The sequence below is a fragment of the Stomoxys calcitrans genome, chromosome 1 (genome assembly GCF_963082655.1).
Source record: "Stomoxys calcitrans chromosome 1, idStoCalc2.1, whole genome shotgun sequence".
Taxonomy (NCBI): domain Eukaryota; kingdom Metazoa; phylum Arthropoda; class Insecta; order Diptera; family Muscidae; genus Stomoxys; species Stomoxys calcitrans.
In genome coordinates, this window is record NC_081552.1 from 226,738,700 (window position 1) to 226,882,878 (window position 144,179).

A 144,179-nucleotide genomic window follows, 5' to 3' on the forward strand; every position below is an offset into this window, starting at 1 on the left:
AGAAGAATTTCCTCTTTACTCTCGACATTACTGGTAAATTTCATGGAAATCGGTTCAGATTTATATATAGCTCTCATATATATATATCGCCCGATTTTAACTTCTGGAGTCACAGCAAGCGCATTTATTGACCCATCTTGCCAAATCTTTTGCAAAACACTTTCCTCGACGACTGTCACAATATTTGAGAAGTTTGCTCGAAATCGGTTCAGATTTAGATATAGCTCGCATATACATGTTCGACCGATTTTCAGTAATAATGCAATGAAATGATCATTTCTTAACCGATTCTCTCGAAATTTGGCAGGAAGGATTTTTTTATGACTCTCGACATTGCTGGTGAATTTCATGGAAATCGGATCAGATTTTTACATAGCTCTCATATCTATATATCGCCCGATTTTAACTTCTGGAGTCACAGCAAGCGCATTTATTGACCCATCTTGCCAAATCTTTTGCAAAACACTTTCCTCGACGACTGCCACAGTATCTGAGAAGTTTGCTCAAAATCGGTTCAGATTTAGATATAGCTCCCATATATATGTTCGCCCGATTTGCAGTAATAATGCAATAAAATGGTCATTTGTTAACCGATTCTCTCCAAATTTGGCAGAAAGGATTTTTTTATGACTCTCGACATTGCTGGTGAATTTCATGGAAATCGGTTCAGATTTATATATAGCTCATATATATATATCGCCCGATTTTAACTTCTGGAGTCACAGCTAGCGCATTTATTGACCCATCTTGCCAAATCTGTTGCAAAACGCTTTCCTTGACGACTGCCATGGTATCTGAGAAGTTTACTCGAAATCGGTTCAGATTTAGATATAGCTCCCATATACATGTTCGTCCGATTTTCAGTAATAATGCAATGAAATGATCATTTGTTAACCGATTCTCTCGAAATTTGGCAGGAAGGATTTTTTTATGACCCTCAACATTACTGGTGAATATCATGAAAATCGGTTCAGGTTTAGATATAGCTGCCATATATGCATATCGCCCGATTTTAACTTCTAGAGGCACAGAAAGCGCATTTGTTGACCAATCTTCGCAAAATTTTGAACAACACTTTCCTCGACGACTACCACAATACCTGAGAAGTTTCCTCGAAATCGGTTCAGATTTAGATATAGCTCCCATATATATGTTTCTCAGATTTAGGGCAATTTGCAATAATGTTGTCATTTGTCAACCGTAGCTATTAGAGTTTGAAAAACTTGCTCGAAATGTGATACGGATTGTTTCGTTCCCCTTTTGAAAACATTTGGCGAGGTTCATTAAAATTGCTTCAGAATAAGATATAGCTCCCACTTTACACTCACAGGGTAGGTGTAGGGTATTATACAGTCGGCACTGACCGCCTTTAGCCTACTGGTTTTTCATTTAATTTTATATTTTCCCTTACATTCTGTAAATTTGCAGAGTTAAGTACCTACGCATATATAAACTTTTATATATGTTGGCCAATGTCAACTATCTGTCCTGTATTGTGTAATGTTTGGGGCCAAAAGTCAATATACACAACGCTAACAAGTAATGAGCAGCTTTATTTTTGTTTCGCGACTCAAATTCATGTGTTATTTATTTGTTTGCAAATTATAGGAGAAAGGTTTTAACAGCAAATGCAGGAGGTGTGAGGTAGTCAACAAAAAAAAAAACATGAAATAATAATAACTATCACATTTCACCTCAAACATAATTGCCACAAGCCAAAATGCCACCCAAAACGGTGGCAAGCTGGTAGCTACAGTGCAGCTAAGGAGCATATTGTGAAGCCATACATTGTATGGTATGGCTCAAACCTTTGTGCCATTGTATGAGCTGGCTGACTATTCGTTAGGGGTAATATTTTACCTCAATCGATAATGTCCATGATGAGGATGACGATGAGTCAATGGGCTGTTGTTGTTAATCGTTTGCCTTTGTAAGCTTTGCCTTTTAACATTTCGTAATGCGCCAGTTAGGGTATTAATTTCATGTTGTAATTAGTCTAAGTGTTATTGCTTCTTAAGAAAACAGGAAAGTAATTACCTTGAACATCTTAAGACTCTGCAAACCCTTTGAAAGTTGTTGCAAAGAAGCATGGTAGGGTCAGAGAAGACCATGTGGGTATTAATAATGTATTAACAAGTAAAAAGGCCTTAAGTTCGACCGGGCCGAACTTTGGATACCCACCACCTCGGTTATATAGGTAAACCACCTTTCATCAAAATCCGGTGAAAATTGCATACCTTATGTCCCATAGCAGTTATATCGAAATATGTTCCGATTTGGAACAAATACTAATAAGTACAAGTCATTGTTCAATTGTGTATAACAAAATATTGGTCTTTTTAGTAGCTACATCTAAAAATAAACCGATCTGAACCATATACAACATGGATGTCGAAAAGCCTAACATAAGTCAATGTGTCAAATTTCTGTGCCTTTTATGGGGCCAAGACTTTAAATCGACATATCGGTCTACATGGCAGCCATATACAAATCTGGACCGATTTGGGCCAAGTTGCAGAAAAATGTCGAAGAGCCTAACACAAAGCATCGTCCCAAATTTCGGACAACATCAGACAATATATGCGTTTTTTATGGGCCAAAAACCTTAAATCGAGAGATCGGTTTATATGGCAGCTGTATCCAAATCTGGACCAATCTGAGTCAAATTTAAGAAGGATGTTGAAGGGCATAACACATCTCACTGTCCCAAATTTCGGCGACATCGGACAATAAATGTGCCGTTTATGGCCCCCAAAACCTAAAAACCGAGAGATCGGTCTATATGGCAGCTATATCCAAATCTGGATTGATCTGTGCCATATTGCAGAAGTATGTCAAGGGGGTTAACCTAACTCGCTGTTCCAAATGTCGGCGACATCAGACAATAAATGCACTTTTTATGGGCCCAGAACCTTAAATCGAGAGATTAGTCTATATGGCAGCTATATCCAAATCTGGACCAATCTGAATCAATTTGAAGAAGGATGTCGAAGCGCCTTACACAACTCACTGTCCCAAATTTTGGCGACATCGGACAAAAAATGCGCCGTTTATGGCTCCAAAACCCATAACCGATAGATCGGTCTATATGGCAGCTATATCCAAATCTGATCCGATCAGGGCCAACTTGAAGAAACATGTCGAAGGGCCTAACACAACTCACTGTCTCAAATTTCGGCGACATCAGACAATAAATGCGCCTATTATGGGCCCAAACCGTAAATCGAGGGATCGGTCTAATGGCAGCTATATTCAAATCTGATCCGATCAGGGCAAGATTGAAGAAATATGTCGAGAGGCTTAACATAACTTACTGTCCCAAATTTTGGCAACATCAGACAATAAATGCCCCTTTTATGGGCCTAAGACCCTAAATCGGCGGATTGGTCTATACGGCAGCTATATCTAAATCTGGACCGATCTGAGCCAAATTAAAAAAGAATGTTGAAGGACCTAACTTAACTCACTGTCCCAAATTTCAGCAAAATCGGATAATAAATGTGGCTTTCATGGGCCTAAGACCCTAAATCGGAGGATCGGTCTATATGGCAGCTATATCCGAATTTGGACCGATCTGCGCCAAATTAACGAATGATGTCGAAGGGCCTTACACAACTGAGTGTCCCAAATTTCAGTAAAATCCGATAATAAATGTGGCTTTTATGGGCCTAAGACCCTAAATCGGAGGATCGGTCTATATGGCAGCTATAATCAGATCTGGATCGATCCGGTCCAAATTAACAAATGATGTCGAAGGGCCTTACAGAACTCATTGTCCCAAATTTCAGCAAAATCGGATAATAAATGTGGCTTTTATGGGCCTTAGACCCTAAATCGGAGGATCGGTCTATATGGCAGCTATAACCAGATCTGGATCGATCCGATCCAAATTAACAAATGATGTCGAAGGGCCTTACACAACTCACTGTCCCAAATTTCAGTAGAATCAGATAATAAATGCGCCTTTTATGGGCTTAAGACCCTTAATCGGAGGATCGGTCTATATGGCAGCTATATCCAAATCCGGACCCACCATCCTTCGGTGGTGGAGGACGAGTTTACCACCAGCAGAGCATATTTGGCAGGGTAGATTGAAGGATGCATGTTTTGCACGGTGAATGAGGATGTCCCCACTAGGATTACGAGGAGTTGTAGCAGCTCGCCAGACATTTCCAATGCATCCCCTGATCTCCTATATGATGTATCTTGGCAAGCCGTCATTTCTTTGGAATTAGACCACCTCCCCATAATTCTCACCATCGAACGACCAGCCGACTTCAAAACATCTGAGCGCCGGACGTTTATCAATCAGAAGAAGGCCGATTGGACTGGCAATCGCCGCTTCAGTAAATCAGACTGCACTCATTGATATGTGAGAAGTTTGCCCCTGTTCCTTAGTGGAATGTTCATGGGCAAAAATTGCATTTGCAATATGCTGCTTGGTCTGGAGGCTCCCTTTTGAAGCGCTAAACTTTGGATTTCGTTAAGCGGGCAAGGCCACCCTGGCGTTACGCGGATCACCACTGTCACAAGTTGCAGTAGTGTGGGTTTTTAAGCCATGGTGTGGGTTTTTAAGCCATCAACTTCCATGTTCAGTGCCAACGACTCCAATGTTCCATTAAATCCGACTCCATACGGCTTTTCTCAGAGCGACACCACTTAGTAGAGAAGATTACACGTCTGTTTACGAAAGGTAATTACTTCACAAGTGTCGCCAGGACTAGGAAGGCAAACCACCGCAGACATTTTTTTTATGTTATCCTCGCCGGGATATTCTCGCAACAAGCCTCTCAAAAAACCTGAGAGCGTTGCGCCTTTTATTATACCAACTTCTGAAAGAGAGTACTGGTTTGCTGGCGAAGGCCTCAAAGCAGGTGTCTCCATCAAAAGACCCCTGCTGAGCAGTCATCTGTCGGCTAGTGGAACCTGTTGCAGCCGCTCCAAATACCCATTGATCTCTTCTCCCATATAAAATACTATCAAATCATATTATTTTGCTCTCAACATGTTCACAGGTTAAACAAATTAGATACTTCTCCTACACAATCTATAGTTTGGTAACATTTTTCATCACAGATATTAAATACATGTCTGTAATGAAAAATTTGATACCTTCTACAACTATTGATTAAGTACTTTAATCAAACTGGCTGCTAAATGAGCCAAAAGGTTCTCCTTAGTGTTTGTAATTCAATTCAATTTTGTTCACTTCAGTGCCTAGCACACTACAGCTCTTTTTGATCTCTGTAATTTAATTTCCCTTAATTAACTAAATGTCAACAGTAAAATAGTGGTTGTTGACAACTACAGTAATTACAACAAACTCAACATTTGTTATAATAGACGACAAGCACAAGCACAACTAATGGGAAATTTCATACCTACAGACAAACGCACAGCCACATTTGTATATATTAAAGCGCGATTACGTTTATGTTGTGCAATTGTTAAAATGAAAATGCCGAGAAAGTGTTCATTTGGAAAATAGAATGCATTTCCAGCAGCTAGTGACAGAAGAGAAAAACGAATAGAATAGGGAAACATACTACCACAGAATTTCCCCCTTTTAAAGTGACTGGAGGAGTTGTTGAGGTTGGAGTATTTGTGATCCCGCACAATTTAAGCCTTACCAGAATCATTAAGGCTAAAATGTGTAAAAACATTGCGAGAAATACAACAAAGCCATGATACGGTTCAAATGTGTTTTAAGGATTCTTTTTCTTCTTGTTGCTGGGATATTTTACTGTCAACTAAACAGCCATGTCTTGCAACTAGAAGCCCAAACTCGTCTAAAGTTGGCTGCGTTCACTCAAGTGCAGTTAATTATAATTAAGCCAAGTTAACATACCACTTTAGTTGACTTTAAGTTACTTTGGAGCAAACAAACACTTTGCTGGCTTATATTCAGTTGTTTTTTTTATCTCAACATATGGAGCATTACAATTCTTTTACATACCTAAAAGGCTTTGGATAGAATTGCTGATGTTAAGGCTGCATATAGACAACGTCTCCAAGGCCTACTCTACTCGTATTATATTCATATTTTACTCGTACTCTACTAGTACTCTTTGTACGCTCTACTCGTACTCTACTCATACTCTACTCATATTCTACTAATACTCTACTCATATCCTACTCATACTCTACTCATACTCTACTCATATTCTACTCATACTCTACTCATACTCTACGCATATTCTACTCATACTCTACTCATACTCTACTCATATTCTACTCATACTCTACTCATACTCTACTCATACTCTACTCATATTCTACTCATACTCTACTCATACTCTACTCGTACTCTACTCAAACTTTACTCATACTCTACTCATACTCTACTCATACTCTACTCACACTCTACTCTACTCTACTCATACTCTACTCATACTCTACTCATACTCTACTCATACTCTACTCATACTCTACTCATACTCTACTCATACTCTACTCATACTCTACTCATACTCTACTCATACTCTATTCATACTCTACTCATACTCTATTCATACTCTATTCATACTCTACTCATATTCTCCTCATACTTTACTCATATTCTCCTCATACTCTACTCATACTCTACTCATACTCTACTCATACTCTACTCATACTCTACTCATAATCTACTCATACTCTACTCATACTCTACTCATACTCTACTCATACTCTACTCATACTCTACTCATACTCTACTCATACTCTACTCATACTCTACTCATACTCTACTCATATTCTCCTCATACTCTACTCAAACCCTACTCATACTCTACTCATGCTCTACTCATACTCTACTCATACTTTACTCATACTCTACTCATACTCTACTCATACTCTACTCATACTCTACTCATACTATACTCATACTCTACTCATACTCTACTTATACTCTACTTATACCCTACTCTTACTCTACTTTTACTCTACTCTTACTCTACTCATGCTCTACTCGTACTCTACTCGTACTCTTCTCATAATCTACTCATACTCTACTCATACTCTACTCATACTCTACTCATACTCTACTCATACTCTACTCATACACTACTCATACTCTACTCATACTCTACTCATACTCTACTCATACTCTACTCATACTCTACTCATACTCTACTCATACTCTACTCATACTCTACTCATACTCTACTCATACTCTACTCATACTCTACTCATACTCTACTCATACTCTACTCATATTCTACTCATATTCTACTTATAGTCTACTCATATTCTACTCATACTTTACTCATGCTCTACTCATACTCTACTCACACTCTACTCATACTCTACTCATACTCTACTCATACTCTACTCATACTCTACTCATACTCTACTCATATTCTACTCATATTCTACTCATACTCTACTCATACTCTACTCATACCCTACTCATATTCTACCCATATTCTACTTATAGTCTAATCATACTCTACTCATTTTCTATTTATACTCTACTCATACTCTATTTATACTCCACTCATACTCTACTCATACTCTACTCGTACTCTACTTGTACTCTACTCAAAATCTACTCGTACTCTACTTTTACTTTACCTATAATCTACTCGTACTCCACTCGCACTCGAATCGTACTATACTCGTACTCCACACGAATTCTACACGCACTCGACTCATACGCTACTCACCTTTTCTCTATGCTACTCTACTCGTATTCTACTCATACTCTACTCGTTGTCTACTCGTACTCTACTCGTATTCTTCTCGTACTCTACTCGTACTACACTGATACTTTACACACTCTACTCAACGCTACTCTACTCTACTGAAGAGCGACGAGGAAGTACAATTTATGAATCGAAGGAACATATTGGTTGCAGCGATCCAGGAGACAAAGCTGACCAACACCTGCAGCCTGCACAGTTGTCACGAGTCGCCTAAGAAGAGGAGATGGGGAATTGCCCTTCGTGATACACCATTATGTGCAGTATAGACCCATCTCGCCTGCACCTGGCGCTAGTGACACCTACATGGAATGTATGGGGATATCAGTCAAGTCCTGTTCTGCCGAGATAGAGCTATACAACGTGTACATACCGCCGGTTGGTAGCTGTGTCCCAATTAACGGCCAAGCTTACAAGCCGACATAAGTGGGCTACTATCTGGCTATAGTCGTCTGATTCTAGGAGACTTTAATGTGCATCACGTTTCATGGCATTCTCCCCTAGGTAACGACCTGCGGGGCATAGCTTTGGTAGAGCAGATTGAAGGCTTCACGTTCTGCACGGTGAATGAGGATGCCCCCACAAGGATTACAAGGAGGTGCAACAGCTCGCCAGACATTTCAATTGCAACCCCCTGATCTTCTCAGTGACGTTTTCTAGCCAACCGTCATTTCTTTAGGATCAGACCACCTCCCCATAATTCTCACCAACGACCGACCATCCGACGTCATAACCTCTGAGCGCCAGACGTTTGAGTCGGCTTCAGAGAGTACATCAATCGCCGATTCAGTGAACTGAGACCCCCTCAAATGTGCTAGTTACCGAGAGGATATTTCGTGACAATTAAAGTAGCAGCCGCTCGAGTTATACCAGCCGGAATATCGAACATCACAAGTGCGGCCCAATTTCCTCGCACAGGCAGTGTTACTCGCACACGAGCGTGATGGGATTCGTTGCACGTACCCCACTAACACCAGAATCAGCGAGCTGAATCTGCAAATAAAAAGTCTAGTTTACGAATATAAGCGGAATATGCGACTGGAACACTTGGAGCAATGTAACTAAGGTACCGGTATAGGCCAGCAGTGGTCTACTGTTGAATCACTCTCGAAGCCCGGAAAAAAGGGGTGCCAAGACCTCAGATACTTCTGGCGACGTAACTGTGTGTGATCCGAAGAAATGTGTCAGGTTTTTCAACCGTCAATTTTTTGGGTATCCCAAGAGTGACAGGGCTAGGAGGAGAGCCATTCGTCGCATCCATGGATTCCGTGCCAATGGACAGCCATCATAATTTACCGTGGGAGAAGTTACGCATTTCATCCGTGGCGGCAAGTCATCCAAGGCGTTAGGCCCCAACGGAATCTTTTCACTGATGTGAATCTACCTGGGGTTGAGTACCTTACAACGGTCCTCAACCTGTCTTTGAACACTCTTATAGTACCCGATGTGTGGAAGATGGGCAGAGTGATCCGGCTACTGAAGCCTGGAAAGGAATCGAGTATGGGGGAGTTGTACAGACCGATCTCCCTTCTCTTGCCAGTAGCCAAAACGCTTGAGGACTATTCCTCCCAAGCCTCGTTGGAGAATTTCCATTCGCCGAGCATGGATTTCGAAGACTGCATTGCACATCGACTGCTTTGCATGCCATCATCGCACATAATTGCCATGGCTTCAATTTGCCCAGGGCATGTTTTATGGCGGTCCACGTGGCATTCGACACGGTCAACCTTGCCAAACTATTTGAGAACATTGCCAACACCTCATCCAGGCCTGAAATTATGGGTCTCGAATTATCTGTGTGGTCGCCAATAATTTGTGAAATTTGCAAATGCAAATTTTCCCATGAACATTCCATTAAGGAACAGGGCCAAACTTCTCACATAGCAATAAGCGCTGTCCGATTCAAGTTTAAGCTCAATGTTAAGGAGTCTCCTTTTTATAGCCAAATCCGAGCCGGGTGTCGTAGTGCGGCATCTCTTTGTGGAGAAGTTTTTACATGGCTGCCATACCAAACGGTATTTAGGAATAGGAAATCGAAACACCTTAGAATAAAACTGGAAATTCTCCACAGCTGGCTGATACCTCCGGCTTTGTTTAACCTCTATCTATCCTCCATTTCACCCCCTAGATGGCATAGAGATCGTATCACATGCGGACGATTGTATGATCATGGAACCAGGCCCCCCAATCATTAAAGACTCTGCGATAGGCTGAACGTCTACCTCAACGAACTTGGCTCTTATTTTGCTGCAAAATATCTGCCACCAAATCTTCAGCCACACTGATCACTGCATACACGCATGAGGTGGGTAGGGAGCTGAAAGTTATGGTCGAGTGGGAGTGACACTTCCCACCTTCAAGTGTCCCAAAATACTTGATGTCACATTTGAATGATTTCATATATTCTCCTCACATGGCACTGTAATCTGCGGTAAGGTCAGAAATGGAAACAAGGCGCTCAAGTCATCTGAAGGCAGCACTTGAGGTGCTGACAAAGAGACTTTGTTGACCACGTACAAAGCAATTGGACGATCTGTGATAAGTTATGCAGCGCCAGTGTGGTCTAGTCAGCTATGTGACACGCAGTGGAAAAAATATGCAGATCTATCAGAATGCCTCTCTTCGAACTGCGGCGGGGTGTCTCCTCAGGAGGCCACCGTAGCGCAGAGGTTAGCATGTCCGCCTATGACGCTGAACGCCTGGGTTCGAATCCAGGCGAGACCATCAGAAAAAAATGTCAGCGGTGGTTTTTCCCCCCCTAATGCTGGCAATATTTGTGAGGTACTATGCCATGTAAAACTTCTCTCCAAAGAGGTGTCGCACTGCGGCACGCCGTTCGGACTCGGCTATAAAAAGCTGACTGCACTCATTGATATGTGAGAAGTTTGCCCCTGTTCCTTAGTGGAATGTTCATGGGAAAAATTTGCAATTCGCATTTGTCTCCTCAGTTATCGCGTGTACCACCTCCATCTGGAGAAAAAGATAATACCCGTGCGAAGACATGACTACATGATGTCTAAGCAATACCTTTTGAGATTTTATCATCATCTTGTGGATAGGTATTCACCGCCCAGAAACCTTTAGGTGGCTCTACATGATCTAGAGCGCAAGGTTCGGCGCTACAAGAGAGAACCTCTAGACCAAGCGGCATATCAAGCAGGTATAGACAACATTCATGCAGACACGGTAGAGGTGGAGGCCACCGTAGCGCAGAGGATAGCATGTCCGCCTATGACGCTGAACGCCTGGGTTCGAATCCTGGCGAGACCATCAGAAAAAAATTTCAGCGGTGGTTTTTCCCCTCCTAATGCTGGCAACATTTGTGAGGTATTATGCCATGCAAAACTTCTTTCCAAAGAGGTGTCGCACTGCGGCACGCCGTTCGAACTCGGCTATAAAAAGGAGGCCCCTTATCATTGAGCTTAAACTTGAATCGGACTGCACTTATTGATATGTGAGAAGTTTGCCACTGTTTCTTAGTGGAATGTTCATGGGCAAAATTTGCGATTTTGCATGCAGATACGGTAGCAGATGCGGTGTATAGCTACCGACTTAAAGTGGTCCTTGGAAAACAACCGCCTCTCGTTGTACCTTAAGAAATTGACTTTCCCCGGCAAAACAAAGTAGGTCTGGCTAATAACGATCTGGCAGATGACGCCGCCTCAACTCCTACAGAGCAAGGATTGATGCAGACGACGTGCAGTATGTGTGTCCCTATTGTGACTTGGGATCGCACGTCACCCGTTTAACTGCCCAGCCGGAGCCACTCAACTCAGATCCAGATCCCTCTGGACGCACCCCCCCTTAGTCAGAGAGTTCCAGGATCTGAATATTCAATAGAATCAAGCAGACGAAAGTAAGAACACAACACTCTGCTACAACAACAACTGCTCTCTACCTTCCTTTATGCACTATTCTATTTTGCTTAAGCACAACACTTCTATGGAAAGCCCCATATATTAGTAAACTTTTCTTCACCGGATATACATTCATAGGGTAAATATCCGACTTTTCTTTACTTTGCCTCTCCTTGGCAGAAAGTCAACCATATGGCATCACACCTCAACACAAATGAGAGTTATTTTTATCCTTTAAAATCCTGTTTATATCCTGTTCCTGGGAAGCAAGAATTCAACACACAGCCACACTCACCTATACAAAGGTACATGTGTACCATTTAGCCATTTGCCATTTGGTGGCACAGAAAGCATAAAAGAGGAAGGAGCGAGCATATACGCGTATATAACGGCTCAAGTTGTTGTTTGTATGTTTAAAACACTTTTCTTCTCCATGTTAGCCACGTGTCCTGTATTTGCTTTCCTTATGTGTTCAGGTGAGTTGTGGTCTTTATGGTGTTGGCGTGTGTGTTTGTGTCTGTGGAGTGGTTTTGCTGCAGTTGATTTAAAGTTGTTGACTTCTTCCGCTACGTTTGCGTAACGTTTAAATAATTTACTGCAAATGTGGTTCAACTTCTACCGCCTCGCTTTATTGTTTGTCGTTAGAGTGTCTTCTTGTAAATCCACGAGATGATTGTTTGAGAGGGGATTTTTTTTCTTTTGCAGACGTCTGCTTTTGGTTTGACTTTCGTATGAGTGCGGGTTTTTTTGTGGGCATTAAGAGATGAATTTTTTTAAGATAGAGTTTGAGAATTTATTTTGGAAATAATTTCAAATTAATTCAATTCATAATAAATATTTGTAATTAATTTTTGAAAATATTTAAGTTTTAATTTTTCAAATTTCTAATTGTGAGTGTGCCAAGGCAAAAGTGTACTTTATGCATTTTTTATATAATTCGAGTTAGATGAATATTGAGGGGTCTATGTCTAATCTAGGGATAGGCTTATATAGGGGTTATACCTACTTATGGGCCTATCAGGGTGGTATATGGTCTGGGCATTGAAGTGCGTAAACATCATATCATAGGTACCGAATTTCAGACCAATTGAATAAAAATTGAGACTGCTAAGGCTTTCATCCAGGAGGCTTCAGATGGAAGATGTTGACTTTTACTGAAAGCGCATAATACTTGAAATGGGATATTGAACTTCAAATCACAACTCCCAGAAAAGCCTAAAGGGTAACTCTTAACTCTGAAAGAGAGCAATAGCCAAAAATTGGGAAGGTGAAAGCTTCCGTATACTGACTGTATACTGCAGTTATCTGTCTAATAAGGCTATATATATGGTGTTGTCATCTGGTGGACGGAAAACTCCAACTACTATTCAAAACTTAGCAGCATCCAAAGCAGGGGTTGATTTTCCAAAACAGCTGCACATTACCCGACTCACTTTACCTGATAGAACCGAGCTTCAATATCGTTGGTAACAGAAGATATATTGACTTTTATAAAAATGATTTCAGATTGGAGGAATTTTTTTGGTATACTCTGAACAACTGGGTATAATGAAAATTTTATCTCATTACAGTAGTGTGTATTAAGAGGAGATTTTTGTAGAAAAACGGAAAATGTCAACGGTGAAAGTATGGCCCAATTAGGCCTCTACAGTGGCACAAAAGGTGCCTGACCCTTTCCACCTCCCCCCGTTAACGCATACATGTCCTACATCCAACCGGATGAGGATGTCAAGGATCTAAAGTTTCAATGATCTGTCAGGATTCCTATAAGCGGTCCGACGTCTTTCTTCTTCAGTCCCAGGATAAGAAAGGCCCTGTTCCGCGAAATAAACAGCTAATGGGGCCTTCGCCATCCAGCAACCCAGAGCATCAGCACAAGCTTCATTAGCGCTGCCTTCATAGAAGGCATAGAAGTTTTGCTCTAATCAACGATCCATTCTTAAGCAGTTCGTCGGCCGCTGTCGGGACATCATTGGTAGCCGGCAACCAGTAGAGCCCGACAACCTTTCCCGTTGTTCAAAGAAGTCTCCTCCATCTTTTCACCAGGATAACTGCTGCCCTGTACAGCGAAATACATGACCAGATGGCCTGCGCCGCCCTGTAGCACACGCCCCATTCGCCCGGTAATCATAGAAGCCATCCACCCTTCCAAGAAGCTCACACAAATGAGGTCTGACTTTGTAGCACGATCTGCGCTATTTAGCGATCCATTTTCGGCCGCTTCGTTCCACGCCCGATGGCCGAGATCCAGCAGAGCCCGGCTGCTCAAAGCTCTTTGCATCTTCTGACCCAGTCTCGACACATGGCCAGACGCCAGGGTCTTCAGTACCGCATGTCTTCCGCTTCCGCATCAATATCGTGTCCAGAACCTTCAGGACTACGAATACCCCTAGAGAGACGCTGAACTCTTCCAAATATTTATATGATTCCCTGATTCCAAGGAGTCCAATGAGGACTCCTTCCCAAATTCCCAATTTCGGTCCACCCTGCCTTTAATTCCCAATTAAGGTCCTCCCGTATATACGGAGGCAACCGTAGCGCAGAAGTTAGCATGTCCGCCTATGACGCTGAACGCCTGGGTTCGAATCCTGGCGAGAGCATCCGAAAAATTTTTCAGCGTTGGCTACCCCCTAATACTGGCGGCATTTGTGAGGTAATATGCCATTTGAAAAAACAGTATGGAAGCCATGTAAAAACTTCTCCCTAAGGAGGAGTCACACTGGGGCTATTCGGATTCGGCTTAAAAAAAAGCCCCTTATTATTGAGCTTAAACTTGATTCGAACAGCACTCATTGATGTGAGAAGTTTGTTCCTGTTCCTCAATGGAATGTTCAAGGGCAAATTTGCATTTGCGCGTATACTGAAGGTCCAGTGAAGGGCGGGGTATCTCCAGCTTAGAGATCCCGTCTTGAAAAAACGACGTCCAACCCGTCAACAAGGAGTTCCCCCGGTACAAAATTTGTCGCACTGCCAAGCATCTCCTTCACCAAGTAGAATAGAAGAGCGCCCAAAGTCAATGTGGCTTAAGATTTGTGGCAGATATATTCAGATCGCTTGCAGCGAAATAAGAGGCAAGTTCGTAGAGATAGACGTTTAACTTACCGCAGATGTCACCAATCGGTTGGGGCGCATTATACCATGATTTGAGTTTTAGAACCCATAGGGCCGCCTCAAGTCCAAAACTTCCCCAAACAGACGTATTGAATGTTCATTTCAATATGGGGCTCAAATGAAAGGTATTCGAGAGTATATTTCGAATCTGGCATACAAAATCAGATCGAAGTATAGGGGGTCACGCCACCACTCAAAAACGCTATTAGACCCATTATGACTATATGATACTTGCGGAACTGATTTTCTCAAAATTTTCATAGATTGTGTACGTTTGTCTGGAAGGAAACATAGCCTATATAATTTTTAGATATCGGATGAAGGCGGACGCTCCCCCTTACCACAAAACTGCCACCCATATCCGAAAGTGGTCCGATGGACATAATAAGGGTATCAAATGAAAGGTATTGGATACCAGGAAACGAATATGTGATTTAAATTTGGGTCCAAGCATCCAGCGGACCCCCCCAACCCCAAAACTCCTCTAAACAGATATATTTGAAGTTCATGTCAATATGGGACTCAAATGAAAATTATTAGGCAGTAGATTACAAATATGGCATAAAACATTAGGTCCAAGTAATGGGAAGTCTCCCACCCCCAAATACCCCCAAATGGGCATATTAGTCGACCATGACAATATGGGACTCAAATGAAAGGTATTTGGGAGTAGTTTACGAATATGACATTAAAATTTGCATTCAAGCCTAGATGGCGCTTTTCCTCCTAAAAATACTTTAAATGGGATATTTGACCCATCGTGACAATATGGGACTCAAATGAAAGGTATTTGAGAGTAGAAAACGAATTTGATATCCAATTTTGGAGCCAAGTGTTTTGGGGTACGCCCTAAAGCACCCCCTTAACTGAACTTCATTTCCGTTGGGAATAAAAGCAAAGTGCCGGTGGCCGCCCCAGCCCCAAAACACCCCCCAAAAAAGGGTTCATATTTACCGGCCTTGTCAATATGGGGCTCAAATTAAAGGGATTTGGAAGTGCAGCACGAATTTGATACCCATATTTGAGTCAAAATGTCGGAAGTGTCATCCCTCCCCCTAAAAAGCATTTCTCATTACCCTAATTTTTAAAAACACCAGCAACCGAGCAGGGGCGATCTTCTTACACATGAATGAGTGCTTTCCGATTCAATGATAAGGCCCCTTTTGCATAGCCGAGTCCGAACGGCGTCCAGTGCGACATCTCTCTAGGGAAAATGTTTTAAATTACCATGCATCGCATTGTACCTCGCAAATGTCGCCCACCACCGATTTGTCCGATGTTCTCGCCAAGATTCGAACGCGTTCAGCGTCATAGGCTACAATGGCACGAATTCGATATCCGCATTCAGGGCGAAGTGTCACCACCCTAAAAACATATTAGAGAATTAAAGAAGGCGCAGCGGATGATTCCAAATTGAACTGTATGACGACCAAATTTTTATTCTTGACCCAACCATTGTGCTTAAATACAAACCCAAAACAGAATTCCTAATATTTTTCTTGTGCATAAAAAAAAATTAAATGATAAACCATCATCACATCCTACAAAGACCCCACCAAAACTAAAAAAAACACCGAAATAAAAAACTTCCATTATTATCACATAAGAACGATCAAATGTCAAAGGACCCATTTTTAATGCATGCACATATCCTTCTCTACAATTTCATTCCATTGTGCACTCAACAAAAACAAATTCATTCTTGGCTTGCTTTTCTAAAAAATTTATCATTCATTCATTTGTTTGGTCGTTCATTTGGGTTTTGTGTTGAATGTTTTGCATTTTGCTTGAATGGATGCTATGATATGTCCTAGCTACAATCCTGCAAAGGACCACTGATGATGATAGTCAACATAAAAGGATGCAGAACACAAACCATCGTGCCGTGCAGGATTCGCAAACAACTCAGCTTGTCGTAGTATCAATGAAAATAGAAATGGCAAAATGTAGCCACGACGAATAAAAAATGTTTTCAACAAAAAGTAAACAAATGTATGAAGAAGGCAAATTTCAGTATAGTTGGGGGTGGTTTTTGCTCTCCACCAAACCCCCTACCACACCTTAGACAAAGGACAGCATCACATATATCAGACACCCAGCAGCCACGTCCTCCCCATTACATATCATGCAGATAATTTTTCTTTATTCATAGTTGGTAGATTTGTAGGAAGGAGTTGTGAATTCCTTTTTGTTCTTTAGAATACGCCAATTGAATGGTTGCTTGCTGGTTTGTTGACGTTCGATGGTCGTCCATACATAAAAACATTTCAAAATGACAATGAGATGACAACTGACTTGTACGAGTCCTCATAAAATGTTGAAAAAAGCTGAAGGCATTTCTTGTCATCGGTTTTCTCATGGACTAGAGGTATCCAAACGGATGGGCACAGTGAACAAACAAACCGAAAATCTTAGGAGATCAAATTTAAGTGAATTTTTTGTAAACTTCAAACCGAGACAAAATGTTCAATCAAAATGTTTTTTTTTTATAGAAATTTTCTGCAGAGTCATCTTAACCAAATGTTGGCGAAATTTTATTCATTTTCTAAAAATTCGGATTCTGATATGAGAATCTGATCGAAACGGCTAAAATATGGGAGCTTTATCCAGTTACAGACCGATTCGAACCGTACTTTGCACAGTTGATGGGAGTCATAACAGACCACTACACACAAAATTTCAGCCAAATCGGACAAACATTGCGGCTTGTAAGGGCTCGAGAAGTCAAATCGGGAGATCGGTTTATATGGGAGCTATATCAGGTTATAGACCGATTCGGACCGTACTTGCCTTAGTGGCTGGAAGTCATAACACAACACTAAATGCAAATTTTCAGCCAAATCGGACAAAAATTGCGGCTTCCAGGGGCACAGGAAGTCAAATCGGGAGATTGGTTCATATGGGAGCTATATCAGGTTATAGACCGATTCGGACCGTACTTGCCTAAGTTGTTGGAAGTCATAACAGAACACCATGTATAAAATTTCAGCCAAATCGGACAGAAGTTGCGGCTTGTAAGGGCTCGAGAATTCAAATCGGGAGATCGGTTTATATGGGAGCTATATCAGGTTATAGACCGATTCGGACCATACTTGCCTTAGTGGCTGGAAGTCATAACAGAACATTACATACAAAATTTCAGCCAAATCGAAAGAAAATTGCGGCTTCCAGGGGCTCAAGAAGTCAAATCGGGATATCGGTTTATATGGGAGCTATATCCAGTTATAGACCGATTCGGACCGTACTTACCATAGTTGTTGGAAGTCCTAACAGAACACCATGTACAAAATTTCAGCCAAATCGGATGAAAATTGCGGCTTCCAGGGGCTCAAAAAGTCAAATCGGGAAATCGGTTTATATGAGAGCTATATCTGGTTATAGACCGATTCGGACCGCACTTGCCTTAGTTGTTGGAAGTCCTAACAGAACATTACATACAAAATTTCAGCCAAATCGGATGAAAATTGCGGCTTCCAGGGGCTCAAGAAGTCAAATCGGGAAATCGGTTTATATGGGAGCTACAGGGTGGCTGATGAATATTGCTACAATGATGAATATTGCTACATTTTTTTTTCGGTGTATGGAATACATTTTTCTTTTATTCATGTTAAATTAAATTATTAAATTAATTATTAAATTATTATTAATTAAATTAATTAATTAATTAATTAAATTAATTATTAAATTATTATTATTAAATAGAAAAAAAGTTATTACATTTTTTTTTGGTAGCGGCTTTCATCAGCCACCCTGTATATCCAGTTATAGACCGATTCGGACCGTACTTGCCTTAGTTGTTGGAAGTCCTAACAGAACACCATGTACAAAATTTCAGCCAAATCGGATGAAAATTGCGGCTTCCAGGGGCTCAAGAAGTCAAATCGGGAAATCGGTTTATATGGGAGCTATATCCAGTTATAGACCGATTCGGATCGTACTTGCCTTAGTTACTGGAAGTCATAACAGAACATTACATACAAAATTTCAGTCAAATCGGATGAAATTTGCGGCTTCCAGGGGCTCAGGAAGTCAAATCGCGAAATCGGTTTATATGGGAGCTATATCCAATTATAGACCGATTCGGACCGTACTTGCCTTAGTTGTTGGAAGTCCTAACAGAACACCATGTACAAAATTTCAACCAAATCGGATAAAAATTGGGCTTCCAGGGGCTCAAGAAGTCAAATCAGGAGATCGGTTTATATGGGAGCTATATCGAAATCTGAACCGATATGACCCATTTGCAAACCCCAACGACCCACATCAACATTAAGTATCTGTGCAAAATTTCAAGCGGCTAGCTTTATGCGTTCGACCGCTATCGTGATTTCGACAGGCGAACGGACATGGCTAGGTCGACTCAGAACGTCGAGACGATCAAGATGATGGGGTTTTAGACGAATACTTCGAGGTGTTACAAACGGAATGACTAGATTAGTATACCCCCATCCTATGGTGGTGTGTATAAAAATGCTAAGTTCATTGCTTGGGGTAAAATTAAAAAGGATCAGCAATCAATGTTCGAAATAAGCCGTTTAGGATTAGAATAGAAATCCTGTATTCAAATCTTATATATAACTAGCTGGACAGGGCCCGCTCCGCTGCGCCTTCTTTAACTCTCTAATATCTATTTAGGGTGGGGACACTTCGCCCTGAATGTGGATATCGTGCTACTATAGCCTATGTCCGCCTATGATGCTGAACGACTGCGTTCGAGTCCTGGCGGAACTTCGGACAAAATTTAAAGCGGTGGTTATCCCTTCCTAATGCTGGCGACATTTGCGAGGTGCCATGCATGGTAATGTAAAAAATTCTCCCCAAAGTGGTGTCGCATTGCGGCCCACCGTATGGACTTGGCTATAAAAAAAGGTCCCTTATCGTTGATAAACTCAACTTGAATCGAAAAGCACTCATTGATGTATGAAAAGGGGCAGGGGCAACCCTGCTCGGTTCCTGGGCAAATGTTTTTTCTACTCCCAAATGCCTTTCCTTTGAGCCCCATATTACTGTATTGGTAAATATTTCAGGTCTAGGGGGTACCATTTGGCCATCAAAGTAAATATAAGATTCTTGCTCTACTTTCAGAAACATTTCGTAAGAGTCCCATAATGGCGGTAAATAAGTTGTGTTTGAAGGTGGGGTGGACCCTAGGGTCTTTGTACCGAAAATCAATAAATATCCACCCCAAATAGCTTTTATATTGTATAATAGGGAGGTATTTTGGGGCGGGGCGGCCCCTAAACACATGGCTATATATTGCCGTGATTGGTCTATATATCCATTTGGCGGGTTTTTGGGCTGTCCCCGCGGCTCCCCTCCGCAACAATAAAAACCATGTTGTTTTTTTTTTTGGTGATTGTTAGAGTCCAAAAGATTTCGAACAAATCGCATTACCCATCTCCGAGATCTGGTATTTTTGAAATGAGGGTAATAAGAAGTGCTTTTTAGGGGAAACTTTTTGACTCAAATATGCTTCATATTGCTATAGTCCGAAATAAAGTTCAGTTTAAGGGGTGATTTAGGATTCGTTTTCTACTCTGAAATACCTTTCATTTGAGTCTCATATTGCCATAATGGGTCAATTGACTTATTTGAGGTATTTTTAGGAGGAAAAGCGCCACCTGGACTTGAGCACCAATTTTAATGTCATTTTGTAATCTACTCCCAAATATCTTTCATTTGAGTCTCATATACCCATGGTCGGCTAATATGCCCATTTTGGGTATTTGGGGGTGGGGCGACCTCCCATTACTTGGACCTAATTTTTTTATGCCATATTTGTAATCTACTGCCGAATACTTTTCATTTGAGTCCCATATTGATAGGAACGTCGAATATTTCTGTTTCGAGGAGTTTTTAGGTTGGGACGGCCCGCTAGGTACTTGGACCCAACATTTAATATGGTTTTCATTTTCCAGTCTCCAATGACTTTCATTGGATACCCATATTGTGCCCATCAGTCCTCGTTTGGATTTGGGTGGCGTTTTTGGTGTAAGGGGGAGGATCAGTCACCATCCGATCCATCATTTGCGTCCCATATTGATAGGTACATCGAATATTTCTGTTTCGAGGAGTTTTTGGGTTGACACGGCCCGCTAGGTACTTGGACCCAAAATTTAATACGATTTTAATTCTCCAGTCTCCAATACCATTCTGATGGGCACCCATATTGTGCCCATCAGTCCTCGTTTGGATTTGGGTGGCGTTTTTGGTGTAAGGGGGAGGATCAGCCACCATCCGATTTCTAAAAAATTATATAACCTATGTTTCCTCGGAACAAACAAACAAACCGAGTCCCATATAGTAATGATGGGTCATATGCCCATTTTGGGAGTTTTTGGGGGGTGGGATGACCCCCTACACTTCGATCAGAATTTGTATGCCAGATTCGTAATCTACTCCTGAATACCTTTCATTTGAGCCCCATATTGATATGGAAGACCAATTTGTCTGTTTCTAGAAATTTTGGAATTTGGGCGACTTTCTGGGTACTTGGAACCAATTTTTAATACCATATTCGTGTTCTCTCTTTAATACCTTTCATTTAATATCTATTTTGTGTTTATCGGTTCAACGCGAAGGGTCGGGTAACGGGAAGGGTCAGCCCCCTTCCGATATCAAAAAATTATAAAGCATATTTCTTCTTCCTGACCATATTCGTAATCTATTCCCGAATACCTTTCATTTAAGTCCCATCTTGTCATGATCGTCAAATAAACCAATTTGAAGGAGTTTTGGGGCTGGGGCGGCCCCCCAGTTACTTGCACCCTACTTTTATTATGGAATTCGTATTCTACTCTTGAATACCTTCCTTTTGCTTTTGGGTAGTACTTTTGGGATAAGGGGGAGGGTCCGCCCCCCCCTCTCGATAACAAAAGATTATATAGCATATGTTTCCTTCCAGACCAACCTATACTATCTGTAAAAATTTCAAGGTACTCGGTTCAGCCATTTTTGAGTCTATACGGAACAAACAAACAAACCGACAAACAAACAAACACAAATTTAATTTTATATATAAGATAATCAGAAACGCCAGATCTCGGAGATGGGTGTTTCGAAATTTTGTGTGCTCTCATATAGTACCCTAAAAGTAAACATTTGGTATTCAAATTTCAGGTGGGGTACCTAGGGGGGGCCGCCCCACCCTAAAACCTACCAAACATATATTTAGACCGATCACGACAATATGGGACTCAAATGAAAGGTATTTAGGATAAGAAAACGTATCTGATGTCCAATTGTCGGACCAAGTGCTAGGAGGACCACCCCAACCCCCAAAACACCCCTAAATCGGACATATTTACCGACCATGGCAATATGGGACTCAAATGAAAGGTATTTGCGAGTAGAATACGAATTTGATATCCAAATGTGGGACCACGTCTCTGGGGGTCCACCCCTTTCCCAAAACACACCCCAAACAGGACTTATTTACTGACCATGGAAATATGGGGCTTAAATAAAAGGTATTTGAATGTGATATCCAAATATCCAAATATGGGACCAAGTGTCCCCCAAAGGGCACACATTTACGACCATAGCAATATGGGGCTCAAATGAAAGGTCTTTGCGAGTAAAGCACGAATTTGATATCAATATTCGGGCCATGCTACCCCCACAACACCACCCAAATAGTAAGTATTTTCTGACTATTGCAATATGAGGCTCAAATAAGAGGGTTTTTAAAGTGGAACACGAATCCGATATATATTTTCAAGGCCAACTCACTGAGTAGGTTTTTGACCATGTCAATATGTGTCTCAAATGAAAGGTAATTGAGATTAGATGTTTGGGGGACGCCTCATTATGTCAACTCCTAGCTAGTTTTCTATAAAATTGAAATTTTCTTGATATTCCCCGAATAACAAAAATTTAAATTTCTTAAAATTCAAATCTTTCTTTCATTTCCACCCACTGTTCAACAACTACACCATTCTTATTTTATACCTTGGCTATATTAATAAACAACGTGATGCTGATGGTGGCATCATCGTCATCGTCGTCACCATCAACCCAATCATCACTGACAAAGACCATTACAATTTTTATGGTTGTTACCATGCGACCACGTGACATATTCCTTCGTCAAAAAAGCATACATCTATGTTAGCCATACGTAGTCCACCCACAAAAAAGAAGTTTAATATGAATAACAGAAAAGATGGCAGCACGTGCAAATGCGATAAGTCTCACGAAAAGAAGCTTATGTGGTCGAAGTGCTTCCAATGAGATCGCTGTTTTCTTTTTTTTTGTCATATGCCGAAAAGGATAAACTCAACAGTTGTCTTGCCTTGATGGAGGTTTTTTTATGCCAATTGGAGTGTGAGTGTTTCATATTTTGGCTGGGGCAGGATAATCGTCCATGTGAGCGATTGATGACAATTTCTGCAAGGACATCGTCGTTATCCTTAAAAAGCCAGCTACGCAAGCAATGGATGTTATAAAACCCTTGGGTGAATATTAAAAAAATTCCATCATTCACTGCTATTTCATGTGAGAGAGATTATTGAAATGAAGAGCCACTTTTATTTTCTAAAATTAAAGAAATTGAAATTTTATCTGGTTCAAATTTCTCTTTTCATTTGTCAACGCCAAATAAATCTATTCTGTATAACAAGTCCATTTTAGTTAGATCTGTGCCCTACACTCAGAGATATCTGGGATTTGAAAATGTCAGCTTCGCGTTTAGTCTGGTCATTATGGCATGATCGGTAAATAAATTCTGTTTAAGGGTGGGATGAACCGCAGGGACTTCGTTTTGACTGTGAAAGTGCAAAAAGAAATGTCAAACAAATCGCATTACCAATCTCCGAGATCTGGTGGTTTTAAAAATTAGGGTAATGAGAAGTGTTTTTTAGGGGAGGGAAGGCACTCAGACATTTCGACTCAAATATGGATATCAAATTCGTGCTGCATTCCCAAATCCATTTAATGTGAGCCCCATATTGCCATGGTCAGTAAATATGAGATGTTTGGAGAGTGTTTCGGGGCTGGGGCGGCCTCCAGCACTTTGCCCTGAAAATAGATATCAAAATCGTTCTTTACTCCCAAATACCGCTGGTATGAGCTCCATATTGCCATAATCGTAAAAGAAGTTCAGTTTAGGCGGCGCTTTAGGGTGTACCCTCAAACACTTGGATCCAAAATTGGATATCAAATTCGTTTTCTACTCTCAAATACATTTCATTTGAGTCCCTTATTGTCATACTGGGTCAATCAACCTATTTGACTTATTTTTGGAAAGAAAAGCACCACCTAGACATGAACACAAATTTTAATGTCTTATTCGTAATCTACTCCTAAATACCTTTCATTTGAGTCCCATATAGACATGCCCATTTGGGGGTACTAGGGGTGGGGCGTCCTCCCATTACTTTGACCCACTATACTTCGATCTAATTTTGTATGCCAAATTCGAAATCTACCCCCTAATACCCTTCATTTGAGGCCCATATTGACATGAACGACCAATATGTCCGTTTGGGGGAATTTTAGGGTTGGACGGCCCGATGGGTACATAGACCCAAATTTTAATACCATATTCGTATTCTATTTTCCAATACCTTTCATTTGATACCCGTATTGTCCAGATCGGTCCACTTTTGATTTTGGGTGGTGTTTATTTTGGCAAAGGGGGAGGGTCCGCCCCCCCTTCCGAAATCCACAAATTATAAAACCTATTTCTCCTTCCTGCCCATATTCGCAATCTACTCCCGAATACCTTTCATTTGAGTCCCATATTTTCATGATCGCCCAAAGAACCTATTTTAGGGCGTTTTGGGGTTGGGACGGGCAATTTTTAATATGAAATTCGTACTCTACTCCTGAATACCTTTCATTTGAATCCCATATTGTCCCGATCGGTCCACTTTTATTTTTGGGTAGTATTTTTGTGGTAAGGGGGAGGGTCCGACCCCCTTCCGATATCGTAAAGTTATATAGTCTATGTTTCCTTCCAGACCAACCTACACAATCTGTGAAAATTTCAAGATAATCGGTTCAGCCGTTTTAGAGTCTATACGGAATAAACAAACAAACCGACAAACAAACACAAATTCAATCTTCTTCTTCTTCTTATATATAAAAATCAATTTGTGTTTGTTTGTAGGTTTGTTTGTTTGTGTGATCCTTGTAGACTCAGAAAAGGCTGAACCGGTTTTCTTGAACCACATATGGTGCACAATGATCCCGTGGTGAAAATAGGATTCTAAATTTTTTGATATCTGAAGGGGGGGCGGACTCTCCCCCTTACACTTAATTTCAGAAACGCCATATCTCGGTGATGGGTGGTACGATTTTAGCGAAATTCTCATATAATACCCTAAAAATAAAGATTTGGTATCCAAATTTCGGATGGGATACCTAGGGGGGCCGCCCCACCATAAAGCCTACCAAACATATATTTACACCAAATAAGACAATATGGAACTCAAATGATAGGTAATTAGGAAAAGAAAACGTATCTGATATCCAATTGTCGGACCATGTGCTAAGGGGACCTACCCAACCGCCAAAACACGCCTACATCTTACCGACCCTACATATTACCGGACATATTTGCCGACCATGGCAATATGGGACTCAAATGAAAGGTATTTGCGAGTAGAACAGGAATCTGATATCCAAATAAGGGACCACGTTTCTGGGGGTACACCCCTACCCAAAACACCCCCCAAACAGGACTTACTTACTGACCATAGGAATATGGCGCTTAACTTAAAGGTATTTAAGTGCAGAATTCGAATCTGATATCCAAATATGGGACCAAGTGTTTGGGGGGCCGCCTCTCCCCAAAAACATCTCCCAAGGGGACAAATTTACGACCACAGCAATATGGGGCTCAAATGAAAAGTCTTTGGGAGTGAAGCACGAATCTGATATCAATATTCGGGAAGTGTCTATGGGGCCACCCCATCCCCACAACACCACCCAAATAGAAAGTATTTGCTGAATATTGTAATATGAGGCTCACATAAGAGGGTTTTTAGAGTAGAACACGGATCCGATATATATTTTCAAGGCCAACTCACTGAGTGGCTGCCCATCCCCCAAAACACCCCTCAAGACGGTCATGTTTGCCGACTATGGAAATATGGGGCTCAAATTAAAGGTATTTGGGAGTAGACCACGTATCTGATATCAACAGTAGGGACCAACTGTCTAGGGGACGTCCCGCCACTATAATAACCCCCAAATAGGATGTAATGGCTCACCAAGAAAATTTGGGTCTTAAAGAGAGTGGAACTAAATATTTATAGTTTTTAAGGCCCATATCCCAAACCGGACATATTTGCTTATTTTTGAAATAAGGAGTTTAAATGAGATAAGAAAACGAATTTGATATCCAATTTTGAGGGCAATGGCAATATGGGGTTCAAATAAATGATATATATATAAATATATATATATATATATATATATATATACACATATATATATATATACGTATCTATATATATATGAGCACTTTCCTGATATATTTTACGGGCTTAGTGTTTGGGGGACCACCCCAATCCCCAAAACACTCCTTAATTGGGCATAATTACCAACCATGTCATTGTGGAGCTTAAATGAAAGGTATGTGGGGGTGGACCAAGAATTGACTTTCGGGACCAATTTTCTGAGGATCTACCCCTTTCCCAAAATATCCCAAAAACAGCAATTTTTTACTGGCCATCGCAATATGGGGATCAAATAAAGGTATTTGGGAGTAGAATACGAATTTGATATCCAAATGTAGAACCATGTATTTAGAGCATCACCCCTTCCCCAAAACACCCCCCAAAGGGTTAAAATTTTTCGACCATGCCAATATGTGGCTCAAATGAAAGGTATTTGAGATTAGAAAACGAATTTGATAACCTATTTTGGGGCCATGTGTTTGGAGGACGCCTCATCGTGTAAACTCCCCTAAACCAATGGCAATATGGGGTTTAAATAAATGGTATGTGAAAGAAGAGCACGATGCTGATATTTTTTCAGGGCTAAGTGTCTGGGGGACCACCTCAACCCCGAAAACACCACTAAATCAGACATCATGAGAATATCGGGCTGAAATGAAGTATTTTAAGAATGGAGTACACCTTACATCCAAACTTAAATTCGCAGACCAATAAAGATCATATGGGATTCAGATAAAGGCACTTATATTGTTAAACTGTTAGTCAAGTTGGCATGGTATTCCACCAAAAGCTCTTTAATTGTCGAAAATAAATATTCCAAGGAAAATTTTGTTCCATATAAAGTAAAATAAGGCGCAGCAGAGAGGGCCCGGTCCAGCTAGTCTTATATATAAGATGCGGATAATACACAAATCGATATTTTCATCTTTCACCAGTCTCCACTGGTTATTGGTTAATCGATTCCTAGTTTGTTCTCCTTTGAAATGCATATTTATTACATTTTACATTCGGAATGAAAAACTGAAGCTCAAGGTTCATTTCACTGAACCATTCAAGAATTTTCAGTCTTTATGCTGCTTAAAAAAATGCTTCGCCTTCATTCATATTTCAGACATTACATTGCTGTATATTCCATTAACCTATACTCATATTACCCACGTGTATCTCGAGGATTAAAATTTTCTCTCTCTCTCTTTGTTAAACAACGCGTAATACGGTCCCTCTTATCTTGTAATTTGATTAATGTTGAATATGAGCTTTCATTGTTAACAGAAATCCATATGAAACTGCCAAGCAAGAGCAAAAAAAAGTCAACTCCCATTTCCATTGTTTACAGAGTGTTTTAAATGTATTGCACCATGGCAATATGACATTAAGAGAATTGTATAGTACAACTATGAATGGTGATGCGTTAAAATGCTATCTGATATGGATTAAGAATATCATGCATATGGATAGCAGCACTTAATAGTTAATTTTCCATAAAAATGTTTTATTCGTATAAAAGAACAGAAAAAATGTGCTCCATGCGTTGGCAAAAGGGGAGCTTGTTCCATATTTTCAACGTTACATAGACGAAAACATGTAAGTAAAAGTTAACTATAGGTAAGACAGATTTTTCGATACCCTACACTAATGTTTTTTAGACAATACCGGGGTGGCAATCACATAAAAAATTCAACATAAATCAACTCAGTACGGTGATAAGTTAAAATATATCTTTCACACGTACCAACACTTGCTCTTACAAAGTGGTGTTATAGGGTATTGAAATAATCCATTGATCTATCATATGCCCGCCCCAACAGTCAAAGAGACCATGGTATCCACTTCCCTTTATAAACGAAAATGTAGCAAACCTTACTATTTTTCCGGCATCCAAGGGGAACTATAGCTGTATATTACTGCCAGTACTTTTGAGAGTGCAAAAAATATTTCCATATTTATGTTAACAATGATGAAAATCCTTTCAGATGATTGATAAAAACAAAACAAAAGCAACAACAACAACTCATCCATCTATAGTCCATTATAAGAATGGCTTTTGTTTTACATCCTTGCTTTTATGCCATTGTCATTGATGATTTTTCTGTTTTTATTGTTTTATAAGAAATATGCATTAAAATATTGCAGAAAAATGCATTGTGAGTCCAGTCTTTTTTCTTGCTACGTGTTATTAAGATAAATATTGTATATGAATATTTGTTGAAAAAAAGTAACCATCATATATGTAAAAATTGGATGTAATCTGTACATCCTTTAAGGATAATAAATGGAAGGGATAATGAAAAAGGTAATAGAAGAAAAATATAGGGGCTTTCTTTGTTTAAATATCGAAAATATGCTCCAATTTTCCAAATATTGGGTTGCCCAAAAAGTAATTGCGGATTTTTTAAAAGAAAGTAAATGCATTTTTAATAAAACTTAGAATGAGCTTTAATCAAATATACTTTTTTTACACTTTTTTCTAAAGCAAGCTAAAAGCAACAGCTGATAACTGACAGAAGAAAGAATGTAATTACAGAGTCACAAGCTGTGAAACAATTTGTCAACGCCGACTATATGAAAAATCCGCAATTACTTTTTGGGCAACCCAATAACAACTAAGAAAGATTTGGAATTTTATTATACTCTCCACCATAAAATGGGAGTATACTAATATTGTCCTTCCGTTTGTAACATATCGATATATTGGTCTACGATCCCATAAAGTATATATGTATGTATGCTATCACTTGCCGCACCGATTTTACATAAGTGAGCTCGTAGTCCTATGTGTCCCGTTATGATACCAAGAGCTATACTGACCTCCTCCTTGCTTCCTTTCAGTAATATCCTCGTCTTTTCACTATCTGGATCCCCCCATAGGATTTTCGACGTCCTATCGAAAAGCCTAATATAAGTCACTGTGTCAAATTTCAGTGAAATCGGATTACAAATGCAATTTTTACGACATCGGACAATAAATGCGCCTTTTATGGGCCCAAGACCTTAAATAGAGAAATCGATCTACATGGCAGCTATATCCAAATCTGGACCAATCTGGGCTTAATTGAAGAAGGATGACGAGGGGCATAACCTAACTCACTGTCCCAAATTTCGGCGAACTCGGACAATAAATGCGCCTTTTACGGGCCCAAAACCTTAAATCGAGAGATCGATCTATATGGCAGCTATATCTAAATCTGGACCGATCTAACCCAAATTTAAGAAGAATGTCAAAGAGTCTAAGACAATTCACTGTCCCAAATTTCAGCAAAATCGGATAATAAATATAGCTTTTATGTGACTAAGACCGTAAATTGGTGGATCGGTCTATATGACAGCTATATCAAAATCTGAAAGAACATTTTACCCAACTGCTAGTGTCCGACGTTGCACAGTGGGCCAAATGGCAAAAAAATTGGAAATAAGTCTACAACTTTTTATCTGTTGATTTTAGCCATACAAAATGTTCTAGACATTTGTAGAGGAGGACATAGGCTTTCAGAAAAGTGCTGTTGTTGGTCCATATCTTTAATACAGGGTGAGCTACAGGGTGTCAAAGTTGACCACTTTTGACTTCTCCAAGCTTCTGGGGGCCATAACTTTTGATCTACTCAACCGATTTACATGATTTAGGACTCTAGAGAAAGAGCTTGACAAGATCTAAAAAACTTATGCATAAAGTACCATGCCATCGTGTACTGTTAAGGAGTTATGAATTGTTTAATTTTAAAATATGAAAATTTGGCCTTGGTTTTTTTCAGTGTTTTTTAAATAACTCCGTCAATTTTAAAGCTATAAACTTCATACTTCACACAAATTATGCCAGCATATGTGTGCATAAAATACAAAAGGAATCACGTGAATATCTTTGGCGGTTTAAAAATGGCATCGTTTTCAATATGAAAAATATTTTTTTTGTCAAAAAATTGCAAAATTTTTCAAAAAAGATACTCCCATTTCCTTTAAGTTTTCGCAAACTTTGGCCGTCAAAGCATTATCATTTCTTTCCATTTTCACAAAGTCGAGGTATTAAGAAAAGTTTTAAGTGCTAATTTGGCTAATTTCGATATCAAACAACACCGTTATCTTAAGACCAAAATGGCCAATTTTTTTACTAAACTTCAAAAGTTTCTCACTGGAAAAAAAGTTCCACGGGGATTTTTTCGCTTTTTTTGAACTTAAATGAAAGCTTAAAATGTTCCCAACATTTTAAGGTATGTCTCGCCATATCCTAGCCATAAATGAGATCGTAGCGATCAAAATACTGAAAAAAGTCAATTTTCAAGTAGTGCTATATTCATTGCTAAAAAACAAGTATTACGTCACATTTTATTGCAAAGATGTTAAATAAACTTTTATTTGGTAACACTTCTTCTACAAAACACAAAAAGAATCATGGAAATATCTCTATTCTATTCCATTTTATGGAACCGGCAATAAAAAAGTCAATTTTTCAAAAAAGTCGAATTTCCCAAATTTTGTTTTTGTTGTCCTAATTGCACATGACACACTATAGCCATATTTACGCAACATACCTTATCGTAAAGGAAATTTTCATACCTTTCCAACAATGTATAAAACATTTCTCAACTCGGATTCTATCTACTCTAAAATTCATTTACACTTCATTAAACTCTATATAAAAATGTCTATTTGTGAAATGGAACCTTATATGGGGCCTACACTAAAACATTGATAGATTTGCCCAGGGTTTACAATACAAATGTGTTAGAATAAAAAAAGGTCTCCTGCCAAAGTTTAAAAAAATTGGAATAAAAATATGTGTTTTAGAGCGAAAACACTTCGCATCGGCGTGCGTTTGTATAGTACCTACATCTATTTTTAATGTAAGCTGATGATTTTTGAATAAAAAGTAACCTAGAAATATACCTGCATATATATATATATTTGTGTTAAGATTTGATGCAGACAAATGTTACCTGTTTCGCTATGTCGAATTCCCAGGAAATCCACCGTATCAATGAATGTGAAAAAACCTACCCATAAAAAATTCATTGTCATTTTTTTTAACCAAATTCGAGTCCAGGTAAATAATTATAGAAGAGTAAGTAAAAAGAGGCACTTTGGACCCCTTTTTACGATTGCGTCTGATACCTGAAATGGGTCATTAATTGTGAATATATTGCATAAATATTTGAACAAAATCCAAATTTTCTTCATTATATTTTGTAGAGGCGTAAAGGACATTTATAAGTTATGGAAGTCATACTGAAGTATTCCACTCTTTCGAAAATTGTATGGGACATCAAAAATGATTCCAAATCATACACGGAGTCATTTAAGGAACTTGTTTACACTTTGGACCACATATATGGAATAAGGCTAAATAAAGACGCTTTAGACAAACTTGAAAAATTCTACAAATCATTTGAGAGAAGGTTGCCAGAATGTTCATTCGCAAAAATCAAGTTTTTCAAAATGTATGAGAAGTGGCTGAAATCGGATCTACTTATTGAAATTAAACCGCTGATTCCCGGCCGGCCTAGCAAAGCATACGACGAAGTTACGGAGAAAACCAAAAAGAAAAAACAAGAGGAACTATTGGCGGCACATCCGCCAAATTTAATAAAAGATACGTTCAAAACAGCATTGTTAAAAACACAACCAAAAAATGTTGGACGAATTGTCGATGTTTTACCATTAGCATCTCCGAAAAGGGTAAAGAGAATGGTAGAAAGTATTCCAACTCCAAAATCGACTACAGAATTCACGGAGGAAGATGCACTGGCCCTGATTTTGAACCTAGGCCTCTCAAGAAACAAATACTCAACAATGAGGAAGGCTCTTCGTGAAAAAGGATGGGGTTGTTTACCCTCAAAACATAAATTGTACAACACCAGGACGAAAATGGTGCCATCAAATATATACGTGGACGAATTAAAAGCAAGAGTGAAACTTGCTGATCTTGTTGAAAATACAGCTGTTAGAATTATTTCTAATTTTACTGAAGAACAGTTGAACACATGTAATAATTCCGAAGTGGTTTTGATCAGCAAATGGGGTTGTGATGGATCATCTGGATTTTCCGAATATAAGCAACAAACAGAAATAGATGCCAACTTCGCATCAATTTTCATGGCATCATTAGTACCATTGAGAATGAGATTGTACAAGGACCAATCTTCATCATCGAAAGAAAATGCATTTCAAGATATATGGATAAATAGAACACCTGGGTCAAAATATTTATGTCGCCCAATTCGGTTTGAGTATACAAAGGAAGACCGGAACACAACACGATCTTTGGTGAACGAAATAAAGGAAGAAATTGCTGCATTACCCATGATTGTTATAAACCAATTGGGAAGAAATATAAAAGTTTCGTTTCAACTACAACTCACTATGATCGATGGAAAGGTGGCAAACGCATTAACTGGCGTTATGTCCAATTGGAGATGCAATATTTGTGGCAAGAAGAATGGGCAATTCGAGGACAAGTCTGATGAAAATTTAGTAAACGAAAATGCGCTCAATTTCGGTATTTCGCCCCTGCACTGTAGAATTCGATTCATGGAGTATTGTTTGCATTTATCGTATGACCTTAAATATCGGACTAGCCCTGGAAACCGCGATGTCTCTGCTAGAAACAACCAAGATCTTCACAAAATGAGGCAGGAAGAGAAGAATCGAATCCAGTTGGAGTTTAAACAAAAGGGACTTATAATAGATAAACCTCTTTACGGATACGGAAGCACAAATGATGGCAACTCGGCAAGGCGGTTTTTTGAGGACCCCGTATCGACATCTACAATAACCGGTCTTGATGAACACTTGCTAAGACGATTCAAAGTGATTTTGGCTGTAATCAATAGCAAAAAGATGATAAATTCAACCAAATTTGAAGCTTATAGTAATGACACAAAAAACATTTTATCTGATTTATATTCGTGGAAAGCTTTAACACCGACAGTACATAAAGTCTTACATCATGGCAAGGAAATTGTGGAATACAACATACTTCCGTTAGGAGAACTTACAGAAGAAGCTCAGGAATCCCGTAATAGAGATGTTAAACAGTTCCGGCTTTTCAATACCCGAAAGAGCACCAAATTTAACCAAAATTATGATTTACTTCAATATTTATTGTTATCGTCTGATCCGGTACTATACAGCATCAGAACTAAATGGCTACCAAAAATATGTGACGATATAGATAAGGACGATCCCGATGCCATTCAAATTAAAGAGCTTTTAAATTTTGATACCTTAGATTATTTGGTAGAGAATAAAATCAAATAATACAAAACTAAAATGCTTTTTTATTTTGGGAGTAGCTAATATACATATAAACGCACGCCGATGCGAAGTGTTTTCGCTCTAAAACACATATTTTTATTCCAATTTTTTTAAACTTTGGCAGGAGACCTTTTTTTATTCTAACACATTTGTATTGTAAACCCTGGGCAAATCTATCAATGTTTTAGTGTAGGCCCCATATAAGGTTCCATTTCACAAATAGACATTTTTATATAGAGTTTAATGAAGTGTAAATGAATTTTAGAGTAGATAGAATCCGAGTTGAGAAATGTTTTATACATTGTTGGAAAGGTATGAAAATTTCCTTTACGATAAGGTATGTTGCGTAAATATGGCTATAGTGTGTCATGTGCAATTAGGACAACAAAAACAAAATTTGGGAAATTCGACTTTTTTGAAAAATTGACTTTTTTATTGCCGGTTCCATAAAATGGAATAGAATAGAGATATTTCCATGATTCTTTTTGTGTTTTGTAGAAGAAGTGTTACCAAATAAAAGTTTATTTAACATCTTTGCAATAAAATGTGACGTAATACTTGTTTTTTAGCAATGAATATAGCACTACTTGAAAATTGACTTTTTTCAGTATTTTGATCGCTACGATCTCATTTATGGCTAGGATATGGCGAGACATACCTTAAAATGTTGGGAACATTTTAAGCTTTCATTTAAGTTCAAAAAAAGCGAAAAAATCCCCGTGGAACTTTTTTTCCAGTGAGAAACTTTTGAAGTTTAGTAAAAAAATTGGCCATTTTGGTCTTAAGATAACGGTGTTGTTTGATATCGAAATTAGCCAAATTAGCACTTAAAACTTTTCTTAATACCTCGACTTTGTGAAAATGGAAAGAAATGATAATGCTTTGACGGCCAAAGTTTGCGAAAACTTAAAGGAAATGGGAGTATCTTTTTTGAAAAATTTTGCAATTTTTTGACAAAAAAAATATTTTTCATATTGAAAACGATGCCATTTTTAAACCGCCAAAGATATTCACGTGATTCCTTTTGTATTTTATGCACACATATGCTGGCATAATTTGTGTGAAGTATGAAGTTTATAGCTTTAAAATTGACGGAGTTATTTAAAAAACACTGAAAAAAACCAAGGCCAAATTTTCATATTTTAAAATTAAACAATTCATAACTCCTTAACAGTACACGATGGCATGGTACTTTATGCATAAGTTTTTTAGATCTTGTCAAGCTCTTTCTCTAGAGTCCTAAATCATGTAAATCGGTTGAGTAGATCAAAAGTTATGGCCCCCAGAAGCTTGGAGAAGTCAAAAGTGGTCAACTTTGACACCCTGTAGCTCACCCTGTATTAAAGATATGGACCAACAACAGCACTTTTCTGAAAGCCTATGTCCTCCTCTACAAATGTCTAGAACATTTTGTATGGCTAAAATCAACAGATAAAAAGTTGTAGACTTATTTCCAATTTTTTTGCCATTTGGCCCACTGTGCGTTGGCGGCGAAGAGGATACCACAGAACCAATCAATGATGATGGTATAGAATGTATACCTCCTAATCAGTACGAGGTCCAAGTAGCAGTGACCTGACTGAAGAACAACAAGGCAACAGGAGCCGACGGTTTACCCGCTGAACTATTTAAGACCGGGGGCGACACGCTGATAAGGCGTATGCATCCGCTTATCTGTGCAATCTGGCTAGAAGAACGCATACCCGATGATTGGAACCTCAGCATACTATGTACCGTACACAAGAAAGGAGACAAGACGGAATGTGCCAACTACAGAGGAATAAGTCTCCTCCCCATCGCATTCAAGAATGAGGTCCAAGTAGCAGTGACCCGAGTAAAGAACAACAAGGCAGCAGGAGCTGACGGGTTAACCGCTAAACAATTTAAGACCGGAGGCGATACGCTGATAGGCATCCGTTTATCTGTGCAATCTAGTTGGAAGAACTCAAACCCGATGATTGGAACCTCGGCATCCTATATCCCGTACACAAGAAAGGAGACAAAACGGAATGTGCCAACTACAGAGGAAAATGTCTCCTCCCCATCGCATACAAGATACTCTCGAGCGTACTGTGTGAAAGATTATAACCTAAAGTCAATAAGATAATTGGGCCCTATCAGTGCGGCTTTAGACCAGGTAAATCCACCCTAGACCAGATATTCACACTGCGCCAAATCCTGGAAAAGACCCGAGAAGGACAAATCAACACCTACCATCTCTTTGTTGACTACAAAGCCGCCTTCGAAACTCCTTTACGTTATTTCAAGCCATGTCTGAGTTTGGTATCCCTGCAAAATTAATAAGACTCTGCAGGATGACACTTGCCGATAAGCGTTTCTCAGTAAGAAAAGTAAAGAGTCCCTGCGAAGCATTCAATACCAAACGAGGTTTTAGGCAAGGAGACAACCTATTGTGTGCTCTTTTTAATATGCTGTTGGAGAAGATTATACGAGATGCAGATGTGAATACACATGGCGCACTATTCACAAGAGAGCACATGCTACTCGCCAATGCCGACGATATCGATATCACAGGACGGTCACCGGATGTAGTATTTGCAGCCTTTGAAAGAATCGAAAGAGAGTCAGTGAAAATGGGTCTGGCAGTAAATGAAGATAAGAAGAAATGGATGATTTCAACTCTCAAAACGCCTTGCACAACCGAGTAGATAAGGAAAATGGAGAAAGTTGGGAACCACAACTTTGAGACAATCAGTAACTTTGTCTACATCGGCACTGCCGTAACCGAAACGAATGACACCAGTTTTGAGATAAAGCGAATAATAGTACTGGTAAAAAGATGCTACTTTGTATTAAGCAGTTTAGAAACAAGGCCACCTTTCGACAGACGAAGATTACACTATACAAGACACTGATGTTACCCGTGTTGTTATATGGTTCTGAAGCATGGGTACTTGTGAAAGCAGATGAGGCAGTACTTGGAGTATTTGAGAGAAAGATTCTTCGTAAAATATATGGACCAGTTTACGTTAATGGAGAATATAGGCGGCGTATAAACCACGAGCGGTGTGACGACGATAGCATAGTTCCAAGCATCAAAATACAGCGGCTGCCTTGGCTAGGTCTTGTTCTCAGAATGAATGAAGAAGCTCCAACAAAGAAGTCTTTTGAAAACAAACACGGTGGTACACTCAAACCGGGAAGACCAAAAGCCCGATGGAAAGATCAAGTGGTGGGAGACACCTCGAAACTTGGTGTCAGAGATTTTAAAATGAGCGCAGAAAATCGAGGCGCTTGGAAGGCTATTCTACGTTCAGCTAGTGAAACAAATGTTCTGTCATAGCCAATTAAAATTTTGCCCATGAACATTCCACTAAGGAACAGGGGCAAACTTCTCACATATCAATGAGTGCAGTCCGATTCAAGTTTAAGCTCAATTATAGGGGGCCTCCTTTTTACAGCCGAGTCCGAACGGCGTGACGCAGTGCGACACCTCTTTGGAGAGGAGTTTTATATGGCATAGTACCTCACAAATGTTGCCAGCATTAGGAGGGGAAAACCACCGCTGAACTTTTTTTTTCTGATGGTCTTGCCAGGATTCGAACCCAGGCATTCAGCGTCATAGGCGGACATGCTAACCTCTGCGCTACGGTGGCTTCCAGTAAGTAAGTAAGTAAGTTCCCCAAAGTCGCCAAATAGCCAAAAAAAACGAGAATTTCAAGGCCCCAGAAGCAAATGTTGGCATCTTCCAATTTTGCTTAAGTTTTGGGAATCTTAAAATATTACAAAATGAATCAGTTTAGGCGGCGCTGCTTAAATAAATCAACATCGATCTGTTCCCTTTGAGATAAAACCACCCTAATAGATATACATAGGAGCTACATCTAAGTCTGGACCGATCTTGAAAAAATTTTGCAAAAATTTTGAACGTCAAATAAAACACCTCATGCTACATTTTGCCAGGAGCGGGCCTTAATTGTGGCTTCTACAGACTTAAAAAGTCCATATCGGATGATTGATATATATGAGAGATATATCTACATCTGAACCAATATGAACCAATTTTGGGCAATTTATTCCTAGGCCCATTATAAACATCTGCACTGAATGTTGAAGGTCTATCTTGCTTCAGTGATTTATTGCCTCACAACTCTGGCTTTGGCGCCACAGTGGGCCCCTAGAAATTTTAACTTGGGCCGAGTTTTTAGAAACTTGAAGCGTAAAATACCCATATCTGTTCAAATGAGTTCATTTGTGGAAATTTTTTTGCAGAATCCATGGTGGTGGGTTCTCAAGTTTCGGCCTGGCCGAACTTTCACATTTTTGCTTGTTGAAGATTAAATTTAAATGAGCTTTAAAATTAGCGCTTATTTAAATTAATAAAATTCAATGGCACCATGTCAAGTATGCCAACACATATCCAAGCCTTTAAAATTTACCTCAAATGTGAAAGGCGGCTGCTAACCTACTTTACTTACCCCTAACCAAGAGATCGAGTACATTAGGGGAGAAAAAAGGAGTTTTTAATACATAAAACAAGCTAAATGTAGTAAAGTAAAAGAGATTAGCAACACATTTTACATGGCTTGTAATGCATTGACACAATCTGTGTCTAAGTGCTACTCATGCTACGTGAACCTCATCTGCTTTGCTGGCAAATTACTATGCCCTGGCTGTGTTTCTGTTAATAGGGCAAAATGTTGCAATTTGCTTCACGGTATTGCTGTCAATGTTTTGATATGAAATAAAAACACGAATAAAACAACCTGTTTTGATTTTTATTACGTTCTGTAGTGGGATACACCCACACTACGCCTGCATGGAACATATTCAAGAGTATCTTTAAATGGCATTTTAAATGCTAAACAGGCATACTCCTCATTTTATGTGGCATATACACAAACAAAGTGAGTTTCATACACAAGTGTAATGCAAGGCTAAGAAAATGCTTTGCAAGTTGTTGATGTAAATAGCAAGGAGATGGTTAAATACATAAGGCGCATATGTATTTTATGCATATGTATGTATTATCTATAGGTATTAATATATGGGACACTACACAACGAAAGTGAATCGTTAAAATTTCCTCAAAATGTTTCTCGAAATTATCGATTTAAAGAAATGAATCATTAAAAATGTGGAGAGTTGTCGTTAGGAGGTGACGCATAAATATAGCACAGGCCGAATCTTATATATTGGGTTGCCCAAAAAGTAATTGCGGATTTTTTTAAAGGAAAGTAAATGCATTTTTAATAGGACTTAGAATAAACTTTTATCAAATACACTTTTTTACACTTTTTTTTATAAGGCAAGCTAAAAGTAACAGCTGATAACTGACAGAAGAAAGAATGCAATTACAGAGTCACAAGCTGTGAAAAAATTTGTCAACGCCGACTATATGAAAAATCCGCAATTACTTTTTGGGCAACCCAATATATGTTACATATCGAAACGGGGCTATCAAGTATGTTTTTGGAGACCCTCTGGCTGCACTTTAACTATATTAGCAAGGTACTAGCAATGCCTAGTGATAGATTACCCCGACTGCTGGCTGAGGAAACTGTAAATGCGGTGGTTTACTGGACAAAGAGCTGGTTAGAGCTGAACTAAGCATTGACTTTGTTTTTAGTCTTAGAGGTTGGGATATTTAAAAGTTGAGTTTTTCGAGCTAGAGGTGATCTGTTTAACCTCAATTCGGGAGCCTTTAGAAATGATACAAACGGTAATTGCTCTATTTGTAACCTACAAGGTTCCTGAAACCACTTTTGATTTTATAGGGGTATGCTTTTGGTAAAAGCTCATTGACTCTATATGAGTTCTATACAATATTAAATGAAGACAATCGGAAATTATCTAGTTACTTCCTTGAATTACCGAAAGTTAATTCTTAATGAATTTAATCAATTAAAAAAAAAAGTAATAATAATGAAAGTAAAACAAAACCTGAAGCAAAGCAAATCAGAAACAGTAATCGGAAATATATGGGTTTTCCATGGAAAGACCCATATCAATGTATTCAAAAAAAAAAAAGAATACTAATTATGCTATACATGCTTTCATATATAAATGCCAATGTTCCATTTCTGTTCTCTACGACATACATTTTTAATTACCAAATGAAATGTGGAACAAGTGCCATCCTTTCTATGAATGCTGTGCTGATGACATTTAAAATAGTGTCAGTTTATTTAATGAAGTGCAATGTTGATTACATTTTACCCAGATCAAATCAAATGGACCAGAAGTGGGTCAAGAGCAAACTCTTAAAAAAGAAATGTACATGTGTCAAATGAAAAAAAAAAAAACACATTTGCATTAAACAGCCTTTGTGTCATTCTACCGAAAAAGAAATGGTAAAAAAATTAACTTAAATAACTAAAAATTTTGTCATTTGAAATTCAGATTTTATTTCACCATAGAAGAATATCTTTAAAAAAAAAGATATTGTTGTAAATTGATAGCACATACAGCGGTCAAAAAAAGTATTCATCATTCAATGTTTTTTTTTTAATAAGTCTACAAAAGACAATTGGAATAAAAACATATTAAACTAATGATGCAGTATTGCTTGTGTGATATATACAGGGTGGCTGATGAAAGCCGCTACCAAAAAAAAATGTAATAACTTTTTTTCTATTTAATAATAATAATTTAATAATTAATTTAATTAATTAATTAATTAATTTAATTAATAATAATTTAATAATTAATTTAATAATTTAATTTAACATGAATAAAAGAAAAATGTATTCCATACACCGAAAAAAAATGTAGCAATATTCATCATTGTAGCAATATTCATCAGCCACCCTGTATGTACACAATTTCATTGTTTTTAAAGAAAAAAATAGTATTTATTGGAACAAAAAGGGCCATTTTACAGCTGAACACAAAAAATTAAACAAAAAAAGTATTCATCATTGCAAAAAAACAAAAAAATAAATAACATAATTTAAAAAAATTAATACTTTGTTATTCGACCACCGCGTCTTATAACTTCTTTTAAACGGTTTGACATCGATTGGACTAATTTAGCGGTTATATTTTGGTCTATATTAGTCCATTCCTCCATTATCACCTGTTGCATTTGACTCTTGCTCGAAAAATTGCGCGTTCTCAATTTGCGTTCGAGATGTTCCCAAAGATGTTCAATTGGGTTCAAGTCGGGACTTTGAGGAGGAGTTTTAATGACTTTGGGGCACTTGTACAGCATCCACATCTTGGTATTTAAAGCAGAATGTTTGGGGTCATTATCTTGATAATATTGAAAGTTATTACCAAGCCCAAGTTTTACAGCACTATCTTTTAAATTCCTCTTTAAAATGTCAATGTAATACTTATGATCCATTACTCCATTAATAATTTCAAGATTTCCCGCTCCTGAAGCCGCCATACACCCCCAAACCATTAAACCACCTCCACCATGTTTTACAGTAGCAACTGTGTTTCGTTCTTCAAGCTCTGTATTTGGTTTTCTGTACACTATGACCTTTCCATCGCACCCAAAAAGATTAAACTTGCTCTCGTCTGCAAAAATGACTGTTTTCCAAAATGATTCGGGCTGTTTTACATACATTTTTGCGAAGTTTAGCCTTTTCACTCGGTTTATTTTATTTATAAAGGGCTTCTTACGTGCAGTTCTTCCTCTGTAACTATGCCTTTTGAGTGTATTTCGAATTGTTTGTGTAGTAACTTCCTTCCCTAAATATTCCATAGTGTTTTTACGAAGAATGGTCGCATTTGTCTTCGGAGTTTTCTGAACTTGCCGCACTAGCCAACGCACATCTCCAACTGAAAGTGCTTTTGGTCGACCAGATCTTGGTTTATTGTCAACAGTTTTCGTTTCTGTCCACTTTCTGATGATGGATTGTATAGTAGATCGTGGTCTATTTAATATTTCACTGATAGTTTTTTGAGTTAAACCATTCCTGTGGTGTTTTATTATCAAAACTTTTACCTCATCAGAAACCTCGTTTTGCTTACGACCCATTTTGACAAAAACTATATTTTCAATGAAATTAAATATTTGCTGTCAAGGGCAAAGCCTCCTTTACTAAATAAAACAGAAAAGGGGGATTCCCAAATAATATTTGAATTTGACTTTGATGATAGCACATCAATGATGAATACTTTTTTTGTTCTGTTTTTGGTGTTATTATATAAAATTGCATTTTTTGCGCTAATTAAATTTATTTTTTGAATTTATTTTAAAACATATTACGAAAAATAAACTATTGCATAAAACTGCATTATTTGTTTACTTTAAATTTTCTTCAATTACCCAAAATAAGTGAATTTATTATCAATTTTGCTAATGATGAATACTTTTTTTGACCGCTGTACATTGATTTGGGCATTTAGATAAATATATCATTCTAAACTATAATTGATTTTGACATCGAATATTAACAATGGAATAGAAACCATTAAACTATGCATTGAAGTTGAAAATTTATTTGTATTTTGAATTGGAAATTGGTATTTAATAGGTGCAATTTGAAGTTTTAGCTAATAATTCAACACAGAAAGTGTAATTTAATAAAGCCTATAAAAACTAAATCAACCGACTAACATTGACTACAACTTGCTATTGTGGAAGATTGGATCTGTTGGGTGGCATCAGCTCTATACCTCTGTTGACGAACAGGCAAACTTTTTTCAAGCAAAATCTAAATTATTTATTTGACAAATGTGTCCCAATAAGGACAAGTAAAAAGGCGTTAAGTTTGGCCGGGCCGAACTTTGGATACCCACCATCCGGTGCAAAACTCATACCTTATGTCCCATAGCAGAAATATGTGGAGGGGCTTAACTTAACTCTTTGTCCAAAATTTCGGCAACATCGGAAAATAAATGCGCTTTTTATGGCCCCTAAACCTAAAACCGAGAGATCGGTCTATATGGCAGCTATATCCAAATCTGGACCGATCGGTGCGATAATGCAAAAGTATGACAAGGGGCTTAACTTAACTCACTGTCCCAAATTTCGGCGACAACGAACAATAAATGCGTGTTTTATGGGCCTAAGACGCCAAATCGGAGGATCGGTCTATACGGCAGCTATATCCAAATCTGGACCGATCTGGGCCAAATTGATGATAGTTGTTGAAGACCCTAACCCATCTCACAGTCCCAAATTTTGGCGAAATCGGACAATAAATTCACCTTTTATGGGCCCAAAATCTTAACTTGAGAGATCGGTCTATATGGCAGCTATATATGCAAATCTTGACCGATCTTGGCCAAATTGCAGAAATATGTCGAGAGGCTTAGCTTAACTAACTGTCCAAAATTTCGGCGATATCGGACAATAAATGCGCCTTTTATGGGCTCAAAACCTCAAAGCGAGAGATCGGTCTATATGGCAGCTATATTAAAATCTTGACCGATCTGAGCCAAATTGACGGAGGATGTTAAAGGGCCTAATACAACTCATTGTCCTAAATTTCAGCAAAATCGGATGCTAAATGCAGCCTATGACCCTAAATCGGAGGATCGGTCTATATGGCAGCTATATCCAAATCTGAACCGATATGAGCCATATTGACGAAGGATGTCGAAGGGCCTAACATAACTTACTGTTCCAAATTTCAGCAAAATCGGATAATAAATCTGGCTTTTAAGGGCCTAAGACCCTAAATCGGAGGATCGGTCTATATGACAGCTATATCCAAATCTGGACCGATCTGGGCCAAATTGAAGAAGGATGTCAAGGAGTCTAACACAATTCACAGCCACAAATTTCAGCAAAATCGGATAATAAATGTGGCTTTTATGGGCCTCAGACCCCAAATCGGAGGATCGGTCTATGTGGCAACTATATCCTGGACCGATCTGAGCCAAATTAAAGAATAATGTCAAAGGGTCTAGGATAATCCACTGTCCCAAATTTCAGCAAAATCGGACAATAAATGTGGCTTATTTGGGCCCAAGACTCTAAATCGGAGGATCGGTCTATATGGCAGCTATAAATTTCAGCAAAATCGGATAATAAATGTGGCTTTTATGGGCCCAAAACCTCAAATCGAGAGATCGATCTATATGACAGCTATATCCAAATCTGGACCGATCTGAGCCAAATTGAAGAATAATGTCAAAGGGTCTAAGAGAACTCACTCTCCCCAACTTTAGCAAAATCGGATAATAAATGTGGCTTTTATAGGCCCAAGACCCTAAATCGGAGGATCGGTCTATATGACAGCTATATCCAAATCTGGACCGATCTGAGCCAAATTGACGAAGGATTTGGATGGGCCTAACACAACGCATTGTCCCAAATTTCTGTAAAATCGCATAGTAAATGTGGCTTTTATGGGCCCAAGACCCTAAATCAGCGGATCGGTCTATATGGCAGCTATATCCAAATCTGGACCGATCAGAGCCAAATTGAAGAATGATGTCAAGGAGTCTAACACAATTCACTGCCCCAAATTTCAGCAAAATCGGATAATTAATGTGGCTTTTATGGGCCTAAGACCCTAAATCGGCGGATCGGTCTATATGTGGTCTATATCAAGATATAGTCCGACATAGCCTATCTTCGAACTTGCTTATGAAGCAAAAAGCATCTGTGCAAAGTTTCAGCTCAGTATCTCTATTTTTAAAGACTGGAAGCACATTCCAAGGAAAAATTTTGAAAATCGTACCATAAATGCGCTTCTGACAGCCCGAAAAAAATGTTGTGGGGCCGATGTGACCAACCTTGAAGGGCCACCAATGGGCCCCTGGGACTTCTAGGACCCTGAAATAAAAACTGTATAACACCTAAGCTATAGCTATATAAAATTTCATGAAAATATATCTATCCGTTTCAAAATGCCAGACTTAATTCCACTAATTTTTTGCCTCCATCCCACTGTGCGTTGGAACATTTCCTATGTTCCGACTGTGCGTTGAAGCATTTCCTATGTTATTGCCCGGCTTTAACAGATACCGGCACTTAGGTGGGGACACAATACCAGACATGAACCTTCTAAGGGGCGTGGCCTGGAAAACAAATAAGGTGTTTGCAAGTAGCATTCCCATCTTAGATTTTCTTTTTCGAGGTTACTCTTTAGAATTTGAGAGCATAAAAAGCCGATTACTGGATTAGGTGTATGTTTATGGGGACATGGGGAGGATTAATATCCGCACCCAGTTTTCAACCTAACCTATATTTGTAAAACCCATTCAAAGAACGTGTCGTATGCGAAACATGATAGCGGATATAAAGTTTCAGCCTCACCGAACTTGAGGCTCCTATACTTGTTCTACTTCATTACTTATTAACAAATTTCATCCCATATATTGGGTTGCCCAAAAAGTAATTGCGGATTTTTCATATAGCCGGCGTTGACAAATTTTTTCAACGGCTTGTGACTCTGTAATTGCATTCTTTCTTCTGTCAGTTATCAGCTGTTACTTTAGCTTGCTTTAGAAAAAAAGTGTAAAAAAAGTATATTTGATTAAAGTTCATTCTAAGTTTTATTGAAAATGCATTTACTTTCTTTTAAAAAATCCGCAATTACTTTTTGGGCAACCCAATATGTTCTGTTAAACTTTCACTTATTCTTATGTCAATGCAAATTTTTGTCTCTCTTTAAAACTAATCTAGTCAAACTAAATGAAATTTCACTTTTATTGTTCCCTTACAGTTGGCATATGCCCGGATTAGCCACTCAAGTCTTATCAATGCCAACAACAGACATCAATGAAAGTTGCTCAAATTCCTTCACAAAAACAACAAGGCAAGCACAACAATCGCAAAATAAATAGACCCAAAAGTACAAAACATCAAAAAAACCCACAACTTCACCATTGTTTGTTATCGTCAGATTATGAATCAAAGTGACTGATGGCAGACGGACAATAACAACAGAAGCTCCAATATGAGAATATAATCCAGTGGGCTTGGGCGAAATGAATTTTCTACTCAACAACAGCGGCAGCATTAAAATCATGGCAAGTCATCTTGAGTCGAAGGCCTAAAGTGCCGCATAAGTAGAGCAAGCTCAGAAGAAAAAAAAAATTATTAACCATTTGATTGTGGTTCCCACTCACAAAAATTTATTCAGCATATTTTTGTTTTCTTCTAAAAATCATAACAGCCTTAGACTTGCCTTGAAGAAGAATAAAAGCGGTTTAGTAGAAAATACCGATTTTCAGCTGAAGTAATCGACTAACAAAAATCTCAAATTTATCGCAGCAACATAAGGGACAAGAGCGAAACCATCTCCAGACACACACACATTCGCACTTTTCCATCAACATTGCCATGGAGTCTATACCGCAAAGGCATTCGGTCATGTGTCTGTAAAGACAAACACACACACACACACGCACCTCCAACCACAGTCAAATTTGCTCATATTCATATTGTATGCGCCGGATATGAAGGCATTCAAGGATAAAAAAGGCTTTTTATTGAAATAATCCGGCTTAACTTAAAGTAGAACCGCTGCCCGCAAAGACCTCAACACCCCCAAACCTATTCAACGAACAATGCCCATTGAGAGACCAAAAACGAGGCAAACATATTAAAAGGCAGCGTTTTTCTAGCATTCATGCTGTAAGTCACACCAGCAAGGCAGGCAGTCTGTCGGTCGTCAACGAGGCAAAAAGTCACTCAGCGGTCTTTGCTTGTTATTCATTCAACTGGTTGAATTCCAAGGACACTACACGCCTTCAAACAGCGTATCCTTGTAATCAGCCATCAACAGCATCATCTCTACTTTCACCCTCCCCCTCCCCCTCCCCTCACCACCTTCTCCTTTGCCTTCATAGCAAGAACGTGGCTGGGAAGCTACGTTCTAGCCCCACCAAAGCGTCTTTATGCTTAACTACGCCAGCAACAACAACCAAAACACCAACAACAACAGTGCTTCCATAGTCGTCGCTCCCAATATCAATCCGACAGCCTTAGCGAATATATCAGGCAAAAGTCATCCCAGCAACATGAAGTTATCAAAGCTATCTAACCAAACCAATTCACAGGATCCGCAGGCGGTTAATTCACGTATTTTTGTGGGAAATTTGAATACGTTTCAGTGCTCCAAAACCGATGTGGAACGTATGTTTCAGATTTATGGCCGTCTTGCAGGTTAGTACTCTTTGCCATCGTAAGCAATGCGAATTAATAGAAATTTTTGTCAACAGCCATAAAATATGGCTGAGAGATTTAATTAAATTCTACTCATTGCTTGTTGTAATTCTTGACATTTTTTTCTTCGTCCTTTTTTTATTGTGCATGGCTGTGTAGGAATATCCATGCATAAAGGTTATGCATTTGTGCAGTTCACAAATCCTTTTGATGCTCGCAATGCCTGTCTGGGAGAAGATGGCAAACTGGTCTTAAGTCAGACATTGGGTAAGTTGACTCAAGTAGTGTAGATGTATGTGTATGTATGGGGGGCATTTCTTGAATTTTCAAAGGCATCTAGGAAAGAGTAGTGAGTGGCCAGGAAAAGAGAGAAGCAAGTCCATCTTTAAAATTTAATCAATTTGTGTTTGTTTGTGTGTTCCCTTATAGACTCCGAAACGGCTGAACCGATTTTTTTTTTTTGAATTTATCACAGATGGTGCATAATGATCCCGTGGTGAAAATGGGGTACTACATTTTTTGATATCTGAAGGGGGGGCGGACCCTCCCCCTTACCCTAATTTTCAGAAACGCCAGATCTCGGAGATGGCTGGTGCAATTTAAGCGAAATTTTGTGTACTCTCATATAGTACACTAAAAATAAAAATTTGGTATCCAAATATCGGATCGGGTACCTAGGGGGGCCGCCCCACCCTAAAACCTACCAAACATACATTTAGACCATGCACGACAATATGGGACTCAAATGAAAGGTATTTAGGATAAGAAAACGTATCTGATATCCAATTGTCGGACCAAGTGTTAGGGGGACCACCTCAACCCCCAAAACACCCCTAAATCGGACATATTTACCGACCATGGCAATATGGGACTCAAATGAAAGGTATTTGCGAGTAGAATTCGAATCTGATATCCAAATATGGGACCAAGTGTTTGGGGGGCCGCCTCTCCCCAAAAAGATCCCCCAAAGGGGACAAATTTACGACCATAGCCATATGGGGCTCAAATAAAAGGCCTTTGGGAGGAAAGCACCAATCTGATATCAATATTCAGGAAAAGTGTCTATGGGGCCACCCCACCCTCACAATACTGCCCAAATAAGAAGTATTTGGTGACTAAATCGGACGTATTTACCTACCATGGCAATATGGGACTCAAATGAAAGGTATTTGCGAGTAGAATACGAACCTAATATCCAAATGTGGAACCATATTTTTGGGAGTCCACCCCTTCCCAAAACACCCCCCAAACTGGACTTATTTACTGACCATGGGAATATAAGGCTTAACTCGAAGGTATTTAAGTGTAGAATTCGAATCTGATATCCAAATATAGGACCAAGTGTTTTGGGGGGCCGCCTCTCCCCAAAACATCCCCCAAAGGGGACAAATTTATGACCATAACCATATGGGGCTCAAATAAAAGGTCTTTGGGAGTAAAGCACGAATCTGATATCAATATTCAGAAAAAGTGTCTATGGGGCCACCCCACCCTCACAATACCGCCCAAATAGGAAGTATTTGCTGACTAAATCGGACATATTTACCGACCATGGCAATATGGGACTCAAATGAAAGGTATTTGCGAGTAGAATACCAATCTGATATTCAAATGTGGGACCACGTTTGTGGGGGGTGAACCCCTTCCCAAAACACCCCCCAAACAGGACTTATTTACTTACCATGGGAAGGGGCTTAAATAAAAGGTATTTCGGTGTAGAATTCGAATCTGATATTCAAATATGGGACCAAGGGCCTCTCCCTAAAAACATCCCCCAAAGGGGACAAATTTACGACCATAGCCATATGGGGCTCAAATAAAAGGCCTTTGGGAAGAAAGCACGAATCTGATATCAATATTCAGGAAAAGTGTCTATGGGGCCATCCCACACCCACAACACCGCCCAAATAGGAAGTATTTGCTGACTATTGCAGTATGAGGCTCAAATAAGAGGGTTTTTTAAGTGAAACACGAATCCGATATATATTTTCAAGGCCAACTCACTGAATGGCCACCTATCCCCAAAACACCCCCTAAGCCGGTCATGTTTGCCGACTATGGAAATGTGGGGCTCATATGTATGTGGGAGTAGACCAGGTATGTGGGAGTAGACCACGTATCTGATATCAACATTAGGGACCAACTTTCTAGCGGACGTTCCACCACCATAACAACCCCCAAATAGGACATATTTGCTCACCAAGACCATTTTGTGGAACTATTGGGTTGCCCAAAAAGTAATTGCGGATTTTTCATACAGTCAGCGTTGACAAATTTTTTTCACAGCTTGTGACTCTGTAATTGCATTCTTTCTTCTGTCAGTTATCAGCTGTTACTTTTAGCTTGCTTTAGAAAAAAAGTGTAAAAAAAGTATATTGGATTAAAGTTTATTCTAAGCGTTATTAAAAATGCATTTACTTTCTTTTAAAAAATCCGCAATTACTTTTTGGGCAACCCAACAAATATTCATAGTTTTTAGGGCCAATACCCCAAGCCGGACATATTTTCTGACTATTGCAATAAGAAGAATTTGCTATCCAATTTTGAGGCCAATGGCAATATGGGGTTCAAATAAATGATATATAGACATAAGAGAATAGAGCACGTTGCTCATATATTTTCCGGGCTTAGTGGGGGACCACCCCAAAACACCCCTAAATCGAGCATATTTGCAGACCATGTCAATGTGGAGTTTCAATGAAAGGTATTGGGGGGTAGAGCAAGAACTAATACCCACTTTCGAGACCAATTTTCTGGCAGTCTACCCCTTTCCCAAAATACCCCACAAACAGCAATGTTTTACTGTCCATCGCACCATGGTGCTCAAATAAAGGTATTTGGGAGTAGAATACGAATTTGATATCCAAATGTAGGACCATGTATTTAGGGCATCACCCCTTTCCCAAAAAACACCCCCCAAAGGGTACAAATTTTTCGACCATGCCAATATGTGGCTCAAATGAAAGGTATTTGAGATTAGAAAACGAATTTGATAACCTATTTTGGGGCCATGAGTTTGGGGGACGCCTCATCGTGTAAACTTCCCTAACCTAATGGCAATATGGGGTTTAAATAAATGGTATTTGAAAGAAGAGCACGATGCTGATATTTTTTCAGGGCCAAGGGTCTGGGGGACCATCTCAACCCCGAAAACACCCCTAAATCAGATATCATGAGAATAGCGGGCTGAAATAAAGTATTTTAAGAATAGAGTTCCCATTACATCCAAACTTAAATTCGTTGACCAATAAAAATCAGATGTGATTCAGATAAAGGCACTTATTGGGATGCCCATAAAGTAATTGCGGATTTTTTAAAAGAATGTAAATGCATTTTTAATAAAACTTAGAATGAACTTTAATCAAATATACTTTTTTTACACTTTTTTTCTAAAGCAAGCTAAAAGTAACAGCTGATAACTGACAGAAGAAAGAATGCAATTACAGAGTCACAAGCTGTGAAAAAATTTGTCAACGCCGACTATATGAAAAAGCCGCAATTACTTTTTGGGCAACCCAATATATTGTTAAACTGTTAGTCAACCGTAGCATGGTATTTCAATAAAAGCTCTTTAATTGTCGAAAATAAATATTCCAAGGAAACTTTTGTTTCATATAAAGCAAAAGAAGGCGCAGCGGAGGGGAACCGGGTCAGCTAGTAAATGATAAAATTTGTCAAAACTTTATTTTCTCAGAAAATTTTATCAAAATTTTATCAAAATTTTATTTCTATTGAAAATTACAGCCAATCACAAAACATTGTCTCAGCCGACAGCTACGAATGCCAAAGCTTGTCTTGAATATTCATCATTAAATTTATAGAAAATCTTTTCAGCTGCCGTTCCAATTGAACCAACCTTAAAGTCCTACCAGCTTAACATCTCCAACAAGTAGCCACTTGGCTTAAAAACCCAAGCCAAGTGCACTGGGATCAATAAAACAGTACTCGTTGAAAACAATCCATCCACCTATCCATCCATCCAAGCATCTTTAATAAAATATCAATTTACTTTCATTGCACTTCGACTTCATTGGTTTTTATTCGATATTTTCCTCACCACTTCACCATTGGCCCCCAAGTCAATCGCAGGGGTTTGAGTGAGTACTCCGGAGCCGAAATTTTAAAAATATTCCAAAAAAATTTTTGTGCTGCGGTATCAAGACCTTGGAAATCATAGCCAATGTTGTATGTCGAATTTAATGAAATTTCTCACCTTTTTGGGGGAGGTGGAAACAAGGCAAGTCTGACATATTTCACATGCTACCATGTCGTAGTGCCAAATTTACATGGCATATTCGCACACTTTTTGTTTCCTTTGTGAGCTCTTCTCTCACCATTCCTGCTATTGAGGAAAGAAAGCTTCTGGTTGGCATTCTCTTTGGTAAGCTGAGCTATTGCATTCATGCATATTTGTATGTCCTTATAGTGGAGTTTTTATGCATTGTTGATGTTGATGGCACTACCCACTACCAGCTTACAGGGAAGGGGAAAAATTCAAGCATTGTGCTTACATGCCGAATATTTTGCAAAAGCAAATTTTAATAGAGTAATATTCATATGGAAATTTAAAGTGGGAAATAACGATGGAGGTATATTAAAGTGCCACCCAACATAGAAAGAATTATGAAAAAAAAACCAAGTAAGAGCGTGTAAAGTTCGGCCGGGTCGAATCTTATATACCCTCCACCATGAATCGCATTTGTCGAGTTCTATGCGCGGTATCTCTTTTTAGGCAAACAAAGAATAATGAATAAGAACTGTTATGCTATTTGAGCTATATCAAGTCCGATTCGGACCATAAATGAATGCCGAACATTGTAGAAGTCATTGTGTTATATTTCAGTTCATTCGGATAAGAATTGGGCCTTGTAGGGGCTCAAGAAGCAAAATCGGGAGATAGGTTTATATGGGAGCTGTATCAAGTTAAAGATCGATTCCGACCATCTTAGACACGTATGTTAAAGGTCATGAGAGAAGCCGTTGTACAAAATTTCAGCCAAATCGGATGAGAATTGCGCCCTCTAGAGGATCCAGAAGTCAAGATTCCAGATCAGTTTATATGACAGCTAGGTCAGGTTCTATACCGATTTACACCATACTCAGCACAGTTATTGGAAGTCATAACAAAAGACCTCATGCAAAATTTCAGCCAAATCGGATGAGAATTGCGCCCTCTAGAGGCTAAAGAGGTCAAGACCCAAGATCGGTTTATATGAATGCTATACCAGATTATGAATCGATTTGAATCATTCCTAACACAGTTGTTGGAAGTGATATCAAAACACCATATGCAACATTTCAGTCACATCGGACGAGAATTTCGCCTTCTACAGGCTGCCCCTTCGGATGAGAATTGCGCCCTCTAGAGGCTCAAGAAGTCAAGATCCCAGATGGGTTTATATGGCAGCTATATCAGTTTATGTACTGATTTGCGTCATACTTAGCACAGTTATTGGAAGTCATAACAAAACACCTCATGCAAAATTTCAGCCAAATCGGATGAGAATTGCGCCCTCTAGAGGCTAAAGAGGTCAAGACCCAAGATCGGTTTATATGACTGCTATACCAGATTATAAACCGATTTGAATCATTCCTAACACAGTTGTTGGAAGTGATATCAAAACACCACATGCAACATTTCAGTCACATCGGACGAGAATTTCGCCCTCTACAGGCTGCCCCTTCGGATGAGAATTGCGCCCTCTAGAGGCTCAAGAAGTCAAGATCCCAGATGGGTTTATATGGCAGCTATATCAGTTTATGTACTGATTTGCGTCATACTTAGCACAGTTATTGGAAGTCATAACAAAACACCTCATGCAAAATTTCAGCCAAATCGGATGAGTATTGCGCCCTCTAGAGGCTAAAGAAGTCAAGATCCAAGATCGGTTATATGACAGCTGTACCAGATTATAAACCGATTTGAATCATTCCTAACACAGTTGTTGGAAGTGATATCAAAACACCACATGCAACATTTCAGTCACATCGGACGAGAATTTCGCCCTCTACAGGCTGCCCCTTCGGATGAGAATTGCGCCCTCTAGAGGCTCAAGAAGTCAAGATCCCAGTAGGGTTTATATGGCAGCTATATCAGTCTATGTACTGATTTGCGTCATACTGAGCACAGTTATTGGAAGTCATAACAAAACACCTCATGCAAAATTTCAGCCAAATCGGATGAGAATTGTGCCCTCTAGAGGCTCAAGAAGTCAAGATCCAAGATCGGTTTATATGACAGCTGTACCAGATTATAAACCGATTTGAATCATACTTAACACAGTTGTTGGAAGTGAAATCAAAATACCATGTGCAACTTTTCAGTCACATCGGACGAGAATTGCGCCCTCTACAGGCTGCTCCTTTGGATGAGAATTGCGCCCTCTAGAGGCTCAAGAAGTCAAGATCCCAGTAGGGTTTATATGGCAGCTATATCAGGTTCTATACCGATTTACGCCATACTCACCACAGTTATTGGAAGTTATAACAAAAAACCTTATGCAAAATATCAGCCAAATCGGCTGAGAATTGCGCCCTCTAGCGGCTCAAGAATTCATGATCCAAGATCGATTTATATGACAACTATACCAGATTACGAACCGATTTGAATCATACTTAACACAGTTGTTGGAAGTGATAACAAAACACCTCGTTCAAAATATTATCCAAATCAGACGAGAACTGCGCCCTCTAGAGGCTAAAGAAGTCAAGACCCAAGATCGGTTTATATGGCAGCTATATCAAAACATGGACCGATTTGAACCATACTTAAAGCTTATGTTGGAAGTAATACCAAAACACAGCGTGCAAAATTTCAGTCCAATCGAATAACAATGCGCCCTCTAGAGGCTCAAGAAGTCAAGATCCAAGATCGGTTTATATGGCAGCTATATCAAAACATGGACCGATTTGAACCAAAACACCTCGTTTAAAATTTCAGTCAAATCCGATAACAATTACGCCCTCTAGAAGCTCAAGTCACGCCCTCTAGAGAGTCAAGACCCAAGATCGGTTTCTGTGGCAGCTATATCAAAACATGGACCGATTTAGCCCATTTACAATCCCAACCGACCTACACTAATAAGAAGTGTTTGTGCAAAATTTCAAGCGACTAGCTTAACTCCTTCGAAAGTTAGCGTGCTTTCGACAGACAGACGGACGGACGGACGGACCTGGATAGATCGACATAAAATGTCGCGACGATCAAGAATATATATACCTTATGGGGTCTCAGACGTATATTTCGAGGTGTTACAAACAGAATGACGAAATTAGTATACCCTCATCCTATGGTGAAGGGTATAAAAACTAAACACGCATCAAAATATAGGGTTAGGCCTCAGGATGGCCATTCGACTCCAAAAATCTTCAAAACAAACTTTTTAAGGGACTAGGTCAATGTGGGAATCTAGTGAAAAATAATTAGGAGTAGTATAAGATTTGCAACCACGTCTCAGAGGGCCTCTATGGGGTGGGGCGGCAACTCTAAAAACCCACTCAAAAGGCCATGGAGACCGACCCGGACACAAATTCTATGTATTTGGGAGTAGAATAAATAATTTTATACCCAAAAATTGTAGTCATGTCACCGAGGGGCCACTCCTGCCCCCAAACGGCAAAGTCGACCGAAAGGGATGGTATGGGACTCAACTCAAATGTATTTGAAAACAGAATAAGAATTGGATATCAAAATTTTGGCACTAAATATCAAGGAACTGCCATTGCCCAAAAATTCTCCCCTAATAGAACTCGTACCCTAAAGGCCAACCCAGGGAAAAGGAAGTCTGATCAGGTTAATATGGACCTCCCCCTTACTCTAATTCTCAGAAACGCCAGATCTCAGAGATGGCTTATGCGATTTAAACGAAATTTTCTTATAGTAAACTAAAAACAAAAACTCGATATCCATATTTCGGATGGGGTACCTAGGGGGGCCGCCCCACCCACAAAACTTACCAAATATATAAATAGACCTATCACGACAATATGGGACTCAAATGAAAGGTATTTAAGATTAAAAAACACATCTGATAACCAATTGTCGGACAAAGTGTTTGGGGGACCACCCCAACCCCAAAAATACCCCCAAATCGGACATATTTACCGACCATGGCAATATGGGACTCAAATGAAAGGTATTTGTGAACAGGTAAGGTATTTCGGACATATTTACCGACCATGGCATTATGGGACTCAAATGCAAAGGTATTTGCATACGAATTTAATATCCAAATGTGGGACCACGTTTCTGGGAGTCCACCCCTTCCCCGAAACACCCCCCAAACAGGACTTATTTACTGACCATGACAATATGGGGCTTAAATAAAAGGTATTTGAGTGTTGAATACGAATCTGATATCCAAATGTGGGACCAAGTGTTCGTGGGGCCGCCCCTTCCAAAAAAAACCCCAAGAGGACAAATTTACGACCATAGCAATATGGGGCTCAAGTTAAAGGACTTTGGGACTAAAACACGCATCTGATACCAATATTGGGGAAAAAGTGTCTATGTGGCCACCCCACCTCCCTGACCACACCCATATAGGAAGTATGTGCTGACCATTGCAATATGGGGCTCAAATAAGAGGTATTTTAGAGTGGAACACGAATCTGACATATATTTTCAAGGCCAAGTCACTCAAGTGGCCGGCCCATCTCCCAAGGCGGTCATGTTTGCCGGCTATGGATATATGGGGCTCAAATGAAAGGTATTTGGGAGTAGACCACGAATCTGAAATCAACTTTCGGGACCAACTGTCTAGGGGACGTTCCAACACTATTAAAACCCCCAAGTAGGACGTATTAGCTCGCCAACATAACTTGGGTCTTCAAGACAGTAGAGCTCGACACTGATAGCTTTTGGGGTCCATACCCCAAACCGGATATATTTGCTGACTTCTGCAATATGGGGTTTAAGTGAAAGGTATTTGAGATTAGAAAACGAATTTTGATATCCAATTTTGAGACCAATAGCAATATGGGGTTCAAATATATGAGAATAGAGCACGTTGCTGATATATTTTCAGGGCTTAGTGATTTGCGGACCACCCTACTCCTCAAAACACCCCTAAATCGGGTATATTTACCAACCATGTCAATGTGGGACTTAAATGAAAGGTATTGAGGGGCAGAGCTAGAATTGATACCCACTTTCGGAACCAATTTTTTTTTTTTTGGGGGGGGGGGGTTACCCTATTCCCAAAATACCCCACAAACAGTTATTTTCTACTGACCATTGCAATATGGGGCTTAAAAAATTTGATAACCAAATGTACGACCATGTATTTGATAACCAAATGTAGGACCATGTATTTAGGACATCACATCACCCTACCATGCCCCTACGTAGCATCGTATTTCACTAAAAGCTCTGTGATTGTCGAAAAAAAATTTTTCAAAGGAAAATTTCGCTCCATATAAAGTTAAAGGTGCAGCGAAGCGGGTCGGGTTTAGCTAGTAGGCTTTATAATTTGTGGATTTCGGAAGGGGGGGCGGACCCTCCCCCTTTACCCTAAAAACACCACCCAAAATCAAAAGTGGACCGATCGGGACAATATGGGTATCAAATGAAAGGTATTGGAAAATAGAATACGAATATGGTATTAAGATTTGGGTATATGTACCCATCGGGCCGTCCAACCCTAAAATTCCCCCAAACAGACATATTGGTCGTTCAATCAATATGGGCCTCAAATGAAAGGTATTCGGGAGTAGATGACGAATCTGGCATACAAACTCAGATCGAAGTATAGGGTTCACCAAGTCAAGGTGACGCTTTTGTTTCTTTATAAAAAAAAAAGTCAAATAAGTTGATTGACCCATTATGACAATATGGGACTCAAATGCAAGGTATTTGAGAGTAGAAAACGAATTTGATATCCAATTTTGGCTCCAAGTGTTTGGGGGTACGCCCTTAAGCGCCCCCTTAACCGAATTTGGCAATATGGAGCTCAAATTAACGGTATTTGGGAAGAGGGAACGAATTTAATATCTATTTTCAGGGCAAAGTGCCGGAGGCCGACACAGGCCCCAAAACACTCTCCAAACATCTCATATTTACTGGCCATGGCAAAAAGGGGCTCACATTAAATGGATTTGGGATTGCAGCACGAATTTGATATCGTCGACATGTCTGAGTGCCATTCCTCCCCTAAAAAACACTTCTCATTACCCTAATTTTTAAAACCACCAGATCTCGGAGATTGGTAAAGCGATTCGTTCGAAATTTTTTTGCTTTCTCACAGTCAAAACAAAGTCACTGTGGTCCATCCCACCCTTAAACAGTATTTATTGACCTATCATGCTATAACGGGGCTCATTTGAAATGTATTTGAAAGTAGAGCTCGAAGCGTATATTTACATTAAGGGCCAAGTGTCTCTCTAAACCCCAAGTATTTACCAGTACGATTATATAGGACTCAAAAGAAAGGTATTTGGGAGTGGAATACAAATTTACACAGGAACCGAGAAGGGGCACACTTCTCACACATCTATGAAAGCTATTCGATTCAAGTTTAAACTCAATGATAAGGGACTTTTTTTTATAGCCGAGTCCGAATGGCGTGCCGCAGTGCGACATCACTTTGGGGAGAATTTTTTACATGACCATGCATGGCAAATGTCGCCAGCATTAAGAGGGGATCACCACCGCTTTAAATGTTGTCCCATGTTATCGTCAGGATTTGAATTTGATTTCAGCGTTATAGGCGGACATAGGCTACAGTGGCACGAATACGATATACACATTCAAGGCGAAGTGTCCCAACCCTAAAAAGATATTAGAGAGTTAAAGAAGGCGCAGCGGAGAGCGCCCTGTCCAGCTAGTTTTCTATAAAAATAAAATTTTAAAAAATTTTTTTCTAAAGAATAAAATTTTGAGAAAATAATTTTTCACCGCCCTCGTAATTTTTTTGCATCTCTTTTTTCCAAAAAGGATAAGAACACCACTGTTCTCTCAACTGACTCTATGGGAAGGTAAATACGACTCATCATAAAAGTGCGAACTTAACACTGAAAACATATTTATGCACTTAACGCATGCAGCTCAAGAGATATCATCGCAAAGTATTGCCAAAACGAAACAAAAGCAAAAAAAATATTTATTTGCCTCAAGTGATACTCCATGGATGATCGAAATATGCACCAGTGTGAGTGGGAGGAACATAAGCGCATATTTAAAACTGTAACAGAGAAATTTATGCGATTTTATTTGTGATTTACAAAGTAAATCAACTTAACGTGAAAAAGGCTTCAGGAAATCTGTGACTCAAAAGAAAATGCGATTTAAAAGAATCCCTTCAACTTCTCAGTTCTTCTTGCAAATGCTGTCTTTTCCGAACACTTTAAACCATTTAAGTGCTTATTTCTGTAAGCAGCGGAAATCCTTGGATTTTTCTTTTTTTCGACTTTATCCTTAATCTTAATTATGCCTTAGAAGGCGTCTAGTAGCCAGGCAACCCATAAAGGTGGGGTGGTGGCAAGACAGGCGGAAAAAACAACAAAACTAATTGTGGAAAAGGACAAGTAGGAAAAAAACTGAGCAGCAACAACAACGAAAAGAGCCGCCAAGAAGGATAAGGCACAAACAAAAAATGGAAAAATGTTGCTTCCTTGACAGCCACTAGCGCAGACGAAGGGATTTCTGTTGAATTTCCGCTTCACCATGGCTAACATCACCCTCCTTGTAGTCTGGGTGGAGTTATATTTTGGCCTTCTTTTTTATCACCTTAAGGGCCTGGCTCTCTGCAACCCCTCTACTGCGTTGCTATGTCAAGACTAAAGGACTTTTTCTCCACGGCACCATATGATGGCCTTTTTGTTTTTGTGCATGCCGTGAATGTGCTGCTCCTTAAAAACAAAAAAACCCCAAGTACATGTAATTCGAAAATCTTAGAAATTATGTTGAAAACCTTGAGGTGCAGTTTTTTTGTTCTTGGACTGCTTCTTTCCAGGGGAAGTTTCTGTTTTGGGCTTTTGTTGGTCTGTCACACCCTTTTCACAATGTTTTCATACAGCAAATATGAGTGCGTGCAATAATTTTTTATTTTTATTTTTTTAACGAAATTAAATTTTGCCGCCCTATAGCAAATTTAGTTTTTTTCTCCTTCTCCTCTCTCTTCTTCTAAACGAAGCCAAAGAACAGCGACTTTCAGTCAGTTTTATTAAGACAAATGGTTTTGGTGATTGATTTATGAGTCGCTGTTGTCTTGTGGCACATTGAAGGGATAGTAAAATGTTTTCTTTTGCTTCGATGGTCATTAATTCAAAAGCTTTATTGAATTTAAAAATTTTTGATGGTGCCTATGGCTAACTATCTAAGAATGTTAGAGGTAAACTCAATAATTAATTTTATGTAAGACCAGCAAAAACAACCCAAAAAAAAGCGAATAATTTTTCTACCCTCCACCATAGGATGGGGGCATACTAATTTCGTCATTCTGTATTTAACACCTCGAAATATGCGTCTGAGACATTTTAAGTCCATACAGCCATGTCCGTCCGTCCGTCTGTCTGTCGAAAGCACGCTAACTTTTGAAGGGAGTAAAGCTAGCCGCTTGAAATTTTGAACAAATACTTTTTATTAGTGTAGATCGGTTGGGATTATAAATGGGCCATATCGGATCATGTTTTGATATAGCTACCATATAAACCGATCTTGGGTCCTGACTTCTTAAGCCAATAGAGCGCTCAATTCTCATCCGATTTGGCTGATGTCCATGTTTTGATACAGCTGCCACATAAACCGATCTTGGGTCTTGACTACTTGAGCCCCTAGAGGGCGCAATTCTCGTCCGATTTGACTGAAATTTTGAACGTGGTGTTTTGGTATCACTTCTGACAACTGCGCCCCCTAGAGGGCGCAATTATTATACAATTTCGGATGCGCATGATGTTTTGCTGTCACTTCCAACTACTATGCTTAGTATGGTCCAAATCGGTTCATGACCTGGTATAGCTGCCATATAAATCGATTTTGGATCTTCAGTTATTGAGCCACTAGAGGGCGCAATTCTCATCCGATTTGGCTGAAATTTTGCATGAGATGTTCTGTTATGACTTCCAATAATTGTGCTTAGCATGGTTACAATCGGTTCATAACCTGGTATAGCTGCCATATAAATCGATCTTGGATCTTGAGTTTTTAAGCCACTAGAGAGCGCAATTCACATCCAATTTGCCTGAAATTTTGCATGAGATGTTCTGTTATGACTTTCAATAATTGTGCTTAGCATGGTTCCAATCGGTTCATAACCTGATATAGCTGTCATATAAACCGATCTGGGATCTTGAGTTATCAAGCCACTAGAGAGCGCAATTCACATCCGATTTGCCTGAAATTTTGCATGAGATGTTCTGTTATGACTTTCAATAATTGTGCTTAGTATGGCGGAAATCGGTACATAACCTGATATAGCTGTCATATAAACCGATCTGGGAACTTGACTTCTTGAGCCTCTAGAGGGCGCAATTCTATTTCGATTTGGCTAAAATTTTGCATGAGATGTTCTGTTATGACTTCCAATAATTGTGCTTAGTATGGCGCAAATCGGTACATAACCTGATATAGCTGTCATATAAACCGATCTGGAAACTTGACTTCTTTAGCCTCTAGAGGGCGCAATTCTATTTCGATTTGGCTGAAATTTTGTACAACAGCTTCTACCATGACCTTCAACATACGCGTCCAATATGGTATAAATCCATCCATAGCTTGATACAGCTGTTAAATAAACCGATATCCCGATTTTGCTTCTTGAGTCCCTATTAGGCGAAGAGCTAGACCCATTGATAAGCATACCGATCGACTCAGAATCACTTTCTGATTCGATTTAGCCATGTCCGTCTGTCCGTCTATGAGTCCATGTATTCGTATTTATTGCCCGATTGTCTCGAAATTTTCCACATTTCACTTTTTACTTTTTTGGTCCAAGGACAAACGCTATTGATTTTGAAAAAAAATCGGTTCAGATTAAGATTTAGGTCCCATATATCTTTCCCATATATCTTTCATCCGATTAGGCTTTTTAAGGCAGTAGAAGCAACAATTTTCGTCCGATCTTTACAAAATTTGGGATTGGGTTCTTATTCGAGGTCTACATATGTGTGCAAAATTTCATAAAAATCGGTCCACATTTAGATATAGCTCCCATATATATCTTTTATCCGATATGGACTTTTAAGGCTGTAGAAGCCACAGTTTTAGTCCGATCTTTAAAATATTTTGCTCGAGGTGTTTTATTTGACGTCTCCATATGTGTGCAAAATTTCATAAAAATCGGTCCAGATTTTGTTATAGCTCCCTTGTATATGTATCGCCCGATTTGCACTTAAATGGCCGTAGTAGCTACAATTTTCAACCGATCTGCATAAAATATGGCACGGACTATTTTGTTACTGGTCCTAACTTATCTGGAAAATTTCATCAAAATCGGTTTAGATTTGGATATAGCTCCCATATATATCTTTCATCTGATTTGAACTATTAAGGCTGTAGAACCCACAATTTAGGTCCGATCTTCACCAAATTTGACGTGGAGTCGGTTTTGTCAACTCTCAATGAATGTGCAAAATTTAATTAAAATCGGTTCAAATTAAGCTATAGCTCCCAGATATATATTTCATCCGATTTGGCCGTTTAAGGCTATAGAAGCCACAATTTTAGTCCGATTTTTACAAAATTTTGCATGAGGTGCTTTATTTGACGTCTTCACATGTGTGCAAAATTTCATACAAATCGGTTCAGATTTAGATATAGCTCCCTTACATATCTTTCATCCGATATGGCCGTTTAAGGCTATAGAAGCCACAATTTTGGTCCGATTTTTACAAAATTTTGCATGAGGTGCTTTATTTGACGTCTTCACATGTGTGCAAAATTTCATAAAAATCGGTTCAGATTTAGATATAGCTCCCTTACATATCTTTCATCCGATATGGCCTTTTAAGGCTGTAGAAGCCACAATTTTCGTTCGATCTTTACAAAATTTAGCATGGGGTGTTTTATTTAACATCTTCATGTGTATGCAAAATTTCATAAAAATCGGTTTAGATTTAGATATAGCTTCAATGTGTATATTTCATCTGATTTGAACTATTAAGGCTGTAGAACCCACAATTTAGGTCCGATCTTCACCAAATTTGACGTGGAGTCGGTTTTGTCAACTCTCAATGAATGTGCAAAATTTAATTAAAATCGGTTCAAATTAAGCTATAGCTCCCAGATATATATTTCATCCGATTTGGCCGTTTAAGGCTATAGAAGCCACAATTTTAGTCCGATTTTTACAAAATTTTGCATGAGGTGCTTTATTTGACGTCTTCACATGTGTGCAAAATTTCATAAAAATCGGTCCAGATTTAGATATAGCTCCCTTACATATCTTTCATCCGATATGGCCTTTTAAGGCTGTAGAAGCCACAATTCTGGTCCGATTTTTACAAAATTTTGCATAAGGTGCTTTATTTGACGTCTTTACATGTGTGCAAAATTTAATAGAAATCGGTTCAGATTTAGATATAGCTCCCTTACATATCTTTCATCCGATATGGCCTTTTAAGGCTGTAGAAGCCACAATTTTCGTTCGATCTTTACAAAATTTAGCATGGGGTGTTTTATTTAACATCTTCATGTGTATGCAAAATTTCATAAAAATCGGTTTAGATTTAGATATAGCTTCAATGTGTATATTTCATCCGATATGGACTTTTAAGGCAGTAGAATCCACAATTTTGGTCATATCTCTACAATATTGGGCGTGAGATGTTCTATTTCATGTCCCAGTATGTGTCAATAAAATTGGCACAGGTTTCGATATAACTCCCATATAATCTTTTATCCGATGTGGCCTTTTAAAGAAATGGAAATCCAAATTATTTGTCCAATGGTTGGAAAATCTTACATGATTCTTAATTGTTATTTCAATTGGTATCCAAATCAAAGTCAAGATTTCAAGAACTGGTTTTTATTATATTTTATTGAGATATACGACATCTTTTATTAGATAACAACTCCCTTTAAATCATAGCCAACAATTGAAATCCTTTAAATTCCCATTTTTTTTTTTTTGAATTTCAAGATCGTATAGACCACATGCCGTATATAACAACAGGCTTGCCACCAACGAGCCACTTCATCACGCAAATAAAATAGCAAATAATGAAAGCCTTTTGTTTATTTTGCTTTGTGAATGGAGACGTAGGAGAAAAAAATGGCCATCATCCATACATAGAAAACAATAACTAGACCATGAAAGACAATGAAGTCAAATATTCTTTGAGTGTATTTTATTTTATTTCAATTCATATCATATCATATCATATCATATCATATCATATCATATCATATCATATCATATCATATCATATCATATCATATCATATCATATCATATCATATCATATCATATCATATCATATCATATCATATCATATCATATCATATCATATCATATCATATCATATCATATCATATCATATCATATCATATCATATCATATCATATCATATCATATCATATCATATCATATCATATCATATCATATCATATCATATCATATCATATCATATCATATCATATCATATCATATCATATCATATCATATCATATCATATCATATCATATCATATCATATCATATCATATCATATCATATCATATCATATCATATCATATCATATCATATCATATCATATCATATCATATCATATCATATCATATCATATCATATCATATCATATCATATCATATCATATCATATCATATCATATCATATCATATCATATCATATCATATCATATCATATCATATCATATCATATCATATCATATCATATCATATCATATCATATTTTTTTTTTTTTTTTTTTTTTTTTTTTTTAATTCATTTTTATTAATGCTTTCTATCTTAGTATAGATATTTACATTATTATCGACATTATTTTGTATATTATAATTACTAATGGTGCCAACCCAGTGGTTGGCCCACGTATAAAATTTATTTATGCATCATTAAAGTGGAGTTAAAAATTTACAGTAGGTCTTGCGGTGCTTTTCTTTTGAGCCGCTTAAATGTTTCAGTGTTCCTCATCAGGTTTGTTGCTAGTGGGTTTGGATGTTGTTGAATTCTCAATTTATAATTTTGGAGTTGTGACAATACTTCTTCCTGGACAGTTTTTATATTTAATTCCTCGTGTAGTCGCTTATTAGTTATGTAGTATGGTGCACCTGCAATTTTGCGTAATGTTTTTGATTGTAGTTGCTGTAGTAGTTTGATTGTTGTATGTGAAGCGGTTCCCCATAGCTGGATACCGTATGTCCAGATTGGTTTTATAATGCATTTGTATATAAGTATCTTATTTTCTAAGGATAACTTGGAAATTGGTCCAATCAGAAAATTCATTTTTTGTAGTTGTATATCACAAGCTTTTCTTTTTATTTTTATGTGCGTTTTCCAAGTTAGTTTCTTGTCCAAGTATAGTCCCAGATATTTCGCCTCATTCGCCTGCGGGAGTTGGACTTCATTCATTTGAACTGGAGGGCAGTTTCCGTGGTTAAGTGTGAATGTTACGTGTATAGACTTAGTTTCATTTGGTTTTATACGCCAGTGTTTCATATCATATCATATCATATCATATCATATCATATCATATCATATCATATCATATCATATCATATCATATCATATCATATCATATCATATCATATCATATCATATCATATCATATCATATCATATCATATCATATCATATCATATCATATCATATCATATCATATCATATCATATCATATCATATCATATCATATCATATCATATCATATCATATCATATCATATCATATCATATCATATCATATCATATCATATCATATCATATCATATCATATCATATCATATCATATCATATCATATCATATCATATCATATCATATCATATCATATCATATCATATCATATCATATCATATCATATCATATCATATCATATCATATCATATCATATCATATCATATCATATCATATCATATCATATCATATCATATCATATCATATCATATCATATCATATCATATCATATCATATCATATCATATCATATCATATCATATCATATCATATCATATCATATCATATCATATCATATCATATCATATCATATCATATCATATCATATCATATCATATCATATCATATCATATCATATCATATCATATCATATCATATCATATCATATCATATCATATCATATCATATCATATCATATCATATCATATCATATCATATCATATCATATCATATCATATTATATCATTTTATTTTATTTTATTTTATTTTATTTTATTTTATTTTATTTTATTTCATTTTATTTTATTTTATTTTATTTTATTTTATTTTATTTTATTTTATTTTATTTTATTTTATTTTATTTTATTTTATTTTATTTTATTTTATTTTATTTTATTTTATTTCATTTTATTTTATTTTATTTTATTTTATTTTATTTTATTTTATTTTATTTTATTTTATTTTATTTTATTTTATTTTATTTTATTTTATTTTATTTTATTCTATTTTATTTCATTTCATTTTATTTTATTTTATTTTATTTTATTTTATTTTATTTTATTTTATTTTATTTTATTTTATTTTATTTTATTTTATTTTATTTTATTTTATTTTATTTTATTTTATTTTATTTTAATTTATTTTATTTTATTTTATTTTATTTTATTTTATTTTATTTTATTTTATTTTATTTTATTTTATTTTATTTTATTTTATTTTATTTTATTTTATTTTATTTTATTTTATTTTATTTTATTTTAATTTATTTTATTTTAATTTATTTTTTTTTTTTTGTTTCATTGGCAAATACGAGATCTTTTAACAGATAACAACTCCCTTTAAATCATAGCCAACAATTGAAATCCTTAAAATTTCCATTTTTTTGAATTTCAAGATCGTATAGACCACATGCCATATATAACAACAGGCTTGCCACCAACGAGCCACTTCATCACGCAAATAAAGTAGCAAATAATGAAAGCCTTTTGTTTATTTTGCTTTGTGAATGGAGACGTAGGAGAAAAAAATGGCCATCATCCATACATAGAAAACAATAACTAGACCATGAAAGACAATGAAGTCAAATATGCGGCCAACAAACAAACAATTCCTTCCAAAAAAAAAAGACCAAACACCAAACAAGTACAAAACTTTTATTATAAACTTTTACCCTTCTGCAGTTGGTCGTTGGACTATTATCACCCGCTCAGACCATAAATTACACTGCAAAACAATGGCCACTCACAAAGATAGACATTCGGTATAAAAAAAAAACAGTTTTTGGGGTTTGGGTTGCAAATATTATACACCACTCACTTACTCACATATGTATGTAATTTTCATAGAAATGCATTGCATATTAAAATTTAAGTTTTTTGTTGGTCTTCTTTTCTTCCTTTCCTTTTTTTTGCCTGCATTGTTTTAAACAATTTTAGATGTCAACATGGTGGCCGAGCCCAAAGCCCATCAAGTGGGAAGAAAAAGGCAAAATATTAATAAAACTGGAAATGATTGGTAAGTACTTTCAAAAAGCAGCACATTTTCAACGAACCTATTGCAGAGGGAATATAAAAGCTAGATTTATAAAGGATTTTAGTTGCTAGTAGATAAACAAAACATTGTCCCCTAAAAAGACATAAAATGCATGCGCCACACAAATAAACATAAAATAGTTTGGACTTTTTAATAAAAACAAACAACAGTTTTTCATTTCTGCCAAAAGTTTTAAATGGTGGACCAAGCAAAAATTTGTTGCTAGCCTTAGTTTTTCTTCCTCATGTACTATTTTCAACCATGTCCTGTTGAAAATTTCAGAACTTTGGCTAGTGAAATATTTCGGGAGAAGTTGTCATACATATTGGTGCTTTATCTTTGTACTGAATATGAGGTAAAAAAAAGTACCGTGAAGTTGGTGTAGATGATGTGCAATTTTTGGGATAACTTCAATTACTAAAACTATACGAGGTATATTTTGTAAATTTTAGCCTTAGCAATAGAACTACAATCACAGGCAAAGCAAATGGCTCTGCTATAATTATGAACGTTTAGAAAAATGTTGTAAAGCTAAAATTAGTTAGTAAATTAGAAATTAAACAAGTAAAAAGGCGTTTATATCGGCCGGGCTGAACTTTGGATCCCACCACCTCGGGTAGATACGTAAATCACTATGCGTCAAAATCTGCCGAAAAATGCTTACCTTATGCCCCATAACAGCTATATCGAAATATGTTCCGATTTGGACCAAATACTAATAAGTACAAGTCATTGTTCAATTGTGTACAGCAATATAATGACCTTTTTAGTAGCTATATCTACAAATAAACCGATCTCAACCATATACGACACGGATGTCGAAAAGCCTAACAAAGACCACTGTGTCAAATTTCAGTGAAATCGGATTATAAATGCGCCTTTTATGGGGCCAAGACTTTAAATCGAGAGATCGGTCTATATGCGCTTTTTATGGGCCCAAAACCTTAAATCGAGAGCTCAGCCTATATGGCAGCTATATCCAAATCTGAACCGATCAGGGCCAAATTAAAAAAAAAGAAAGATGTCGATGGGCCCAAGGCAACTCACTGTCTAAAATTTCAGCAAAATCGGATAACAAATGTGGCTTTTATGGGCACAAAACCTTAAATCGAGAGATCGGTCTATATGGCAGCTTTATCCAAATCTGGGCCGATCTGTGCCATATTGCAGAAGTATGTCAAGGGGCTTAACTTAACTCATTGTCCCAAATTTCGGCGACATTGGACGATAAATGCGCCTTTTATTGGCCCAAAGCCTTAAATCAAGAGATCGGTCTATATGACAGATATATCCAAATCTGGACCGATCAGGGCCAAATTAAAAAAAAAAGTTGTCGATGGACCCAATGCAACTCACTGTCCCAAATTTCAGCAAAATCGGACAATAAATGCGCCTTTTATGCGGCGCAAGACCTTATATCGAGAGATCGGTCTATATGGCAGCTTTATCCAAATCTGGGCCGATCTGTGCTTTATTGCAGAAATATGTCGAGGGGCTAAACTTAATTCTCCGTCCCAAATTTCGGCGACATCGGACAGTAAATGCGCCTTTTATGGGTCCAAAACCTTAAATCGAGAGATCGGTCTATATGGCAGCTATGCCCAAATCTGGACCGATCTGTGCCATATTGCAGAAAGATATCGAGTGGCCTATCGAAACTCACTGTCCCGAATTTCAACAAAATTGGACAATAAATGCGCCTTTTATGGCCGCAAGACCATAAATCGAGAGATGGCTCTATATGGCAGGTATATCGAAATCTGAACCGATCAGGGCCAAATTAAAAAAAAAATGTCGATGGACCCAAGGCAACTCACTGTCCCCAATTTCAGCAAAATCGTACAACAAATGTGGCTTTTATGGGCACAAAACCTTAAATCGAGAGATCGGTCTATATGGCAGATATATCCAAATCTGGACCGATCTAAGCCAAATTGAAGAAGGAGGTCGAAGGGCCTAACACAACTCACTGTCCCAATTTTTGGCAAAATCGAACAATAAATGCGCCTTTTATGGGCCCAAAACCTTAAATCGAGAGATCGGTCTATATGGCAGCTATGCCCAAATCTGGACCGATCTGTGCCATATTGCAGAAAGATATCGAGTGGCCTATCGAAACTCACTGTCCCAAATTTCAACAAATTGGACAATAAATGCGCCTTTTATGGCCGCAAGACCATAAATCGAGAGATGGGTCTATATGGCAGGTATATCGAAATCTGGACCGATCTGTGCCATATTGCAGAAGAATGTCGAAGGGCCTAACACAAATCATTGTCCCAAATTTCAGCAAAATTGGACAACAAATACGCTTTTTATGGGCCCAAAACCTTAAATTGAGAGATCGGTCTATATGGCAGCTATATCCAAATCTGGACCGATCTGAGCCAAATTGAAGAAGGATGTCGAGGGACTTAACTTAACTCATTGTCACAAATTTCGGCGACATCGGACAATAAATGCGCCCTTTTTGGCCGCAAGACCCTAAATCGGCGGATCGGTCTATATGGCAGCTATATCCAAATCTGGACCGATCTGGGCCAAATTGCAAAATGAGGTCGAAGGCCCTTATACAACTCACTGTCCCAAATTTTGGTAAAATCTGATAGTAAATGCGCCTTTTATGCGGCGCAAGACCTTACATCGAGAGATCGGTCTATATGGCAGCTATATCCAAATCTGGACCGATCTAGGTCAAATTGAAAAAACGATATCGAAAGGCCTAACACAACTCTCTGTCCCAAATTTCGGCAAAATCGGATAATAAATGTGGCTTTTATGGGTCTAAGGCCCTAAATCGGTGGATCGGTCTATATGGGAGCTATATGAACCTATAGTCCGATTGAGCCCATGTTCGAACTTAACCTGCTTATGGACAAAAAAAATCTGTGCAAAGTTTCAGCTCAATATCTCTAATTTTAAAGACTGTAGCGTGCTTTCAACAGACAGATGGACAGACGGACAGACTGAGTTAGATCGTCTTGGATTTTTGAGCTGATCAGGAATATATATACTTTATAGGTTTGGAAATGGATAATTCGATGTGTTATGGAATTACAAAGTGAATATACCCCCACCGCCATAAATGGGTTATCAAAGGCCTTAAAAGTGAAAATCGGAAGATCCATGTATATGGGAGCTATATCTAAATCTGAACAAATTTCCATTAAATTCATCAGTCATCTGAAGAGTTATAAGACAAACCTTGTGAAGATCGAAGACCAAATTATTACAATGCTAGTCCAAATCGGGCGCACATAGATAAGGGAGCTATATCTAAATCCGAACCGATTTCTATGAAATTCACCAGTAATCTCCAGAAAATCCGTTGTGCAAAATTTCGTGAGATTCGGTTTACAAATGACGATGTACTTGCAATTTTAGACCAAATCTGACGTTGCGCCATCTAGCGGCACAAGAAGTAATGACTCGATATCGATTTATATGGGAGCTTTATCAGATAATGTATCGATATGAATCATACTTGGCACCGTTGTTAGAAGTTAAAACAAAAGACTTCATGCAAAATTTCAACTAAATTGGGTAAGAATTGCGCCCTCTAGTGGCTCAAGAAGTCAAGATTCAAAATCGGTTTATTAGGGAGCTATATCAGGTTGTGTACCGATTAAACCATACTTGGCACAGTTGTTGGAAGTAAAAGAAAACACATCAAACTAAATTTTAGCCATATCGGCTAATCATTGCGTCCTCTAGCGGCTCAAGAAGGGTATATTCGAGATCGGTTTCTATGGGAGCTATATATGGTAATGAACCGATATGAAAAACAGTAAGGAAATGCAAAAGTCGGGCGGTGGCGACTTTATAATACTCTACACCAACCCTATAAACACAAAAGACAACACAAATGACAACAAATTTTCCAAAATCTGACGAACAAATACATGGAAGCTATATCTTAATCTGAACCGATTCCATCCACTAATCTGAACCGATTTCGACCAAACTTTATGGATATTGTGAAATTCGTCGAGAAAAGCGTTGTACAAAATTTTAGGAAGATTGGTCAGTAAATGCACTTGCAGTGGGTCTAGGAGTGAAAATCGGGCGATATATATACATGACAGCTATATCTAAATCTGAACCGATTTCTATGAAATTCACCAGTAATATTGAGAGTCATAAGAAAATCCTTCCTGCCAAATTTCGAGAGTATCGGTTAACAAATGACCATTTTATTGCTGTATTACTGCAAATCGGACGAACATATATATGGGTGCTATATCTAAATCTGAACCGATTTCTATGAAATTCACCAGTAATATTGAGAGTCATAAGAAAATCCATCCTACCTAATTTCAAGAGAATCGGTTAACAAATGACCATTTTATTGCTTTATTACTGCAAATCGGACGAACTTATATATGGGAACTATATCCAAATCTGAACCGATTTTCGGCAATTTCAATAGGCTTCGTCTCTAGGCCGAAAAACATGCCCATACCAAATTTGAAGACGATCGGATGAAAATTGCGACCTGTAGTTTGTACACAAATCAACATGGACAGATAGACGGACATAGCTAAATCGAATCAGAAAGTGATTCTGAGTCGATCGGTATACTTATCAATGAAGTCTATCTCTCTTCTTTTTGGGTGTTACAAACTAATTCACTAAGTTATAATACCCTGTACCACAGTAGTGGTGTAGGGTATAAACAGTCGTTGATGGTCAAAATAATACACCTGGTGCAAAATTTCAGCCAAATCGGATACGAATTGCTCCCTCTAGAGGTTCAAGAAGTATAGACTCAAGAAATCAAGATCCTAGATCGGTTTATATGGCAGCTGTATCAGATTATGAATCGATTTGGGCCAAACTTGGAACATTTATTGAAAGTCAAAAATGAAAATACTTAAAGAAAAAGTTCAGCTAAGTCGGATTTGAATAGTGCTCTCTAGAAGCTCAAAAAATCACAATCCGGGATCGGTTTATATGGCAGCTATATCGGGTTATGAACTGTTTTGGACCGTTATCGCAAAGTTGGGGGAAATTAGAACAGAACACCTAATGCGAAATTGCGCCAAGAATTGCGCCCTCTAGAGGCTAAAGAAATCATGATTCAAGATCGGTTTATATGGCAGCTATATCAGGTTATTGACCGATTTGAACTATACTTAGCACAGTTGTTGGAAGTCATAGCGAAACACGTCGTGCTATATTTCATTCCAATCGGATAACAATTGCGCCCTCTAGAGGCTCAAGAAGTCAAGATCCGAAATCGGTTTATATGGGAGCTATATCAGGTTATGCACCAATTAGAAGCATACTAGGCGCAGTTCACGCGAATCGGATATGTATAGTGCCCTCTAGAGGCTCCAGAAATCAAGATCCTATATTGGTTTATATGGCAGATATATCAGATTATGAACCGATTTGGACCATACTTGGAACATATATTGAAAGTCAAAAAAAGGAAATACTTCATGAAAAAGTTCAGCTAAGCCGTATTAGAATAGCGCTCTCTAGAAGCTTAAAAAATCAAAATCCGAGATCGGTTTATATGACAGCTATATCAGCTTATGAATCGATTTGGACCTGATCATCATCACAGTTATTGGAAGTTAGAACAGAACATCTGGTGCGAAATTTCAGCCAAATCGGATAAGAATTGCGCCCTCTAGAGGCTAAAGAAGCCATGATCCAAGATCGGCTTATATGGGAGTAATATCGAAACATTGGCCGATATGGCCTATTTACAATCCCAACCAACCTACACTAAAAGGAAGTATTTGTGCAAAATTTCAAACGCCTGGCTTTACTCCTTCTAAAATTAAAGAGTATTTTAGACAGACGGACAGACGGACATGGCTAAATCGACTGAGTATATAGCAAAAACGTAAAGTACATAAAATTGCAACAAAATTCTCCGAAGAAACCATGTATCTTAAATAAAACGCTAATTCGCGCCTCTATACTTCAAAAAGCATATATTGGGTTGCCCAAAAAGTAATTGCGGATTTTTTAAAAGAAAGTAAATGCAGTTTTAATAAAACTTAGACTAAAACTTACACTTTTTTCTAAAGCAAGCTAAAAGTACCAGCTGATACCTGACAGAAGAAAGAATGCAAGCTGTGAAAAAATTTGTCAACGTTGACCATATGAAAAATCCGCAATTACTTTTTGGGCAACCCAATATAATAGCATTTTCCAAGTCTAAAGGCACGAATTGGAATTTAATTCTAGTTCCATGATATCTTCGGAGAATTTTCTTAGAATTTTATGCAGATTACGTCTTCGCTACACGATTTTTAATCTCTTTCATCCATAAAAGTCAACCCGACCTAATACATATACATTCTCGGGTCTCAGAACAATATTTCAATGTGTTATAAATGAAATGACGAAATTAGTATACCCCCATGCTATGGTATACAGCTTATCCAAAAATGTTCCAAAAAAATTGCAAATATTTCAAACAGTCCATATATCAATAAACTGCCGTATTTTTTCTAAATGTCATTAACCTGACTTACCCATTAGAATTTGCTGTTGTGCCATGAGTTGAGGGAATTGTTTTCGTTTTGAAGATTCGAATTCAAGCTGTAATGAAAAGAAATGTTGTATTATTAAAAGTTTTGGAATTGGAAATACACGCTGTTCATGAAAAGGCACAATGAGTTAGATCACATTTTTATACCCAAAAATTTGGTGGGGTAGACACATCTGGGCATACCGATTGTAAAAACATTGAAATATTGGGTTGCCCAAAAAGTAATTGCGGATTTTTCATATAGTCGGCGTTGACAAATTTTTTCAACGGCTTGTGACTCTGTAATTGCATTCTTTCTTCTGTCAGTTATCAGCTGTTACTTTTAGCTTGCTTTAGAAAAAAAGTGTAAAAAAGTATATTTGATTAAAGTTCACTCTAAGTTTTATTAAAAATGCATTTACTTTCTTTTAAAAAATCCGCAATTACTTTTTGGGCAACCCAATATTTATACTGATATTCTTGATCATCTTGAAATTTTATAAAGATCTAAGCCATGTCCGCCCGTCCGTCTTCATTCGTTCGATATCTGTCGAATGGGTTGTTTTATTTTCCATGGCAACACCTCTATCGAAGACCATCCAAATCGGTTTAGAATTCAATATAGCGTCCGCATAATGTCCGCATTTCACACTTATCAATAGACCCTCGTAGTTTGACAATATCTGCCGTTATATGTTCGTGTTGCGCTGTCATCATTATCCTGACCATCAACTATCAAATGTCAACGGTTTATTTTCCTACACAACGGTTTTTTTTTCATCCTCATGTGTGTGTTGTACGTCACAGCGTAGCCATTGTTGACAGAACACTCCAACCCATACGTTTACAACATGACCCTGCCATACAAATGAAGCGGTACCATGGCAGAGACTTTCGTTTGTTGACAAACTACTGGTGAACTTGAGGTTGCCTGACTGTGTGAGTCTGCGGTTCTCCACCAACCCATACTGCCCACAGTGGACAGGGAAGAGTGTCACTATATTTTGGGGGATATTTCGCATACACAGTTTGGACGACAGAAAAAGACAAACAAAATGAATGCACTTCTGAAATGGCCACCAATGATGAAAGGCGGCCAAAGCGAGGTCAGAGGTACTCAAAGAGAAAGACATTTAAGTGATGAATTGTTCGTACTGTTTGTTATTTGCAGAAGGCACCAACACCAACACAACACAAATGTCCGACATCAAGAAATATGCTTACAAATGTTCGAAATTTTGGAATGTGCCTGGTACTGCAGCACATATTTGGCAAGCAGGGTTGCCATGCCATAACTCGAAAAATTATCAAAAATGTACACAAAATTCAAGAAAAACTTCGTAAAAAAAATCACACAAATTAACTGTAAAAATGTTTTTATGCGCAAACAGAGTTTCGTGAACCCAATTTAAACCTAAACAAAAGGTTGAATAATTTTTTTAACAAAACAATTTATAATTTTTTTTTTTATGAAATCGAATGTGAAATTTTTTTTTACGAAATTCTTCTTTTCATTAAATTTTTTTTTTTTCAAAGTAATTTTGCAGATTTTACGATGTTTCTGGGTTTGCCACCTCTTAAATGTCTGCCTATGACGCTGAAAGTCTGGGTTCGATTCCTGGCGAGTACAAAAATTGCGGTTTGTAAGGGCTCTAGAAGTCATATCGGGAGATCGGTTTATATGGAAGCTATATCAGGTTAATGTCTGCCTAAGACGCTGAACTTCTGGGTTCGATTCCTGACGAGAAAAAAAATTGTGGTTTGTAAGGGCTCTAGAAGTCATATCGGGAGATCGGTTTATATGGGAGCTATATCAGGTTAATGTCTGCCTAAGACGGTGAACTTCTGGGTTCGATTCCTGGCGAGAAAAAAAATTGAGACTTGCATGGGCTCAAGAAGTCATATCGGGAGATCGGTTTATATGAGAGCTTTATTACGTTATAGACTGATTTGGACAGTATTTGGCACAGTTGTTGGAAGTCTCTACGGAACACTACACGCAAAATTTCAGCCAAATTGGACAAAACTTGCGGCTTGTAAGGGCTCAAAACGTCAAATCGGGAGGTTGGTTTAATGGGAGCTATATCAGGTTTTGAACCGATTCGGTCCGTACTAAGCACAGTTGTTGAAAGTAACAACAGAACGCTACATGCAAAATTTCAGCCCAATCGGACAAAAATTGCGGCTTGTAAGGGCTCAAAAAGTCAAATCGGGAGGTTGGTTTATATGGGAGCTATATCAGGTTTTGGACCGATTCGGTCCGTACTAAGCACAGTTGTTGAAAGTAATAACAGAACGCTACATGCAAAATTTCAGCCCAATCGGACAAAAATTGCGGCTTGTAAGGGCTCAAAAAGTCAAATCGGGAGGTTGGTTTATATGGGAGCTATATCAGGTTTTGGACCGATTCGGTCCGTACTAAGCACAGTTGTTGAAAGTAATAACAGAACGCTACATGCAAAATTTCATCCAAATGGGACAAAAATTGCGGCTTGTAAAGACTCAATAAGTCAAATCGGGAGATCGGTTTATATGGGAGCTATATCAGGTTATAAAACGATCCGGTCCGTACTTGACACAGTTGTTGGTAGTCTTAACAAAACACTATATGCAAAAGTTGAGCCAAATCGGACAAAAATTGCGGCTTGTAATGGTTCAACATGTTGTCTTGGTATAGACGGAGCGATAAGGACCACGCCCACTAGGGAACTGAAGACCATTCTAGATATCCGACCCATTGACATACAGATTAAATGTGAGGCAGATACTGAGGCTATGAGTCTTAAAGCGATGGGAGAATGGATTGAGGATGGGAGCAGCTTATACCAACGTGTTATAATCGAGGTGACGATAGGAAACCTGGAAGGAAGGGAAGAGGTTTCGGATACCTGAGATAATCCTTGAGGTCGAGATCGAGGCACTGCTGCCAGCGGCACAGTCTTGGATTGACGGAACCCTAGTATTGCCATCTGAAAGATCATGTTATATGGATGGATCAAAGCTAGAGGACACAGTGGGCCTGGGGGTCTACATTGAGAACCCAGGGACTGAGATTTGTTTTAGACTGCCTGACCATAATACGGACCTGCAGGCGTAGATCCGGGCGATCACGGAATGCGTAAAGTGGAGTGGTGCTCGCGCGAGGACGTCGAGAGGGAACATCATTACGGACAGTTAACAGGCCATAAGGGCAATAACAACCAGGACGGTAAGGTCACGAACAGTTTGCAGTGTACGAAGGAGATTAACGCCTTCTCTGAGGATGGGAAAATCCGAATCGTTTGGGTGCCGGGCCATAACGGCGTAAGGGGAAATAAAAGGACAGTGAAGGCCAGAGGACTGCCGTCAATAAACTTGGTTAACCCAAAGACTTTCGGGTCGACGCAGTCCAAGTTGAGGGAGTGGGCGACAAATGCGCATGCAACATTGTGGAAGGGCAATAACAACCAGGACGGTAAGGTCACAAACAGTCTTGCAGTGTAAGAAGGAGATTATCGAATTCTCCGAGGATGACAAACTCCGCATCGTTTGGGTGTCGGGCCATAACGGAGTAAAGGGAAATGAAAGGGCACACGATTTGGCAATGAAGGTCAGAGGACTGCCGCCAATATACTTTGCAAACCCGAAGCCTTTCGGATCGACGCGGTCCGAGTTAAGGGAGTGGGTGACGAGTTCGCATGCAACATTGTGCAATAGCGAAACGGTCGGTAGGACGGCGAAAATCCTATGGGGGATCCAGATCGTCAGAAGACGGGGTTATTACTGAAAGGAAGTATGAAGGAGATCAGTATAGCTATTGGTATTATGACGGGACACATAGGACTATGTGTCCCGTTATGTAGAAACGGGGCGGCAAGTGACATCATGTGTATGGCATGCGGGGAAGATGATGAGATGTTGGTGCATTTCCTTTGTCACTGCCATTCTTTCGCGTCTAGCAGATACCGGCACGTAGGTGGGAACACTATACAAGACATGAAACATCAAAGCGGAGTGGCATGGAAAACAGTTAAGGATTTTGTAAGTAGCACGGAATTCCTAACTTTTTCTTTTTCGAGGTTACTTTCTTTTGTATTTAGAGCGCACAACAAGCCGATTACTGGCTTAGGTGTATGTCCATAGTGGCATGGGGCGGATTAATACCTACACCCTTTTTTCAACCTAACCTAACCGAAGGGCTCAAGAAGTTAAATCGGGAGATCGGTTTATATGGGAGCTATATCAGGTTACAGGGAGCTATGGCTATGAGAGCTGTATCAGGTACATGATACAGGTGTTGGAAGTCTTAGCAAAAAAACTACATTCAAACTTTCAGCCAAATCGGGCAAAAATTGCGGCTTGTAAGTGCTCAAGAAGTCAAATTGGGAGAACGGGTTATAGGGAGGCTACATGTAAATCTGAACCGATTTGGCCTATTTGCAATCCGCAGCGATTTACATCAATTTAAAGTACCAAGCTGCTAGCTTTACGCGTTCGACCGTTATCGTGATTTTGGTAGGACGGACGTACGGTAGGGCGGAAGTACGGTAGGATGGACGTACGATAGGATGGACGTACTTAGATCGACTCAGAACGTGGAGACGATCCAGAAAATATATACTTTATGGAAGATCAATATTTCGAGGTGTTACAAACGGAATGACTAGATTAGTATACCCCTATCCTATGGTGGATGGTATAAAAATTTCAGCGAAAACTGAAAACTTCTCCCCAAGGAGGTGTCGTACTGCGGCTCGCCGTTCAGACTCCGCATTAAAAGTGCCACCCCTTATCATTGAGCTTAAGCTTGAATCGGCCAGCACTCACTAATGTGTGAGAAGTTTGGCCCCCTTACTTATTGGAATGTTCATGGAAGGGTTTGCAATTTTTATACCCACCACCATAGGATAAGAGTATACTAATCTAGTCATTCCGTTTGTAACACCTCGAAATATTGATCTTCGACCCCATAAAGTACATATATTGGGTTGCCCAAAAAGTAATTGCGGATTTTTTAAAAGAAAGTAAATGCATTTTTAATAAAACTTAGAATGAACTTTAATCAAATATACTTTTTTTACACTTTTTTTTCTAAAGCAAGCTAAAAGTAAAAGTGATAACTGACAGAAGAAAGAATGCAATTACAGAATCACAAGCTGTGAAAAAATTTGTCAACGCCGACTATATGAAAAATCCGCAATTACTTTTTGGGCAACCCAATATGTTTTGGATCATCTCGTCTCATTCTGAGTGTGTGTCTGAGTGTATATAGCCATGTCCGCCCATCCGTCTGTCGAAATCTCTATAGCGGTCGAACGCGTGAAGCTAGCCGCTTGGAAATTTGCATAGATACTTCTTATTGATGTAGGCCGTTGGGGATTGCAAATGGGCAGATATTGGTTTATATTTGAATACAACCCCTATATAAACCGATTCCCCGATTTGACTGTCTGAGCTATAAATGTCTATAAATAGATATAGTTCCCATATAAACCGATCCTTGGATTTGACTTCTTAAGCCCTTAGAAGTCTCAATTTCATCCAATTTGGTTGAAATATGGAACAAAGACTTGAGTTATGACTCCGATCCCCGGATATGACTTCTTGAGCCCTTAGAAGCCTCAATGTCATCCCATTTGGCTGAAATTTGAGATCAAAGACTTGAGTTATGACTTTCAACATCCATGCCAAGTATGATTCGAATCGGTCTATAAACAGATATAGCCCCCATATAAACCGATCCCCCAATTTGAATTCTTGAGCCCTTAGAAGCCACAATTTTCATTCGATTTGACAGAAATTTGGGGCAAAGATACGTGTTATGACTTTCAACATCCATGTCAAGTATGATTTGAATCGGTCTATCAACAGCTATAGGCTTCATATAAACCGATCCCCCAATTTGACTTCTTGAGCCCTTAGAAGCCACAATTTTCGTCCGATTTGCCAGAGATTTGGGACAAAGACTTGAGTTATGACTTTCAACATCCATGCCAAGTACGATTTAAATCGGTCTATGAACAGATATAGGCTTCCTATAAACCGATCCCCGGATTTAACTCGTTGAGCCCTTGGAGGCCTCAATTTTCATCCAATTTGGCTAAAGATTCGGCCTGGCCCTTTTACTTGTTCAAACTCATTCACTTTACATTTAAAGTACCCTCAGGCTTCATTGTTGTATCTAATTGAGGGAAATTGTCATGATGGCCTTAAACCATTACTTCAACTGAACGGCAATTTTCTTAACCAATTTTGGTCGTTTCAATAAAAAAAGTCACGATTTTCAATAATCTTTCGTACAAGTGGCAACACTGATTTCAACCAGCAATGAGTGGAAGGTCCTTTACCTAGTTGTTGTGGTTGTTGTCATAAATGCAAGCACAGCAGAAAGAATAGACCAACAGCAAATAGAAATGATCCATGCTATCGCCAGAGTTTTTACACAACAGAAAATGTTTAATGACTTGTAAATAAAACTCCATGTTTCGCCAGACCCATAAATGCGTAACGAAACTCAAGTTCAGCGTCAAACAACGAGGGGTCAATGCAGAAGTTAAAAGACTGGTAAGAAGAGCCATGGGAAATGGCATTGAACTAAGACTAGAATGTAGGGTCAAAAAAAAAAGTAAAAACAAGTAAAAGCGTGCTAAGTTTGGCCGGGCCGAATCTTATATACCCTCCACCATGGATCGCATATGTCGAGTTCTTTTCCCGGCATCTCTTCTTAGGCAAAAAAAGGATATAAGAAAAGATTTGCTCTGCTATTAGAGCGATATCAAGATATGGTCCGGTTTGGACCACAATTAAATTATATGTTGGAGACCTGTGTAAAATGTCAGCCAATTCGAATAAGAATTGCGCCCTTTGTGGGCTCAAGAAGTTAAATAGAGAGATCGATTTATATGGGAGCTATATCAGGCTATAAACCGATTCAGACCATAATAAACACGTATGTTAATGGTCATGAGAGAATCCGTCGTACAAAATTTCAGGCAAATCGGATAATAATTGCGACCTCTAGAGGCTCAAGAAGTCAAGATCCCAGATCGGTTTATATGGCAGCTATATCAGGTTATGGATCGATTTGAACCATATTTGGCACAGTTGTTGGATATCATAACAAAATACTACGTGCCAAAATTCATTCAAATTGGATAAGAATTGCGCCCTCTAGAGGCTCAAGAAGTCAAGACCCAAGATCGGTTTATATGACAGCTATATCAGGTTATGGACCGATTTGAACCATACTTAGCACAGTTGTTGGATATCGTAACAAAACACGTCGTGCAAAATTTCACTCCAATCGGATAAGAATTGCGCACTCTAGAGGCTCAAGAAGTCAAGACCCAAGATCGGTTTATATGGCAGCTATACCAGGTTATGGACCGATTTGAACCATACTTGGCACAGTTGTTGGATGTCATAACAAAACACGTCGTGCAAAATTTCATCTCAATCGGATAAGAATTGCGCACTCTAGAGGCTCAAGAAGTCAAGACCCAAGATCGGTTTATATGGCAGCTATATCAGGTTATGGACCGATTTGAACCATACTTATCACAGTTGTTGGATGTCATAACAAAACACGTCGTGCAAAATTTCATCTCAATCGGATAAGAATTGCGCACTCTAGAGGCTCAAGAAGTCAAGACCCAAGATCGGTTTATATGGCAGCTATATCAAAACATGGACCGATATGGCCCATTTACAATACCAACCGACCTACACTAATAAGAAGTATTTGTGCAAAATTTCAAGCGGCTAGCTTTACTCCTTCGGAAGTTAGCGTGCTTTCGACAGACAGACGGACGGACGGACGGACGGACGGACGGACGGACGGACGGACGGACAGACGGACGGACATGGCTAGATCGACATAAAATTTCACGACGATCAAGAATATATATACTTTATGGGGTCTCAGTCGAATATTTCGAGTAGTTACAAACAGAATGACGAAATTAGTATACCCCCCATCTTATGGTGGAGGGTATAAAAATCAGCAGTTTGAGAAATCAAATCGGCAAATCGGTCTATATGGGGCCTATATCAAGTTATAGTCCGCAATAGCCCATCTACGAACTTATGCTGCCTATGGATATCTCTCGTTCATCTGGCACGTTGCTACTGATTGTAGGGTTGCTATATTTGCCGCATTCTTGGCTTCAGTAGCATCTCGACACTCTTGGTGTCGTTTCTTGGAGGAGGAAGAGGATTCCGGTACCCAAGTACGGATTTCGCGGCGTTTTCCATGAATTGGGAAATAATTTGCCTCTGCCCCATTATATCATCGGAACAAGTAGTGCTTGCATCAAGCAATTGGGTCATTCGAGTGGAGTATGCCGCTGCCATTCGCTGTGTTTGCAGATTTTCAATATCCAGCTTTCGTGCAGTGTCAGATCGTATTTTCCTCGCCATGTTCAAACGGGTGCGAACCTTTGCAGCAACAATCACGTTGTGATAGATGGAAGGCATTCATCCAGCGTGTTAGATGTACGATCGATCCGTGGAGCGAATATAGATTCGGATCATTACCTTGTTGCAGTAAAGGTTCGCACCCGTTTGAGCATGGCGAGGAAAAGTACGATCTGACACTACGCGGAAGCTGGAAATTGAAAAGCTGCAAACTTAAGAAAATGGCAGCGGCATACTCTACCACTCGACTGACCCAACTGCTTAATGAAAGCACTCCATGTTCCGATGATATAATGGCGCAGTGGCAAACCATTGCCCACTCCATGGAAAATGCTGCGAAATCCGTACTTGGGTAACGGAAGCCTCCTCCAAGAAACCCATGGCACGACAAAGAGTGTCGAGATGCTACTGAAGCCAAGAATGCGGCATATAGAGCAACCCTGCAATCAGTAGCAACGCGCCAGATGAAGGAGAGGTATCGGGAGAAAAGGAGAGAGGAAAAATGACTATTCCGCAGAAAGAAAAAGGAAATAGAAAGACGTGAGTGCGAGCGAATTGAGATGTACAAGAGACAGAATGAAGTCCGGAAATTCTACCAAAGAATTAAACATCAAACCGATGGCTTTGGTGCAGGCACATCCTCCTGCAGAGACAAAGAAGGAAATCTGGTAACTGACACAGACAACATGCTGAGGATATGGAAAGAACATTTTACCCAACTACTAGTGTCCGTTGTTGGCGGCGAAGAGGATACCGCAGAACCAATCCCTGATGATGGTATAGAATGTTTACCTCCTAGTCAGAATGAGGTCCAAGTGGCAGTGACCCGACTTAAGAACAACAAGTCAGCAGGAGCCGACGGGTTACCCGTTTACCCAACTGCTAGTGTCCGAAGTTGGCAGCGAAGAGGATACCTCAGAACCAATCCCTGATGATGGTAGAGAATGTTAACCTCCTAGTCACAATGAGGTCCAAGTGGCAGTGACCCGACTTAAGAACAACAAGGCTGCAGGAGCCGACGGGTTATCCGCTGAACTATTTAAGACCGGAGGCGACACGCTGATAAGGCGTATGAATTAGCTTATCTGCGCAATATGGCTACAAGAACGCATACCCGATGATTGGAACCTCAGCACCCTTTGTACCGTACACAAGAAAGGAGACAAGACGGAATGTGCCAACTACAGAGGAATAAGTCTCCTACCCATTGCATACAAGATACTCTTGAGCGTACTGTGTGCAAGATTAAAACCTAAAGTCAATGAGATAATTGGGCCCAATCAATGCGACTTTAGAACTGGTAAATCCACCCTAGACCAGATATTCATACTGCGCCAAATCCTGGAAAAGACCCGAGAAGGACAAATCAACACCTACCATCTCTTTGTTGACTACAAAACCGCCTGGTAAATCCACCCTAAACCAGATATTCACACAGCGCCAAATCCTGAAAAAGACCCGAGAAGGACAAATCAACACGTGCCATCTCTTTGCTGACTACAAAGCCGCCTTCAATACTCATTTACGTGAAAGGTTTTTCAAGCCATGTCTGAGTTTGGTATCCCTGCAAATTTAATAAGACTCTGCAGGATGACACTTGCTGATACGCGTTCCTCAGTAAGAATAGGAAAAAATCTCACCGAACCATTTAATACCAAACGAGGTTTCAGACAAGGAGACAGCCTATCGTGTGATCTCTTTAATATCCTGCTGGAGAAGATTATACGAGATGCTGATGTGAATGATATGGCATACTAATCACAAGAGAACACATGGTACTCGCCTATGCCGACGACATCGATATTATGGGTCGGTCACCGGATGTAGTAACTGCAGCCTTTGAAAGAATCGAAAGAGAGTCAGTGAAAATGGGTCTGGCAGTAAATGGAGATAAGACGTAATGGATGGTTTCAACTCCCAAAAAGCCTTGCACAACCGAGCAGATAGAGAAAATGGAGAAAGTTGGGAACCACAACTTTGAGACAGTCAGTGATTTTATCTAAATCGGCACCGCCGTAACCGAAACGAATGACACCAGTTTTGAGATTCAGAGAAGAATAATACTGGCAAACAGATGGTACTTTGGACTAAGTAAGCAGTTTAGAAACAAGGCCACCTCTCGACAGACGAAGATTAATTACACTATACGAGACACTGATACTAACCGTGGTGTTATATGGTTCTTAAGCATGGGTACTTGTGAAAGCAGATGAGGCAGTACTTGGAGTATTTGAGAGAAAGATTCTTCGTAAAATATATGGACCAATTTGCATTAATGGAGAATATAGGCGACGTATGAACCACAAGCTGTATGAGCAGAATGACGACGATAGCATAGTTACATGCATCAAAATACAACGGCTGGGTTGGCTAGGTCATGTTGTCGGAATGGATGAAGAAGCTCCAGCAAAGAAGCCTTTTGAAGGCAAACACGGTGGTACACGCAAACCGGGTAGACCAAAAGCCTCATGGAAATATCAAGTTGTGAGAGACACCTCGAAACTTGTTGTCAGAGATTTTAGAATGAGTGCAGAAGATCGAGGCGCTTGGAACGCTATTCTACGTTCGGCTAGTGGAACAAATATTCTGTCGTAGCCAATTAAAGTAAGTAAGCAATATTATTGGGTTGCCCAAAAAGTAATTGCGGATTTTTTAAAAGAAAGTAAATGCATTTTTAATAAAACTTAGAATGAGCTTTAATCAAATATCAATCAAAGAATGCAATTACAGTCACAAGCTGTGAAAAAATTTGTCAACGCCTACTATATGAAAAATCCGCAATTACTTACTATAGGTTGGGAAATGGAAACGGAATGACAAAATTAATATGTCGTGAACATCAACTCGTTAACACCATATCTCTTAGTGGTCAACTAGTCTTTTTCGTTCGCAAAAGACAGATTCTATGCTATTTTCTTCCTTTCCATCCCACTGTGCGTTACCGTGATGTGAAGTATTAAAATACGTAACACCGCAAAAAGCAGGCAACAGAGTTTCAAAACCTTCAGATCAAAAAAATTTGCATTTGCATGTAGCTGGTCATATCTCTATTTTTTAATATTTCAAAATTTGTTTATGTTTAGTCTAACTTCTTTTCTGATTACAATTCTTTTAGGCCTAACCAGGAGCGCTTTGAGGAGTGTCTCCTTGAAAAATGCAACTCTGCGACAAAAGTCAAAAAATCAACTCGCAATGAAGTCCAGGGCGAACTTTGACGATTAAAACACTACCTCACATGTGACAGCACAGAATTATGCTAGGTTTCAAGCATCAACGATGAAATTTTTTCAACTTTTCACCATTGCTTTTGTTTGATTTGTGTGCAGAGTTGCATTTTTGCAACACAACGCTCGAAAACAAAGCTCAACGCGGTCATTTTGTTTCGGCCTTTAGATGTTTTGGAAGTAAAATCACATATAGGTGGCGCTTTTCATACACAGTACAAAACTTTTTTAGAATTTTAAACCTTTCCAACCTTTTGCCTACCAGCCTCGCATACTATATAGCAAACTTAATCATCATCCCACTGTTCTTTTTCCTTTTTTCAAACCTCCAATGCCGTTTCCACTGGCCTGTTTCTGTTTTTAAAATTGTTATTTGGCTTTTTGGCCCACCAATTCGCCTTTAAGTTCTTGGCCCAGCACTTCATTCAACATTCTTGTGAAAATTATATAGTCAAAGCTTTATAGTCTGCACTGGCACTCATATGCAAGCAAATGATGCTTTACATGTATGCGAGAAAGACAAAGGGAAACAATTTAAGGGACAAGTAAACGAATCTATGGCAATGACGACTGTCAATTTGTCAAATTCCCGACTTGAAGTGAAGTAAGCCATACAGGAGTCGCCATAAGAAAACAAATGCCAAAAAAAAAAAGAAATACGGGGAATTGTGAAATTTAATTAAAAATGCTCACTCATGTGAGCCATGAAATTGTGTATTTAATTTAAAAACGCAAGTGTTTATATATGTGGTGCTAGCATGCTAGAAGGGGGAGTCAAAGAACAAAATTAAATTTCCCCCAAAAGTCTCTAGCATTTCTATGCTCTCCCCTTAAAGTAGAGGGAGTGAGGTGTGGGGCCCAACAAATGGAGTCTCTGAATATTTGTGTTGATTAAATGTCCAGGGCCAACATATAAATAGCTTTTCCTTACCCAGCCACTATGGCTCGGGTTTTGGATTGTAGTAAATGTCCTGACATTCCAAATCCATCAGCATACATTGTAGTCCATTAATATATTTCAACTGCCAATAAGCAAAAGTTCATCAATCATCGATTATTTTCATTGGAAACATATACAACAGAGCGACTAACATGAACTCCTGAGTCCTTATTTTAGGTGGGGTTTAGTTCTTATGCTGGACACAAAGTGGAGCTGAAGCATTCTGCTACACATATGCTCTATGTTGGAGACCGTCTATGTAAAAGTTAATTTATTTTATCAGAAAAAACCCATACCTTCGGAATTAATTTGGTTTTTCTAAAGTAGCGTTAAATATATACCCAGTCACGATTAGAAATACCGAATAAAGAATCAGAGTAATAACAAGTAAAAGCGTGCTAAGTTTGGCCGGGCCGAATCTTATATACCCTCCACCATGAATCACATTTGTCGAGTTCTTTTCCCGGCATCTCTTTTGAGGCAAACAAAGGATAAGAGATAAGAAATGCTATGCTCCGATTCGGACCATAATTGAATTGAATGTTGGAGAGGAGTAGTAGTAGTCATTGTGTAAAATTTCAGTCAATTCCAATAAGAATTGCGCCCTCTAGAGCCTGAAGAAGTACAATAGAGAGATGGGTTTATATGGGAGCTGTATCAGGCTATAAACCGATTCAGACCATATTGGGCACCTATGTTGAAGGTTATGAAAGAAGCCGTTGTACAAAATTTCACCCAAATCGGATAATTTATACGCCCTCTAGAGGCTCAAGAAGTCAATATCTCAGATCCGTAAATATGACAGCTATATCAGGTTATGGACCGATTTCAACTATACTCAGCACAGTTGTTGGAAGTCATAATAAAACATCTCATGCAAAATTTCATTCAAATCGGATAAGAATTGCGCCCTCTGGAGGCTAAAGAAGTCAAGATCCCAGATCGGTTCATATGACAGCTATATCAGGTTATGGACAGATTTCCATCATATTTAACACAGTTATAGGAAGTCATAACAAAACAGGTCATGCCAAATTTCAGCCAAATTGGATAATAATTGCACCCTCTAGAGGCTAAAGAAGTCAAGATCCAGGAACGGTTTAAGAAGTAGAATAGGGAGATCGGTTTATATGAGAGCTGTATCAAGCCATAAACCGATTCAGACCATATATGTTGAAGGTTATGGGAGAGGCCGTCGTACAAAATTTCAGCCAAATCGGATAGGAATTGCGCCCTCAAGAGGCTCAAGAAGTTAAGACCTCAGATCGGTTCATATGAGAGGTATATCAGGGTATGGACTGATTTCCGTCATACATAGCATAGTGCTAGGAAGCCAGCCATAACGAAACACGTTGTGTAAAATTTCAGCCAAATCAGATAAGAATTGCGCCCTCTAGAGGCTAAAGAAGTCAAGATCGAGGATTGGTTTATATAGAAGCTATATCCAAATATGGACCGATATGGCTCATTTACAATTTCAACCAACCTACACCAATAAGAAGTATTTGTGCAAAATTTCAAGCGCCCTCTAGAGGCTTCGGAAGTAAAATGGGGAGATTGGTTTATATGGGAGCGTTATCAGGCTTTAAACCGATTCAGACCATATTTGACACGTATGTTGAAGGTTATGGGAAAAGCCGTTGTAGTCGTGTTCAGCCAAATCAGATAATTATTACGCCCTCTAGAGGCTCAAGAAGTCAATATCCCAGACCGGTTCATATGACAGTTATATCAGTTTATGGACCGATTTGCGCCATACTTGGCACAGTTGTTGAAGGTCATAACGAAACATGTCATGCAAAATCGGATAGGAATTGCGCCCTCTAGGGGCTCAAGAAGTCAAGACCCCATATCGCTTCATATGACAGCTATATCAGGTTATGGACTGATAGGAAGTCATAACAAAACACGTTGTGTAAAATTTCAGCCAAATCCGATAAGAATTGCGCCCTCTAGAGGCTAAAGAAGTCAAGATCCAGGATCGGTTTATATGGAAGCTATATCAAAATATGGACCGATTTGAACCATACTTAAAGCGGATGTTGGAAGTAATACCAAAACACAGCGTGTAAAATTTCATTCCAATCGGATAACAATTGCGCCCTCTAGCGGCTCAAGAAGTCAAGATCCAAGATCGGTTTATATGGCAGCTATATCAAAACATGGACCGATTTGAACCAAAACACCTCGTTTAAAATTTCAGTCAAATCCGATAACAATTACGCCCTCTAGAGGCTCAAGTCACGCCCTCTAGAGAGTCAAGACCCAAGATCGGTTTATATGGCAGCTATATCAGGTTGTAGACCGATTTAGACCGCACTTGGCACAGTCGTTGGAAGTCATAACACAATACTATGTGCAAAATTCCAGCCAAATCGGATGAAAATTTAGGCTTCCCGGGGCTCAAGAAGTCGAATCGGGAGATCGGTTTATATGGGAGCTATATCAGGTTCTTGATCGCTTTGCACCGTACTTAGCATAGTTGTTGTACATCGTTGCGGAACACTATCTACAAAATTTTAGCTGAATGGAGCAAAAATTGCGGCTTCCAGGGGCCCAAGAAATGAAATCGGGAGATCGGTTTAAATGGGAGCTATATCTTAATCTGAACCGATATGGCCCATTTGCAATCCCCAACGACATATTGGGTTGCCCAAAAAGTAATTGCGGATTTTTCATATAGTCGGCGTTGACAAATTTTTTCACAGCTTGTGACTCTGTAATTGCATTCTTTCTTCTGTCAGTTATCAGCTGTTACTTTTAGCTTGCTTTAGAAAAAAAGTGTAAAAAAAGTATATTTGATTAAAGTTCATTCTAAGTTTTATTAAAAATGCATTTACTTTCTTTTAAGAAATCCGCAATTACTTGTTGGGCAACCCAATACATCAATACTTTGTGTCTCTGCAAAATTTCAAGCGGCTAGCTCTACGCGTTCGACCGCTATCGTGATTTGAACGGACGGATGAACGGACGGATGGACGGGCGGATGGACGGACGGATGGATGGACGGACGGATGAACGGACGGATGGACGGACGGACGGACGGATTGACGGACGGATGGACGGACGGATGGAGGGACGGATGGACGGACAGATGGACGGACGGATCGATGGACGGACGGATGGACGGACGGATGGACGGATGGACGGACGGATGGATGGACGGACGGATGGACGGACGGATGGACGGACGGATGGACGGACGGATGGACGGACGGATGGACGGACGGATGGACGGACGGATGGACGGACGGATGGACGGACGGATGGACGGACGGATGGACGGACGGACGGATGGACGAACGGATGGACGGACGGATGGACGGGCGGATGGACGGACGGACGGATGGACGGACGGATGGACGGACGGATGGAAGGACGGACGGACTGATGGACGGACGGATGGACGGACGGATGGACGGACGGATGGACGGACGGATGGACGGATGGACGGACGGATGGACGGACAGATGGACGGACGGATGGACGGACGGATGGACGGACGGATGGACGGACGGATGGACGGACGGATGGACGGACGGATGGACGGACGGATGGACGGACGGATGGACGGACGGATGGACGGACGGATGAACGGACGGATGGACGGGCGGATGGACGGACGGACGGATGAACGGACGGATGGACGGACGGATGGACGGACGGATGGAGGGACGGATGGACGGACAGATGGACGGACGGATCGATGGACGAACGGATGGACGGACGGATGGACGGATGGACGGACGGATGGACGGACGGATGGACGGACGGATGGACGGACGGATGGACGGACGGACGGATGGACGGACGGATGGACGGACGGATGGACGGACGGATGGACGGACGGATGGACGGACGGATGGACGGACGGATGGACGGACGGATGGACGGACGGATGGACGGACGGATGGACGGACGGATGGACGGACGGATGGACGGACGGACGGATGGACGGACGGGTGGACGGATGGACGGACGGATGGACGGACGGATGGACGGACGGATGGACGGACGGATGGACGGACGGATGGACGGACGGATGGACGGACGGATGGACGGACGGATGGACGGACGGATGGACGGACGGATGGACGGACGGATGGACGGACGGATGGACGGACGGATGGACGGACGGATGGACGGACGGATGGACGGACGGATGGACGGACGGATGGACGGACGGATGGACGGACGGATGGACGGACGGATGGACGGACGGATGGACGGACGGATGGACGGACGGATGGTCGGATGGATGGACGGACGGATGGACGGACGGATGGATGGATGGACGGACGGACGGATGGACGGACGGACGGATGGACGGACGGACGGATGGATTTTGATGAACTTTAAAACAATGATCCGCTTCACCTCGCCAAGACAACATTTTTATGCCTACAAGTTTTGAATAAAAATTTTGGTTTCAAAATAAAACGAACAAAAAAAATTTGCTTTTCAATTTTCAATCCATAACCAGACCCAAAAGTTTTTGCTCTTCCTATGGCACTTCGAGCCATATTCCCATATTTGTAAATGTTTCAGTAACAAAAATCAAATATTGACATTATCGCACAGAATGAAGCTTAACAGAGGATATTTTTCAAAAGTTTGCATTGCCTTCATGGACAGTTGAAAACAATTTTGAAGTGACCTTTACTATGGAACACCCAATAAACTAAGGGACATGTTGCACACTGTTGCTTCACCGCCCCCATCCATTGAACAGTGGAGGAAAAAAAATGGTTGCTGAAAGATTCGACCAAAGCTATGCCAATACAACGCCCATAAATATTTATCGATTGTCGGCAACTTTTCCCTTGGCTATGGTTATTTTAGGGTTTAAACTTTGTTTGAATGGTAACGAGGGGGGAGGGAGGGGCAGAAGGCCAACAATGCTAAAGTGCCAAAGTTCTGCCCCATGACCCCCCCAGGGTGGTGTTTGGTGGGTAGAGAGGCTGATGGACATGAATGGCCATGGCATGGCCAATGCAGACAGGGCCAAATATTTGTGCAGAGTCGGTCAGAAACGTTTGGTAATTTGTAAACAATGTCCTGTTAAATGGAGCGTCAATAAGCGCATCAATTTATTTGTCCAGCCAATATTGTTGAAGGTCCGCCAATTGTTTTAGTTGTTGTTTTTTTTTTCTATCTGTGTTTGGGTTGCCTGGGACTTTGGATAAATGTTGGGCCATTATTATAGTATGGCCCTATGCAAAAGGAGGGGGGCATAGCAATTTTCTATGTTGACAATTCAATTAGTGCAACGGCGAGGATCAACAACGAAACTTGTTTTCTAACAAATGATTTAACTTTTTCTTTCCTTTTTGCATTTACAGGGACTATTTCTATGACAGCTATTACTCCTCCACCATTCATCGCAGCAGCTCAATGCGTCCGAAAAAACGCAAACGCCTTATGAGCAACAATTCCAGTCGCATGGTCACACTAAGCGATGCGGTCAATAGCAGCAACATCAATGCGGCCATGGCTGCTGCCAGCATGGCCCAACAGCAACAACAATTGGTGCAACAACATCAGCAGCAACAACAGCAGCATCATCAGCAACAGGCTGCCGTTGTGGCTATGGCGGCCATGGCCAATTTACTGCCACAACAGCAAATGCTGCTGCATCATCAGCAACAAAGTTTGCTATCCAATACAAATGGAGCAGCGGCTGTAGCTTGCAATGGCACCACCACAGCACCCCATCATGCCAGTCTCAATATGTATCTGCAGCAACAGCAGCAGCATCAACAGCTGAAACAACAACATCAACAAGCGGCAGCTGCCGCAGTGGCTGCTGCTGCCCAATATGCAGCTGTTACCAATGGCCCGCTACAATTGAAAATGTCATCGCCCCTGGTGACAGGCAACACGGCACAGACGACAGCTCACAGCACAGCCTCATTACTGGCGCATGACACCGAACAATTGTTGGCTACCACAACCGCACCAACCACCCACCAGTCACAGTTGTTGCAACACCAGCACCAGCAGCAGCAACAACAACAACAGCATGCAGGAGCATCACACATCTTGCAGCCCTTAACGTTGACATTGTCACCACAACAGCAGCAGCAGCAGCAGCAGCATCATCAACAACAACAGCAGCAACATTTCAATAGCATGCAACAACAGCAGCATCATCAAAAACACAACCACCATCACCATCAACAGCAACAACAACAACAGCAAATGATGTACAACAACCAACAACAACAACAACAACAACAACAACAGCAAGCATTACAGCAACATATCCAGGATCAATTAGCATTGACCCAACCATGGGGACCTTTCAAAGTCTACAGTAAGTAGTATGCGATTGATTTATGGGCCAGTCACACACACACACACAAAATTAGAAGACAGTTGGTAGACTTTTGTTAGAGAGACATTAAAGGTTGCCTTATAATCATTGACACATAGACAGACATATGGCCATCTTAAACCTTTAGGATTTCCTATTCCAAGACTTTAATATAGAAATCTTCTAACTCCCCCCCCCCCCCCCCCCCCCTCCACCATATACAGAATGTTTCATTTCTTAATTCTTCTTTTATTCCCATTTGCACAGGCAATCCGGACACATTAATTTGTGGCAATTGTCGAGAATGTTTCAACGAACTGGCTGAATTATTAGACCACAAGAGAAGTTATTGTAAACTACGATTCACATGCAAATGCCAGGATATAACAATGCCAACAAGTAAGTACTCCTTATAGCCAAATGCAGCTACATGCAGCATCATACATCCATTTGCATGCTCTAACAATGGTTATGGGGATGATGGTGATGGTGATGTTCATGACGTTGTTTATAATTTTTATTGCCACACCATCAACAACATAACATATGTGTGAAAATCATTGCCACCTTCAATACTCCAACCAAACACATTCTGCCTTGAACAGCTTTGGACGAGTCTATTGCACTTGCCAAAGTTTCTTAACTAAAGTGTTGCATATCAAGGGAAATTTAGAGCCATGTTGCTCTGTTATGGTTTAACTACAGGAAGTTTTGAAAGGATGTTGTAGTTATAGTAATTAATTCATTATTGTTTAACACTTATGTTGAACAATAGCTTTGGGGTATGCTGGCAATGTTTAGATGTTGCAAGTTCACAGTGGGATGGAATTTCAAAGATACAATAAAACAAGTAAAAAGGCGTTAAGTTCGGCCGGGCCGAACTTTGGATATTCACCGTCCGGTGCAAAACTCATACCTTATGTCCCATAGCAGAAATATGTGGAGGGGCCTAACTTAACTCTTTGTTCCAAATTTCGGCAACATCGGACAATAAATGCGCTTTTTGTGGCCCCTAAACCTAAAACCGAGAGATCGGTCTATATGGCAGCTATATTCAAATCCGGACCGATCTGTGCGATAATGCAGAAGTATGACAAGGGGCTTAACTTAACTCACTGTCCCAAATTTCGGCGACAACGAACAATAAATGCGTGTTTTATGGGCCTATGACTCCAAATCGGAGGATCGGTCTATATGGCAGCTATATCCAAATCTGGACCGATCTTAGCCAAATTGACGGAGGACGTCGGAGGGCCTAAGACAACGCATTGTCCCAAATTTCAGCAAAATCGAATAATAAATGTGACTTTTATGGGCCTAAGACCCTAAAACGGAGGATCGATCTATATGGCAGCTATATCCAAATCTGAACCGATATGAGCCGAATTGACGGAGGATGCCTCACTGTCCCAAATTTCAGCAAAATCGGATAATAAATGTGGCTTTTATGAGCCTAAGACCCTAAATTTGAGGTTCGGTCTATATGGCAGCTATATCCAAATCTGGACCGATCTGAGCCAAATTGACGGAGGACGTCGGAGGGCCTAAGACAACGCACTGTCCCAAATTTCAGCAAAATCGAATAATAAATGTGGCTTTTATGGGCCTAAGACCCTAAATTTGAGGATCGGTCTATATGGCAGCTATATCCAAATCTGAACCGATCTGAGCCATACTGACGAAGGATGTCGAAGGGCCTAAGACAACTCACTGTCTCAAATTTCAGCTAAATCGGATAATAAATGTGGCTTTTATGGGCCTGAGACCCTAAATCGGAGGATCGGTCTATATGGCAGCTATATCCAAATTTGAACCGTTGTGAGCCATATTGACGGAGGATGTCGAAGGGCCTAAGACAACGCACTGTTCCAAATTTCAGCAAAATCGGATAATAAATGCAGCTTTTATGGGCCTAAGACCCTAAATCGGAGGATCGGCCTATATGGCAGCTAAATCCAAATCTGGACCGATCTGAGCCGAATTGACGGAGGATGTCGAAGGGCCTAACACAACTCACTGTCCCAAATTTCCGCAAAATCGGATAATAAATGTGGCTTTTATGGGCCTAAGACCCTAAATCGGAGGATCGGTCTATATGGCAGCTATATCCAAATCTGGACCGATCTGAGCCATATTGACGAAGGATGCCCCACTGTCGCAAATTATAGCTAAATCGGATAATATATGTGGCTTTTATGAGCCTAGGAACCTAAATTTGAGGATCGGTCTATATGGCAGCTATATCCAAATCTGAACCGATCTGAGCCGAATTGACGGAGGATGTCGAAGGGCCTAAGACAACGCACTGTTCCAAATTTCAGCAAAATCGGATAATAAATGCAGCTTTTATGGGCCTAAGACCCTAAATCGGAGGATCGGCCTATATGGCAGCTATATCCAAATCTGGACCGATCTGAGCCAAATTGACGGAGGATGTCGAAGGGCCTAACACAACTCACTGTCCCAAATTTCAGCAAAATCGGATAATAAATGTGGCTTTTATGGGCCTAAGACCCTAAATCGGCCGATCGGTCTATATGGTGGCTATATCAAGATATAGTCTGATATAGCCCATCTTCGAACTTAACCTGTTTATGGACAAAAAAGAATCAGTGCAAAGTTTTAGCTTAATATCTAAATTTTTGAAGACTGTAGCGTGATTTCCACAGACAGACGGACGGACATGTCTAGATCGTCTTAGATTTTTACGCTGATCAAGAATATATATATGGAGGCCACCGTAGCGCAGAGGTTTGCATGTCCGCCTATGACGCTGAACGCCTGGGTTCGAATCCTGGCGAGACCATCAAAAAAAATTGTCAACGGTGGTTTTCGGCTCCTAATGCTGGTAACATTTGTGAGGTACTATGCCATGTAAAACTTTTCTCGAAAGTGGTGTCGCACTGCGGCACGCCGTTCGGACTCGGCTATAAAAAGGAGGCCCCTTATCATTGAGTTTAAAACTTGAATCGGACTGCACTCATTGATTTTGGAATGTTCATGGGCAAAATTTGCAATTTGCAAGAATATATATACTTTATAGGGTCGGAAATGGATATTTCGATGTGTTGCAAACGGAATGACAAAATGAATATACCCCCTTTCGTCGGTGGTGGGTATAACAAGTAAAAACGTTCTGCATTTTCCGGGCTGTGGTCCCAGGCAGAATTCTAGTTCTAGTTCGTAATCATGAAGGACGATGATGCGGCTGATATGGTGAAGATACTTGTTCAGATGCCAGCGCGCGAATATTAAGGGCAGATCCGTGGACTCTGCTCTACAAAGTGTGGTGCAACTACCTTGAGAGGACACTGGATTAAAAGGAATTCACCTTGTCGGCATCTTTGAATTTGAAAGAGCCTTTAACAATGTGCATATGTTTGTGGTAGAGAGAGCGTTACGGCAGGCAGGTGTGAATGACAATGTGATAGCTTGTATAATGAGAATGCTTTCTCATAGAGAGATCATGGCCAGTGTTAATATTGCTGATAGGTTCCTACCAAAATTGGTAGGTTTTTATACTCTTGTTTGGATGGTAGGCGAATTGAAATCTACAGGAGTGAGAATGAGGTCCGGAAATTCTACCAAAGAATTAAACATCAAACCGATGGCTTTGGTGCAGGCACATTCTCCTGCAGAGACAAAGAAGGAAATCTGGTAACTGACCCAGATGACATGCTGAGGATATGGAAAGAACATTTTAACAAATTGCTAGTGTCCGACGTTGGCGGCGCAGAGGATACCGCAGAACCAATCCCTGATGATGGTATAGAATGTTTACCTCCTAGTCAGAATGAGGTCCAAGTGGCAGTGACCCGACTAAAGAACAACAAGGCTGTAGGAGCCGACGGGTTACCCGCTGAACTATTTAAGTCCGGAGGCGAAACGCTGATAAGGCCCATGCGTCAGTTTATCTGTGCCATCTGGCTAGAATAACGCATACACGATGATTGGAACCTCGGCATCCTATATCCCGTACACAAGAAAGGAGACAAGACGGAATGTGCCAACTATAGAGGAATAAGTCTCCTCCCCATCGCATACAAGGATGAGGTCCAAGTAGCAGTGACCTGACTAAGGAACAAGACGGATGCAGGAGCCGACGGATTACCCGTTGAACTATTTAAGACCGGAGGCGACACGCTGATAAGGTGTATGCATCAGCTTATCTACGCAATCTGGCTAGAATAACGCATACCCGATGATTGGAACCTCAGCATCTTATGTTCCGTACACAAGAAAGGAGACAAGACGGAATGTGCCAACTACAGAAGAATAAGTCTCCTCCCCATCGCATACAAGATATTCTCCAGCGTACTGTGTGAAAGATTAAAACCTAAAGTCAATGGGATAATTGGGCTTTAGTCCTGGTAAATCCACCCTAGACCAGATATTCACACTGCACCAAATCTTGGAAAAGACCCGAGAAGAAGAAATCAACACCTACCACCTCTTTATTGACTACAAAGCCACCTTCGATACTCCTTTACGTTCAAAGGTATTTCCAGCTATGTCTGAGTTTGGTATCCCTGCAAAATTAATAAGACTCTGCAGGATGACACTTGCTGATACGCGTGCCTCAGTAAGAATAGGAAAAAATCTCTGCGAACCCTTCAATACCAAACTAGGTTTTCAGACAAGGAGACAGCCTATCGTTTGATCTCTTTAATATCCTGCTGGAGAAGATTATACGAGTTGCAGATGTGAATAGATATAGCACACTAATCACAAGGGAATACATGGTACTCGCCTATGCCAACGACATCGACATCATAGGTCGGTCACCAGAAGTAGTAACTGCAGCCTTTGAAAGAATCGAAAGAGAGACGGTGAAAATGGGTCTGGCAGTAAATGGAGATAAGACGAAATGGATGGTTTCAACTCCCAAAAAGCCTTGCACAACCGAGCAGATAAAGAAAATGGAGAAAGTTGGGAACCACAACTTTGAGACAGTCAGTAACTTTATCTACCACGGGGCACCGCCATAACCGAAACGAATGACACCAGTTTTGAGATAAAGCGAATAATAATACTGGCAAACAGATGCTACTTTGGACTAAGTTAGAAGTTTAGAAACAAGACCACCTCTCGACAGACTTATACAAGATACACAGATTACACTATACAAGACACTGATACTACCAGTGCTGTTATATGGTTCTGAGGCATGGGTACTTGTGAAAGCAGATGAGGCAGTACTTGGAGTATTTGAGAGAAAGATTCTTCGTAAAATATATGGACCAATTTGCGTTATTGGAGAATATAGGCGACGTATGTACCACGAGTTGCATGAAGACGATAGCATAGTTACACGCATCAAAATACAACGGCTGCGTTGGCTAGGTCATGTTGTCAGAATGGATGAAGAAGCCCCAGCAAAGAAGTCTTTTGAAGGCAAACACGGTGGTACACGCAAACCGGGAAGACCACAAGCCCGATGGAAAGATCAAGTGGTGGGAGACACCACGAAACTTGGTGTCAGAGATTTTAGAATGAGCGCAGAAGACCGAGGCGCTCGGAACATTATTCTATGTTCGGCTAGTGGAACAAATATTCTGTTTAGCCAATTAAAGAAGAAGAAAAGGTTGGTAGAATTACCTAAATTTTTGGTAGGTTTTATCAAATCATAAATACCAAGTTGATAACAAGCTTTCAGGAGCTCAATATGTCAAATCGGGAGATCGGCTTGTATGGGAGCTATGTCAGGTTAAATACCGATTTGAACCATAAATGACACGCTTGTTGGAAGTCCTAACAAAACATCTGGTGGAAAATTTTAAACTCAATCAGCCAACAAGTAAGGCTTTAAGGGACTCAAGAAGTCACATCGGAAGATAGGATTGTGTGGGTTGCCCAAAAAGTAATTGGGTTGCCCAAAAAGTAATTGCGGATTTTTTAAAAGAAAGTAAATGCATTTTTAATAAAACTAAGAATGAACTTTAATCAAATATACTTTTTTACACGTTTTTCTAAAGCAAGCTAAAAGTAACAGCTGATAACTGACAGAAGAAAGAATGCAATTACAGAGTCACAAGCTATGAAAAAATTTGTCAACGCCGATTATATGAAAAATCCAAAAATCATTGGGCTTATTACCTTTCAACACATCCATGCCGACTCATTTTTCGTCCAGTTCCAGTACCCTCCTTGATTTGTTTTTTGTCAGTGAGATTTCTAAAGTTTCATTGTATGACCAACTGTCCGCATCGTGCTTCTCCAACCATGACTTGATTTTTCTGTCTTACAACTTTGAGATCCTTGGAAGGGAGGAGTCTTACTCATATAGAGATTTCAATAGTCTGGACCACGAAGCCTTACCTTCTTTGATTTCTGATATCGATTGGAGTCTGCTATACCGCATGGAATCGATAGACGATCAGGTGAACTTTTTATCTAGAAATGTGTGCGCTGTCCAAGATTTTGTGCTCCCGATCAAAATGAGACAAATTTGTTCGAAGACTAAACCTTGGTTTTCGGCAGATATTCGTGTTGCAATTGAGTCCCGAAACACTGCATACCGTAGATGGAAACGTTTTAGGACGTCGCACCTACGAGAGGAATATCGCTCCAACAGATCCCGTGTCAATAAGTTGATAAGAGCTGCCAAGATCAATTACTACCTCAGACGTTTTACCTCTGCGATCGGTTCGAGGAAGACTTGGAAGACCATTCACGACATTGGTATCGGTCGCAGATCCCCCGATAACATCACTGATGTGGATGTGGACCAGCTTAATGCTACTTTCACCAATATTCCAACAAACCCCATAGATCCTAGTTTCTATGACTTTGAGTTGACTCTTGGGGATCGTCACAGTGAAGGTTTTGAATTTTCGGGTATAGAACAGAACGATGTGGTACTTGGTTTCTCCATGGTGAAGTCAAATGCAGTTGGATTCGACGGCATTGAACCAAGATTTCTCAAGGTACTATTACCATTTATTTTGCCATACATTACCCACATTTTTAACAGCATTTTGACCAGAAGTTCATTTCCGGTGGCATGGAAGTACGCTAAAGTTATACCCTTACCCAAGAATTGTAGGGAGTTTCGGCCCATCTCCATTTTGTGTTTTCTGTCCAAAGTCTTTGAGAAGATAATGTATAGACAGATATTTTCGTATATAAATGAGAACTCTCTTTTATATGAGAAGCAGTCAGGTTTCTGTCCCGGACGTAGTTGTATAAGTGCTCTAGCAGATGTGGTGGAGGATATCAGGAGTAACTTGGAGAATGACGAAATGAATTTGCTTGTTCTCCTCGACCATTCAAAGGCATTCGATACGGTCGATCACACTATGTTGGCAGCAAAATTAAAAAACCTGTTTCATTTCTCGTCTTCGTCTGTTCGTTTAATCATGTCATATCTCTCCAATCGTACCCAATCCGTGGTTTCGAAGTCATCAGTTTCTAGTCCCTTGCCTGTTATTCGAGGAGTGCCCCAGGGTTCAATCTTGGGTCCTATTCTATTTTCTTTATATAGCAACGACCTGCCAGACCAGCTCTCATTTTGTAAGACCCACATGTATGCTGATGATGTGCAGGTCTATATAAGTAGCACGAAGGAATGCTTAGACGACCATGTCAGGATGCTGAACCATGACCTGTCCAGAATTTATGAATGGGCAAATGCTAATGGCTTGTGCCTTAATCCTCTCAAGTCGAAGTGCATGGTTATTAAGAAAAGGGTTTCACGTTTCACTTGCGATCCTGTTGTTGTTGTTGCTAATGAGAGGTTAGAGATCGTGGCTCGTGCAAAGAACCTGGGGGTGACTTTCAACAGTACCTTGTCGTGGACAGACCATATTAATGCTGCTGTTGGTCAAGGGTATTCAAAGCTTCGCTCGCTTTGGTCCACTCAACAACTTACTCCTCTTTGGGTAAGAATACTTTTGGCAAAGTCATATATTATACCTAGCCTACTCTACGGTTGTGAGCTATTTGCAAACTGTGATTCTCGAAGCAGTCGTAAGATCGATACTTTCTTCAACAGTGTGGTACGCTATGTATATGGTCTTCGTCGACGAGACTCCACTCTCCGTTTCTCCAGATCCTTATATGGTGTATCATTTCGTGATGTTTTGCTCATGAGGTCATTGACCTTTTTACATAGGATAATATATACACAGGCACCATCTCATTTATTTGAGAGAATCAGATTTGCAAGGTCGAACCGAGGAAACAAATTGATTCCAATGATACACCGTAGCTTAGTCTCTCAATGGCATCTATTTATATTCGCCGTTCAGCTCTGGAACTCTCTCCCGCACGACCTTCAAACCATCAGTAACGTTGTAACATTTAAAGGTAAATTACTAGATCACTTTAGGGATTCTAGATAAGTCTTGTTAAAAATAAATATGTCAAGTGTTAATTTTGATTTGTGAGCGGTAAATAATTGTATACCAATATTTTTCTTATTTTTGATTTATTACTCAAATTAACATCCTATTTATATTTTGTTAGTTTCAAGCTTATTATATTTGATTTTTTTTTTCTTTTTTTTTACATTTATTTATTTATACTTTGTCTAACATTGTAACTTTAAAAGGATTAATTTCCCGTACTATAATCATAAGAACATGCGTTCTTGTTGTGCGGGTGTCAATAAATTACAAATTACAAATTACAAAATTACTTTTTGGGCAACCCAATATATCAGGTTCTAAAATGATTCGGGTCATACTTGACACGGTTGTTGGAAGTCGCAACAGAAAACTTCGTGTAAATTTTAGCACAATCGGACTACAATAGAGGCTTTCAGAAGCTAAAGAATTCAAATCTGGAGATCGGTTTATATGGGAACTATATCGGGTTATCGACGGATTTGAACCATATGTTGGAAATTTAAAAAAAAAAGATTCAAAGCAAAAGCTCAGCCAAATCGTATAACAATGCGGCCTCTAGAGGGTCAATAATTCAAATCAGGAGATGGTTTTGTATGGGAGCTAAATCCCATTTTCAATCCTCAAAGACCTATAGCAATAAGAAATATCTGTGCGAAATTTCAAGCCGTAAGCTTTACGCGTTCGACCGCTATGATGATTTACACTGATGGACAGACATGATCAACTCAGAATATTGAGCCAATCAAGAATATATATACGTTATGGAGTCGCAGATCAATATTTCGAGGTGTTACAAGCGGAATGACTAGACTAGTATTCCCCCTATGATTGTGGGTATAACAAGGGCTAATACCCTAACAAGGGATCTCACTTTTTCAAATGCCACATTATTGGAAGTCATAACAGAACACTATCTGCAAAATTTCAGCCAAATCGGACCAAAATTGCGCCTTATAAGTGCTCAAGACGTCAAATCGGGAGATCGGTTTATATGGGAGCTATATCAGTTCCTTCACCGATTTGGACCGTCGTAGCACAGCTGTTGGAAGTCATAACAGAACACTATATGCAAAATTTCAAATAGAACAAAAAATGCGGCTTTTAAGGGCTCAAGAAGTCAAATCGGCAGATCAGTGTACATGGAAGCTATATCTAAATCTGAACCCATATGGCCCATTTGCAATCCCCAACGACCCACATCAATATTAAGTATCTGTGCAAAATTTCAAGCGGCTAGTTTTACACCTTCGGCCGCTATCGTGATTTCAACAGACGGACGGACATGGCTATATCACCCCAGAATGTCGAGGCGATCCAGAATACATATACTTTATGGGTTCGCAGATCAATGTTACGAGGCGTTACAAAGAAAGAAGAAGAAAGAATGACTAGATTGGTATACCCTCATCCTAAGGTGGTGGGTATAAAAATTATTGAATCAATTAATTTTTATAACCTCCACCATAAGGGTATACTAATTTCGTCATTCTGATTGTAACTACTCAAAATATTCGTCTTAGACCACATAAAGTATATATATTCTTGATCGTCGTGAAATTTTACGTCCATATAGCCATGTCCGTCCGTCCGTCCGTCCGTCTGTCTGTCGAAAGCACGCTAACTTCCGAAGGAGTAAAGCTAGCCGCTTGAAATTTTGCACAAATACTTCTTATTAGTGTAGGTCGGTTGGTATTGTAAATGGGCCATATCGGTCCATGTTTTGATATAGCTGCCATATAAACCGATCTTGGGTCTTGACTTCTTGAGCCTCTAGAGTGCGTAATTCTTATCCGATTGAAATGAAATTTTGCATGACGTGTTTTGTTATTATATCCAACAACTGTGCCAAGTATGGTTCAAATCGGTCCATAACCATATATAGCTGTCATATAAACCGATCTTGGGTCTTGACTTCTTGAGCCTCTAGAGGGCGCAATTCTCATCCGAAGTGACTGAAATTTTGCACATAGTGTTTTAGTATCACCTTTAACAACTGTGCTAAGTACGTTTTTAATCGGTCCATAACCTGATATAGCTGCCATATAAACCGATCTTGGGTCTTGACTTCTTGAGCCTCTAGAGTGCGCAATTCTTATCCGATTAGAATGAAATTGTGCACCACGTGTTTTGTTATGATATCCAACTGTGTCAAGTATGATTTAAATCGGTTCATAACCTGATATAGCTGCCATATAAACCGATCAGGGATTTTGACTTCTTGAGCCTCTAGAGGTCGTAATTATTATCCGATTTGCCTGAAATTTTGTATGACGGATCCTCTCATGACCATCAACATACGTGTTTATTATGGTCTGAATCGGTCTATAGCCCGATACAGCTCCCATATAAATCGATCTCTCTATTTTACTGTTTGAGCCCACAAAGGGCGCAATTCTTATTCGAATTGGCTGACATTTTACACAGGTCTCCAACATATAATTTAATTGTGGTTCAAACCGGACCATATCTTGATATCGCTCTAATAGCGGAGCAAATCTTTTCTTATATCCTTTTTTTGCCTAAGAAGAGATGCCGGGAAAAGAACTCGGCAAATGTGATCCATGGTGAAGGGTACATATATAAGATTCGGCCCGGCCGAACTTAGCACGCTTTTACTTGTTTTAGTTGAAAACATTTTTTATTTTCAACTAAGGGTAAGGGGAGCCCCAGAAACTTAATTCCGAAAGTGGGTATCAATTTTGTGCTCTACTATCCAATTATGAAAATATATATCAGATATGTGTTCTACACTAAAATACCTCTTATTTATAAGCAAATACTTCCTGAATGGGTGGTGTTGTGGGGGTGGGTTTGGAAATCGGATTTGTATTCTACTCGCAAATACCTTTCATTTGAGTCCCATAATGATATGGTCGGTAAATATGACCGATTTAGGGGTGTTTTGGGGGTTGGGGTGTCCCCCCAAACACTTAGTTCAGACAATTGGATATCAGATACGTTTTCTACTCATAAATACTTTTCATATTATAGTGATTGATCTATATTTATATATTTGGTGGGTTTTAAGGGGGGACGGCCCCTCTAAGTACCCGATCCAACATTTGGATACCAAATTTTTTGTTTTAAGTTACTAAAAGAGAGCACACAAAATTTCGCTTAAATCGCACCACCCATCTTCGAGATCTGGCGTTTCTGAAAATTCGGGTAAGGGGGAGGGTCCGCTCCCCCTTTAGTTATCAAAAAATGTAGTGGCCACCATAGCGCAGAGGTAAGCATGTCCGCCTATGACGCTAAACACCTGGGTTCGAATACTGGGAGAAACATTAGAAACATTTTCAGCGGTGATTATCCCCTCCTAATGCTGGCAACATTTGTGAGGTACTTTGCCATGTAAAATCTTCACCCCAAAGAGGTGTCGCTCTGCGGCCCGCCATTCGGACTCGGCTATGAAAAGGAGGTCTCTTATCATGGAGTATAAAATTGTATCGGACAGCACTCATTGATTTGTGCGATGTTTCTTAAATAAGGAACTTCGATTTTTATCATTGTGTCAACCGCCAAAATATTATCTTTAAACCATTTTTAAAAAATATGGCAATGCATTTTTCAAGTATCAAGACAGCATCCCTTTCTTTAAAGCATATCCATGTCCAGAATTTTTGCTCTTGATGGTCATTTACACCATAAACATGATGCATGGCCTATTGCGGTCGTCACCAACACCAAGAGCAAAAGAGTCGGCAAAGGAGTCTGGGAACAGTAGTTGGGTTGGCCATGTGTTTAAATGTTACGAAAATTGAGTTGTTTATGAGTCTGAGACTAAACATAAATATTTGCGTACGAATGAAGAAGGAAGAAGCCAGGCGAGCAACAGAGTTGTTGAGCCCCAAACCCGAAAATGTGTTAACCAGTTTGGGCTTTTTTCGTATGTTTTCCAACTTCCGGTAGTTGTTGTCCCATTTCTCTTAGGTGTTGTACATATCACACACAACTATGCTTTAATTTGTAGCCTAGCTGGTATACCACTACTAATGCATAGGGCATTTAAACTTAAAGCAAAAGTTTGTACGTGTCAAAGGAAAGAAGAAGATTATGGAATCATTTTCACTCAATCATTGTCAGACTACCTGGTCATCGGTCTGTGCATGTTATTGAAATTACCCTCCCTGAACTGAATTGGATAAATATTGTAGGAAAAAATTGAAGGTGTATATTAGGTCCTTTGTATCCATCATAGGGTATCCATCAATCGAATTTGCCCAACATTGAATCCTCACTTACATTGTTTTTTTTTTTATTTAACTTTCACTTTAGAAAATCCAGCCCTCGGAGCTAAATTACTGTGTGCCGTATGCAAGGATGCCTTCACCAATCCCTGGGATCTAATGGTACATGCCCAGGCGGCCCATATGGTTAACATTTATGAATTGGGCTCGGAGCCCAATAACAACAGCACCAGCACTGCCAACAACAACAGCAACATGGCCAACACCACCAATAATGCCAACAACAGCCTAAGCATGGATGAGGCTATTGTGACAGTGGGGGCGACACCACCATCATCATCGTCCTTAGAAACATCAACAGCATCTGCAACAAATATGACCAACAACATCAATGATCCCAATAACATCAACGGTCTGCATTGCAACAATTCGAATGACAATGACTCCAACAATAATACCAAGAACCACAATGACATTACCATGTCACGCGAGGCAAATTGTTTCACCCTTTCCCCGGATAAAATGTTATCCACTTCGCCTTTGGCAGCATCACCCTGCTCTGTGGCCAATGTAAATGGTGCAGATTTTGGAGTAATGGCGACGGGTGCTTCGCCCCATGACAATGGCTGCAATGGCATTGTCATGCCACTCGAACTGGGTCAGCACACCAATGATACGGAGGCTCATTTGGAGCTTAAATTTGGCATTTGCAATAGTCCTATTGCCACAATTAACAACAAAGAGGTAAGTTCCGGCTAACTAAACCAAAAAAAAAAACACAAAATTTCCAAAAAAAAATTTCTGTCCTTGCTACAAACACAAAATTCTTGCGACTTAATTTGCCACAGAGTATTAGGCCTGATTTGTATCAGTAATGAATTTGAAACTGAAGGTTATAATTAAGATGGCTTCGAAAACAATCCATTATATTGAATAGGGTTGTCGACAAAGTTCAATGACTGAAAGAAAGAGATGGGGGCAACATATATGTCACTGGACATATCACTGGTACACACTATGGACTTTGTGGAGTTTTATTTATTTGGTGATTATACTTATAACTGAATTATAAGCATAAAGGTTAAAGCCATAACGGGAGATATCCATACCCCCCAAACGATTCTATGTCATAGGCATATATAGACCAATCGCGACAACAAAGGTCTCAAATGAGACAGGACTTTAAGGACTATGGTTACATGAGGCTCATATAAAAAGTATTTGAGAGTACAGCATGAAGCTTATATTTACTTTAAGGGCTATATGTCTGGTTGGCCACCTCACTCTCAAAATACATCACAAAGCGGACATATTTACCCACTACAATATAGGAGTCCAGAGAAAGATATGAAGGAGTGGGGTAAAAATTTGCTCTCCACAGGAGCAAACTTCTCACATATCAAACTCAATGATAAAAAGACCTCCTTTTTATAGCCCTGTCGCCACGACGTTCCGCAGAGGGACTCCTCTATGTGGAGAAGATTTTACATGACTTCTATGCATGACATGTACCTTACAAATGTCGCCAAAATTAGGAGGGGTTAACTGCCACTTAAAATTGTTCCAATGTTCTCGCCAGGATTTTAACCCACGCGTTTAGGATCATTGGCGGACTAGCTTACCTCTACGCTTCAATGATACGAACTCAATGTCCGCATTCGAGGCGAAATGTCCCCATTTCAAAACTCTACCAAAATAATGTCCTAACTTTAACTAGTAGAGACACAAACCAATTCAACTTCCAACAACTGTGCCAAATACGGTCTAAATCAGTCCATAACCTTATATAGCTCCTATGTAAACCGGTCTCCCGATCATCCTTGTTCGGTTCCTAGAAGCTTTAATGTTTGCTGGTTTTATTGAAATCTTCTTATATATGAAAATCAATTTGTGTTTGTTTGTATGTTTGTGTGTTCCTTATAGACTCAGAAACGGCTGAACAGATTTTCTTGAAATTTTCAGAGATGGTGCATAATGACCCCGTGGTGAAAATAGGGTACTAAATTTTTTGATATCTGAAAATTTCGATACCTAATTTCGGATGGGGTACCTAGGGGGGGGGGGGGGATGCCCCACCCTAAAACCTACCAAACATATATTTAGACCAATCACCACAATATGGGACTCAAATGAAAGGTATTTAGGATAAGAAAACGTATCTGATATCCAATTGTCGGACCAAGTGCTACGGGGACTACCCCAAGCCCCAAAACACCCCTAAATGGGACATATTTACCGACCATGGCAATATGGGACTCAAATGAAAGGTATTTGCGAGTAGAATACGAATCTAATATCCAAATGTGGGACCACGTTTCTGGGCGTCCACCCCTTCCCCAAAACACACCCCAAACAGGACTTATTTACTGACCATGGGAATATGGGGCCACGCCACCCCCACAACACCACCCAAATAGTAAGTATTTTCTGACTATTGCAATATGAGGCTCAAATAAGAGGGTTTTTAGAGTAGAACACGAATCCGATATATATTTTCAAGGCCAACTCACTGAGTGGCCGCCCATCCCCCAAAACACCCTCCAAGGCGGTCATGTTTGCGAAAGCGAATTTGATATCCAATTTTGAGGCCAATGGCAATATGGGGTTTAAATAAATGATATACAGATATATGAGAATAGAGCACGTTGCTGATATATTTTTTTCTTAGTGTTTAAGAGACCACCCCAATCCCCAAACGGACATATTTACCGACCATATCAATGTGGAGCCTAAATGAAAGGTATTGAGGGGTAGAGCAACAATTGGTACCCACTTTCGGGACCAATTTTTTGGGGGTCTACCCCTTTCCCAAAATACCCCACAAACAGCAATGTTTTACTGTCCATTGCAATATGGGGCTTAAAGAAAGGTATTTTGGAGCAGAATATGAATTTGATATCCAAATGTAGGACCATGTATTTAGGGCATCACCCCTTTCCCAAAACACCCCCCAAAGGGTAAAAATTTTTTTCACCATGCCAATATGTGGCTCCAATGAAAGGTATTTGAGATTAGAGAACGAATTTGTTAACCTATTTTGGAGCCATGTGTTTGGGGGACATTTCATCCTGTAAACTCCTCTTAAGCCAATGGCAATATAGGGTTTAAATAAATGGCATTTAGAGAAGAGCATGATGCTGATATTTTTTTCAGGGCCAAGTATCTGTGGGACCACCTCTCCCCCGAAAACACCACTAAATCAGACATCACGAGATATCGGTCTGAAATGAAGTATTGCGGATTTTGTAAAAGAAAGTAAATGCATTTTTAATAAAACTTAGAATGAAATTTAATCAAATATACTTTTTTTCCACTTCTTTTCTAAAGCAAGCTAAAAGTAACAGCTGATAACTGACAGAAGGAAGAATGCAATTACAGAGCCACAAGCTGTGAAAAAAATTTGTCAACCCCGACTATATGAAAAATCCGCAATTACTTTTTGGGCAACCCAATATTTTGAGAGTGGAGTACAACTTACATCCAAACTTAAATTCGTAGACCAATAAAGATCATATGGGATTCTGATAAAGGCTCTTATATTGTTAAACTGTTAGTCAAGTTAGCATGGTATTTCACTAAAAGATCTTAAATTGTCGAAAATAAATATTCCAAGGAAACTTTTGTTTCATATAAAGTAAAAGAAGGCGCAGCGGAGCGGACTCGGGTCAGCGAGTTTGGTATATAAAATAAAAATATGACCTGTTACTAATTTTATTATGTATACATTTTTAACAGAATCCATGGTGCTGGGTTCCCAAAATTTGGCCCGGCCAAACTTAACACGCTCTTACTTGTTATTTGTCCATTATGTGATCATGGATGATTTTGCAGTAACCCAGTCTCAAATTCCAGCGAAATCGGTTAATAAATGAGGCGTTCATGCGCTCAAGACCCTTAATCGGCAGATCTGTCCATATGGCAGCTATATCGAAATATAGTTCGATGTGATCGATATCTGAGTCGGGTGTCGGAAGGCGTTAACCAACTAAATTTAGCAAATTTTAGCAAAATCGGATAATAATTGCGGCTTTTATGGGCTTAAAATCCAAAATCGGCAGATAGGTCTATATGGTAGCTAAATTTAAATATAGTCCGATCTGAACCATATTTGGGTCGGATGTCGGGAAGTTTACAACATCTCGCCATATTAAATTTCAGCATAATCGGGTAATAATTGCGGCTTTTATGGGCTTAAGACCCTAAATCGGCAGATCGGTCTATATGGCAGGTATATTTAAATATACTCCGATCTGAACCATATTTGACTCAAATGTCGGGAGACTTAAAACAACTCACCGGTACCTAAACCGCCATATCGGTCTATATGGCAGCTAAATATGGTCCGATATGGGTCATATGCATCAAAAATACGTATCTGTGCCAAATTTAAGCTCAATATCTCAACTTTTGAAGGCTATAGAGTGATACGACAGACGGAGAAACAGACACTCGGACATCGTTAAATCGTCTTAGAATTTTACGACGATCCGAAATATATATCCTTTTTAGGGTCGAATATTGATATTTCCATGTGTTGCAAACGGAATGATGGTGGGTGGTGGTGGGTATAACAAGTAAGAGGCAACCATAAAAAGTAGCATACAACTTTTTTTCAGCAGACTTTTGTAATCACAGCAGCAGAATTTGTTAATAGCAGTAAAAAATATTTGCTAACACAGCAGCCCTATGTTTGCTGAAACAGCAGTTATGTCTGCTTTCCCATTTTCAGCAGATAAAAACTACTGTTTTAGCAAACATTTTTGCTGTTTAGAATAACAAATTTGGTGGAGTGTAGGAACCTTAATTTTCATTCGTTTTGACTGAAATTTAGCACAAGGACTTCTGTTATGGCTTCCAACATCTGCGCCAAGTGTGATCCGAATGGGTTTAAAAACTGATTTTGGCCTCATATATACCGATCCCAATATTTGACTCCTAGAAGCCTAAGTTTTTACCCGATTCATCTGAAATTTGCTACGTGAAGTACTTTTGTGTCCTCCAATAATCATAACGAATTCTACCCCGATAGTTTAATGAATAGATATAGGCCCCTTTAAAACCCATACATGCCAATGATGACTTCTTGAGACCAAAGAAGCCTCAATCAATACCCGATTTGTTCGCTTTAAAATAATTCAAATGGAAGCAGAGTTAGAAAGGCTACACTTTTAGCAGAATTTATGGTGGTGGGTACCCAAGCATCGGTCCGGCCGAACATGGCATGATGTTACTTGCTAACCGCTACTTATGACATTTTGCCCTCTTATAAAAAACTGTTGGCATTTCTTGTGAATTTTATAAAAATTGGTTCAAATTTAGATATAGCTCCCATCTCATTAAAAGTTTGCACCAAAATCCATGTTCTGTTACTTAAGTGATAATGATCGCCTTCCTCCTCCATTACAATTGGTTTTTATACCCTCCACCATAGAATGGGGGTATACTAATTTCGTCATACTGTTTGTAACAACTCCAAATATTCGTCTGAGACCCCACAAAGTATATATGTTCTTGATCGTCGTGACATTTCATGTCGATCTAGCCATGTCCGTCCGTCCGTCTGTCTGTCGAAAGCATGCAAACTTTCGAAGGAGTAAAGCTAGCCGCTTGAAATTTTGCACAAATACTTCTTATTAGCGTAGGTCGGATGGGATTGTAAAAGGGCTATATTGGTCCACGTTTTGATATAGCTGCCATATAAACCGATCTTGGGTCTTGACTTCTTGAGCCTCTAGAGGGCGCAATTCCTATCCGATTGGAATGAAATTTTGCACGATGTGTTTTGTTATCATATCCAATAACTGCGCCAAGTATGCTTCAAATCGGTTCATAACCTGATATAGCTGCCATATAAACCGATCTGGGATCCGGAATTCTTCAGCCTCTAGAGGGCGCAATTCTTATCCGATTGGAATGAAATTTTGCACGACGTGTTTTGTTATCATATCCAATAACAGTGCCAAGTATGGTTCAAATCGGTTCATAACCTGATATAGCTGCCATATAAACCGATCTGGGATCCGGAATTCTTGAGCCTCTAGAGGGCGCAATTCTTATCCGATTGGAATGAAATTTTGCACGACGTGTTTTGTTATCATATCCAATAACTGTGGCAAGTATGGTTCAAATCCGTTCATAACCTGATATAGCTGCCATATAAACCGATCTGGGATCTTGACTTCTTGAGCCTCTAGAGGGCGCACCTCTTAAGCCTCTAGAGGGCGCACTTCTTATCGATTGGAATGAAATTTTGCGCGACGTGTTTTGTTATCATATCCAATAACAGTGTCATATAAGGTTCAAATAGGCATATAACCTGATATAGCTGCCATATAAACCGATCTTGGGTCTTGACTTCTTGAGCTTCTAGAGGGCGCACTTCTTATCCGATTGGAATGCAATTTTGCACGAAGAATTTTGATATCATATCCAATAACTGTGCTGAGTATGGTTCAAATCGGTTCATAACCTGATATAGCTGCCATATAAACCGATCTGGGATCTTGACTTCTAGAGCCTCTAGAGGGCGCAATTCCTATCCGATTGGAATGAAATTTTGCACGACGTGTTTTGTTATCATATCCAATAACTGTGCCAAATAAGGATCAAATCAGTTCATAACCTGATATAGCTGCCATATAAACCGATCTGGGATCTTGACTTCTTGAGCCTCTAGAGGGCGCAATTCTTATCCGATTAGAATGAAATTTTGCACGACGTGTTTTATTATCACATCCACTAAATAAGGTTCAAATCGGTCCATAACCTGATATAGCTGTCATATAAACCGATCTTGGGTCTTGACTTCTTGAGCCTCTAGAGGTCGCAATTATTATCCGATTTGGCTGAAATTTTGCATGACGTATTTTATTCTTACTTTCAACAACTGTGTCAAATAAGGTTCACATCGGTTTATAATCTGATATAGCTGCCATATAAACCGATCTGGGATTTTGACTTCTTGAGCCTCTAGAGGTCGCAATTATTATCCGATTTGCCTGAAATTTTGAACGACGAATCGTCTCATAACCATCAACATATGTGTTTATTATGGTCTGAATCGGTCTATGGCCTCATACAGCTCCCATATAAATCGATCTCTCTATTTTACTTCTTGAGCCCCCAAAGGGCGCAATTCTTTTACGAATTGGCTGACATTTTACACAGGTCTCCAACATATAATTTAATTGTGCTTTGAACCGGACCATATCTTGATATCGCTCTAATAGCAGAGTAAATATTTCCTTTTATCCTTTTTTGCCTAAGAAGAGATGCCGGGAAAAGAACTCGAAAAATGCGATCCATGGTTGAGGGTACATAAGATTCGGCCCGGCCGAACTTAGCGCGCTTTTACTTGTTTCTTTTCATTTGTATCCTCTTTACAAAATCCTAAAACTGCTATTATTCAACTACAATCTTTATTGAATACTTTTGCATATTTTCTGTTTATCTTTTTTGCAGGAGAACAACTCCCAACGCGATGAGGGCTCCATGGATGAACGCATGTCCGATGACATAAAACTGAATAATGCCAATGGCTCGGTGTCATCGCGTGGCAGCACACCAACTAACATGGATCACGATAGCTGTGACATATCACAGCCACAAAAGCGAGCATGCATTGTGCGAACTTTAAGCATTGTAAGTAGAAAGGATGAAAGGATTTTCTACATAAACTCTTTGAATATCTTTAACCATAAACAGCAGACAAGGTCCATATGTTTGTGTGTGTGTGTGTGTGCAATTTCACAATAAAATTAATAATTTCAATTAATTAAAAAACCGTCAGTGCAAAACAAAAAAAAAACAAGCCAGTAAACAGTCAAATTAAGTGAAAATAATTGAAAGCCTTAATAACAGCAGGCCACATGCATATGAACACATGGACACTTAGACTCTTCAGAGCACAAATTGAAATTGAAATGAAAATATTTATAATTACAAATATTCTCTGCCTCTCGTTTTTTTGTTTTTTGTTGCGCTTTTTCTCCGCTCCCTCATTTATCAGGAGGCCTCCACCACCAACAGAGGCGGCAATAGCCCCACAACATCGGCCACACTTGGCTTAATAACCAACAGTTTGGCTTTAAGCTTGAATAACAGTGCTGCCGCTGCTGCTGCTGTGGCTTCACAGGCGGCAGCTGCTATTGCGCCACAATAGGGCAGCCCACAGACCCCAAGCGCTCAAATTCGTACATTTAAATTTCCAAAAAACCGCAGAAAAAAAGCAAAAAACTACCACAGCAACAACTACAACTACAAATACAATCGTAATGGCCAGCAACAACGCCTCGCCCATCGAGAACATCATGGGCAGCTCAACAATGCCACCATGGTAGCAACAGCTACAACAACCACGGAAAACAAACAATTTGTTCGCACTTTTTTGTCCTACTATCCTTTGTCAGAACGAACATCAGCATCAACGCCAGCACTCCCAAGAACCCCTGCCCATTTTTGCGTATGGAGATCTGAACAAATATTTCGAGGGCAGCAACAACACTGATGCGACGACCCCAAATGCCTGCAAGCTCGAAAGCTATCCTCGGCCAAAAACCCATAACAAAATAAAGCCCTGCAAATGAACGTCAAGATTATAAATAATTTAAGCCTTCAGTTGCAGTTTTTGAACTCTGCAAAACTATACAACAATGGGTAAATATATTAAGGGAGTGTTTGTTACTGCATTTTATATTTCAATGCTTCCTAGAGGCAGGTTACACTTCTCTACCACTCACCCACTCACTGGCCCTACCAAAAATCCAAAAAAATAATATTTTTTTCATTTTGAATTTATTCTGCAGCCGTCTGTCTGTCTGTCTGCGTTGTTGATGCATACTGTAGGCCTGAATGCCAATGAAATATGGATAGGACCCATAGATGTAGGTTCGTAATATATTCAGTGCCATTCTATGATGAACACAAGCCTTTTTGGAATATTTAAGAAACCTAAGTAAAGGACTAAATTCAATAAGAATAAGAGTAAAACGAGCCAGGATTTTTCTTAAATTGACCTATTATTGATTTTTAGAAAACACAGGAAAAAAACTAAAAAATGCTTTCAATCACGAAATTAATTGATCCTTATTAATTTTTTAACTGATACTGCATCAATCACGAAAATGATAATATTGATTAAACATTTTCGTATTCAATTAAAACAAGTAACCAGTAAGGAAAGGCAAAAGTCGGACGGAGCCTATGTGTCCAGTAATGATACCGAGAGCAATGCCAACCTCCTTCTTACTTCCTTTCAGTAATAGCCTGATCTTCTCACGATCTGGCTCTCCCCATAGGATTTTCGCCGTTCTACCGAGCGTTTCGCTGTTCCACAGTGTTGCATGAGCTTTCGTCGCCCACGTCCTTAACACAGGAAAAAAACTAAAAATCGCCCTCAATCACGAAATTAATTGATCCCATTAATTTTTTAACTGATACTGCTTCAAACACGAAAATGATAATATTGATTAAAAATTTTCGTATTCAATTAACACAAGTAACCAGTAAGGAAAGGCAAAAGTCGGACGGAGCCTAAGGTCCAGTAATGATACAGAGAGCAATGCCAACCTCCTTCTTACTTCCGTTCAGTAAGAGCCTCATCTTCTCACGATCTGGGTCTCCCCATAGGATTTTCGCCGTTCTACCGAGCGTTTTGCAGTTCCAAAGTGTTGCATGAGCTTTCGTCGCCCACGTCCTTAACACAGGAAAAAAACTAAAAATCGCTCTCAATAACGAAATTAATTGATCCCAATAATTTTTTAACTGATACTGCTTCAATCACGAAAATGATAATATTAATTAAAAATTTGCATATTCAATTAAAACAAGCAACCAGTAAGGAAAGGCAAAAGTCGGACGGAGCCTATGTGTCCAGTAATGATACCGAGAGCAATGCCAACCTCCTTCTTACTTCCTCGTCACTAATAGTCTCATCTTCCCACGATCTGGGTCTCCTCATAGGATTTTCGCCGTTCTACCGAGCGTTTCGCAATTCCAAAGTGTTGCATGAGCTTTCGTCGCCCACGTCCTTAACACAGGAAAAAAACTAAAAATCGCTCTCAATCACGAAATTAATTGATCCCATTAATTTTTTAACTGATACTGCTTCAATCACGAAAATGATAATATTGATTAAAAATATGCATATTCAATTAAATCAAGTAACCAGTAAGGAAAGGCAAAAGTCGGACGGAGCCTATGTGTCCAGTAATGATACAGAGAGCAATGCCAACCTCCTACTTACTTCCTTTCAGTAAGAGCCTCATCTTCTCACGATCTGGGTCTCCGCTTACGATTTCCGGCGTCCTAATGACCGTTTCGCTGTTCCACAGTGTTGCATGAGCTTTCGTCGCCCACGTCCTTAACACAGGAAAAAAACTAAAAATCGCCCTCAATCACGAAATTAATTGATCCCATTAATTTTTTAACTGATACTGCTTCAATCACGAAAATGATAATATTGATTAAAAATTTTCGTATTCAATTAAAACAAGTAACCAGTAAGGAAAGGCAAAAGTCGGATGGAGCCTATGTGTCCAGTAATGATACCGAGTGATACCAATGCCAATGCCAACCTCCTTCTTACTTCTTTTCAGTAAGAGCCTCATCTTCTCACGATCTGGGTCTCCCCTTACGATTTCCGGCGTCCTAACGACCGTTTCGCTGTTCCACAGTGTTGCATGAGCTTTCGTCGCTCACGTCCTTAACTCGGACTGCGTAGACCCAAAAGGCTTCGGGTTAACCAAGTTTGTTGACGGCAGTTCTCTGGCCTTCACCGTAAAATCATCCCCCTTACTCCGTTATGGCCCGGCACCCAAACGATGCGGATTTTGCTATCCTCAGAGAAGGCGTTAATCTTCTTCTTGCATTCCAAGACTGTTCGCGATCTTATAGTGATCGCCCGGATCTCCGCCTGCAGTACCGTTTTATGGTCAGGCAGTCTAAAACAGATCTCAATACCTGGGTTCTAAATGTAGACCCCCAGGCCCACTCGGTCCTCTAGCTTTGATGCATCCGTGTAACATGATCTTCCAGATGGATACTAGGGTTCCATCAATCCAAGACTGTGCCGCTGGCAGCAGTGCCTCGCACTCAACCTCAAGGGTTATCTCAGGTATCCGATCGGAAACCTCTTCCCTTCCTTCCAGGTTTCGTATAGTCGCCTCGATTTTACCGCGATGGTATGAGCTGCTCCCATTCTTAATCCATTCACCCATCGCCTTAAGTCTCATAGCCGCAGTCGCTGCCTCACACCTAATCTGTATATCAATGGGTCGGATGGATCTAGAATAGTCTCCAGTGCCCTAGTGGGCGTGGTCCTCATCGCTCCGCCTATGCCAAGACAACATTTTCTTTAAACCTGTTGTATGGTCTTTAAGTTCCACTTCTTCTCCATAGCAGTCCACCATACAACTGAGGCGTAAGTAAGTATTGCTCTAATCGCGCTCCTGTAGATCCAGAGGACTATCATCGGATTCAGCCCCCATTTCGAGCCTACGGCCCGCCTACATATTGTCCAACATCTGTAAGCCTTCTCAGTACGTTCCTGAATCCAAATTAGTTTCCTGCCCAAGATCACATCTAAGTATTTGAACTTGTCGGATATCGAAATCGTTCTATTGGGGAAGCGAGGTGCGTTAAATTGGCCCATCTTTGTCTTCCTCGTAAATAGGCATATTTCTGTCCTCTCTGGGTTAACACTGAGACCTCTGGGTCTAGCCCAATCATATGCCATATGCAAGACCCTTTCGGCCCTTCTGCATAACTGGTTCGGATCCTTATCTCTTAGAAGTGTTAGAACACCGTCTTCATAGCAGACGGGTTCAAACCCCTCCTCAGTTAGCATCCGTAATAGGTCATTTATGGTGGTCACCCAAAGGAGTGGCGATAAAATGCTCCCCTGTGGCGTTCCTTGTGCCACTCTCCCTAACTATTATGTCATGGGACACACAATTTATCCACCTGTTCCTTAGCATATGGTTTATCCAGTCTCTAAGGACCGGGTTTACCTGGTACTGGTCTAAGGATTGGATCAGAGTGTCGGTCCGCACATTGTTAAAAGCCCCCTCGATGTAAATGCATGCCGCCGTGTACGTTTTGGCATCGAAGAATTCTTCTAATTTATGCACAACCTCGTGCAGGGCAATCTCCATCGACATTCCCTTGACATAGACATGCTGTTTGTATTTGAGCAGTTCGCTGGATGTCCTTTATCATGGTGTCCACAATACGTTCCATGGTTTTGAGTAGAAAGAACGTAAGGCATATAGGTCTTTAGGCCTATGGTGTGGCATAGCTTGCCTGGGTATTTGGATCGAATTTTTAATACCACATTCTCTCTCTTCAATACCTCTCATTTGATACCCATATTGTCCCGATCGGTCCACTTTCGATTTTGTGGGATAATGGGAGAGGATCCACCCACCTTCCGATATCAACATATTATATGGCCTATGTTTTCTTCTAGACCAACCTAAACAATCAGTGAAAATTTCAAGGTAGTCGGTGCAGCCGTTTTTTGTGTCTAACGGAACAAACCCAAATTGATTTTTATGTATAAGACTAGCTGGACAGGGCCCGCTCAGCTGCCCCTTCTTTCACTTTCTTATTTTATCTGAGCCCTATATTGTCACGTCAGGAAATAAGTCCTCTTTGAGAATGCTGGTATAGCCATTCAGATATTTCGCGAGGTGGCGTGCAAAATTTCGCTTAAATCGGTGCACCAGTCTCCGAGATATGGCGCTTTTAGAAATTGGAGTAAAGGGGAGGGTCCGACCCCCTTCGGATATCAAAAAATGTTGTACCTTATTTTCACCGGGGGCTCAATTTATACCGTCTGTGAAAATTTCCTGAAAATCGGTTAAGCTAATTTTGAGGCTATTCGGAACAGGCAACCAAACAAAGCTCAAAAAGTTTTTGTGTTAAGATATACGTTCTCCAGGGATTTAATGGCTGTCTAGCTGTCCGAGAAGATATTTATGCCAATCGTCTTAATGGCATTATATCTTTGCCAGTCCACCACTTCCTTTAATTGCAAGGATCTCCGCTTGATACACACTGCAGTGGTTGGGTAACCTTTTCGATATGACCAGTTCTAGATTTTTAGAGTGCACCCCAAAGACCACCTGGTTGTCTAGCTTGAAACCATTCGTATAGAAGCCTATGTAACTTCTGTTACCAGGTATATCGTAGTTCCAATCAGTTCTATCAGGAATAGTGGTACAGTACATTTGATCAAAAAGAGGCTCAGGTAGGGTGTAATCCACACTACCTGGAACATCGGATATTGTATCAAGAGAAAGCTCCCTTAGCCTCACGGCAGTGGTCGTTGCAATTTGGGTAGCCACAATATCCAGAGGCATAAGATGTAGCATTAAATTCATTCCATCAGATGGTGTCGTCCTCAGTGCGGCTGTGATGCACAAACAAGCCATCCTTTGGATCCGGTTAAGTATTGAGCAATAGGTGGACTTTTGAAACTCCGTCCACCAGACCACAACACCATATAGCGTTATAGCGCACAACAAGCCGATTACTGGCTAAGGTGCATGTGATGCACAAGCAAGTCATCATTTGGATCCGGTTAAGTATTGAGCAGTAGGTGGACTTTTGAAGCGCCGTCCACCAGACCACAACACCATATAGCATTATAGCGCACAACAAGATGATTACTGGCTAAGATGTATGTCCATAGTGGCATGGGGCGGATTCTAATATCTGCATCCTCTTTTCAACCTAACCTAGCATTATAGATCTGACAACTGCAGTATATATCCAATGCATGACACGCGGTCTAATGCAACATTCTCTCGTCCCAAGGAGACAGGTTCCACTGTAGGCAACTTGTAACTCCTGCTGAAAAGATCTACTTCTGTCTTGCACGGATTTATACCTAGACCACTTTCGGCAGCCCACTTTGCTGTTGCACGTAGAGCTTCCTGAAGTTTTTTGCTTTACTTAAACATCAGTCTTTCAACATTCTTGGTTCTCGATTCATAGATCTTTAACTCAAATCAATTGTGGTGGTCTGTTATGTCACACCACTTAAATTCAAGGCGTTCATCTAATCCAAGAATTGGTATAGATGTATAGAAATGTGTGTAACAAACAAAATTAAAAAACTAGTCTGTAAACCAAAAAATATATTTTAGAAATCTTTTCATAGAAGAGAAGTTAACAATGAACTCAAATCATAATTATTATTAATATACATATTTATTGAAAATCATAGCCTATACATATATACAATAATATTACAAAAACACTAAAACATATCATTTTATATTAGCCAATATAACGTATTTAAAATGCATCCATAATATAACGTATATGAAAGGAACCCCATCACATCCTTAGCAGGTATATTTTATATATACATAGATAGTAGAAAAGTTATTTATAGTATTTGTATGATAGGCATAAGTCTATAACAATTGTTTATTCAATCTATAGGTATAAAATTGAGGAAAATATTTCATTCAGTATGCATAAATAGTATATCAATGATTATATACAAAAAGAGATAAAAACGAATCTTGTAAACCCTCCACCATATATCGTCAAGTTTCACTCTTGCGATAGGCAGATCCTAAATTTAAAGGCTAACTTGATATGAATGGCAGAACTGATAGAAAAAGTTCACCTACTTAATTTTATTGAATTCGGATAAGAATAGTGATTTGTACACTGAAAAAAGTGAACCCATGGTTGAGTTAAAATAAACTACTTTCAAATAAAGTTGAACTTCATATAGCGCTAAAGACATTTTTATTTGTTTTAAGTTAATGTTTATCTTAAAAATAAATCATAATATGAACTTTGTGAGGGTTCAACATTAACTAAATGGAAATAAACTATTCGTTATTCGGTAGTGGAGGCCACCGTAGCGCAGAGCCTATGACGCTGAAAGCCTGGGTTCGAATCCTGGCGAGACAATCAGAAGAAATTTTCAGCGTTGGTTTTCCCCTCCTAATGCTGGCAACATTTGTGAGGTACTATGCCATGTAAAGTAAGGGGGTCAAGCTGTAGTTAATAGTGTTGTTGTTGTCGTCGTAGTCACATTTTTTCCTAAATATGATATGATCCTTAGTGAAAACATCTGCGTTAATAAATTCCATAGCTGCACAAAATGTAGTTCGCATTTCAATTTAAAAAGTTCCTGCAAAAAAAGTTATATTAAAACAAGTTATGGTCCGATTCGGACCATAATTGAACTGAATGTTGGAGAACATAGTAGAAGTAGTTGTGTAAAAGTTTAGCCAACTCGAATAAAAATTGCGCCCTTAAGGGGCTCAAGAAGTAAACTAGGGAAATCGGTTTATATGGGAGCTGTATCAGGCTATAGACCGATTCAGACTATCATTGACACGTATGTTGAAGTGAAGTCGTTGCACAAAAACTCAGCCAAATCGGATAATAATTGCGATCTCTAGATGCTGAAGAAGTCAAAATCACAGATCAGTTTATATGACAGCTATATCAGAATATGGACCAATTAGTTGTTGGAAGTCATAAAAAACACTTCTTGTAAAATTTCAGCAAAATCGGATAAGAATTAAGCTCTCTAGGGGCTCAAGAAGTCAAGATCTCAGATCGGTTTATATCGCAGCTGTATCAGTTTATGAACCGATTTGCGCCATACTAAGCACAGACGTTGGAAGTCATAACAAAACCCCACGTGCAAAATTTCAGCCAAATCAGATGAGAAGTGCGCCCTCTAGCGGTTCAAGAAGTCCAAATCCAAGAGCGGTTTATATGGCAGCAATAACATATTATGGACCGATTAAAACCATATTTAGCACAGATATTGGAATACATAACAAAACACCTCATGGTAAATTTCAGCCAAATCGGATGAGAATTGCGCCCTCTAGCGGCCCAAGAAGTCAAGATCGGTTTATATGGCAGCTATATCAGGTTATAAGCCAATTTCAACCATACTTAGCACAGTTGTTGGAATACATAACAAAACACCTCATGCAAAATTTCACCCAAATCGTATGAGAATTGCGCCTCTAGCGGCTCAAGAATTCGAGATCCAAGATCGGTTTATATGGCAGCTATATCAGGTTATGAACCGATTGAAGGCATACTTAGCGCAGTTGTTGGAAGTGATACCAAAACACCATGTGCAAAATTACAGCCAAATCTGATCACAATTACGCTCTCTAAAAGCTGAAGAAGTCAAGACCCATGATCGCTTCATATGGCAGCTATATCAGGTTATGTACGATTTGCCCCATACCTAGCACAGTTGATGGAAGCGATATCAAAACACCAGGTGCACAATTTCAGTCAAATCGAATCAGAATTGCGCCCTCTAAAAGCTGAAGAAATCAAGACCCATAATCGGTTTATATGACATCTATATCAAAACATGGACCGATTTGGCCCTTTTACAATCCCGACCGACCTAGACCAAGACCCCTGATCGCTTTATATGACATCTATATCAAAACATAGAACGATCATACTCAGCGCTATTGTTGGAAGTGATACCAAAACACCAGGTGCACAATTTCACTCAAAGCGGACGAGAATTGCGCCCTCTAGCGGTTCAAGAAGTCCAAATCCAAGAGCGGTTTATATGGCAGCGATAACATATTATGGACCGATTAAAACCATATTTAGCACAGATATTGGAATACATAACAAAACACCTCATGGTAAATTTCAGCCAAATCGGATGAGAATTGCGCCCTCTAGCGGCCCAAGAAGTCAAGATCGGTTTATATGGCAGCTATATCAGGTTATAAGCCAATTTCAACCATACTTAGCACAGTTGTTGGAATACATAACAAAACACCTCATGCAAAATTTCACCCAAATCGTATGAGAATTGCGCCTCTAGCGGCTCAAGAATTCGAGATCCAAGATCGGTTTATATGGCAGCTATATCAGGTTATGAACCGATTGAAGGCATACTTAGCGCAGTTGTTGGAAGTGATACCAAAACACCATGTGCAAAATTACAGCCAAATCTGATCACAATTACGCTCTCTAAAAGCTGAAGAAGTCAAGACCCATGATCGCTTTATATGGCAGCTATATCAGGTTATGTACCGATTTGCCCCATACCTAGCACAGTTAATGAAAATGATAACAAGACACCAGGTGCACAATTTCAGTCAAATCGGATAAAAATTGCGCCCTCTAAAAGCTGAAGAAGTCAAGAACTAAGATCGGTTTATGACATCTATATCAAAACATGGACCGATTTGGCCCATTTACAATCCCAACCGACCTAGACCAAGACCCCTGATCGCTTTATATGACATCTATATCAAAACATAGACCGATCATACTCAGCGCTATTGTTGGAAGTGATACCAAAACACCAGGTGCACAATTTCACTCAAAGCGGACGAGAATTGCGCCCTCTAGAGGCTCAAGAAGTCAAGAACCAAGATCGGTTTATATGACATCTATATCAAAACATGGACCGATTTGCCCCATTTACAATCCCGACCGACCTACACTAATAAAAAGTAGTTTTTGTGCAAAATTTCCAGCGCCAAGCTATACTCTCTCGAAAGTATGCGAGCTTTCGAAAGACAGACGGACGGACGGATAGACGGACGGACAGACATATTTGTTGTCTTCTTAGCAATAGTGATGATAACCAATTTCTGCAAAATCGCTGCAATTGAAGCATATTAAATTTCTTCCTATAATTTTATTCAGAGTAAAATGCAAGTTTTTGCCCATGAACACTTCTCACATATCTATGAGGGCAGTCCAATTCATGTTGAGCTCAATGAAAAGGGACCTCGTTTTTATAGCCGAGTCCGAACGGCGTGCAGCAGTGCGACACCTCCTTGGAGACAAGTTTTACATGGCATAATACCCCACAAACGTTGCCAGCATTAGGAGGGAAAACCACCGCTCAACATTATAACTGATGGTTTCGCCAGGATTCGAACCCAGGCGTTCAGCGTCATAGGCGGACATGCTAACCTTTGCGCTACAGTGGCCCGGAGTAGAAAAAGAAAACATTATTTCAAGGGTGGAATTAATTTCTCACCAAATTTGCCTTATATAAAAATATTTTCATCAGACATATTAGCCTGCGCCAACAATGAGTACAGTCCAATTCATGTTTGAGCTCAATGATAAGGAAGCTCGTTTTTATAACCAAGTCCGAACGGCGTGCCGCAGTGCGACACCTCTTTCGAGAGAAGTTTTATATGGCCTAATGCCCCACAAATATTGCCAGCATTAGGAGGGAAAACTACCGCTGAACATTATGTCTAATGGTTTCGTCACGATTCGAACCCAGGCGTTCAGCATCATAGGCGGACATGCTAACCTCTGCGCTACAGTGACCCAGAGTTTGAAAAAGAAAACATTATTTCCACAAAAACAAGGGATGGAATTCATTTCTCATCAAATTTGCCTTGTATAAAAATATTTTCATCAAGCATATTTGTCTGCGCCAACAATTAAATTTTTCATGAACGTGCATGCATTTGCACCAACGAAACGGTGATTATTTCATAATTGTTTACATATTTTATGCCATGGTAGAAACTGATATTTTTTATTAAATTTCATATAACATATTTTCACTTCTTCGTTCTTTGTTCGCAGAATACGTACCTCACACTGATCGAAGCATTAGCTTGCCTGCGACACGGTATTCGGGATGTTGTTTGTGTAGTTTTCAAGTGTTGCCTGTGTTGTTTGTGTATTAGTGCACACACAAGGTCGTTTTTCACACTGAGCGAAGCATTAGCTTGCTTGCGACACGGTATTCGGGATGTTGTTTGCGTAGTTTTCGGGTGTTGCCTGTGTTGTTAGTGTATTAGTGCATATACAAGGCCGTTTAGTCGGCGGCATATGTGAAATTCATTTTGTTCTATTGTAGATGGCGCATGAAGTTCAAAGGCATATGCAAATTTTGTTATTATAACCTCAGGTAATTGCCACTATCAGCATTGAATGGAAGCGCCCCGTCTAGCAAACATACCAGGAAAAACTGTTGCTCGAATTTCATTCACACATAGCTCAGGTAAAAATGAAGATTGTCCCATAGAAAGAAAAAAAGGGCTGATTAGCATTTTAAATAAGAATTTGTATCAACTATAAAACTTTAAGGTTTCTTTGGACATTTTATTTTGGGGTCCTCACATGAACCTATTATCCTATACAAAGTGAAGTCACAAACGTGCTTGTATTATGATACTCCAAGTTTTTCATCGAGCGATGATTACATCACTAACAAACAACTTGTTTAAAACCCACCTTTTTTAATGGAATAAAAGCTAGGCTTGTTATTACGGAGAAGTTAATGAATTTAATCATCAGGTTAAAACTTATATTTGAATCAAATTTATACAAAACAACTCAAATTTGGGAAATTCGTTAATTATTTTGAACGAATATTTATTCAATATGAAGAATACAGACCTTTAGTATCAAAATAAAATAACAAAATGTTTATATTGGGTAAATAAAAACGTTGCTAGCTGTATGAATATTTAACTTGTTGAAAAGAAACATGGTTAAGTAGAATGACTTCCCAAACCCAAGATTATGAACTATTTGCCACTAATTATAGATGAGTAAAACTGACTAAAATCGTGTAATTTTTCCTTGTTTAAATCAAAATTTAATCAAATTATATTAAAATTTGCAAACTAATTTGAACCAGGCTTTTAACTTTATTTTATGTGCACCATTTTTCTGAGTGTAGGTGATCAAGGAATCACATCAGCTTATTGGCTTACATGGGATCTGTACTATATTATGAGCCGATATGAATGATAGTAAGCAAGAATGGTTAGCTGCAGATGCTCAGTTATTGTAAGGCATGATGCATTTTTAATGGAGTTGTATGCTGTAATACATCAGATTATTGGCTTATATGGGATGTGTACATTATTATGTGCAGATATGAACGATATTAAGCAACATGTCAGCAAAATTAGAGTTGTGCGCTTCGGATACTCAGTTATTTGAAGGCATGATGCATTTATGTGGGAGTTGTATGGTATCATACATCAATAATACATCAATTCGAAGTATTTGTGATAAATGTGGAACGAAAATTACAAAAAATTTTGTGATCTTGACTGATGAATAGACGACTGAGATATCTAGAATAGCTTAGAATATTATGGCTATCTGAAACATATGTCTTAAATCAATATTAAGAGTTGTTCTTCACGAAATGAAGAACACCGTTTCTATGGTGGAGGGTATATACTTAAAAATTCGTATTTTATTCTTATTGATCTTACTTTTTTAAAAATGCTTAAGGTCTCAATAGTTTTGTTTTATTATTATTTCATATGCTATACATTTTATCAATTACTTCACTACATGTTAAATCAGTTGTAATATTTCATACAATATAAGTTTTCTTTCTTTAAACTGTATTGTATAACTTTGTATGTTAAGTTCCTTCATCAACACAATCTTCAGTTGCTAACTAGCAATTCATTAATAATAATGAATGAATATATATATATACAAAATTAATTTCAATAAGATTTACTTTAGGAAAAATCCCAGTAAAATCAAGTATTACAAGTAGTTAGCATATCGTTTTAATAAAACTATAAAACCCAAGCTATTCAAAATAAATCTAGTCATGTTTTTTTTAGTAAATCTAACCAAAAACAAAGATGCTCTTAATTCAAAATTAAGTATAAACAAAAAATATCTTGTATTACAAAACAAAAAAAAAATAAGAAACAGAAAATAAAATTTAATCAAAAATTACAACTCTAAGATATATTTTAGAAATTGTTATCATTATATCCAAATGTTTATTAATTTATAATATAATTTCAATCTAAGTTCGAATTATATTCATATTAATGTAATAATTTGATAATAAAATTCATCCCCCACCCTGTATAGATGTGTAAATGTATCTGTGTACTATAATTGTTAACATCCACAAAACTGTAAAGAAGCCAACGAGTGGAAGAAATTGTTAAATTGGCCGCAAACATAAACTCACCGCAAAAACAAACCAAACCAAAAATGAAACAAACAAACAAACACATCATCAACTAACAATTCAATGTCCTCCAATAAAATTTAAATCCACAAAGTAACCATTATACATATATATAAATTATAGTAAAAATAAAACAAAAAGAAATTAACCCCAATAAATGTAAAACGTATGAATTTATTTAAAATCAAAAACTTGTGAATTTTTTACTGTGGAGGATCTTTTGCCTCAACCAGTCCCTAAGGTAAGTATTGAGGTTACAGTCAACATCTAAATAACAAAACATCCCAGCGAAAAGTCATATTGCTGTGTAAGTCAGTGGGTATCCCGAAACGAGATTCTGCAACCACTTAATACTACAACATGGGCATGACCTTCAAGGAAAGTTCTTCAGAGTAAACATGTGACAAATAATGAATTCTTCGTACAAATACTTAAGTGCTAAAAATAATGACATACTTCTAAACACACCAAAGTATGGAGAATAATAGTTTCGTTTGATTTTAAATCAGGGCATACCCGCAAACATACTAAATGTAACAAAATAATGAATTACTTCCAAATGTACTGAATCACCCAAAATAATGACTCCGATTCAGTAATACTTTTTTTTTTCAAAAAAAAACGTATTGCAATAGAATATAATTAATTGAAATCATTTTATTATTTTTATACAGTTAATTTCTGTAGGAATTAAAAATATTCAAATGAGATCTAAAGCCTTTTCTAACTAACAGAAAGAATTCAAATTTTCTTTGCTTTTAGAACTTAAAATGATTTACGTGTAAAAATAAATTATAAGGTTTCTACAGTAGCGTGCAAAAATGAGTACAAAAGTAAATTTAGTATTAGTAGTAAGTGTCCAAAATGGTTCTGAAAATGTTCGACCCTTCAAGTCAGGCGATATGGTACGTAAATAAAAAGAATTTCCGATTAGCTAACGAAGGGAAGGGTCCAAGAGGGTCTTGAGACTTTGGAACCCCCTCAATCTATATTTGTTCCATATTGTACCAAAATTATTGAAGAGGTTTCTCGAACAGGAAAGTTTCCGATGTACTAAAAGCCAAAATGTTTGGGAAAGGCCATATTAAAGGCCCCCTGGCCCACTTTATCTGTCAGTTTGATGAATTTGGAAAATTAATGTCAATACTCTAGAAAGTATAGATGATATAGACAGTTTAATAAATTAATAATGTTTATTAAAAAAAAGAGTAAGAGCGTGCTAAGTTCGCCCAAACCGAATCTTATATACCCTCCACCACGGATGGCGTTTGTCGAGTTCTTTGCGCGGTATCTGTTTTTAGCCACCCAAAAAAATAATGAATAAGATCTGCTATGGTATTGAAGCTATATCAGGTTATAATCCGATTCGGACCATAAATGAATTGAATGCTGAACACTGTAGAAGTCATTGTGAAATATTTCAGCTCATTCAGATAAGAATTGCGCTTTGTTGAGCTCAAAAAGCATAATCGGAAAATTGGTTTACATGGGAGCTGTATCAAGCTATAGATCGATTCAGACCATATTAGACACGTATGTTGAAGGTCATGGGAAAAGTCGTTGTACAAAGTTTCTGCCAAATCTGATGAGAATTACGTCCTCTAGAGACTCAAGAAGTCACGACCCAAAATCGGTTTATGTGACAGCTATATCAGGTTATGAACCGATTTGAACCATACGTAGCACAGTTGTTGGAAGTGATACCAAAACACCACGCGCAAAATTACAGCCAATTCGGATAGGATTTGCGCCCTCTAGAGGCTCAAGAAGTCAACACCTCAGATCGGTTTATGTGACAGCTACATCAGGTTATGGACCGACTTGAGCCATACTTAGCACGGTTGTTGGAAGTCATCACTAAACACGTCACGCCAAGTTTCAGCCAAATCGGATAGGAATTGCACCCTATAGAGGCTCAAGAAATCAAGATCATAGCTTGGTTTATATGACAGCTATATCAGCACGGATTTGAACCATACCTAGCACAAATGTGGAAGTCATAACGTCATGTCTAATTTTAGCCACATCTAGGAATTGCGCCCTCTAGGGGCTCAAGAAGTCAAGATTCAAGATCTGGTTATATGACAGCTTTATCAGGTGATGGACTAATTTGAACCATACTTAGCACAGTTGTTGAAAGTCATAACGAAATGCCTCATGCAAAATCTCAGCCAAATCGGATAGGAATTGCGCCCTCTAGAGGCTCAAGAAGTCAAGATTCAAGATCGGTTTATATGGCAACTTTATCAGGTGATGGACCGATTTGAACCATACTTAGCACAGTTGTTGGAAGTAATACCAAAACACCAGGTGCGAAATAACAGCCAATTCGGATAGTAATTGCGCCCTCTAGAGGCCCAAGAATTCAACACCTCAGATCGGTTTATGTGACAGCTACATCAGGTTATGGACCGACATGAGCCATACTTAGCACGGTTGTTGGAAATCATAACGTAACACGTCACGCCAAGCTTCAGCTAAATCGGATAGGAATTGCACCCTCTAGAGGCTCAAGAAGTCAAGACCCCAGATCGGTTTATATGACAGCTGTATCAGCATCGATTTGAATCATACTTAGCACAGTTGTATGTTTCATAACGAAACCCATCATTTTTAATTTCAGTCAAATCGGATAGGAATTGCACCCTATAGAGGCTCAAGAAGTCAAGATCGCAGAACGGTTTATATGGCAGCTATATCAGCATCGATTTGAACCATACTTAGCACAGTTGTTGAAAGTCATAACGAAACGCGTCATGTTTGATTTCAGCCAAATCGAATAGGAAATACGACCTTTAGAGGCTCAAGAAGTCAAGATTCAAGATCGGTTATATCGCAGCTATATCAAAACACGGACCGATATGGTCCATTTACAATCCCAACTGACCTACACTAATAGGAAGTATTTGTGTAAAATATCAAGCGGCTAGCTTTACTCCTCCAAAAATTAGAGAGCTTTTTACAGACAGACGGACGGACATGGCTAGATCGACTTAACATGGCATGTCGATGAAGAATATATAAACTTTGTGGGGACTTAGACGAATATTTCGAGGAGTTACAAACAAAATGACGAGTTTAGTATAACCCCATCCTATGGTGGAGGGTATAAAAATTACGGTATTTGAGCAACTTTTTTCGGATCATAAATGAAGATTAGGCAGTCCGAAAAATTTTTCGAAGTGCCGAGGTGACCACCTTAAGGGGCCTGCCAAGAGGCGCACGGACCACCTAGAGCTTTAGAATTTTACACATGTACTCGAAAACACCTGAGCTCTAACCATTTCAAAGAGTTATCTATATCCGTACTGAAATGGCATATTTTCTAGACTTTTTTTCGATTTTATCCAATTGTGCGCTGGTGGGTTTAAACCGCGTGTCATTCGCAGGGTATATAATGCAGTTGTCAGACCTGTTATACTATATGGTGTTGTGGTCTGGTGTACGACACTATAAAAGTCCACCTACTGTTCAATACTCAGCCGCATCCTAAGGATGGATTGTATGTGCATCACAGCCGCACTTAGGACTACGCTACCTGATGCATCTTATGCCTATGGACATTGTGGCAGGACAAATTGCTGCGACCACTGTTGTGAGGCTAAGGGAGATTTCTTTTTGGATGTGGGCATTCCAAAATTATGTGGACTGGTCTAAATTTGAAGGGGCCCTCTGCTTCGCTGCCGCTGGTTACAACGGACGTCTCACTCAAGGTGTTCGTTATGACAGGTCACTGTCTGATCGGAAAACCTGCTCCCATACTGAAGGTTGCAAGCAACGACTTCTGCAGAAGCAACGAGGACGTCGAGGAAAAGGAGACTTTTCGGCGTGTGTGTCCCGCACTGGCAATCTGAATGAGTTCCACTCTAGGTCTTCATTTCTTCGAAAACCTGTCTGATTTGATTTAAGAGCAATATATTTTCAAAAGTTTTTGAATCTAACCTTGTATAAAACTATGGTATAATTTTATCTGAAAACCTCATTCCAAAATTAACCTCAACAACCTTTTTCCCAGTTTATCGCACTGCACCACAACCACAAGTGAGATTTGAATTTACAAAGATGCCCTCTGATATACACACTCAAGTAATTGCATATACTATTGCTGTTGTTATTTTTATTTTTAGAACTGCAATTTAATTTAATCTAATCTGAGAGCAAGAGAATTACATTAAAATTTCACAACTTTACTCTCGCAAGGTGATGATAAAGTTGTTTAGTTTAGTTATAGAGGAAAATACATGGCAAACATATACGCCTTTGCCCGAGCATTGAGTAGGGGGAATAATAGCAAGGCCATGATAGTGATTGTAGCAAAATAAAGTTATTCAATGGTCAGTTAGGTTCTTTAAAGTTAGGTATGCAGTCAAAATACTACCTTTCGTTGCATGTGAAAATCAACCATGGGGTTGGGTAATTTAATGAAAAAGTAAAAAAAATCAAAATAAATAAAATGTAATCCAATTCGTAGCATTTTGGTAATTGTGATGTAAAATTCTTATCATAGCAGGCTGGCTACCTGTTGATCATCTTCTGTCCGTCAAAAAACCATTACTCGATAATCAGCTAACTAAATACTGATTATCAGCTGACCATCAGTTGACTACCAGCTGACAACCAGCTGATCAGTAGGTAAACACCAAGCTGGTGACCCTGCTGATCGTCAATTGACCGCCAGCCGTACATCAGCTGACTTCTAGCTGATCATAAGTCCGACACCAGCTGACCATCATCTGACCACCAGAGAACAACTTGCCAATTATCAATTTGTAACCAAACCCCACAGACAGACAAGCTAAAAACCAAATGATTGCAGCTGATTATCAACCAGCTGACCATAAGCTGATTACCTGAACAGCTGATCAACAGCTACTTATCAATTGACCACCAGATGATCATCAGTTGACCACCAGCTGATCATTTAGTGACAACGATTTGACAACCAGCTGATTACCAGCTAACAGCTGATAGCCAGTTGATCATAAGCTGATAATAGGTCGGCCACCAGCTGACTATCATCTGATTACTTGCGAGCAACTTTTCAACTGTCAATTTGTACACCAAACCCCACAGACACACAAGCTAATAATTAAATGATTACAACTGATCATCAAGCAGCTGACTATAAGCAGATTACCTAAACAGCTAATTATCAGTTTACCACAAGATGATTATCAGTTACCCACCAGCTGATCATCAACTGACAACCAGCTGATAACCAGCTAACAGTTGATTGACAGTTGATCATCAGCTGTTCACCATCAGTTGAGCATCAGCTGATATTCAGATAAAAAATTTTGGATAAATCATGTGGGTTGCGCTTTCTCTCCTTCATATCGAAGATAAGTTTATATTGAAGTCATATATATATTTGGGCAATTTGGCACATTTCCAAACCAACACACAACACGCACATTTCGACCCAAGTCAATTAAAGGAGTTTTTGCAAATTTCGGAATTGATAACATATATTGTTCGTAAGATAGTGATTTCGTAAGACGGAAGAACGAAACTCGCTTATTGCCTTAGATCAATATTTCGATGTTTTGCAAACACGATGGCAAATAAAGTACTCCCACCTTCCTATGATGGTGGGTATTTAGTGATGTTATTATCTAACCGGTACACTCTAATATTAAAATATTTATGCATACATATGCATACGTACAACCTCAAACAACCTCATTCAACAATGTCCACTTTAATGGCACACCTTGTTTAGTTCTTTTAATACCCTCCACCATAGGATGGGGGTATACCAACATCCTCATTTCGTTTGTAACACTTTGAGATACTTGTCTAAGACCAGATAAAGCATATACATTCTTGATCATCGTGACATTTTCAATCGATTTAGCTACGTCCGTCCGTTCGTCTGTGGAAAGCACGCTTACTTTCGAAGAAGTAAAGCAAGGCGCTTAAAATTTTGGACAAATCTTCTTATATATAAAAATCAATTTGTGTTTGTTTGCTTGTTCCGGTTGTATGTTCAGATTGTGTAGTCTGGAAGGAAACATAGGCTATATAATTATTTGATATTGGAAGGGGGGCGGACCCTCCCCCTTACCCCAAAATTATTACCTAAAAATAAAAAAGTACCGATCGGGACAATATGAGACTCAAATGAAAGGTGTTCAAGAGTAGAGTACGAATTTAATATTAAAAATTTGGTCCAAGTAACTGGGGGGGCCGCCCCAACCCCAAAAACCCTTAAAATAGGTTTATTGGACGATCATGACATTATGAAACTCAAATTAAAGGTATTCGGGAGTAGATTGCGGATATGGACAAGAGGGAGGAACAGGCTTTATAATTTGTTGATATCGCAAGGGGGTGTACCCTCCCCCGTTGCCCCAAAAGCCCCACCCAAAATCAAAAGTGATCCGAAAATGACAATATGGGTATCAAATTAAAGGTATTGGAAAGTTAAATGCAAATATGGTATTAAAAATTGGGTCCAAGTACCCTGGAAGTCGCCCTAACCCCAAAACTCCTCCAAACTGACAAACTGAAAGTTCATATCAAAATGGGGCTCAAATAAAAAGTATTCGGGAGTAGATTACGAATCTGGCATACAAAATCAGATTGAAGTATGGGAGGTCACAAAAGCCCCCCGAAAACGTTCCAAAGGAGCATATTAACCAATATATGGGACTCTGTTTGTTTGTTTGTTCCGTAGACTCAAAAATGGCTGAACAGATTTTCTTACAATTGGTCTGGAAGGAGACATAGGCTATATAAATCTTTAATCTCGAATGGGGGGAACCTTTGGGTATGGGGGAGGTTCATTTAATACCCATATTGGTCGATAGCCACAATATGGGAATCAAATGAAAAGCGAATATCGTATTAAAATTTTGAGTCCAAGTACCCAGCGGGCTGCCCTAATCCCAAAACTCAAATAAACAGATATATTCGACGTTCATATCAATATGGGACTCAAATAAAAAGTATTTGCCAGTAGATTACAAATATGGCATATAAAATAAGGTCTAAGAATGGGAGGTCGCCTACCCCCTAATACCCCCAAATGGGCACATTAGCCAATCATGGCTATATGGGACTCAATGAAAGGTTTTTGAGAGTAAATAACGAATGTGACATTAAATTCGAGTTCAAATCTAGGTGGCGCTTTTTCTTCCAAAAATGCGTCAAATAGGTTCAATGACCCATTATGACATATGGGACTCAAATGAAAGGTATTTAAGAAAAAAAACGAATCTGATATCCAATTGTGGGGCCAAGTGTTCAGGGATACACCTTAAAACACCCCCTTAACTGAACTTCATATTCAACTATGGCAAAATAAAGCTCAAATCAACGATATTTAGGAGTAAAGAGCGAATTTGATATCTAATTTCAGGGTAAAGTGTCGGTGGCCACCCCAGCCCTAAAACACCCTCCAAACGGTCAACGTTTACCGACCATGGCAATATGGGGCTCAAATTAAAGGGATTTGGGAGTGAAGCCCAAATTTAATATCGATATTTGAGCCAAAATGTCAGAGTTGCCATCCCTCCCGTAAAAAGCACTTCCCATTATACTAATTTTCAAAAAAAAAAAAAAAACATCTCGGAGATTGGTAGATTCGTTCCAAATTTATTTGCACTATTACAATGACCTAAAACAAATCATATTTTCTATTGCTGGCGTCGGGTGCCTCGGGGTCACCCAAAATCCGGTAAATGGATATAGAGACCAATCTGGACAATATAGGGCTCAAACGAAAGGTGATTGAGAAAAAAAAAACGAGAAAAAAGAGCCATGTGTTTGGGGGTTGCCCCACCCCAAAATACCTTCCTAATCGGCCGTTTTGACCGACCATTGCAATATGTGACTTATATTAAAGCTATTTGGGAGTAGAGTACGAAATCGATACTCATTTTTGGGACAAAGACCCTGGGGTCCACTCCACCCTCGAACAGAACTTATTTACCGATCATGCCAGTGTGGGGTTCATATAAAATGTATCGAAAAGAAGAGCACGAAACTTAAATTCAGTTTAAGGGCAAAGTGTCTGGGTGGCCACCCCATCCCCGAAATACCCCATAAACAGGAAATATTTCAAAAGTGGTAATACAGTACTCAAAAGAAAGGCATTTGGAAGTAGAGTAACTTCTCACATATCAATGAGTGCTTTCCGATTCAGTTTTAAACTCAATGATAAGGAAACTTTTTTTTAGCCAAGTCCGAACGGCGTGCGACACCTCATTGGGAAGAATTAACATGACCATGCATGGCTTGGTACCACGCAAATTTCGCCGGCATTAGGAGGGGATAATCACCGCTTTGAATTTATTTGGGTGTTCTCGCCAGAATTCGAACGCATGTGTTCAGCGTCATTGGCGAACTTGGGCTACAGTGACAAAAATTCGATATCCACATTCAGGGCGAAGTGTTCCCACCCCAAAAATAGATATTAGGTTAGGTTATGTAAGAGTGGCAGTCCTTTACAGACTCACTTAGATAATTGTAAGTCCATTGTGATACCACAATAGCGACAGACCAAGGAATATGGTGGGTCTATTGGGGGATGGGCGACCACTCAGTGAGTTGGTTTTGAAAATATATATCGGATTAGTGTTCTTCTCTTAAAATCCTCTTATTTGAGCCTCATATTGCAATAGTCAGCAAACACTTCTAATTTTGGTGGTTTTATGAGGGTGGGGTGGACCCTTTTCCCGAATATTGATATCAGATTCGTGCTTTACTCCCAAAGTCCTTTCATTTGAGTCCCATATTGCTATGGTCGTAAATTTGTCCCCTTTGGGGGATGTTTTTGGTGAGAGGCGGCCCCCCAAACACTTGGTCCCATATTTGGGTATCAGATTTGAATTCTACACTCAAATACCTTTTATTTAAGCTCCATATTCCCATGGTCAGTGAATAAGTGCTCTTTGGGCGGTGTTTTGGGAAAGGGGTGGACCCCCAGAAACGTGGTCCCACATTTGGATATTAGATTCGTATTCTACTCGCAAATACCTTTCATTTGAGTCCCATATTGCCATGTTCGGTATATATGTCCGATTTAGGGGTGTTTTGGGGGTTGGGGTGGTCCCCCTAACACTTGGTCCAACAATTGAATATCAGATACGTTTCCTTACCCTAAATACCTTTCATTTGAGTCCCATATCGTCGTGATTGGTCTTAATATAAGTTTGGTAGGTTTTAGGGTGGGGCGGCCCCCCTAAGTACCCCATCCTAAATTTGCATACCAAATTTTTATTTTTAGGGTACTTTATGCGAGAGCACAAAATTTCGCTTAAATCGCACCACCCATCTACGAGATCTGGCGTTTCTGAAAATTAGGGTAAGGGGGAGGGTCCGCCCTCCCTTCAGTTATCAAAAAATGATCCCTATCCACGGGATCATTATGCACCGTCTGTGAAAATTTCAAGAAAAATTTGTTCAGCCGTTTCTGAGTCTATAAGGGACAGACAAACAAATTAAATGTTATATATATAAAATGCGTTAAGTATGGTTTGAATCGGTTTAAAACCTAATATAGTTCCCATATTAACCGGTCCCCCGATTATAATTCTTGACCTTCTAGAAGTCACAATTGTTATCCGATTAAGCTGAAGTTTTGCGCAATGACTTCTTCTATGACTTCGAACATACGTGCCAAAAGGGGACTGAATTGGTCTAAAACCTGATGTAGCTCCCATATTGGCATATTAACCGATCTCCCGATTATCCATCCTGAGCTTCTTGAGGACACAATTCTTATCAGATTTGGTTGAAATTGTTCACAATGACTTCTTCTGTGACGTCCAACATACGTGCCATGTATGGCTTGAATCAGTCTAAAACCTAATATAGCTCCCATTTTACCATATTACCGATCCCCCGATTATACTTCTTCTTCTAGCTTCTAGAGGACACAATTCTTAACAGATTTAGCTGAACATTTTGCCCAATACCTTGTCCTATGACCTGTAACACACAACGTGCAAAGTATGGCCTGAATCAGTATAAAACCTTGTATAACTCCCATATAAACCGATCCCCCGATTATAGTTCTAGAGCCTCTAGATAGCGAAGTTCTTATCCGATTTGGATAAGATAAGCATGTACTTTAGATGTGCCAAGTATGGCCTCAAATGGTCTAAAACCTGATATAGCTACCATATAAACCGATCGCCTGATTATACTTCTTGATGTTCTAAAGGTCGCCAAGTATAACCTGAATCGGTATAAAACCTGATATAGTTCCCATATAAACCGATCTCACCATTGCAATTCTTGAGCCCATGGAGGGCACAATTCTTATCCGATTTGTCTGAAACTTTGCAAAATGCCTACTCGTATGACCTCTAGCATATGTGCCAAGTATGGCCTAAATTGGTCTAAAACCTGATACAGCTACCATATAAACCGATCTTCCGATTTCACTTCTTGAGCTTCTAGCGGGCACAATTCTTATCCGATTTGGCTGAAATTTTGCACATTGACTCTACCAACATCTAAACCAAGTATGGCTCGCATCGGTTCATAACCTGATTTAGCTCCAATAGCATAGCAATTCTTATCCATTATTCTTTGTTTGCCTTTAAAGAGATATCGGATGAAGAACTCGGCAAATGCTATCCATGGTGGAGGGTATATAAGATTCAACCCGGCCGAACTTAGCTCGCTTTTACTGTTTTTTTTTCTTTTTGTCGACGAGTCCTGTTTGGTTACTGCGTGTGTATTAAAAACATCATTCCGTTGTTATTTTCCACTTGGATAGGATGCTTGGAACAAACAACAAACGAACCAAACCAAATGGCAAACAACGGCAACAAAAAAAAAATAACAACAACATACTTAGAACCAAATTCAGCTTAAATTTTATTAACAACCTAAACAAAGTACAATGGCGGTCATGTGACAGCAAACAACGGAAGACACAACTAAAGCTGCCGTGTTTTTCACATTCATCCTATTTCGGATGGACAATGTCCTTTGAAGGGAACATGCTGGCCTCGGCTTGTGTTGTGGCATGTTTGCTCGACTACATGGTAAAAGAGTACCTGACTGTAAACTGGATCTACTAAACTTAGGGCTTTATGGTGTGGTCTCAAGTTTTCATACCCTACATTTCGCCCAAATAGAGGGTGCACATGGAGAGAAAAAAATGCAAGATAGCTTTCCCAATGATTCTCTTTCAATTCCAGGATTATACAACCGCTTATCAATACCGCCATGCTGAAACTCTGTCTATATAAAAATCTCTCCCTCAGACTTCAAGGATGAACTCCATCTCTACCTGATGTAGGGTATCAACATCACCTTTCTACCCAACATTAGTCGTTACTTGCTTGCTTTGTTTTTGAAATTTTGTTTAAATAGCTCTTCAAAATGCAACATGGTCAAAAGCAAAAACAATTGCCATTTTCAACATTTGTTGCAGCAAATTCATGCAGCGTTGTTGAAAGCTTCAAGAGGCCATTTGGGTTTTTGTGCATGATTTCGATGTCACCGTAACAGTCCTAATGGCCGTTACAGCAATGGCAGTAAACGGTGGTAGTAGTCTTGGTGCTGGTGCTAGTGCTAGTGATGACTGCAATATGGCCATAATAAACATTATGCGGATGGGTTAATCAAATGTCTGTTGCTCCACGTGGAGACATTGAAAGCATTTAACAATTTTATTTCAGACTGTTAATTAAGCCACCCTTGGCTTAATAAACAGCCTGGCCAGGGTAGTAAATAGTTGCCTTGAATTTTGAAATTCGTTTACAGTTCCCAGGCAACAAAAATTTCGTTGTGAGTTTTGAAAAGCTTAAAGACTCATCAATATTTGTGTTTGTTTGTTCCGGATAGAGTCAAAAACGGATGAACCGATTACCTTGAAATTTCCACAGATTGTTAAAGTTGGTCTGGAAGGAAATATAGGCTATATAATTTTTTGATATCGGGAGGGGGGCGGACCCTCCCCCTTATCCCAAAAGTACTACCCAAAAATTAAAGTGGACCGATGGGGACAATATGGGATTAAAATGAAAGGTATTCAATAGTAGAGTACGATTTTCATAACAAAAGTTCGATCCAAGCAGCTGGGGGGCCGCCCCAGCCCCAAAACCCCTTAATATATTGGGTTGCCCAAAAAGTAATTGCGGATTTTTTAAAAGAAAGTAAATGCATTTTTAATAAAACTTAGAATAAACTTTAATCAAATATACTTTTTTTACACTTTTTTTCTAAAGCAAGCTAAAAGTCACAGCTGATAACTGACAGAAGAAAGAATGCAATTACAGAGTCACAAGCTGTGAAAAAATTTGTCAACGCCGACTATATGAAAAATCCGCAATTACTTTTTGGGCAACCCATAGTTGTCTTGACGATCATGACAATATGGGACTCAAATGAAAGGTATTCGAGTATAGATTACGAATAGGGTCAGGAAATAAGAATAAGAAGTCGGCGGACCCTCCACCGTTACCCTAAAAACACCACCCAAAATCAAAAGTGGACCGATAAGGTCAAATGAGAAATATGCGGGAGTAGATAACGAATCAGGCATACGAATTCATGTCGAAGTATAGGGGGTCACTCCACCCCCACAAAAACGCCCAGAATGGGCACTTTAGCCAATCACGGCTATATGTAACTCGGTGTGTTTGTTCCGTATAAACATCAAAAACGACAAAACCGACGATTTTCTCGAAATTTTTGAAGATATTGTGTATTGCTATAAAATTCTCAGTTATCGGGAGGGGAACGGACCCTCCCCCCTAACGTCAAAAACACCACCCAAAATCAAAAGTGGGCCGATGAGGACAATATGGGTATCAAATAAAAGGTATTGGAGAGAGTAGAATACGAATATGGTATTAAAATTTGAGTCTAAGTATCCATCGGGCCGCCCCTACCCCAAAACTTGCCCAAACAGATATATTGGATGTTCATTTCATTATAGGGCTTAAATGAAAGGTATACGGGTAAATATCCATCGAGGTAAAGGGGATCATCCCTAACCCCAAAAACGCCCCAAATGGGTATAAGACCCATTATGACTATATAGGACTCGGCTGAACCGAATTTCTTCAAATTTTCATAGATTGTGTAGGTTTGTATCGAAGGAAACAAAGGCTATATAATATTCAGATCTCAGATGGGGGCGGACCCTCACCCTTACCCCAAAAATGCCACCTTTAACCCAAAGTGGTCCCATGGGTATAATAAAGGTGTCAAATGAAAGGTATTAGAGATTAGAAAACTAATATATTGGGTTGCCCAAAAAGTAATTGCGGATTTTTTAAAAGAAAGTAAATGCATTTTTAATAAAAAAAAAACTCTAAAGCAAGCTAAAAGTAACAGCTGATAACTGACAGAAGAAAGAATGCAATTACAGAGTCAGAAGCTGTGAAAAAATTTGTCAACGCAGACTATATGAAAAATCCGCAATTACTTTTTGGGCAACCCAATAGTAGTAATATTTGGTTCCAAGTACCCAGCGGGCCGTCCCAAACCCAAAACTCCTCTAAACAGATATATTCGACATTCATTCCAATATGGGACTCAAGTGAAAAGTATTGGGCAGTAGATTACAAATATGACATAAAAAATGTGGTCCAAGTAATGGAGGTCGCCCCGCCCTTAAATATCCCTAAATGGCAGATTCCGCCTTGTCTCCTTTCTTGTGTACGAGACATAGTATGCTGCGGTTCCAATTTGTATACCCTCCAGCATAGGATGGGGGCATACTAATTTCGTCATTCTGTTTGTAACTACTCGAAATATTCGACTGGGACCCCACAAATTATATATATTCTTGATCGTCGTGACATTTTATGTTGATCTAGTCATGTCCGTCCGTCTGTCCATCCGTCCGTCTGTCTGTCGAAAGCACGCTAACTTTCGAAGGAATAAAGCTAGCCGCTTGAAATTTTGCAAGAATACGTCTTATTAGTGTAGGTCGGTTGGGATTGTAAAAAGGCCATATAGGTCCATGTTTTGATATAGCTGCCATATAAACCGATCTTGGGTTTTGACTTCTTGATCCTCTAGAGGGCGCAAATCTTACCCGATTGGAATGAAATTTTTCACGACGTGTTTTATCTTGATATCCAACAACTGTGCTAAGTATGGTTCAAATCGGTCCATAACCATATATAGCTGTCATATAAACCGATCTTGGGTCTTGACTTCTTGAGCCTCTAGATGGCGCAATTCTTATCCGATTTGAATGAATTTTTGAAAGAAGGCCACCGTAGCGCAGAGATTAGCATGTCCGCCTATGACGCTGAACGCCTGGGTTCAAACCCTGGCGAGACCATCAGAAAAAATTTTCAGCGGTGGTTGTCCCCTTCTAATGCTGGCAACATTTGTGAGGTACTATGCCATGTAAAACTTCTCTCCAAAAGAGGTGTCGCACTGCGGCACGCCGTTCGGACTCGGCTATAAAAAGGAGGCCCCTTATCATTGTGACTAAACTTGAATCGGACTGCACTCATTGATATGTGAGAAGTTTGCCCGAGTTCCTTAGTGGAATGTTCATTGGCAAAATTTGCATTTGCATTTTGTTATCATATCCAACAACTGTGCCAAGTATGGTTGAAATCGGTTCATAACCTGATATAGCTGTCATATAAGCAGATCAGGGGACTTAACTTCTTGTGCTTCTAGAGGGCGTAATTCCTTTCGGATTTGGCAGCTATTTAGAAATAGCTGCCATATAAACCGATCTGGGATCTTGACTTCTTGAGCCTCTAGAGGTCGCAATTATTATCCGATTTGCCTAAAATTTGTACGACCGATCCTCTCATGACCATCAACATGCGTCTTTATTATGGTCTGAATCGGTCTATAGCCCCCAAAGGGCGCAATTCTTATTCGAATTGGCTGACATTTTACACACGTCTCCAACATATAATTTAATTGTAGTACAAACCGGACCATATCTTGATATCGCTCTAATAGCAGAGCAAATCTTTTCTTATATACTTTTTTGCCTAAGAAGAGATGCCGGGAAAAGAACTTGAGAAATGCGATCCATGGTGGAGGGTATATACGATTCGGCCCGGCCGAACTTAGCACGCTTTTACTTGTTTATATTCGTAAATAATTTCCTCCCAAATATATGACCTGCTGTGGGGGAGGGCCCTCAGACATCAAGGAATAAATTTTTGTCATGGTTTATTTCATAACCATATTGGCCAAAGCGGCAAAAGTGTCTAGGGAAACTGGAATCTGTGGGTACGCCTCTAGCGACATGTAAGCTAAGTCTTCAGGTTCAGGCCCGAAGGGCAAAGAATGGACACGGCGCCGTTAACATTCATAATTATGTGGTCTAATCTAGACTTGAAGAGGTCTGCCTCTTTGCTGTCATTGGCTAGAACAGACTTCTCAGTCGTTGTGTGCGTCATGACAGGTCACTGTCTAATCGAAAAAAACATGCTGACAGACTGAAGGTTGCCAGTAACGACCTTTGCCGAAGCAGTGAGGACGTCGAGAAAGAAGAGACTATGGAACATCTGCTGTGTGTGTCCCGCACTGGCAGTCAGAAGTAGTTGCAGTGTAGGTTCTCATTTCCAGTAGTTGCAGTGTAGGTTGAGAACTTGTCTTATTTAGCGGATGTGAACATTCGCAAGTTGTTGGGTTTTTCAAAGCGATATGGATGGTTCAACGGTAGGAATTAGAAGGTATCTTCCTTCTTCTGTTCCTGTGGTATCACAATGGACGAAATCGTTTAAGTGAGTCTGATAGCAGACTCAACAAAAACCCAGACTCAAAAAAAAGCTATAACTCAGTTTTCATTATAGTGGCAGTTTGAACCAGACTAAAGTCTCCCTTGTGATACCTCAGTAGCGGCAGACCTAGGCCTCCGGTAAGGAGCCACGACGCCGGCAATGATAATCTTATCTCGCTACCAACTCAGTTACCAGGACGCTTTTTGTGCGTTTTGTTATTTGGTTACAATTACTCATGAGCCATATAAGGTGTTAAGGCTTCAATGGCCTTACGCTAATATGTTGTACTTATATCGATTTTGTTGCGAAAACGCGTATATGATTAAATACCACATTAACCACGCTCGACAACCCTGTCTATAAGCTGTACTTTTTCCCAATGCATGTGTTTTTGTACAATGGCAGATTTTTTGTCTACACAAATACACTATTCCCATGGTATACACATGATTCTGTGCATTCTGGCTTCGAACGGTAGACAACGGCAACGGCTCTCGTTGGTGTCTCGCGTGCTCAGGTTCGAATTCCGGCCGGGCTCTGCTGAATTCCATGTTTTTTGCCTGTTGGGGCAAAGATTATTAAATTTCACAATTTTTTTGTTTTTTTTTCTCTTTCGAGACGAGCTGAATGATCTGAGATTTTTCTTTGCAAATGGAAAAGGAAAGCCATAGATATAAACTCACACCAACCACGATGGGACGCGTTTCGTTATTTGGTTACAATAACTCATCAGCCATATAAGGTGTAAAGGCTTCAAGGGCGAAAACGCCTCTATTATACAAATACCGTACTAACCATGCTCGACAATCCTGTCGACTAGCTCTACTTTTTCCCAATGCATGGATTTCGGAGTCATAGGCAGACTTGCTAAGCTCTGCGCCACGGTGGCTTCTACTACACAATGTAACTGCTATATAAACCAATCTTCCGATTTAACTTTCTGTACCCATAAAAACCGCAAATCTTGTCTGATTGGGCTGCAAATAATATTTTTGTTTGCTTTCTGAGATGACTACAGCAACCATCCAAAGTTTTCTAAACCATAAAAAACTGTCTTCCTGTAATGCATGGAAATTTTGTGCACATTGTGACATTGTGCATCTAAAGATGGAAACTAAGTAAATCAAATATAGATATTTACCATCATAAACAAAAGCTTTGGAGTGGGCAAATTGTTAGCACAGTCGGCATACCTGTGTGGAGGTCGTGGGTTCAATCTTACTAACCTTTTTGGTCTTTCGCTTGTAAACAACATCACAATGGCCCAAAATTGTTCAAGTCTGATTGCAGATGGCCACTTAAAACTGTATAGGCTCTAACTGTTGTTCACTTTGTTAAATTTTTTAAAACTAAACAAAGAATCATAAACTTAGGCAGCACTATTGTTTTCATTCTTTTTTCGTTTGGTTGTCTAAAGGCATTGTAATTTCCATTAAGCATTTTAGCTTTGCATAATTTAATTTGTTCACAGACAGTCATATGTTACCTGAGGGTTCAACAGAAATTTTTCACAATTTTCTCGGGAAACATCATGCAATTCCCATTGGGGATCTGTAGGAAACAATTCCCAATGAACACAATATGGTTTCCATTAAACTTTGTCATAGTTTTGTGGCAAAATAAAAAAGAGAATTCTGTTAATTTTAATTAGGTATGGTCGTAGTGCACACGTATGGGAATGTAGGGCTTAAAAGAATGAACATAAGAGTGAGGCGAATAAAGGGCAGAAGTTTTAAAATAAAAAAAGAAAAAAATTTCATGAAAAAAAACAGAAATTTAGTTAATATTTTACTAAAGACCATGAAATTTTTTCTAAAGACTATGATATTTTTACTAAATACTAGGTCATTTTTCCTAAATAAATTTCAGAATTTCAACTTAATGCAATGCAGAGTGAGGCGAATAAAGGGCAGAAGTTTTAATATAAAAAGAAAAAGATTTCATGAAAAAAAAAAAAATACTTTAGTTAATATTTCACTAAAGACAATGCAATTTTTTTTAAAGACAACGATATTTTTACTAAATGCTAGGCCATTTTTCCTAAATAAATTTCTGAGTTTCAACTTAATGCAATATTTTAATAAAACGGAGAACACAAATTTTTCCAAATATAAAATTTCAAAAAAAAAATCTTCTAAAGCTGAAAAATATCCGATTGTGTGAATTCTTTCAAGACCGAGTAAACTAAGAGTATAATGTGAGAAAAGCCCATTGAAATAATTCAGAGATAATCTTTCAATGAAATGTTTTAAATATAAAACATCAATGATATTTTTCTTTACTACAAAATTTCAGTCACATTTTCCCTAGTGTAATTGAAATTTTTCGTAAAAGCAATGAATTTTTCCTACAGACACTTAAACTCTTTTTTAAACACAATGGCATCTTATCATTTCAATGAAAGATCAAAATTCGAGGAAAACTTTTCTAAGACAAAATATCAACGAAAATTTTTTAAGAAAAAAATTTAACGAAAATTTGTCACAAGTTAAACTTCAACAAACGGAATTTTACCTTAAAAACTGTCAATGAACATTATCCTAAAAGCAATGAACTTTTTCATAGCCGCAATGAAAATTTTACTGTAGACGATGACATTTTTCTTAAAGGCTATGACATTTTTCCTAAAGGCTATGACATTTTTCCTAAAGGCAAAATTTGAATCTAAAAATTTGAATGAAAGCCAAAATTGCAATAAAAATTTTTCTAAAGCAAAATTGCAGTTTAAGATAAAATTTCAACGAAATGAAATTTTTTCCGATGTCAAAATTTCAATGAAGAATTGAAGGGCAAAGTATAAAAAAATTGCTATGACAATTTTTCATAGTGACAATTACATTTTGCCTAAAAACAATGAAAGTTTTCCTAAAACCAATGACATCTTTTATATAAAAACAGGTAAAAACTTTCGGCCGGGCCGAATCTTGGGAACCCACCACTATAGATTCTGCAAAATTTAACTCCACAACCCAAATTTCTTCCAAACCAGAAGCTTCTAGGAACCGAACGAAGGTCATTGAGATATCGCTTTATATGGGAGCTACATCAGGTTATAGACCGAGATTATTTCAATTGTATCGGACATAAATTGCGGCTTCCAGGGGCTCAAAAAGTCAAGTCGCAATAGAAAACTACGTGCAAAATTTTAGCCAAATCGGACAAAAATTGAGGCTTCCAGAACACTACGTGCAAAACTTCAGCTAAATCGCGGCTTGTAAGGGCTCAAGAAATCAAACCGAGAGATCGGTTTATATGGGAGATATATCAGGCTATAGACCGATTTGAACAATACTTGGCACCGTAGTTGAAAGACAGAACGGAACAACACATGCAAAATTTCAGCTAAATCGGACAATAATCGCGGCTTGTAAGGGCTCAAGAAAATAAGGAGATCGGGTTAAATGGGAGATATGTCAGGTTATAGGCCGATTTAGACAGTACTTGGCACAGCTTTTGGAAGTTATAACATAACATTGCAAATTTGCAAATTTTGCCCATGAACATTCCACTAAGGGCCAGAGGCACCTATCAATGAGTACAGTCCAATTCAAGTTTAAGCTCAATGATAAGGGGCCTCCTTTTTATAGTCGAGTCCGAACGGCGTGCCGCAGTGCGACACCTCTTTGGAGAAAAGTTTTACATGGCATATTACCCCACAAATGTTGCCAGCATAAGGAGGGGAAAGCCACCGTTGAAAATTTTATCT

The 144,179-nt window shown here is 39.3% G+C and overlaps 1 protein-coding gene across 1 annotated transcript; it reads left to right on the top strand.

Moving 5' to 3' along the window:
* The first annotated feature begins 45,008 nt into the window (after positions 1-45,008).
* On the top strand, positions 45,009-113,320 carry LOC106094229 (uncharacterized protein DDB_G0283357). The gene is made up of 8 exons (XM_059362389.1): positions 45,009-46,339; positions 46,499-46,606; positions 65,833-65,911; positions 90,320-91,293; positions 91,561-91,692; positions 103,917-104,572; positions 111,290-111,469; positions 111,837-113,320. Exons 1-8 carry the CDS (start codon positions 46,072-46,074, stop codon positions 111,987-111,989), a joined length of 2,550 nt encoding a protein of 849 aa, XP_059218372.1. The 5' UTR covers positions 45,009-46,071; the 3' UTR covers positions 111,990-113,320.
* Positions 113,321-144,179: the final 30,859 nt, after the last annotated feature.

What these genes read in the sequence shown, in the direction of transcription:
- LOC106094229 (XM_059362389.1), top strand. Translation starts at nt 46,072, where the DNA reads ATGCTTAACTACGCCAGCAACAACAACCAAAACACCAACAACAACAGT. An exon ending in GGGACCTTTCAAAGTCTACA is followed by an intron (nt 91,294 to 91,560) that starts GTAAGTAGTATG and finishes CCATTTGCACAG; the next exon opens with GCAATCCGGACACATTAATT. An exon ending in TTGTGCGAACTTTAAGCATT is followed by an intron (nt 111,470 to 111,836) that starts GTAAGTAGAAAG and finishes CTCATTTATCAG; the next exon opens with GAGGCCTCCACCACCAACAG.